At 53.9% G+C, this 134,732-nt stretch overlaps 1 protein-coding gene across 3 annotated transcripts; it reads left to right on the plus strand.

Moving 5' to 3' along the window:
* Positions 1–696: 696 nt before the first annotated feature.
* On the plus strand, positions 697–81,480 carry LINGO1 (leucine rich repeat and Ig domain containing 1). 3 transcript variants are annotated; one of them, XM_060154675.1, is made up of 3 exons: positions 697–829; positions 15,195–15,292; positions 78,634–81,480. In XM_060154675.1, exon 3 carries the CDS (start codon positions 78,646–78,648, stop codon positions 80,488–80,490), a length of 1,845 nt encoding a protein of 614 aa, XP_060010658.1. In that variant the 5' UTR covers positions 697–829; positions 15,195–15,292; positions 78,634–78,645; the 3' UTR covers positions 80,491–81,480. The 3 variants fall into 3 exon arrangements, with proteins under 3 accessions (XP_060010658.1, XP_060010648.1, XP_060010638.1); XM_060154665.1 differs by lacking the exons at positions 697–829; positions 15,195–15,292 and adding exons at positions 63,460–63,953; positions 68,971–69,230; XM_060154655.1 differs by lacking the exons at positions 697–829; positions 15,195–15,292 and adding an exon at positions 63,460–63,953.
* Positions 81,481–134,732: the final 53,252 nt, after the last annotated feature.

The raw sequence follows: 134,732 nt of genomic DNA on the forward strand, positions 1-134,732 counted from the left end.
GTCTCAGAGAGAAGCTGCAGAAGAGTGTGGGCCCCTCGAGGGGTGGCCCCCCAGCCAGGGACAGCGCCCAAGGGAGGCTGGTGTGAAGCCAGAGTAGTTGGATTCCTGGTTCCTCAAACAGGAAGGCACTTGGAGGGCCTGCACTGCTCTCTGCCTATGCCTGGAACGCCACCATTCATGCCCTTGGGTTAAGCATTGTCCTCTCTAGGACTCTTTTAGAAGTCCAGGCCAGATATCAAAGGAGGCGGCTGCCTCACTCAGTTTTGTCCTGTTCTGGCTGCCCTAGGCCTAGTTCTGGGCACGCACTGGGAGAGGAACTGTGAGAAATGAGTCCACAGTACTGAGGGTGAAGCTCCCCCGCCCTCTCCCCACACCAGGCACATACACTCTGGCACCTGGATTCCCGCCATGCCTGCCCCAGAGCCCTCCCTTCTCTTCAGAGGGAAGGCCTTCTACAGATGCTCTCCTACAGCCTCAGGGTACTCCAGGGGAAGGGGGCAGTAAATAGGGGAAATGAGATACAAGATGTGAGGAGGTGAAGGTAAACTTGGCTGACTTTGGCCTCACCTTTGTCAAGGTGTGGCCACCATCTGCCTTACGCCCTGTGCCCCTCTGTCCCCCATGTGAACTGTACTGCTCACTCTTGCTTCTCCTTTTTCTAGGGACCCCACAGCCATGTCCTGGCTGCCTTGAGTCTGCCTCCTGCCGGCGTTCCAGGGCTCTGGCCCTGTCCAGCCCCTGCACCCGCTCTCACGCCTGTTCCTCACCTCAGCCTGCGCCGCAGGGACTCCTCAAGCTTCAGGACTCAGCAGGCGCAATAGCGGTCACGGTAGGTGGCACACCCACCCTGCCTACTCCCTAGCTCCTGGGGATGTCTGAGCCTTCTTGCTCTCTGGAACAGGAAGGATACATTTCTGAACACTGTCTCTGTCAGGATCCCTTTGGTTGCAAGCAGCAAAAATCTTATTTCAATAAAATGAAGTGATCAGCTCATGTGACTGAAGTGTCCAGCGGTAGGTTGGGCTTCAGGCAGGGCTTGATCCAGTGGTTTCAACAATGTGAACAGGATCTGTTTTCTGTCTGTATGTCTCTGCTTCTCTTTTTTGGTGATGGCTCCACTCCTAGTGGCTTTTCACATGCCAGCAGTTTCTGAGGCAACATGCTACCAGGTTGAAATCTGGGGTCTGGGCTAGAGACAAAATCTGCTTTCCTGATAGAACAAATAAAAGTCCTGGGGTTGATCTCTTGGGCCCTATTGGCAGGATTAAGATCGTCCTGCTCCTTTAATTGGGTCCGCAGGGCTTGGAAACATAGATGGGCTGGGGATAAGGGTCTGTCCTTCCCCAACCATGTGACCAGGAATGAGGGGGAGAGTGTTTCCCAAAGGAAGCTCAGGGTCCTGCTGGCAGGAAGAGATGCCTCCAACTAGGGGAGGCAAATAACAAATGATTATTATAGATGAGTCTGCCCTATCCTTTTTTTTTTTTTTTTTTTTTTGCAGTACGCGGGCCTCTCACTGTTGTGGCCTCTCCCGTTGCGGGGCACAGGCTCCGGACGCGCAGGCCCAGCGGACATGGCCCATGGGCCCAGCCGCTCCGCGGCATGTGGGATCCTCCCGGACTGGGGCACGAACCCGTGTCCCCTGAATCAGCAGGCGGACTCTCAACCACTGTGCCACCAGGGAAGCCCCTGCCCTATCCTTTTTTTTAAGGCCCAGTTTAGGTCTCTCCTTCTCTAGAAAACCTTTGCTGACTGCTCCAGCCAATGGTTATTTCCTTTAGTTCATCCGCCAGCTCCACCCTTTTTACAGATGGAAAGCCTGAGGCTCAGTGTGCATTTCCTTATGAATACTCTATTGGTTACTGCATTAGTGCCAAGATGTGTTGCTCTCTTTGCCTTGGCTGCTAGGAAGCTCATAGCTGGTTCATGGCCCATTTCTGATAAGTGCTCAGGATGCTGTGGCATGCAGTTGCTCAGTAGTCTTGCCATTGGCTTCATCTTCTTCTCTCTCATATTTTTCCCTTGTTCTGATCTCTTCTCTTATGTTTCAGTTTGTGCTGTTCTTAGCAGCCTCAAACTCTTTTAGAAGGAGGTGGGGTATAAATAACCAAGAGTGGCCATAAATGAAGCATTCAGTGCTGACTGCAGCCAAATGCTAGGCCTTTTCCTTTCTAGAAGCAGCTGGGGTGGGGGTCTCCCCAGGCCCAAGGCCAAGCCTGTCCTCAGGGCGGCACCAAAGCCTGACCATGGTAGCCCCAGTACAACGCCCACCTTGCCCTCCTTGGGTTAAAAATGGCATTGTTCTGTTTCTCACCCTCTTCCCTTCCCATTCCTCATCTTATCAGAAGCTAATGAAAGAGGCTAGGAAACCCAACCCTCTGGTAATTAAATTTACTTAAAGGGTATTCAAGTGGAGTAATGAGAAGTTTAATGCAGTGATTAGATTTTTTCTTTAATTAATTAAAATAAGAACCATGTGTCTTTCCAGCAAACCAGCTTGACCCTCTGCTTGAGAGTAGCAGGCGGAGTAGTCGTAGAGGGTTTGGCTGGGTGAGTGGGGCTGCTGAGGGGCGGGCTCAGCCTTCTGCCCAGCTCCGATGCCCACTCAGGCCAGTCTCTGATTCAGCTCCTGTTTCTGAGCCCTGTGAGTGCCAGACCTGGGCTAGACCTGAGTCGCCCAGGGCTGAGGGATCCAGCAGTCTCCGCACCCAGCTGAAAACTGATTCAGGATGGAGGTTTCCGAGGAGGGTCAGCAAGAGTTACTTAAAGCAAGGAGCACAAAGGAGGGATTTCAGGCACTGTGATAGGAGGAGGTATTTGGGCGGCATATCTCACGGCCATGTACCAGCGAACACCTTCGCCTTCATGTTCAGCCAGACCTGGGTTTACCTCTGTTGGCACTGGATCCTCTGGGCTAATGGAGTGGGGACAGCAGGGTGGATAATAGAAAGATCTGCGCTAACTCACAAACCACTTCTCTTAGGCTTAGGAATGCATTCATGCCAGAAGGCTGACTGTCCTGCTGTGTCTCTGAAGGCCAGTTAAGGATGCAAGGAGGCACTTCCTGCCTTAAGCCCCTTCTGTAGGAGTCAGGTGGCGGCTGGGGCATAGTGAGTATGGCAATCCCGGCATAGCTGCCTGGAGTGGAGCAGAGGACAGGCCTTGCCTGAGTAGAGGGTGGGCACAGTGGAGACTCAGAAGACAGGCCCCAGCACCCCAGGGATAGGCTATGTTGTTTTCAAAGCAGTGGGTAAGGCTGGGAGAAGTCCTGAGCCCTTCACGGTAGGAGGCAGAAAACCTCCTTCATTGAACCCTGACCCCAGTCCCACACCGAGCCTTGCTCCTGGACAGACTGAACTTTGACCCCAGCCCCACACTGAGCCCGATCTTGTGCAGACTGAATCTTGATCCTGCTCCCACGCTAAGCTCTGACCCCAGCCCCACACTGAGCCCAGCATTGTCACGGATACTCAGCAGAGCAACAGGTGCCGGGTGGGAGGGGTGAATGGTCGTGTTTGTTCATTCCCACTGCTAGCTCTGCTGCCTGTGGGCAGGACTCCTGTGCCAGACCCCACACTCTGCAATGGATGAGATGAATCAGACGTGGTTCCTGCCCACAGGGCTGGTGGGGGAGGTGGCAAGCAAGCATTCAACGACGGCCGAGTGATCAGAGTCGAAGTGGGCCTCACTTGGAGCCTTCCTCTGGCAGCAAGTGGGAGGGGGAGGTGCTGGAGCTGGGCCAGTGGGGAAGCAGCTAAGATAGGGTCCCTGTGAGCGATGAGGAGGACGGCACCCGTGGGGGTCTTGGGGGTGCCTAGGGTGAGTGATTCTCCCCGCCTCCAAGAGCTGGCTGTGACTCCCCCAGGGCGTGCTCAGCTCCTGGTGAGCCAAAGGCCTCACCTCTGGGCCAGGTTGGTGGTGTGCTGGGCACTGGGCTGGCAATAGTACTTACAAGGAAAGCATTTTTATCCATTTCACAGAAGAGGAAATGGATATGTGCGGGGACTTGCCTAATGACCCTCCGCCTGAAGTAGCCCAGTGGGGCATGGTCGCAGGTCTTACTTGTCTCCGGGCCTGCACACCACTGTTCCCGCGAGTAACTTGCCCTGGGAGGCAGGGGCTCCTCTTCTTCCAACTTCTCCACCCCGAACTGAGTGAATACGACCCGGGCACGGGCTGGGGCTGGTGGGCCTCGGAGTAGGGGGTGTGAGGAGGGCCTTGGCTGGGTAGGGGACTAGCCCCAGGAAGGAGGGTCTTCTCCTTCCTCCATCCCCACTCCTCCCCTCTCTGAATCCCACCCCTCTGGATTTCTGCACCTCCCCCCGCCCCCCCAGTTCCCTCCTTCCATGGCTCAACCCCTTCTGAATAACCAGCCCTGGAGAAGCCACCCGAACAGTTACCTACCACTCGCATGGGGAAACTGAGGCCCTGGGAGGGGCAGGGACCTGCTCAAGATCGTGGGGCTCTGCCTCTCGTGTCTCTTTAAGGTGCAGAGTGTGAAATGACATTACCTGGAGTTTATACTTTAAACACAAGGATAGTATGTGAATACTTTTGCCGGGCTGGGAGGCCCTGTGGCTCATCTGCCCCCACAAGTTCACATCACACGGGCAGATGCCCCGCGAGCCACCTTGGCCTCCTTGGGCACGGCGCCCCCGCCAGACGTGGCCATCCCCCCTCCCTGGGTCCCAGGTGCTTCAAATCACTGTCTCATTGAATTCTCTCAGCAGTCTAGGAAGGTGCATGACTTTCTAGATGAGGGCACTGAGGTGGAGAGCTAAGCCACTGTCCTGCAGCTAACTGCAAAGGTGGATTTGCCTGCTAGGTTCCGATCGTAGGCAATCCACCCGCTGCAGAGTGCCCCCTCCTCACCTGCAGGCAGCTGCCCCCTCCAAGGGCCCCCAGCACCCCTACCCCTGCGTCCACTGCTGCTTCCCTACTTGTCCTGTGCTCCAGCCAAAACCAGTGACTCTTCCCCAACGCTCCGCACACCTGCCTACCCCCAGGCCCTTGTTCCAGCTGTTCCAGCCCCCCGGAGTTCCCTTCCCAACTGCATCTGCCCAGATCCCCTTCATCTTTTTAGGCTGGGCCCAGGTGCCACTTCCTTCATGGAGACCCCCTGTCTGCTTCATCCCAATCAGAAGCCAGGCCCCCGCTCCTGCGAGCACATTCCGACGGCTCTTGGCCTGTCCCTCTCTTAGGCTCCTGGTCTCCATGTGTCTGACTTTACAGCACGTGGAGGGCAGAGTAGTCTTCTGGCCCCCGGTTTCCCTGGCCCGTTACCCCCAGGGCCTGACACACAGTAGGTGTGCGGGGAGTAGCTTGGGTCCCCGCCTCGGGTGGGGCTGCAGCTCCACAAACCATTCCTTTCCTCAGCAGCCCTGGGTCAGCTGGCCCCCAGCTGCGCTGGTCCCAGCCCCCTTCCTCACCGCCGCCCGAGCTCCCTGAGGAGACCAGCTGCTTCCTTTAGCCCTGGCTGGGTGGCGTTGGGGGCTGGCTTCCAGGCCCAGCAGACCTCCCTGTGCACGCCTGACCTGCCCAGGTTCTGGGGGCAAGAACAAGACAAACCCCAACTTTGAGGCAACTCCCAGGCAAGTCTTGAAGCCTGGCAGGTATAGCTACTTTGTGCTGAGCGCTGTTGGGGGGCTGCACGGGTGCACGGGTGCCCTGCCCGGCACCACTCACTGGCTCTGCTGATTGTTGGCTGTGTGACTTTGAGCAAGTTGGGTAACCCCTCTCTGCCTCAGTTTCCTCATCTGTTAAATGAGGTGATGACAGACCTTCCTAGGGTTGCTATGAGGATTGAAGAAATCAGTACAATGCAAAGCATACAGCACAGCCCCGACACAGACACATGTGTGCTCCCTGGTTGTTGGCTGTCACCGTTGCTGGGAGGGAGAGAGAAGGCAGAGTGTGGGGGAATGTTCAGGGAGAGTTTCCAGAAGGTGGCGACACACGAGAAACGACTCGAAAGATAAGGCACAGGAGGCAGGAAAGGACACTGCGGGAAGATAGAACCACAGGGACAGAGGCCCAGAGGCAGTCTGGGGGACTAAAAGGGAGCTGAGCTTGTCTATCTAGACTTAGGCAAAGAATGGGACAAGGGGAGACCTAGGCTGGTGGCACACAAGGGCTGTGTCCTGAGGGACCTTAGGGGCCACCCCGAGGAGTTTGGACTTTCTCTTACAGCCAGTGAGGGGCCATGGATGGAGTATTTTTCTTCTTTTTTCCTTTCCTTTTTTTTTTTTTTTTTTTTTTTACCACAAAAGCAATGTTTGCTCATGCAAAAATTGAAACAATATAGAAGTGTGTCCTATTAAGTAGGGAAGTTCCCTCTTTGCCCTTAGATCTCATTTTGCCGAGGTCCCACTATTGTTGGTCTGGTGTGCCTCCTTCCAGAAGTTTTTCTGTGCTTTTATAAACATACTTATTGTATATTATCTAAAAAAAGAAATGGAATTGTATTATGCACATTACTCTACAACTTCCATTTACCAGTGTGTTGTGGGCATCTGTCAGTGTCACCGCATACGGATCTCCCATGTTCTTTTTAATTGTTGCCTAATACTCCATTGTTTGGACATAACGTAATTTATGTAACTAGTCCTGGGTTGATGGATATCTAGGTGGTCTTCAATTTTTCACTCTTGCAAATAATGCCTCAGTGAACATCCTTGTATATATACCTTGGCTGACACGTGTAAGCCTTTCTATAGGATAGACTCCTAGATGTGGAATTGCCAGGGCAAAGGGTATGCTTATTAAACTTTGATAGCTACTGTCACATTGCTCTTCCAAAAGGTTGGGCCACGCTTGGTATCTGCAGGTAGCCATTTCCCCAGCCATCCTCGCACTGAACATTATCAAGCTTTTTAATTTTTGCCGATCCAGGAGAACATCTCACTGTGGTTTCAACACTCACTTCCCTTCTCCCCAGTGAGACTGAGCATCTTTTCATGTGGTTATTGGCCATTTGTATTTTCTTCTCGGTGAATTGACTATTCACATCCTTTGCTTATTTTTCTTTTCTTTTTGCCTTTTTCTTATTGGTAAAAAGGAGCTTTTAGTATATTAGGAATTTTAAAATGTTCGTCTGTTATCGTGTTGGAAATATTTCCCTTAGTCCGCTGTTTGTCTTTTTAACTTTGTTTATGGTATCTTTGGCCATACAGAAGCTTGATATCTTTATTCTGTCAAATCTGTCAGACTTCTCCTTAGGGCTTCTGAGTTTCACGTCTTGCTTGGCCAGGCTTCCTGGAATGCTTTTAAGCGGAGCGGGGGTGAGGTCAAATTTGTGACTGGGAAAGGTCATTCTGGTTGCCACTGTGTGGAGGGTGGGTGGAGGGAGGACTGCAAGCCAGCTGGGGTGGGGGTGAGGGAGAACCGGGAGAAGATGAGTTTGAGAAATATTCAGGAATTGGCTGACTATGGGGAGAGGATGTGAGGGTGAGAGAGGGAAAGAAAGGACTCGAGAGAGTGACGTCTGGGTGTTTGGCTGCGGACTGCATGGCCTGAGTTAGGGACAGGACCAGGGAGGGAAGTGCATGCCTGTGCACGTGAGTGCTCACCCAGGCAGGGACATGTGGATATATGAGTACATACATGAATATACAGGTCCATGCCCATGTCCATGCTTGGAAGTTCTGGAGATTGGCACATCTGTGCTGTGGCTCCATGGCAGGGAGGAGGGGTGTCTACTTTTCGTGGAATTCCTGTTCTCTACCAAGTACTGTACAAGGCAACACACACACACACACACACGCACACGCACACACTCACACATGCTCTGTAATCTTTACTGCCATATAAAGTAGGTTCTACAGATAAGGAAGCAGACTCAGTGTAAGTAACTCGCTCAAGGTCACAGAGCTAGTGACTATCAGAAAGGGGATATTTTGGACAACTTAGATCTAACCCCCCACAGACAGAATTCCTGCCAATGGCATTGAGGAGCCTTTCATCCATTTCTAGCCTGACCAGCCCAGTTTCATCAGGGACTCTTAGGATGAGTGCTGGAACCTGACTGCCTGGGTTTGAAACTCAGCCCCATTCCTTGTAAGGCAAGTTACTCCCCCTCTCTGTACCTCGGTATCCCCATCCTGAAAATGCACACAGTGACAGTACCACCTCCTAGGGTGCTGGTGGGCATTGAACATGTTCTTGCATGGGAAGTGCTTAGCCCAGTGAGGGCGGAGCTCTCAGGATGCTGTCTATGGTGACTGCGATGAGATGGTGATGTCTGTGCCCCTTTACCCTCTCCCATCCCTCTCCATCCTCCCTCCACCTGCCACCTCTCTCCTGTGCCAGCTCTTCCTCAATTCCCCACAGGAACTTCTTTCAATATTTGCCTTTGGGCTTCCCTGGTGGTGCAGTGGTTGAGAGTCCGCCTGCCGATGCAGGGGACACGGGTTCGTGCCCCGGTCTGGGAAGATCCCACATGCCGCGGAGTGGCTGGGCCCGTGAGCCTGCGCGTCCGGAGCCTGTGCTCTGCAACGGGAGAGGCCACAGCAGTGAGAGTCCCGCGTACCACAAAAAAAAAAAAAAAAAAAAAAAATTTGCCTTTGAAACTTCTTCCTCTGTTTTCATCCCCCAAACCCTTAGCAGACAGTGAATTAAAGCCCAGTCAGTCAGCAAAAACCATTCAGGGGAAAACGATTCATGTCGCGCTGACGGAATCCTCCCCCAAGCAGTTCTAGTCAGGCATTCTCCACGAGCCAATGCGTTCATCCCAACATTGCCCAGGCCTCTGGATACCAGACCATAAGGTCCATACCTAAAACCCCTTCCTCCCTGAGTGGGGATCCTCAAGTTTACTTTCGAGCCAGGGGTCTGAGCTGACGCCAGCCCAGCCAAATCTCCACTCTAGCCACAAGCCATCGCTGGATCCTTGACCCCAGGATGAGTAATTCTCAGGAAACTTGCCTGTAGGAAACAAAAGCAGAAAGCACAGCAAATTCTGGGCACAGTTCCTTACCGCTAGCATATCTAAGCAGATCCTGTGGTCATGAGGGTAGGTGCAAGGTGTCCAAGTTGGGTTAAAATCTCAGGTCTGCACCCAATTTAGATTTTCTCCTATGCCAAAAAAACTCACTGAAATCACCAAACTTATCATTATGGATTTCTCATCATCAAAATAAACCCCCAAGTAAATAAATCCCCAAATAGGGACTTCCCTGGTGGCACAGTGGTTAAGAATCCGCCTGCCAATGCAGAGGACATGGGTTCAATCCCTGGTCCGGGAAGATTCCCACATGCCGCGGAGCAACTAAGCCTGGGCACCGCAACTACTGAGCCTGTGCCCTAGAGGCCGTGTGCCAGCCTGCGTGCCACAACTACTGAAGCCCGCGCACCGCAACAAAGAGTAGCTCCCGCTCGCCACAACTAGAGCGAAAAGCCCACGTGCAGCAATGAAGACCCAACGCAGCCAAAAAAATAAATAAAATTAAAAAAAATAAATAACCCCCCAAGTAAATAAACCCTCGTGGTAAAGAATGGAGCAGTTATTGCCTGTTTCTTTGGGGGATTTTGTTTTCAGTTGAACTGTATCAGTCACACCCTTCTTTTTTTCTTTTTTGCGGTACGCGGGCCTCTCACTGTTGGGGCCCCTCCCGTTGCGGAGCACAGGCTCCGGACGCGCAGGCTCAGCGGCCATGGCTCATGGGCCCAGCCGCTCCACGGCATGTGGGATCTTCCCGGACTGGGGCACGAACCTGTGTCCCCTGCATCGGCAGGCGGACTCTCAACCACTGTGCCACCAGGGAAGCCCAGTCACACCCTTTTATTCTTAGCCAAAATGGTGGCAAAACTCGCTTCAGTCCTTCCCAGGGAACAGCCACACCCAACTGCAGGCCCCCCACCCCCAAAGCCTCTGAGAGAGGATTTCTTACGACTGCTCTTTTAGAAGCCCCTGTCCCCAGGTCCCTGGGTTCCACCACCTCCACCTTTGCCCAAGGGGCTTCTACACTTTAAACAACCCCACCCCTGCTTCTGATCCAAGTCCCCACCCCAGTACCCCTGCCGGGCGCCATGCAAGGCCACAGTTTCCAGCTACCCTGGCCCCATTTCAAAACCACAGGCCTTTGGATGCACGTAGACAAGAATTGACACCGGCGTCCAGCGCTCATTCTCAAGAAGTCTTTTTAATGGCCTCAAAGAAGCCGTATTGTACCAGTTTGGAGGGTGTGTGTGGCAGTAGACAGTGTATTTTACTGTAGCCAAATCTTATTTCTTGGAAAAGGCAAGAAGTCACAGGGGCTTTATATGAACTAAGGGCTTTCCCCTCAGATTGTCTACCAGCGCCCCACTCTTATCTTGAGGGGAGGCCTCTTCTCCCTATTCCCTGTGTTGTCCCACAGGAGCATACAACATTCAAGGGGATCATTGCTAAAGTGTCAGTAAGTTCAAAATATAAACCTACAATTAAGCTTGCAGTGCATTGTCATTTGCGGCTCCAAGGCCCTGTTGGAGTTTCCTTCCCCCTCCCCGACCCCAAACTGTCCATCCAGGACAGACCGGTTTGGGGTCCAAGCGCCTTTCTGAGAGCTGGTCCCAAACCTGAGTTAGGGATAAAGCTCTAAAGACACTCCAGCCTTTGTTCTAAAGTCAAGTTCAAGCCCTTGAATGTAGGCCAAGGCCCCAGCTCTCATGGAGATGCTCCCAGCTGCCTCGGCTCACACCTCCCTTCCCCAGATGGGGATGGGCCTGCTGGTGGATCCTGCCAAAGGGCCTGGAACTGCCCCCTTTCCCTTGCGAATGGGGAACCTTTCAACTTGGTGATTGAGATACTCCATCCCCCACTGAAATCCTAGTCATTTAGGGGCTCCCAAATGGAGCTTAATTCTGTCACCCAGAAAGTCATCCAAACGTGTTCTCAAACCATACGCCCCCATGTGGCCAGTGGGGGTGTAGGTAGCATAGTGATGTGCTGCACGAACAAGCTCTCTCTGAACTCTCAGTGATTGAATGCGACAAGGCTCCTTTCTTCTTTCTTCCTTTACCATACGAATTCACATTACATGTTCGATGTGGGAAGTGGGGAGGGTGGCAGCCTCTGGTCCATTTAGTCACGCAGGGACCCAGGCTGACAGAAGCTCCACCGTGTGGTAGCTGCCCCATCTGGAACCTGTGGCCTCCTTCAGCCACTGTGGCAAAGAAGAGAAAGTGGTAGAGGCACACACTGGCTCCTAAAGGCATTGGCCCAGCAGTGACACACATCACTTTTGTTCACAGCCCACTGGCCAGAACTTCGCATATGGCCTCAACTACCTGAAAAGGATCTGAGGAAGTGTGGGGACATTCTGTGTGGGGGAGGGCATGGAGGAAACGTGCCCAGACCTTCAGTGAGCAGTAAAGTTATCTGTAGCAGGGGTTTTATGGGGTGCTCTCAGAGCAAGGGTTTCAGAATTGCCAAGGCCATGACTTCCTGTTCATTCTCTCCTCCTGGGGAGGCCCAGGGTTTGTGGGAGGGACTGATGGGAAAAGCTTTGAGGAAGAGTCCCCGCGAATGAATAAGCCCCATGGCCGGCCCAGGCCCTCTACCATCAGGCTCCAGGTTTGACTCAGCCTCACCCCTCTTATCCCTATTGGACACCTGCCATACCAACATAAAATGAATTTTTTAGGAGGAGAAGCAGGATTGAGAGTGAGAATGAGTTCAGCTTTGGAGGGAGAAAATCCAAGAGGCGGCGTCTAGAAGCCACTCTGTCTTAGTCTGTTCAGGCTACTATAACAAAATGCCAGAGACTGAGTGGCTTATAAACAACAGTAGTTTAATTCTTACAGTCTGGAGACTGGAAATCCAAGATCAGGGTGCTGGAAGATTCAGCATCTGGTGAGGGCCTGCCTCCTGGTTCATAGATCCCATCTTCTCGCTGTGAGCTCACATGGCACAAGGGGTGACAGGGTTCTCCAGTGTCTCTTTTATAAGGGCACTAATCCCGTTCATGAGGGCTACACTCTCATGACCTAATCACCTCCCCAAAGCTGCACCTCCAAATACCATCACATTGGAGATCAGGTTTCAACATACGAATTCTGGGGGGACACAAACATTCAGTCCATGGCATGCCGGATTGAAGTTGTTGCCTTTCTTCCACATTTTCATTCCTTTAGCAAATGTGGCTGCTATGGGCCAGGTAATGTATTGATTATGACTGTAGACTCTGACTCCAGAAGACCTGGGATTGAAGCTGGGCTCAGTCCCTTATTAGCTACCGGTTAATTACTTCTCTCTGCCTTTGTTTTCTCCTCTTTAAAAAGGGGATAGCATCTGTCTCTCTTAGGGTGGTTATGAGGATTAAATGAGTTAATATTTGTAAAGCACCCAAAACAGCACTGGGCACAAGATAAGGACTCTATAAATGCTCGAGATCATCATCATCATCATTATCCAGTACCAGATAATCTTCTAGATATTGGGGGAGTAGATGCCAAGGTCTCTGCTCTCACATATGATGGGAGAAATGGAAAATAAACAGAAATAATTAAATCAAGATGGTACTTTCAAATAGTGATGGTACTAAAATAATAAACCAGGCACATAAAAAAATCACTCATCATCATTAGTCATTAGGGAAGTGCAAATTAAAACCCCAGTGAGATACCACTGCGTATCTCTTACAATGACTCTTGCAAAATTGACAACAGTAAGTGCTGGTGAGGATACAGAGCAACTGAAACTCTTATATGTTGCTGGTGGGAATGCAAAATGGTACAGCCACTTTGGAAAACTGTGTGGAAGTTCCTTATAAAGTTAAAAATATGCTTACCATATAACCCAGCAATCCTACTGCTAGGTATTTACCCAAGAGAAATATAAACTTATGTTCCTGCAAAAACCTGTATGCGAATATTTATAGTGGCTTTATTCATAATCACCAAAAACTGGAAAAAAAATCCCAATGTCCTTCAGCTGGTGCATGGATAAACAATCAAATACGACTCAGCAATTAAAAAAAAAAAAGAATGAAATTCTGGTACAAGAAACAACACAGGTAAATCTCAAATGCATTATTTGATAAATGAACAAAGCTAGACTCAAAAGGCTACATATAGATGAATCCATTTGTACGACATTCTGGAAAAGACAAAACTATAGAGGCAGAAAACAGTTCAGTGGTTGTGAGAGGTAGGGAGTGGGGGAAGTTGACTACAAAGGGACAGCTCATGGAGATTTTTGGATCTGGGGGTTAATAGAATTGTTCTGTACCTTAACTGCAATAGTGGTTACACGCAGTATGCAGCTATCAAAGCTTAGAACTGTGCACTAAAAAGGGTAAAGTTTGATCCAGTTTTATTGAGAAATAATTGACATACATCACTGTATATATTTAAGATGTACAGCATGATGGCTTGATTTACATATATCGTGAAATGATTACCACCTAATATCCATCATCTCATATAGGTACAATAGAAAGAAAAGGAGGAAGAAAAGAGATAAAGTGTTTTCTCCTTGTAATAAGAACTCTTAGGATCTACTCTCTTAATAACTTTCCTATATAACAGACAGTGGTGTTAACTATAGTCATCATGTTGTACTCTGTGTCCCTAGAACTTATTTATCTTGTAACTGGAAGTTTTGATCACCTTCCTCCAATTCCTCCTCCCCCAACCCTCTGCCTCTGGTAACCATAAGTCTGATCTCCTTTCCTATGAGTTTGTTTTTTTATTTTTATTTTTTTAGATTCCACATACAGTATTTGTCTGACTTATTTCACTTAGCATAATGCCTTCAAGGTCCATCCATGTTGTCAGAAATGGTAGGATTTCCTTATTTTTTATGGCTGAATAATATTTTGTTACATAGATATATATCTCACATCTTCTTTATCCATTCATCCATTGATGGACACTTTGATTGTGTCCGTATCTTGGCTATTGTGAATAATGCTTCAGTGAACACAGGAGTGCATATATCTTTTTGAGTCAGTGTTTTCATTTCCTCTGGATATATACCCAGAAGTGGAATTGCTGAATCATATGGTAGTTCTATTTTTAATTTTTTGAGGACCCTCCATACTGTTCTCCATAGTGGCTGCACCAATTTACATTCCCACCAACAGTGCATAAGGCTTCTCTTTTCTTCACATCCTCACTAGTATTTGTTATCTGAAAAGGGTAAATTTTGCTGCAAGTAAATTATACCTCAATTAACCTGACTGGCAATAAAGCTCACTGTGGGATTGTTGAGACAGGGAAAACCAAATGAGAAATCAGTCAATCAGGGTAGTGTGACACGGGTAAGGAGGGGCTCCTGCACATGGTGGTCAGGGAAGGCTTTCTGAGGAGGTGTCCTGAGCTGAACCCAGACGAGGAGGGGCCAGGCCTGTGTGGATCTGGAGGGAAGCAGAGAGAACTGCGGGGCGGCCCTTGTGGCTGGAGCTGAGGGAGGAGAGGGGAGGGTGGGAGACAGGTCAGGGTCCTCCACTCTCCTCTGGGCATGATGGGAGCTACTGGGGGGCATAGATAGAGGGTGATTGAAACACTGGTGTGAGTGAGATGGCCCAGGGAGGAGAAGGGAGGGGAGGATGGAAACAGCAGCTTGTGACCATGTGTAAGGAGGAGTGATGAAGGGGTGCGATGAAAATGAGGAGAGTGTGTGTCAGGAGCCTCCTACGGGAGGGAGTGGCCAGCCAGCCAGAGACCCAGCAGGCTGGGGCAGGAGCACTGGGACGGGCAGGTGGGGGTCCTTGCTGAGGGTATTGTGGGCAGTGTTGGGACAGAAGCCAGACATCCTGGGTTGAGGGTGCTGGGGGTGAGGACATGTGAGTGAAGCTTCCAGGAGGCAGGGGACAGACTTCGTGGGTAGCAAAGGGAACCTCAGAGAGAACGAGGTAGAGCTGCCTCTGGTGTGTATGTGGTGTGTGTGTGTGTGTGTGTGTGTGCGCGCGCGTGTGTGTGTTTTGAACAAGACTCACTGAGATGGGCCTGACCTATTGAAGACAGTGTGAGAGGGTGAGAAGGGAGGGGTTCGAACAGGCCCTTGGACACCAGGCCTGGGAGGGCAGTCCAGGGGGCTGGGAGACGGTAGCGAGGCCGCTGCCACAAGGCCCATCCCTGAGGTGGGAGGCAGCGCTGAGCTCGCTGGGCTAGAGGGTCAGGATCTGCCTGGGGGGACCCATGCCGAGGCGGGCCCAGCCCGGGTAGCAGAGGCCCCATCTTTGTCCGCACTAACCTTCCTGCTCTTCCCACAGTGCATGCTGGGACCGAGACGGACAGGCTGCTTCTCCTCCTGCCACTCCTCGGGCCCCCAGAGGACCATCTGTTTGCCTCCTGGTGCCGTCTAACCCAGGTAGGGGGAGATCAAGGGGGGCTCTCCCTGCCTTATGTTCCTGCACTGGGTGGGAGGGCTCTAAGTGTAAGGACCCCCGCCCTGGCTGAATGGGCCAGTGTCAGGGCAATGGGGAGGGGCACAGCGTGGGGTTTGAAGTCCCCAGTCACTGCAGGGCCTCCTGGGGAGGAGTTCCCAGACCTCCAAGAAGTGGGCCACTCCAGCAGCAAGCCATCCTCACCAGGCCGCCTCCCTGGGACACTGAGAGGCCCCCCGTTTGGCTCTCACATGTTCGCTGTCTGCAGTTTGTTAAGGAGCCTTCGCGGTACACACCCGCCAATTTCTTTGGCAGTGGGAGGTTTTGCATCTGAGGTTTCTCACCCGTTGCTGTCACTGGCTTTTCCCTGCCAGAGTTGCTGTACTCACAACCCTGATGTTTGTGATTCTGTGAGTGGTGGCTCTTACTCCAAAAGGTCCCTGCTCTCTATAGGACACCCTCAGAGCAGAGGTGCTCTTTCCGGCACCAAGAACAGCCCTGCTCACTTTTAATCCCCTCGGTCGTTGGGTCTGAGAGAGGACATTTCTCTGCTGCTCCTGGGAGCCCCAGGTGGAGGAAGGCTTTCTGCTTGGGGCCAAGTTCCCCGAGGGCTGGGATGTGGTGGGAGCTAGTCTTGCCAGGAAAAATATAAGGTGTCCAGTTAAATCTGAACTTCAGAAAGACAACAAATCATTTTTTTAGCATAAGTATGTCCCCAATATTGCATGGGACATACAATTCTATTTATTAAATCTGGCAACCCTAGTGGGAGCTGAAAGCCCAGGCTCCCTCTTCCTCTGTTCAGTCCTCTGTGCTGGGTTCACCTTGGTCCCCTCGGGTCAGCTGCATCCAGTGCCTGTGGAGGGTGCCCTGGAGCCAAGGGCGGCCGGGTCTACTCAGGCCACAATCAGTGGTATTTCCTAATCTCCCAGGTCCTGCAGGCTATCCCTGGGGCAGAGACCAGGGGTTCCTGCTGGACGCTGGGGCAGCAGTCCTGGCTGTTAAGAGTGCTCTTTGGGTCCTTGTCTTCCCCTCTGGCTCTCTGACAGCAGAATTCCGGCTGAGGCGGTCACTGGGCGGGGTTGGTCAGGGCTTTGGGCCCGTGATCAGAGCTGTGAGAGGATCTAGGAATAGAAAACGGTCTCGTGAGCTTGGAACCCAGCATGCCGAGGGTGTTGGGGTGGAGGTGGTGGGGTATCAGGGATGAGGCAGGGCCAGATCATGAGGGCTTAGAATGTCCTATTTCTGCATCCTTCAACATTTGGGGAGACAAAGGAAGTGTCTTCTCCTTAGGCGGAGTCATTTTTCCAACTGTTCAGGTAACATGTTCTCTATGTGTTTATCTATCGATCATCTATCTATCTATCTATCTATCTATCTATCTATCTATCTAACAGTGTAGAAGTATTTAAAGCATGCAGTTCAACCCCTTCCCATAATCTCTTCCTCGCCAGGGCTAACCACTGCTAACTAGTTCCATATATCATATCCTTTCAGTCTTTTTTCTGTGTCCTTATAAACATATTTTAAAAGGAAAAACATGAGATCACACTAGATATACTGCCCCGTCACTTGATTTTTCACTTAATATGGTGTAAATCATTCTAACCTTCTTCTCTATCCTTTTACGCCCATTGTATGGATGGTCTTTAAATCATTTTATCAATTATTAATCCCGTTGGTGGCCATTTCGATTGTTTCCAGTGTTTGGCTATTTATAAACCTCACTCAGAGAACCTCCCAGTTCGTACCTCTGTGTGCACTTGTGTTATGGGTCCTTTGGGAATGTTTCTGGAAGTAGACTGTCTGGGTCAGAGGTTACGCACATTTCAAGGTTTGATCCATAGGCCAGATCGACCTGCAGAAACTTGTGCCCACATATCATGTACAAGAGGCCTCCTCCCTTCACCCTTGCCAACCATGACATTATCAATCACTTAAATCCCCACCAATCTGATAGTTAAAACTGATTTCTTTTACATTTCTTTGATCACTGATGAAGTTGAGCATATCTGTGTACATTTTTTGGCCATTTCAACTTATCTGTGAATTGCCTATGTATGTCACGCCCTCAGCTCAGTTTTCTATTCATCTGTCCCTTTATTCAGTAAGCATTGATTGAGCACCTACTACGTGTTAGGTACTGTTTTGGTTAGGGACCTAACAGTGAACAAAATTGATCAAAAAAATCCCCTGCTGCTCCATGGAACGAGCTCTAGTGAAGGAGAGACAGCCAAGGGAAAATAAACAAGTGAAATACAGTGCGTGTAGTATAAGTATTAGGTGCTAAGGAGAAAAAAATAAAGCAGGTGAGGGGATGGGAGGTGTTGGGTGACTTGAATATGGTAGTCAGGAAGGCCTTACTGGGAGGTGGCAGTAAAGAAAAGACCTGTAGGAAGCGAGAGAATGAGTCACACAAATGTCTGGGACCCCGAGTCAGGAGCAGGCCTGGCCTGTTCAGGGCTCAGTGAGAAGGCCAGTGTGGCTGGAACAGGGTGAGGGAGGGAGAGAGTGGGATGTGCGACCAGAGAGGGATCAAGAGCCAGATCACGCAAGGCCTTGTGGGCCACCCTAAAGCCTTGGCTTTTACTCAGAATGAAGCAGGGAAAGCAGGGAGACATGGAAGGTTCTGAATAGTGATATGACACGATCTGAATTTCATTTTAACTAGATCATTCCAGCTACTGTGAAGGGGGCCAGAATGGAAGCAGGGAGATCCGTCAGTAGACTGTTGCAATGATCCAGGGAAGAGATGGTGGGGGCTTGGACCAGGGGGTCTTGATGGAGGTGGGGAGAAGTGGGCAGATTCTGGGTGCTTGTTAATGGTGGAGCCAATAGGATTTCCTGGCAGATTGGATGAGGTGGTGTGTGTGTGTCAGAGAGAGAGGGAGCCAAAGATTACTGTCTTAGTCATTTTAAGCTTCCATAACCAAATACCATAGGCTGGGTGGCTTAAACAACACACATATATTTCTCATACTTCTTTAGACTGGGAAGTCCAAGATCAAGGTGCTGGCAGACTCAGTTCTTGACGAGGACCCTCTGCTTGGCTAGCAGATGACTACCATCTCGCTATGTGCTTACGTGACTTCTTTCTGTGCACATGGAGAGACCAAGCTCTGGTGTCCCTTCCTCTTCTTACAAGGTCACTAATACCATCATGAGGGCCCCACCTTCATGACATCATGTAGCCCAAATTACCTCCCAAAAGTCCCACCTCCAGATACCATCACATTGGGAGTTGGGCTTCAACATATGAATTTTGGGAGACACAAACATTCAGTCCATAACAGTGACTCCAAAGGTTTTGGCCCAAGTAGGGAAAAGGATGGAGCTGCCATCAACAGAGACGGGGCAGAGAAGTGGGTTTGGTGTAAGGGAGGAGAAGAGCTCAGCTGTGGATAGGACTGGCTACATAATGTTTGGGGGCCAGAGCTAAATGAAAGTGGGTAGCCCTTTGTTTAAAAAATAATATTAATAATTTCAAAGTGGTGACAGTAGAGCATTAAACTAAGCCTGGGACCTTTCTGAGTGTAGGGCCCAGTATGACTGCCCAGGTGGCATACCTGTGAGCAGGCCTTGGCTGTGGGCATGTAAAGTGTGAGATGCTAGTAGACATCTGAGTAGAGATGGATACGTGAGGATGGAGTTCAGGGGCTAGGTCTGAGCTGGAGATACAAATATGGGGTCATCAGCATAAAGATAGCATTTAAAGCTATGGGATTGGATAAGAGCATCAAGGGAGTTGAGTATAGGTAGAAAAGAGAAGAACTAGTCCTGGAGCCTCCTTTGGTCCGAAGTTAGGGAGCTGAGGAGGCACGGAAAAGGTGACTGAGAAGGTGCAATGAATGAGGTGGAAGAGAGCCAGGTATGCTATCCTGGAAGCCAAGGGCAAGACATGTTTCAAGCATAAGGTGGAGTAAGATGCAGACTGAGCATTGATCATGCATTAGCAGTGGGGAGGTCACAGGGGACCTTGGTTCAGTGATGGTGGGAGGGTGTGTGCAATGCATCTTACTGACTTGCAAGAGCAAACTGATTTGTAAGAGGGTAAGAGATTTAACCCTTTTGCCTGTCATATGTTGCAAATTTTTTTTTCACAGTTTTGTGGGGGGTTTTTTGTCATTTAAATTTATGGAGTTTTTTTTTTTAACTCCTTAAAAGTTTTAAATTGTCCCGTGGTCAAGTCTGTCACCATTTTCCTTTAGAGTTTCTGGCCTTACCCACTGAAGAGTTTTGCAAAGTTGTCTTATGTTGTTTCCTAGTTTTTATGATATTTAAAAATATTTAAATACCTAGTTCATTCGGAATGTTTGAGGATAGGGATCTACATGGTTTTTCCCCAAATGACTAGCCAGTTGTTTGGACACTGTTTATTGAGTGAGCTGTCCTTTCTCCCTGCTCTGAAGCTACACTTCTATCTTGTGCCAAATGTCCTCATGCTCTCCTGTCTGTCCAGGCCTTGCTGTTTGATTCCATTGATCTTTGCCTGGGGAAAGATTTAGGAAGTCCAGAGAATAGGTAGACTTGGAGATTGATTCGGGCTAGAGTGTGAGGAGGTGGGAGGAGTGGAAGGAAGAAACAAAGGGAAGTTAGGGATGATGGGAGCTCTACAGTGTTGAGGGCCTCCTATGTGCTGTCACAATTCCACAAGGTTGGTATTCTATATACGCGTCTCCAGATGAGGAAACTGAGGTTCAGAGAGGTTTCATCACGTGTCCCGCGGCGTCAACTCTTAGCAGGTGGAGTCAGCCTGGGAGGCTGATCTCTCAGCTCCCATGCCTGTGTTCTATCCATCCCAGTGACAGGGGAGGTGAGAGGGGTTGGGTTTCAGGAAGGCTGGAAGGGCTCCAGACACAAAATACCACCCCCCCCACCCCCCCCCCCCACCCACCCCCACCCCACCCCCCCCCCCACCCCCCCCCGCTCAGCATTCCCGCCTGCCATTTGGCTGGAACTTGAAGGTTTTCCCATTTCAGAGAGCAACCTGTTAAAACCAAAATACTCCTGGCAGGGAATCACACGTTAAGTTTACAGCTAACATCTTAATTATCAGTTAACACCTCTGCAGGGATTAACTGACAGCCAGTTGAGGACACTGAAGGGGGGCCTGTTCCATGTGTATCTGGGCTGGGGAAGGCCAGGAGAGGGGAGGGGTGAAAGCGGAGGGGACAGGTACCTGGCAATTCACAGCTTTTTCCTGGAAAAGAGGGAGGTGGAGCTGGATCCTTGTGGGAGGGGAAGGGGGAGAGGAGCAAGGGAGCCAGCTCTGCAGAGCTGTGGGGAGGGGAAGGGAGGGGGCATGGCAGCTTCTCCACGGAAGCCTGGGGCTGGGGCTCCTAGAGGACCTGGTGTCTACTAGACACGTGCTGTGTCCTGGACACAGAGGAGATTGTCATCTGCTCAGTCTTGGTCTCGAGAAAGTCAGGAAATCAGCCACCACGATCCACCTTGGGCACCAGCTGCCAACAGTCGCTCAGAGCTGGGCTCTGTCTCAGGCACCCAAACACTGGATCTGTCACCCAGGCCTGAGGAATTGGGGGAGGCGAGAGGCTGATGCCTCTGGAACCTGCTCTCTATCTTTGAGAGCCAGTCTGCTCTGCGGACCAGGGCTCTGTGCGTGACCTCGGTCGCAGCTCTGTGTGGGAGGAGGGTCCAAGCTCACCGTGTGACTAAGGACGAAGCTCTGTGTTTGACTAGCATCGAGGCTCCTTGTGCAATGGGGGTTGGAGCTCCACGTGTCAGGAAGGTCTGGGCTCCCTGTGTCACCAGAGTGGGGCTTGGTGTGTGACCAGAGTCTTGGCTCCCTGTGTGATCAGGGTCGGGGGTCCCGTGTGACTCGGGTCAGGGCTCAGCGTGTGGCCAGTGCTGCAGCTCCTTGTGTGGGGGGGTCGGGACTCGGCGTGAGCAGGCTTTGGGCTCAGTGTGTGAGGAGGGTCTCAACTCGGTGTGTGGGACCGGGGTCTGGGTGTGTGGGAAGAAGGTCAGGGCTCCTTGTGTGACCAGGATTGGCACTCAGTGTGTGACCAGGCTCAAGGGTCAATGTATGAACAGGCTTAGGAGGGGCTTCCTCCCCCCTTTACTTCACTCTGAACAGCGGGGGAATGATCTGTGTCTTTGGGGGATATTTGTGTCCCCATGTAACTGGCTGCCCAGCTGCTTCATCACTGTGTTGGACTCTGACTTAGCCTTCCTGGGACTCCGGGGCTAGGAGCAGCTCCCTCATCTTCCCTATTCCTCCCTATCTTGTCCCTCCTCTCCGCTTTTCTCCCTTCCTCTCCCCTCCTCTCCTCTGCCAGCCAATGCTGGCCTTGTACCCAGTTGCTGGCAGACAGACCCGGAGACACCCAGATACGCTTCCAGCTCGAGGCTGGCCCGAGTTCTGCGTAACCTGCAGTCAGGCACACCTCCAGCTCTTCCCTCCTTCTCACCTGCACACCCTCCCTAAGGTGCTCAAGGGCTCAAGTGGGGAGGGAGCCTCATGGGAGGGGGGAGGGAGCCTCATGGGAGGGGCAGGTAGTGATGAAGTCGGACTTCCAGGAGGGGAGGAACTGAGCTTGATCCCTAGGAACAGGCTGAGAGAGGCTCCAGAAAGGGGACCTATGGGAGAAAACGCTGGGGGTCTCTGGAGGTGCTGGAGGTGGGGCCTGTCAGTGAGTTGGGGGGCGGCTGGGAGGTGTGAGGGGTCAGATGGAGGAGGGCTCCGTGGCCACCTGAAGACCTCTTTAGCAGTTCAAACCTGCAGTAGGGATGCCTAGAGTGGAAAATAGACCCAATCTTTCATTCAGCAAATGGGCACCTAGTTGTCTAGACAACTAAGATGTTACAGCTAACATCTTAATTATCAGTTAACACCTCTGCAGGGATTAAGTGACAGCCAGTTGAGGACACTGAAGGGGGGCCTGTTCCATGTGTATCTGGGCTGGGGAAGGCCAGGAGAGGGGAGGGGTGACTAGTTGTCTAGACATCTGTGAACCAAACAAAAAGTAGTTTCCTGCCCTGCAGGACCTGCCAGTCTACAGGGAGGCCATGACTGAAGGAGGAGTAAAGGGCCTCACCCTGCCCGCCTCCTCCCGTCCACCCAGTGGCCTTCAGGGCATCTCCACAAACACAGGGGCTCACGGAGCTAGTGCTAGAAGCCTGCTGTCCTTGAGGGACCTGAAGGGGAAGCTGAAAGAGAGGATTCCCTTCTGCTGAGGGATGGTTCTGGGAGGGAGGATGGCCGAGACAAGAAGGTGAGAACAGAGGAAGGGGAGAAAGGCCTCTGAGGAAAGGAGCCCCCTCCCTCTGCGGCTCCTACCAGATGCCTCTGAGGCATCGTGGGCAACTGTCCCATTTGGCCCAGGACTGTCCCAGTTTTAACACTTCTCAGTCCTGGGATGGTTGGTCACCCTACCAGAAAGCCATTCTGCACCGGAGGCTCAGCCTCTGCCCCTGGCAACGCACAGCGTCTAGGCAAGCCGTGCTGGGCCTCTTAGGACCTGGATGTCTAGGTCATGGTGCCGGCTGTGCCTAGGAATTGTGGGAAGCAACTCTGGGCTCCCTGGGGGGCGGGGGTGCTGAGGAAGGAGCGAGGGGCAGGGGCCTCACCGCAGTGGCTGAGATGCCTTTAGGGCCCCAGGGGATTGAGGCCAGATCCAGTAGGTGCACTTGATTCTGAGGCCTGGGGAATCTGGGGGGCCTTGAGGCAGGAAGCAGCGGCAGAGCTGTCCATGCTTTTGTGTCCACCTTCCTCTGCCCACCAGCTGCCCTGGTCATCCTGTACCGGGTTGGGAGGCCTGGCTTCTCTGTTCTGCCCCCGACTTGCCATGTGACCTCAGTTCAGTCAATCCTGAACCTGGGCCTCTGTGGCCTTACCTGAGACACGTCTGTAACTCTGGGCCAGAGCTGTCTGAGGGAGGGACTCTGGACCAAAGCACAAAATGTGGCCTGGGTTAACATGTTGCTGTGGCCACTGTTGTGGCTCAAGTGCCTGCCCTTGGGGCACCAGCTCTGGGGACCACCGAGGAGCCTCAGGTAGGGCCGAATCCCCATTCTTATGGGGGAGACAGATGTATGAACTAGAGGTTGAAAATTGGAGGCCCCAGCCAGGGATGTGGCTTATGGATAGGTTTTGTTCCATTTTAAACAATTTGTTTTTTCTCACTGAGATATAATTCACGTACCATAAAACTTACCATTTTAAAGTGTACAATTCAGTCTTTTTTAGTGTATTCACAAGATTATGCAACCATCATCAGTATCTAATTCCAGAGCATTTTCCTCACCTCAAAAGGAAACCCTGTACTCATTAGCAGTTACTCCCCCTCTTTCCATCCCCCAGGCCCTGGCAACCACTCATCTCCTTTCTGTCTCTATGGATTTGCCGGTTCTGGACATTTCGTATAAATAGAATCATACAAGAGGTGGCTTTCTGTGACGAGCTTCTTTCACAGAACAATGTTTCCAAAGTTCATCCATGCTGTAGCATGTGTCGGTATTTCATTCCTTTTTATGGCCTGATAATATTCCACTCTCCGGATATTCCATATTTTGTGTATCCATTCGTTCATGGACATCTAGATATTTCCACGTTTTGGCAATTAGGAATACTGCCACTATGAACATTTGTGTAACGGTCTTTGTGGGAACCTGTTTTCCATTCTCTTGGGTTTATCCCAGGAGTGGAACCAATGGGCCATAAAGTGGCTTGGTGTTGATGCCTCGGGCAGGGTGTGTGCGCTCTACTTCTCAAGTCCTGCCCATCTCCCGATTGCATTACCTGCACTTCTTCACTCACTGTCACTTCCTCTCTGGTCCCTGTAGGCATCTAGGTTTTCAGCCGTTGATTACAGAACAGTGATGGAGAGAAACACAGGGGGCTGTAGGAGCCAGAGAAGGCTCCTGACCTGCGGAGGGGTCCGGGAGGGCTTTCTGGAGGAGTTATCACCTGAGCTTAATTTAGGCTGAGTGGACATTTTTTTTTTGTTGTTAAACTTTTAGCTGCACCACGCGGCATGTGGGATCTTAGTTCCCTGACAAGGATCGAACCCGAGCCCCCTGCAGTGGAAGCACGGAGTCTTAACCACTGGACTGCCAGGGAAGTCCTGAGTGGACTTTTTTTTAAAATAAATTTATTTACTTATTTATTTACTTATTTTTGGCCGCATTGGGTCTCCGTTGCTGTGTGGGGGCTTTCTCTAGTTGCAGCAAGCAGCGGCTACTATTAGTTGTGGTGCGAGGGCTTCTCATTGTGGTGGCTTCTTTTGCCGTGGAGCTTGGGCTCTAGGCGTGTGGGCTCAGCAGTTGTGGCTCTCAGGCTCTAGAGCGCAGGTTCAGTAGTCGTGGTGCACGGGCTTAGTTACTCTTTGGCCACGTGGGATCTTCCCGGACCAGAGATTGAACCCGTGTCCCCTGCGTTGGCAGGCGGATTCTTAACCACTGCGCCACCAGGGAAGTCCCCTGAGTGGACATTTTTAAGGGCAAAAGGAGTGAGGGAGAGTGCTCCAGCGGGAAGCAGAAGCAAAGAGGTGTGAAACCTTTTCCTCTTTCTCTTCCCTGAGGGGTGAGCCCTGGGGGGGTGGGGGGGCGGTGCTCCAGGGGCCAGCTGAGCTACCCTCTCTCCCTTCCTCTAGCGCTTACTTCCTGTCTGTCTTCTCTCTCTCTCAGTCTTCTCTGTTTTCTTTTTTCTTCTGTTCTTTCTGTCGTTTGTTTGGGGAACTGCAAACAGTTCAACCGGCTGGAGAGGAGAAGAGGGAAGATGAGGGAGTGAGATAAGCCAGTGGTCTTAAGCCCCTGCAGAGAGAGCAGGGTGGGGTGAGGGGCAAAAGGATGGGGGACTGCGGCCCTTCCTTAGCTAGGGGCCGAGTCCGAGAACCTAGCGCAGAGGTGACCCTGAGCCAGAACACTCCATGTCCCAAATGGCATCCAATTTTCCCTCCCTCGGGGGCAGGTGAGAGGTGGGATGGGCCCCGCTAGGCTGGACCAGGCCTGCAGGCAGAGGCACAGCGAGGGGCTCAGACTCGGAGCTGCGCACACATCTTCCCAGGTTTCTGCTCCACTACCTAATGGGTAATTATACCCTGACATGCACGGAGGCAAAGAAGGGATTTTCTGTGAAGCAAAATCGCCCGTGAAATATTCAGGCCATGCTGGGCTTCGCTTAGCAGGCACCTAACCACTGCTGCTTGGCTTGGCCACAGTTTGAGAGGCCACACATGCCTAGAAGGCCACATGGGGCTTTTTATTTCCTTCTCGACAGGGAGAGTTTTTCATGGACTAGGAAGAACCTTGGCTTTGGGCCTAAGACGCTGCGTACATACGTGTGTGGTTTGCCTGTGTCGCCTCTGCACATTCATTTATGAACTTGGCCGTGCGTGTGTGTTCTGAGGGTGCGTGCTTACACATGCCTGTGATGCACCCTGGCACGGACAGTGCATTTCACACGGCTCTCTGGGTTGTCTCTGAAGGTGCTTCTCCACTGTGCCCTGTTCTCTGATTCTGGGGAGGCTGCCTATGAGACTCTCTTGGTGGGTGAAAGTCCACCCTGTGTGTGAGTTCTGCCTGTGACCGGCATGGCACTCAGGGTTGTGGGTTTGCACTGAAAGCCTTGAAGTCCTCACAAGTTCGGGGGCTCAGAGGTGTCAGCTGGTTTGCTGCGCATTTGAGTCAAGCTTTGCCTCTCTTCTCTCTGGCTTATCGTTTGTTTTGTTTCCACCAAGTGTTGAGTGCTTGATGGAGGCTTGGGGGAGCATGTTTGCTTCTGAGAGTTCATTGAACTGGGACATGTCTGTCTCTTTGTCAGTGCCCCCGAGCCCCTAACCCTAACCCCACTTGTCTCCTCTGGCCCTTAAAGCCCCTGTATTTGCACTGAAGGTCACCCTTCTCAACCCTTGCTTTTGCACTTAATTTACTCCTCCACATTGCACAAGATAGGCAGGACTAGAATTATTGTACCCATTTGGCAGTTGTGGAAACTGAGATCCAGAGAGGCAAAAGACATGCCTGAAGTCACGTGGTGAACCAGGGCTTCAAGCAAGATCACTAGCTTCTCCTCCCCGTGTATGAACCCTTTGCCTGCAGCCGCAGCCCTGGCCCTTGGTAGAGGGGACCCTGCCCAGAGGAAACAGTCCCCAGTTTCATGAATGAATCGAGCTGGAGGGTGCTCCTTCTCCACATGGAGCTCTCCTCTCCTCTGTCATCATTCAACATTGTCCTGGGGAGACAGCCACAGGGCTCTTTTCATCTCCAAATCAACAGGCAGGGACGCAGAGGCAATAATATTGACGTCCATCATTGATATTTCCTTATTGTGGCTGTAATTAGCAATTCTTCCATGGCTGAGGCTCCATCTGGCAGACAAGTGGAGGAGCTCCAGCTCGTTAATGTCACACTGACATGGCTGATGGGGGGGGTGGCCTTAGGTAGGGAGAAAGAGAAGTGAGAGGCTGAGCAGGAGGTCTACAGCTCTTCCCTCCTCCCAGGCACTTGTTCTCCTTGAGCACAGCCCACTAGAGCACCCTTCGTCCCGTGTACCCCAAGAGAGTTCGCTTCCCAGGTTGCCTCCTTTACCCCATGCCCCCTCGCCCCTCCCTGTCCTGCCAGGACAGCTTGGATTAAACAGAGGCATCCGCACCCCTGGGAAAGTCCACAGGCATCAGCCTGAGGTCCCCCACATCTCAGGAAGCCTCCCCAGAGGTGGGAAAGCAGCTCCTCAGCCCTCTTTCTCCTCCAGCTGGGAGAATGCCCCCCAACCCCACCCCCAGTCCTGCCACATCAGATCGGCATCCCCCTGCTGGCGCTGGCCTCCACGGCAAGGCAAACACAGCCCCTTCCAGCAGGTCCTAGCACACCTTCTCTCATCTGTGTACATTCTGAGCAAAAGGGCTAAGATTAGCACTCCCAGACCCTTGGGAAACTACTTGTCCATTCAGTGAAGCCTTCCCCTCCTTCCTCCTCTCAGGGTCCCTCCACCCAGATCTCTTTAGATCCGTTGGTTCCTTGAGCAGAGAAAGCCAAACCAGACATCCTCTGCTGAGGTTGATTTACTCAGCCCTAGACATCTCCCCACCTCCTTTGCTGCCAGCCTGCCTGTTCTCTGCACGCCTGGTCTAGGGCTGCTTCTAACTAATGATAAAACAAATAATAGTGGCCGTTCTTGTTCCTTGAGTGCTTATTCTGTGCCAGGCACTGTTAAAAGCATCTTATAAGCATTTGATCCTCAAAACAACCCTATGGGATAAATACACGTATCATCCCCATTTTACAGATGAAGAAAACTGAGATGCAAGGAAATTAAGCTTGCTGCCCAAGATCACAGGGCCGCTAAGAGGTGGGCAGCGTGAACCAGGATGTGTGGTTCCCAAGCCACCCTCCTCTGCCTCTAGCTTTAGCCCATCAAGTCGTTTCTTCCACCTGCACCTCTACTTCATGAGCTCCCAGGGCAGGCAGGGACCACATCGTCCTTGGTCCCGCAGCAGGTGCTCATAGTCGGCAAATGAGGTAGTGGTGGCAACAACACATTCTTCGGAGCTCTGCGTCATGTAGATGGTTCCCCTCCCAGGGCTCTTTGCTGCTCTCAGGAGCACTGTGCACTCGCCGAGGATGGAGGCTTCATACACTGTATGCCTCGCTGGTGGTGTCTGCTGAATGAGGGAGATGTGAGACTCCCTAAAGCACATCTACCCCCTTGAAAGAGACCTTCAAAGCTGTGTCTCAGCTTATGCTGGGACTTGGCAAGGATGTCCACATGTTCGCATCGTTCATTCATTCATTCAATAAATATTTGCTGGATGCTGGGTACTCAGGGCCAGGCCCTAAGGAGAGCCTTAAGCATGCTGAGATCAAGGTTCTGGCCATACCCTGGGGGAGCCCACAGCCAGTCAGGACAAGAGCATAGCCAGACCTGACCAGTGCCGGGTTAAGACTTGCCCCGTGGAGACAGTACCAGAGCATCATGTGGGTATGAGCACAATGCGGGAGGAAGGCTGCACAGAGGAGGAAACATTTGAATAGATTCATTAAGGAGAGGGAAGCGTTTTCAGACTGATGGAGAGGGAAGGTCATCACAGCAAAGGAACAGCCTGTGCAAAGGCTCTGAGTCTGAGAGGGCCAGGCAGACTCAGGAAAAGGCAAGAAGTTCAATTACAGAATACCCAAGGGGGCCTGGCTGTGGAGACAGGGTAGGGGTGGCTGAGGGAGCTGTCGGGAGGGCGGGTGCACCTCCTCTCTCCTGCAGATGCTGGAGAGATGCACTGCAGGGCGTGTGAGGACAGAGGCCAGGGCTTCTGCAGATTGTCACAGGCCCAGCCCACGTGTCGGGGGAGCTCAGCGTTGCTCCTTTCCTGCCTGGTGTCGGGTGAGGCGTGGACAGGTCAGCATCCATGGGTGGTGACTGAGCCCGCTGTGGAGGGGGTGTGTGAGGACAAAGGGTATCCTGACCATGCTGGGAGGCTGCCTCGGGCTCAGGAACTAGGTGCTCTGGGCTCCAGCTGGCCTGGAGGGCACCCATGGCTGTGGCTGCATCATCTGTGCCACACCACCAGTCCTCACAGCGACCCCTCCGGTGGGGTCAGCCTTATCGGGCAGAAGGGAGACTGAGGCCCCACGGGGGCAGGGCCATGCCCAGGGTCTCACACGAGTGGTGGCTGAGCATAGGGTTCCTCCTGCCCTTCAGAGGGATGTTGGAGTCCTCAGCAAGGACAAACCCCCCAGCTCTCAGGGTTCAGGGTGGAGCCAGGGTGGCCGCCGTGCAGGGCGCAGAGAAGGCCTGCCTGGAGAGGAGTTGGTGCCAGGCCTGCCGAGGGCAGAGGTCTGGCAAGGAGCCTGGAATGTGGCAGAGGAGGACACCTCCCTCTGGACTCTTATCACAGGAATGCTTTCAAGGATTTACCTTGAGCCCCTAGTAGTCTCTGGGGAAAGTTTCTCTCCCATGCCTCATGGGGCCCAGAAGAGCCCACGAGGGAACCGACCATTGCCCACTGTGTGCCTGTGAGTGTACCAGCTCATACTTGAGTGTACAGCCCTGCTCCTGTTTGCACATGCAGGTCTCTGTGTATGTCATGTGTGTGTGTCTGATGGAGCGCGACCCTGTGAGTACAATTCTGCATCTGTATGTGTACACCACAGCCCCCAGCCACAACCAGCAGCCCTACCGGACAAACCCTTTTCCTTCCACCGGAGCCAGAAAGCTACCGAACCTCCCACTGCCAGGCCTGGGCCCAGCTCTGCCCTCCCCTCACAAAGCCCTACCCTGAGCGCTAAGGTCTAATCCCTTGGGGACAGGCATTGTGGGTAGGCCTGGCATCAAGGGGACAGCTCACGCTGGGAGGGGCCATCCAGCTCCTTTCCGTGCTCGCCCCCTCCCTACCCATCCCTAAGTGCCTGCCATGGGATCCTGAGAGGTAGCTACCCTCCCCCTACCACTTGTACAGCCCCCATGATGGGGAGCTCATTGCCTCCCAGGGCAGCATCAGTGTGACCTGTGGGACACTGCCCAGGAAGGAGAGGTCAGGGAGGCCAAAGGGTGGGGTAAAGGCTCAGCCCTGACCACGCAGGGTCTGGGCTCTCCCCCAACAGCCAGGCCTGGGGCTCCAGCTCCTGGTGGCAAGGTCAGGCCCGAGTATTCTGAGCCTTTCACCTTGTTGTCAAGAGCATATTTTAGCTATTAGCAATAGAGCAAGGGATTTGGGGAGGATTTCTCTCTCATTTCCCAGAGCTTTCAGCAAGCTTCCTCCCTTCCCACCACCCCTCTGCCTGCCAGGACTGCGAATAACACACGCACGCACACACGCACGCACACACACTCATACCCGGTGTTCCTATGTGGCTGAGAGAGAGGGAGAGAAATCTGGGTCAGTCTCCCAGGGAAAGCTCCGTGACATCTCCCCACCTTCCCCAGCAGATGCTCAGTGTTGCAAACTCTGACTGTGGTCTGAAGACCAAGGCCTGTCTCAGTCCTGCCTCAGATGCCCTGTGGTGGGACCCCAGACTCACCCCTCTTGGCCCCTCCCTGGGCCTCTCTGTTCAGGTGACCACATGTTCTGGCCTCAGTGTTTCCCCAGCCCGGCCCCGGGACTCACAGTTCATTTTTGCCACTCTCTGCTGATTGCATGGAGGGTGGCAGAAGCTCTCCCTTCCCCCATTGGACCCTCCAGCTTCAGCTCCTGGGTTCTGGGCATGAGGGGCGGAGTGGTTGGGGAGGCCTGGCTGGAGCTGGGGCCTGTGTAATAGCACTCTCATGGAGAGAATGTCTGACACAGAGGAGGGACCCCTAGTGGTGGAGTTTCAGGCAATAGGCAGGGTCTGAGGTCTGGTAGGATGCCTCAGGGGTGGGAAGGGGTTTCCAAGAGAAGGTGGACAGATAAACGGCTAAAGACATTACTGCCATTTCAGGATGGACTCAGCTAAGTTAAATCAACGTCTGAGACAGGACCTAAGTCCAGGGTGGGAGGCTCGCCACTCCCAGCGACTCAGGGAGACATTCACTGGACTGGGGGCAGAGCGGGGAGGGGTGTTTCCTCTTCAGCTGGGAAAACTGGATCACGGGCAATTGCTATGGTTTAAGTCACCCAGGGACACTGGACGCCTTCCCCTACCTCCACCCCTGGGAGACACCAAAGCCACTTCCTTCTTACTGCCCCTGGCACACAGTTCTCAGGTGACCCAGCAAATCTCTCCTTCCTTCTACCAGGGCATGACCATGGGGTACTCAGTGCCTGCCCAAGAATGTCTGTTTAGCGAAAGGACAGAGAATTGATTTGATTTAAGCTAGACATAGGAAAGGCTTCCTAATGCCACTGGGGTAGCCTTAGCCTCAGGGTGTGATGCAGATGGGGGTGAGACAGATCCTCGAAAGGGCTGTCATGTGGAAGGGGGGACCCCAGCCACCCCCAGCTTCCGTAGAGGCCAGTTCCTGCCTGCCGGGTGTGGGGAGCAGTGGCTGCCTGCCTGCGGGGGCTTCAGCTTGTCCCAGAACCTCCAGGCCCAGAGCCCGCCGGGATGCTCGTCTCTTTTCAGAGCGCGTGTGCCCCATGTGAGGGTTGGCTGTTGAAATGCTGGTGTCACTTGTGTGGATGTGTCAGAACACATCTGCGCTGTGTGTGTATGTGCACAGGATGGCTCAGGAGTCGCTTCGTGGACTTAAAAACTCTTTTGAAATATGGCAGCAGAGACCATCTATCTTTAGAAGGGGCTAAAGGGATTGTTGTTGAGGCCATGGAGAGGGTGGCTGGCCTCCCTTGACTCACCAGCCACTTATGGAGTGAAGACTTCCAGGCTGGAGCATTCAGGGAAACACTGGTCTGGCTGTGAGAGGAGTTAACTAGGGTCAGGGAAGAGAGGGTGGCGCGGGTGGAGGTTTGAGAGGTGAGGGCAGGGTCATGCATGGCCTCTTGAGATGGGGCCCCAGGGCAGGATTCGGGGTTTTTTTCTCACACTGGGGTCCCTGTGGCATTATTTAGGCTCCTGGACAGCCTGGCCCCTCCTTGAGAACCTGTGGAAAAGAGTTTCCTGCCCCCTCATTCCCAAGGGCCCCAGCCAGGCCCATCCCTCTTCCCTTCTCACTACGCCCGGGCCCTTCCCTCGCTCCTGCTCTCTACAGCCCTGGCCAGGCTGAGCTGCCAGCACAGGCTCAGGGCCCCTCGGGCAGGAGCCAGACAGCTGGGGCGGCCGGGGCAAGCTCAGTTCCCACCGGGAGGGCCCGAGCTGCCAGCACGTCATCCCCTGATAAGCTGACAGGCTCAGCGCGTGCACTGGAGCCCACAGAACCCCCCGGGCTAGGGGCGCACACATGCTCACACGTGTGAGTCCTCCCGGATCAATAGGGTAAGGAAGTGCAAAAGGTATAATTCAATCTGTCGGCCCCGTTACTAGTTACTGTGCTGGCGGTCGCTCCTGCCCCTGCTCTGCTTCTCCTCTCGCCTCCATTCAGAGGGCCAAGCAGGATCCTGGCTGGAAGGAGAGCTGGGCCGCGTGCAGCGTGGGCAGTGTCCCGGGTAGGAATGACCCGTGAAGACTGAGGCAGAATCTGGGACAGCCTCTCCCTGCCCAGAGCCATTGGCCCTTGGAGGGTCTGCAAGAACATCTGAGTCAGCATAGCCATCGTGCAGACAGGGAAATCGAGGCCCAGCGAAGGTAGAGGGCCGCCCTGTCCCAGCTTGCTCAGCCTGCTCTGAGAAGGATAGGGGGCAAAAAGGAGCAGAGGGTGGGGAGGTCAGGGAGGAAAGGGGTGTAGGATCTAGAGTGGTGTGAGGATGTGACCAACTGTTCACCCGGCAAACGACATCTACTCCCCTGGGCCAGAGAAGGGCTTGTCTCCGCCCTGCCCTCAGGGATGGTGGCCCAGCTGGGGAATGGAGTGACCTGCACTGTGTCTCACTTGGAGCCTCATATGGCCTGGCAGGGTAGGCACTGTTATCCCCATTTCATATGCACAAACTGAGGCCCAAAGGGAGGCCTTTCCAAGGCCTGTGTATAGGGAGGGACAGTGCCTGCGCATAGGAGACAGACCTGCTCCTGGTGAGGGGTCTCCCACAACTGAACACTCTTAGCAAAGGGGGCTTCTCTTGCTCACTTGAGGCAGAGCTGGGACCAGCTCCTCTGAGAGGCCGACGCTTGCCTTTAGGACACCAGACTCCTCAGTTTGTTCCTTGTGCTGGCCGAGAATTTCTTCTGCAAGTCTGACCACAGTCCCTCATGCTTTAACTTCACCCTGCCACTCCTGTGGGATCTTGTTAATCCAAAGGCCCTACTGCCTCTCCTCGGTTCCTCTACCTTCTTCATTCCAGGTGGGTATGGGGGCATGCACACTGGCCCCCGCGGCCTGGCTAGCCTGTGAGGGCAAGGGGTGAAGCTGACCTATCCCAGCCTTCCCAGCCGGGCCTGTTTGAGAATCAGCTCACCTTTGCCCGGCATTGCCATTCTCATCACAGTTTCTGCCCATCTCATGTCTGTTAAACTCATTTGCCATCTGAAGGGCTTCATTTTCTACTCTGTTTGCCCATAATCACCCTCCAACCCATCCCCATCTCCCCAGCCTCCCCCTGCAGTGTCCAGAGCAGTGGTGGGCAGGCAGCCAGGCTTGGGCACAGCTCAGTGCCTCCCCTCTACTGCCAGCCTTCCCTCCTGCCTGTCTTGGGAAGAGGTCTGTGTTCCAGGCAGGCATCTCACCCCTACCTCTGTGGATTTCCCTGCTCCCAGACTCCTGGTTTGGTCGAGAACTAGGGGCAGACTCTTAAGCCCTTGAAGGCTTTTCACCCTTCACTCTTTACGTTCTCCACCCACGCAGGCTAGGAAGACCTGGGCGACATCACCCTGAAGTACAATGCTCAGAGGCCCAGGTCTTTCTTATTATGTGCCCCCCACACGACAAGCTCCAGATTTACCCTCATCCCAAGAGAAGCTGACCTTAGATGGTTGAGCAGGAAAGCAAGATGGTTTTTTAAACTAATTCATACTAAGGTGTGAGCGATTGGTAGCAACTTATCCTGCCTATGGTATTTGGATTTGAACAGAAGAGCATTAGAGTAATAGTGTTAATAATAATAGCAATAATAATCACTAACAGTTTTTACTGTGGGTCAGGCACTGTTGTTAACACGGTACAAGTCTTAAAAAGCTGTATTAAGCCATTTAATTAATCTAATAACCCAAATTAATTGGGAAGAGTGTTGAGGGGCAGGAGGAGAATGGGGGAGCAGGCGGCAAACCCCTGCCTCCTCCAAACCTCTACCCCAGGTGTACAGAGAAGTACCAGTACATCCCCATTGTACAGGGATTACCTCCCACTTGGCACAGAGAAGAGAGTCCAGTTGTTTGCACTGCAAACCATGTCAGGCATTCACTTGAGGTCGCCTTGCAAGGGCAAGAGCGAGTCTCTGCTCCTCCCTGGGGGCTCACGGTTCTCCCAGGAGACGCCTGGGAGGTTGGTGCTCCAGGGTTGGCAGCCTTCCTGCAGGAACCTCAGAGCATCCTTAGAAAGTCCCTTGGTGCTGAGGGTCATCTCACAGGCCCCCTGAGAAGTCAAAGGCGACGTCCTCCGTGGTCTCTGAACCCCTCCGAGTCTCCTGTGGCCGAGCAGCTGCCCGGCCCTCTGGCCACACACTTGACCCTACAGTAGGCTGGACATGACCCAGAGCCCGTCTATAAGCTTGACTTAACGTGAGCTTCAAACGAACCCTATAGGGTGAGTGGAGCTGGGATGAGGATCCCCGTTCTGCAGATGGGGAGACGGAGACTCAGAGCAGAGAAATAACTGTGCTGAATCCTCCTATCCAGAAGGATGCCCTGATGAACTCTGTAGTGCGGGGCGAGGAGGGCTTATTGCATTCTGACAGGGACCTCACCACTTTAAACAGACAAGTGTGAGTTAATGGTGGCATTTCAGTCCCCACCCCTTTCCCTCTCCACCAGGAGGTCTCCTGTTTCCCCTGGGGACCCCCAGTTGGAGGAGGCTGCACACTTGCTCCTAGGCTACCCCCTCACCTCACCCCCGCCTCTCCTGCCTGCCAGCTTGCAAGGTCAGGTGGCCTGGTAATTCAGTAATTGTTCTGGGAGACTTCCATTATAAATCTCCCAGCCGTGGCCAGCTTTTCCCATACAGCCAGCTGCCCTATCCCGCAGCCCATTCCGTCCAGCTTTCCCTGGTAATGACCGCTCATCTATTCCTCGTTTTCCCCATCCCCACAGCCCTGTGGGCGGGGCCCCAGGGACTCCGAATTCAGAAAGAAGTGACATGGCTCTGAACTGACCTCAACCACCAAATGCTGTATGGTCTCAAGCAAGCCACTTCCCCTCTCTGAGCCTCCGTGTCCACATCTGGGACGTGGATCTGGTCAGATGGCTTTGGGGGGGCTAGTGTGACAACGTGTGGGAGTTGGCAGGGTGGCCACTGTGATGAGGGTTCCCTTGGGAACCATGCTTGAGGGGCCTCAGGGTGGAGGAGCCCAGAGTAGGGCATGATTGCACCTGCCTCTCTCAGCAAGTCAGGAAGACTTCTCAGAGGAGGTGGCATTTGGGCTGGGCCCTGAAGGATGACCAGACTCTGCTACATTTGGGGGTGGGGACAGTGGTGTATGGTATTCTAGGGCCCTACATGGAGGCATGACCAGCCTGGGGCCTTAGGATTTCTTACTTGCAAATCTGACCACATCAAGCCCCTACTTTTATACCCTTCAGTGGCTCCCTGACGCCCTCGGGCTAAAGTCCCCGTTCCCTTGGGAAGCTTCGGAGGCCTGGCAAGATCTGGTCTCTGCCAGCTTCACATACTCGAGCCACTGTCTCCAGCCTTGATGAATTTTAAAAAAATATAACCTTTGCACCAGCTGCTCCCTAATTTGACTCTATGACCACGATAAAATTTGACTCTGTGACCAAATAAAACCCCTACTCCCTTCCAGGGCCCACAAGGCCCTAGGATCTGCCTACTCCCTCCCCCTAGAGCCCACCCGCTCTCTCTCCGCGTCCCAGACCCTCACACTGAATCCCCATGTTTGCGACTCAGCTTATGTATGCCCAGCTTAAAAGTAGCCACCATCCTGGTCCACCTGGGACCGAGGTATCTCCAGGGTGCAGAAGTTCTAAAGCTAAAACCAGGACAGTCCCAGAGACATCAGGATGACTGGTCACCTTAATTCCCCTCCAGCCCTGCTGCCAGGCCCACCTGTTTTCTTGTCTTCACCACCCTTCTGCTGGAAGACATTCATTCATTGAGGGAATGAATGAGGGGCATGGACTTGGACCTGGGCAAGCCTCTCCTCTCTGGCCTCGGTTTCCCATCGATACCATGAGGGTGGGCTCCCAGCCCCAGTGCATCCAAATGCAGCAGACTGGAGAGGAAGGGCCGTGCCCAGCTCAGTGAGGGGCTGCGCATGAGCTGGACTGCAGGGTGGGCAGAGCCGGCGGTGGCCTGGCAGCAGGGTGGGGCAGCACGGCGGGGGGAGAGCAAGGATCTAAGTGCTCACCTTCTTAGACATCCCGCCATTACCTGAGGGCCATTTCTGGGCCAGGACACTGGTCCAGACCTAGGACTGGGGGTGTCCAGAGTGATGACACCAACCGCCGAGCCCCACTCCCCTCCCACCCCCGGGGAACAGATGGCCCAGGCCTGGGCGGGCGGCGGAGATGGAGACTGGCATTTGTGTGTGTGTGCGGTTTTTTAAAAATCGGACACATTTTTGTCACATCTTGCTGCATCAGAACAGTAAAGGAGGCGGGAGTGTGAAGAATGTTTTAACTCGCAACTTTGTAACAGTTCCAGTTTCTCCAGGCCTCCTCCCCCTCCCCCAAGCCCCTGCGGAGGAGCCTCAAAGCCCATCTGTTCCTGAATCCCTGCTCCCGGCTCCCCCCGCCCCCATCCATCCACCCATCCACCCATCCATCCCTCCATCCTTCCTTCCTTTTCTCCCATCAGCTGAGAGGGAGGGAGAATCAGAGGAAGCAGGTTGGTCCTCCAAGAGGACACTGGGCAGGGAGGCAGGGGCCCTATTTCTGGGGCTACTTGACACCAGACTTGCTGTGTGACCTTGTGCAGTTTCTGACCTTCTCTGGGCCCCAACTATGTGCTCCTAAGGGCGCAGGCCCATCCCCTTTGGGGTTCCCTGATTCTGACACTCATAGAAATGTCTGGGGAGAGGGGATTAGAAATGGGAGAATACAGGAGGGATCAAGACAGGGAAGTTTTGGGTTTAGAGCATCCAGGGAGAATGGCCCCAAGGTGGTGAAGGGAGCCACATTCATGAAGCCAGACTAAGTGGGTCCCAACCTTCACTCCCCTCAGGTTTGGGGCTTGGTCCCCCCATTAACTCCCACTACACCTAACCCACCCAGGGTGGTTCTTTGCAGGTGATCTGAGTTCTGGGCAGCTGCCCCAGGGTCAGGTGGAGGGATCCAGGCAGTACTAGGGACCTAGACGTCCCTCCACTGCACCGCTGTGCTTGTCTGTCCTGCAGGGCCCTGGGAAAGGAAGCAGAGTGGGTGCCAGGCCCTGGAAGATTTGTTTCTCAGCCGCCTGCCCTGCTGTCTCCAAGCCTGCCTGGCACTAGCTTCCATTTCATTAGTCATGGAAATGCTAACTGGCCTGGAAAACCATGAGTCCACATAGTAGGCTGGTAGGAGCTGCCCTGGGCATGGAGAGCAGTTAGAGGCATGAATGGGCAGTGCCCTGGGGCAGCTCAGCCATGGCAAGGGCCCAAGCCGTGCTTCCTCATTCCACAGCTCAGAGACCAGAGCTGCTGGGTACCCGTGCTGTGTCTTGGGATGGGGGCGAGTAGCTGGTGCACGATTGCCAGGAGCCAAGAAACAAGCCCCAGTTCCATACTGTCTCCTGTATCCATCCACACCTAACACGGAAATCCTAAAGTCCAGGAAACATACCGGGGAGCAAAGGCAGAGGGAAGGGGGAGGCAAGGGAGCTCCCTCCTACCCTGTTAGGCCAGCCCACTCTGCTCTGCCTTTAAGGGTGAGAAACAAAGTCTGCATCAGATCAGAAAAGCCCCCTCCCCCAGGCTGAGGCAGCTTCTGAATATTGCCCCCCCCTCCCTGCACCCTGGGTAGGACTTAGCACCCCCAAAGAGTCCCTGCAGGAGGTGGTCTTGTTTGCTCAGGAGGGTAGGTTCTGCCCAAGGCAGCCGAATAAACCAACATTGTCTCCGTTGAGGCCTAGGCCTGGGACCCCAGGGCCCAGCTGAGTCAATGCCATGTGAATCTCACCATATGGGCGCAGGGCGGCTGCGGCAGGGAGGAGCTGGGGTTGCCATGAGAACCCGCATGCTGGCATTTCCTCTTTGGGGGAGGCTGAACCATACTTTGCAGGCGGTGTAGGCTTCTGAATCCCATTTCTCTGTGTTTTTTAGGAAGGGAAAAAGGGCAGGGGAGGGGGGTGGGAAAGGCAAGGAGGGAGAGACGGAGTAAGACCGAGGGAGCAGTAGGAGGGCGGGAGCTCTGTGGGGCTGTTGAGGGTTGATTGGGGTCCTGTGTTCCCCAGAACTCAGCCCAGGGCCAAAACAGGCCTGGTGTCCCCTGTGACCCCCTGTCCAGGCCTTGGGTAAAACTTTCCCTTAGAACATGTAGCCCTGGGCACTGCCTGAGGGTTCACATCAACTCCGCGGCCCTTTCTGGGTTCCTCATCCTATCCCTGTCTCCTGAGTGTTCACCCTGTGGACAGTGACACTGGGGCAGAGACAGCAGAAGACTCGGGCCCTTCTCCTGGTCAGGGGCAGGCATCAAAATCTAACTGGAGTACATCCTAGACTCATTGGGTGGTCGTGGAACTCCACATGGCCAGGGCAGATGCGGAAGGCTGCCTGGAGAACAGGGAACCGTGCAGAGGTGGGAGGTGAGGCTCAGAAGGATTGGGGGAGCTGAAAGGAGAGGACTGTTTCCACCCATCCATCTGGTCAGGGATTGAGGGGGTAGGTATGCTAAGAGTACAGGCTTTGGGGACGTGGCTGTGAGTCCAGCTCCCTCTTTTCATACCTGTGGTACCTCCGGTAAATGAGCCTCCCTGAGCCTCAGTTTCCTCATTCTGTAAAATGGGGCTGATAGCCCCTACCTTGGAGGGTTCCTGTGGTGTGCACACAGCACAGGGGCTAGAGTAGATCTCATGAAGTGGTAGCTGCCACTGGTGTGGTCATTCAGGACATGATCTCTGGTATTTGCTGGGGACATAGGGATGAGTTCATGTGGTCCTGAGCCTGGAGGGGGACCTGCCCTGAGCAGAGGCGTGGTGGTGGGACCTAGTGTGGCCATGTTCCAGGTAGGCAGCAGTGTAGAGAGGGGCTATCCGGATCAAGAAGAGTGAGCTGGCAGGAAGGAGGCTGGGATGGCAACTAGGGACCTTGGCTCTGGGGGCAGAACCGGGCCATGTGGGCAGCTCTAAGGCAGGACCGTCACCTCCACTGAATCTCCAGCTCTCCCCTAGCTCCTCTTCCTGGAAGCCCTGCCTGGCGTGTCTGGGGCGGCCAGCCTTCCTTCTCGGGAAGTCCCCTCCAGACCCTTGGAAAATGGGGCTACTGAGCAACACTGTGACACCAGCTCCACCAGAACTTCCTGACGTGTGATGCTGGAAAAGCCTCTCCTCTCTGACTCTAAATGGGTTTACAGAGCGCTATCGTTCCCTCCTCCAGGGGCTGATAGGGCCCTGTGAGAGGACGGGGCAAGCTTCCTTTAGGATGTGTCTAGAGAAAACAGGGCAGGGAAGTCTGGCTTTATTCCGGTTGAGGAGGTGGAGAGGGCAGAGGTGGAGAGTTGGGGTGGCCTCAGCTCTGAGTGTTGCCTCCAGTGATAACAGAGCCCAAGTATCAGGTCCTACTATGTGCCAAGATCTTTGCATCTCATTTCATTCTTGCAATAACTAGGGAAGTAGCATTATTCCCATTTGACACCTGAGAAGACTGAGAGGCTCAGAGAAGGACAGTAACTTGCCCAAGGTCACCCAGCTAGGGTAGCAGAGCTAGGACTAGAACCCAGGTCTGCCTAACTCGTAACCCTATCCATGACCTCTCCAAGCCTCTCTCCTCTGACCTCCACCAGCCCTCACAGACTGGAAGGCCCCAGTCCGGCCTCTCCAATGGGCCACTGGGAGGGGTTACAGGGACACTCTGCTCAGCAGAGTGGAAAATGAGGAGAAATCGTTGCTGAGAAGCAGGCCCCGATCCCCAGTGGCTGGAGTCTGACCACACCCAGCCAGCCTGGGGCAGACACAGGACCCCAGCTTAGGAAGAGCATGGTCTTGGCATCAGGTACATTGAGACAGACCGAAATTTGCTACTTACTCACTCTGGTTCCCCAACAAGGTACTGAACCTCTCTATGCCTCGGTTTTCTCATCTAGAAAACAGAGCGGCACTGTATCAGTCAGACTAGATAGGTTTTGCTGCGATAACAAACAACCTTCAAAATCTCAGAGACTTAAAACAGCTTAGGTGTATTTCTTGCATGACTGTGACAGGGGGAGGGAGGGTCTGTTCTTAATGGTCACTCAGGACCTTAGGCTGAAGGAGCTGCCCCCATTTCAACGTGTGCACCCATGATACCGTAGCAACAGGAAGAGGCATGGCCAAGCTGGCAGTGGCTCTAAAGCGCCCTCTTGTAAGCGACACAGGTAATTGCCACTAACAGTTCATTGGCCAAAGCAAGTCACATGGCCATGCCCAGCTTCAAAGGCAATAGGGAAGTACATTTCCTTACCACATGCCTGAAAGAAGAAAACTGAGATCTTAGCAAACATTGCTTACTGATGACCACCGGCACTGCCCCACAGGGATGCCATGAGCGTACAATGTGCTAATACAATGGAGACCCTGGCACGCAGAATGTGCCTAATAACTGTTAGCTCTCTTCCCCTGCACTTCCGACTCGTAGGGAATCCAATCCCCTTTCCTTTTCTGGCTGTCTCCCCTGATGTCATCAGGGCTGACCGACAGTCCCCACCTTGAGGATGAAGACTTTTTTTTGTTTCTGGTACGTGGGCCTCTCACTGTTGTGGTCTCTCCCGTTGCGGGGCACAGGCTCTGGACGCGCAGGCTCAGCGGCCATGGCTCACGGGCCCAGCCGCTCCGCGGCATGTGGGATCTTCCCGGACCGGGGCACGAACCCGTGTCCCCTGCATCGGCAGGCAGACTCTCAACCACTGCACCACCAGGGAAGCCCGAGGATGAAGACTTTTGTTTCTGGGACAGAGCAGAGCGGTGTCTTCCTCTGGGGCACATGGCATGGTGGCAGCAGAGCCAGGACAAGCAGAAAGCAGACAGATGTCCTCACTCCCAGCTGAGCACCCCTCCCCCCCCCTGCCAGTGCCTCTTTTAACAAATGAAAAAAAGCAGGAGATACCAGTAATACCTTGACTTTATTAAGGGCTTTATAAGACCCAGATCAAATTACGCCTCCTGCAATTGAACAGTAAATTCAATTCTGTTCAACAAATGTTGCATTTGACATGGAGAAGGCCTGGGGTGGTCTGCGTGACCCACCAGGCTGAGGACCCCTCCTCTCACTCAGCACCTTCCCTCATCACTCAGGAAGGTGCCACCCCCCCCTGGCTGGAGGCCACACATCTAACTTAGAGTCCAAGATGAGTAACCAAGAGCTGGGGCAGGGACAGTGACTTAGGACTTGGGCTTGAGTCCATGGCCACATAAGGCTGTGTGACCTTGGTCATGTCCCTTTCTCATCTTGGCCCTCAGTCTCCTCCAATGAAGGGATTGACCTAGGTCCCCACCCCCACCTCTGACATCAGGGTTCTGAGAACTTCTTTACCAACCAGCATTTCCCCCTCCCCAAAGTGAGGTGGCTTTCCCTTACCCTACCCCTCACCCTATATTCACTGGGCCAGTAAGACCCTGCCCTCCCCTGCAGTAGCTCACAGTCAGAGGAAGAGATAGGCAGGTAACCAGGCAAAGACCAGGTAGTGAGACAGAGACACACTCCCTCCAGGGAGGCTCACTCCTTACCAGCCATGGCACAAACCAGACAGGCTATAGGTTGAGCCCAATTTCCTGCCTTCTCTTCCCTGGTCCTGCCATTGACCGCTACTGGGCTGGAGAAATCCAGGAGGACTCCCTGGTGAAGGAGGAATTGGATCTGGACCCTGAACCACTTAGCTGGACAAGGAGCGGGAGCAGGTTCTAGGTAGAGAACAGCAGGAGCAATAGCTTGGAGGTGGGGTGCCTCTGGACTGGGTGTGAGTGACAGATGTCACCTGGAGGATATATTTACATGGAGAAAGGTGATTTCCACGTTCTAGCAACACGCACACACACATATACACACACACACACACACACACACACACATACACACATACACACACTTTCCCCAGCTGCAGCCACCGGCAAGGGATGTTGGGATTGTCCAGGAAGACAGAAGAGCTGTCAGCCAAGATTTCATAGTGCAGAGCAGAGATGCTGCTGGAAGGCCCAGACAGGCTTCTGAATCCCCGGGGACTGTCGGAAGGGGCCCCCCCCCCCCCTTCTACTCAGTGAATCAATAACAGCAACAAGAATAGTAGTCATTCTTTTGGGCACTTTACTGTTAATGAAGTACTCGAGTATTCATCGTCTTATTCAATCCTCACAGTAGCTCTTCGAGGGGTGCTCTGTCCCATTGATTCCCTGATTCACAGAGAAGGCAAACGTTTTGCCCAAAGCCGGTGGGTCCAGGAGGTGTGCTCACGCCCTTTGACTCCATGGTGTATTCTGCCTGCTTTTCAGAAGCCACGTGGGCCCTCATGAGGAGGAAGCTCCTCAACTCCTTGGTGAGGAAAGGGAGCAGGGTTCCCGCATGCGTGGGGAATGGATTCTAGAGTCATTGCTCTGTGGCTGTCCTTGACTTCTCGAGTTCGAGAGGTCTCCCAAGGCTACCTTGCTCAGCCTTCAGCTGAGGGTCCCCGAGGGCTTGACCAAACCCAGAGATCCAAAGACCCCAGGCCCCAAATTACTTCAAAGCCTCTTTCCCTTGAAGCAAGACTGTGGCAGAAGTAGCCAGTTCATTGGGTGAAGGGGTCAGCCACGACCCTGCCCCAGAATCTGTATTTCCACTAGCCGGAGTTACGTACCCATCAAGAAGTTTTGAGTCTGTATGTGTTTGTTCTTCATTTGAAGCTGTTTGGAAAGCGTGACTTCCAGGACTTCAAGCCGTGAGGTGAGCACGAGCTTCAGAATCATGGCTTCTTAAGTTAGAGCACGACCTAAAGAAATCTAAACACGTGGGTACAATGTGGTACTTTCTTGGTAGAAATGGACTGTTATCAGTCACTACTTGATACAAATTTGGGCTTTTATCATTTGACCTTAAGAAGGAACTGTGACCACTTTTTCCAAATTTGTGTTGCCAGACGCTCTGGGTGTGCCCTGGGCCACGTGATGTTCAGAGTCCTTTGATCTCCTGGGCCAGCAACCTCCTCATTTGTATTTTTAGGTTGGCTTGGCTTCTTTTGCTGCTTAGCTTTCAATACCAGCCTGCAAATGATCAGAGACAAGGTGTCAGCTGCCTCCTTAGAGCTTCCATGTAGCTTTCTGAACACCATACATTCAGTCCTTTGTCATTCATTCATTTGTTCAAAAAAGTATTTCTTGAAGTCAGGCACTAAGGATACACAATAAAAGAGGTAGTGAACTCCCAGCTACTTTCCACAAATGTAGGACTCTCTCTTCCCCCCAGTTCAGTTTTCCATTAAAAGTGGCCTCTGTGCGTACCCAGATGCATGAATCCGCCATAGCTACTTTTTTCCAATCAGGATTTTTCTTATCCACATTTCCCTCCTGCCTGACCCCTGCCTTTGAAGCCCAACCCTGAGGCCAAATTCCCTCTAGACCCAGCCTCTAAAATGACTACTTGCCCTCCATTAACATAGGCTCAGGGGTGGCTTGGGAGAGCCACTAGCTTCCACACCATGCCCCGTCCACTCCAGCACCTGGACCCTCCAACACTTACTCCATCTCCCAATCCTTATTCCATCATCTGTATTAGCCATGCATGGCCTCTCCCCTCTGTGACCACCATGTGGGACTCCCTTGCTGCCTCTGGCAATCCTTCAGCGTCCCCATCTCATCCCCTCCCCATCCTGAGACTTCTCTACCTTCAGACTCAGCTCCCAGTCTCAACCTGGCCTGGCCCCACCACTAGGCAACTCCTGTTTGTCCATCGTGGTGGCCTCCAGAAGAGAAGGAACTGGTGACCTCCAGGACAAGGGTGCAGTACTGGACCCAGCCCCACCTTCTAGCATCTGCTGGGCTGACTCACTCTGTTCAGCCCAGAGAAACCTGCAGAGTCCAGGCTGCCCCCTGCCGGATGCCCAGAGTTGCTATGGCGACCCTCTGCCTGTCTTCCCTGCGCGGAGACAATCGAAAAATAACAGCAAAGACTGTTTTATTCTGTGTCCCACCTGGGAGCCATTTAAGCCTCCCCACTCCTTTTGACACGTAAAATTTTTTTTTTTTTTTGCTTTTAAGATTATCCTGAAATCTCACTTTCTTCTCTTCCCCCTCACTTCAAACCTCTGTGGCAGAGTCTCCAAAAAGGTCATGAAGAACCTAGGGGTGAGATGGGAATAAAGACACAGACCTACTAGAGCATGGATTGAGGATATGGGGAGGGGGAAGGGTAAGCTGTGACAAAGTGAGAGAGTGGCATGGACATATATACACTACCAAGCGTAAAGTGGATAGGTAGTTGGGAAGCAGCGGCGTAGCACAGGGAGATCAGCTCGGTGCTTTGTGACCGCCTAGAGGGGTGGGATAGGGAGGGTGGGAGGGAGATGCAAGAGGGAAGAGATATGGGAACATATGCATATGTATAACTGATTCACTTTGTTATAAAGCAGAAACTAACACACCATTGTAAAGCAATTATACTCCAATAAAGATGTTAAAAAAACCCATACACACGTGTGTACATGCTGTGCACATGCTTACACACCACGTAGACATGAAATTGGCCTCCCTGGTGCTTAGCAATCAACAGCAAAGCCCCAGGGACCAGGACTCCTCCACCTCACATTGCACATCACTTTACAGTTTTCAAAGCCCTTTCACATCCTATCTCACGTGGGAACCGCACAGGAGGTATTAACACAGCCTCCATTTTTCATGGGAGAAGATTGAGGCTTGGGGTCTTAGGCGCATTGACCAGTATTATTTGCTGGCTGACTAGGGCTGGAACTAAGGCTTCTTGACACTCTTGTTTTATTTTTCTGTCATTGACCCCCTGGGATGATAGAGTTGGGGGTGGTGGTGGAAGGATCCCCACCCTTTTATCCTCCCCACTCTCCCCTTGGTAGGGCCTCACTTGCCCAGTCCTGAGCAGTGGAGCCCAGCCTGGGTCCAGCTGGGCACACAGGATTCCAGGGTCCCCTAATTGCACTTCGTGTTCCCTTGGCTTCTGTTTTCCAGCTAGAGGCCTTCCCCAGCCACATCTGGATGCCAGCTGAGCAGGTTCTCCACCTTGACCCAGGAGCCAGAATCCACTACCCCCAGCTTCTTTCTGCACCCTCTTCCCCGCTCAGAATCCTCCTCTCCTTTCCACATCGTGCCCCTGGGTCTTTGCTCTCCCTGTGCCACTCTTTCTCACCGTGATTTCCATCTCTGATAGTCACCCCCATATTGCAGATTCACATGGGTATTTGCCTCAAGCTTGCATCTGTAGTGAACACGTGCGTTACCACTGACCCCACATGTGCATTTCATCGACCAAATGTATTTTTCATCAAGTCCTCTGTCTTACCAAAGACTGGACATTTACACTGAACACAGCATCACCACCTATCATGTTCACTTTGAATTCATGAACATTTACACCAGCCACAATTAGCCTAGAACACTCCCATTGACATGAACATGTGTGTTGCTATTTAAACACATTTACGTTGGACAGCCAAGCAGGGCTCTGGGTTTGCAGATAACAGACTGCTATCCTATATTACTCCCAGGTCTGATCCAAACAACCTTTCTTAGCTTGCAGGATTGATAGTCATTCCTTGGACGTGTCTTAAAAGCACTTTCCCTAAGTTTGGACTTGAGGGTACACAGATCTAGACCCACAATAACACATGCATAGCTGAGGGCCACCTGGCCTTACAGGGGTGCTCCAGGGTGTGTGTGCAAGATTCCTGGGAGCCACTGGGCTGTGAAACAGCAGGTTTGAGGCCCAGGCCAGGGTTCCTGTTGTCCTCTCCTTGTGTCTTCTGGCCACAGGGAGCAGACTGGGATCCCAGAGGAGCAGGGCCCTGCCTGTGGTCTCCGGCCCTGCAGAACAGAGTGAGCAAAAGGTAACCCTTGGGAAGGAGGCATGGGTTGCTCAGCATGGTCCTGGGGGGCCTTGGCCCCAGTTCATGTGTTGCTATCCAGGGCCCAGGCTGTCCAATCTCCCCCTTTCTTAGCAGGGTCTCTGAGGCCCAGACAGGGCAGGTCATGAGGATGAGCCAGGCTTAGCTGGGAGCTCTGTACCCCTTGGCCTGAGGAATCAGGTGTGGGTTAGGATCAGGCCAGGTCATCCTGTGATTAGAACTGCTGTTTAATGTTCTCTTGGCAACAGCAATCAACACAGAGTAGAGCCCAGCTTTGGAATGAGAATGTAGACAAGTGTGGGTTCAAATCTTGATTCTCCCATTAGCAGCCAGCTGGAGGGCAGGGGAAGGTTGCAGCTCGCAGAGTGAAAATGGGCATGGTTGTATGGGGGGACATTCCAGCTCTACGGGCCCAGCTGTGTGGTCTTGGACTAGTGACTTCCCTTCTTTGAGCCTCAGTTTCCCCCTCTGTAAAACAGGGTCAGTAATGTATCTGCCTCATAGGTTCATTGCATGTGAAATGTCTAGCACAGTGCCTGGCATGCAGCAAGGGCTCCTTAAGTGCTGACTCTATGGTTAGTGTTAGTATTGTAATTATTGTTGTATCTGGGTGATCTTGGGCCTCAGTCTCCTCATCTGTAAAATGGGCTTAATGATGCTACTGAGGGCCCCAGCTGCCCACCTGATGCCAAAGTCATCCCCATTTACTACCCTTCTCCCGCAGCTGCTGTATGACTGCCCGGTCTTTCCTAGATTCCCATAGAACAGAGCCCAGAGAGGGGGAGGAAAGAAGGAGACAAGGAAATAGATATCTTACCGTCCATCCATCAGTTAGCAATGGTGGCATCAGTTTTCATGAGAAGGGGAATCTGCAAAGTAGTCAAAAAAAATATTTTCTCTTTGACTCCAGCAGCCCAGCTGTTCTCTTTCAGGAAAAGTGCTGAGGGCTGAAAATAAAATAAGGAACAATGATAGAAAGACACAAGGAAAGAAGGGAGGGAGGGGAGGGGTGGGCAAAGCAGACAGGGAAGAGAGGGCATGGGGCACAGCAGCAGAGAGGGGAGCAAGGTTTTGCCAGGGCCTTTCTCAGGCTGCCTGGGACAGCATTCAGCAAGGCTGCCATTGACCCAGTATGTGCTCTAGTGAAAGAAACCATCTGTGATCTTTAACACTGGGATTGTTTTTGTGAGTCTTCCTAGTCAATTTCAGGGAGGGGCTCGGATCCCTTTGGATTTTGGCTTTTTAGAAAAGGTTGCATCTCAGCAATGAGTTAAAACACTGCCCTCAGTGCTGGGGAGGGAGACCTTGGAGAGGAATTCCCAGGCTTCCACTCAGCCTCTGACTGTATTCTGACTCTGACCCCATGCTGGGCAGTTGTGGCCACTCCATGGGCCTTGTACAGACCCCACTCTGTCCAGCCTTCATACCTTTATACCTACTGTTCCTTCCTCCTAGAATGTCTGTGCCCCTCTCTGAAGGTCAGGATCCTACCAATCCTGAAAGACTGCCTCCTCCAGGGAAGCCACTGGGATTTCCTCCCTTCCCTGGGGTTCATCTTTCCTCCTTTCCTGCTCTGATCACTACTCATCTTGTGTCAGACCCTCCTGTGAGCTGGGCCTACCTATCCCCTGGCTTATGCTCTGGCAAACGGACTGGGACCCTTTCATCTCTGGCTTCCTAGTGCCTTCTGTCAGGGGCAGGACAGCATGGGGGCCATAGCAGGGCCTGGTCTGGGAGCCTCCAGGGGCCTTGATTCTCAGCAGGGCACTGGCCCATCCCTAGACTCCCACCAGGAAAGCTACAAGAAAAACTGTCCTCCCAGCTTCAGCATTAGCACGTATAAAATAGGCAATTAGACAAATGAATTCTAGGTCCCCTACCACACACTCAACCAGCTTAGAGCCTTCCCCGACCTCCACACTCTACAGCTGGAATGTACCCAGGGGGCCACTTACTTCTCTATGACCTTGTGTAAGTTACTGTGCTTTTCTGTGCCTGTGTTTCCTCACCTGTAAAATGGGGACGCTCATAGCACCTTCCTCATAGAGTTGTTGAGAGTATGAAATAAGTTAATGCCTAGATTACAGGAGGGCCCTGGTACCTGGCACAGAGTAAACGTTCCGGAAGCGTCAGGCATTTCTATTTTTTCCTACCATCTGTGGTGGGGCCTGCCTCTCTTCTGGGCCTAGTTTAGAGGAGCACACCCTACCTGACTGTCAGCTAATCCCAGCCCAGTCATTTGTGACTGTCAAAGTCCCCGCCCTTCCTGGGGTACTCCTGAGGACAGAGACACCTACCTCAGAGGCTCCAAGGAGGACATCGCTTATGCTGGAACCTCAGGCAGCGGGGATGCAGATGGGAGCAGAATCACAGCAGACTCAGCAGGGGGAGCTGTCTGGGCCAGGGGTTGGCCCTCAAACCTTGCCCTGAATGTGGCTTTTTCCTCTCCGCATCTGTTCCCAGGAGAGAGGGCCGGTGGCCTCTGCTCTGGTCTCCTTGGGGGTGGGGGAAGCTCCAGGTTCCTGCCTGGGCTCTACCTGCTCAGAGATTTGTGACCTATATAGGGGGCACAGAGAAAGAGGAGGGAAGGGGCACTTGGCCCTCTCAAGTGGGCTGTGAGCTGCAGCCCAGTTCCCTCAGCCCACTCCTCTTTCCCCATCCCTGCCCTGACTCAGCTCTCTTGGTTGCCATGACAGCAGGGCTCTGGGAAGCGGGACTCCGTATGGGGACACAACCAGAGTTTGCCAGCCTGTGTGCCCGGAGCGGGGAGCTTCGTGTACGTGCCCGGGTCCTCCCGCACACTGGGGTGTGGTGGGGTAGCGGTGGGGGCCATGTGTTTGGGTGGGGTCCCTGCAGGGCTGCAGGCCTGATTCACACACACATTTCCCTGACATGTAGCTAAAACACAGGCAGGAACAATCCAGGCCTTGACTGACTATGGGGGCCATAGATGTGTCCTTCCCCTCAGTGGCTGGGTGTCTGCCCCCATCACACCCCCACCAGGCTCATGCAGAGGGCCCTTCTCATATCTCTGACCCCTTCAGGAGGCAGGCAGAATAGACAGTGCAGTCCCAATTTGTAGATGGGGAAACTGAGGTCTCGTCATGCACTCGCTCATTCCCTGGACTCACCCTGGACTACCAGCCAAGCTGAGGCTCTTCTGGGGCATCCTATGACCCTGGGCTGTCTCCTCGTCCACTGGGAAGGCAGACTAATGTCCACCACAAGGGGAGAATTATCAGCAAGATGTTTAACTTTGCTTCTCTTTATTCTTCAGTTCCCAGAGCTAACTAATGGCTTAAGGAAAGCCTGCTAGCCTTTCTAATGGGGGTCTGGAGCCCGCTCTCTAGGGGGACCAGTAAGCTGTGCAGTGAGTGAAGGTGTGTCACAAAGTGAGCGAGGGTCTGAGGCAGCCGCCCTGCCTGCATTAGGGGACAACCTGCCTGGGGATGGGAGGGCACACACTGTGGGCCTGAATTTGTTCACGATGCTTCCTACACTTCAGACATTAGCTGGAATTTATCTTTAACCGTGGGATGTGCAGGTACCCCCGCCACCCCAAAACACACCTCCTGCATGTTAACTAAATGTGAAGCTGTCCCTGCCAAGTTCAAGAGTGGAGAGAGAGCTGGGCACTGGTGGAATGAGTGGTGATGAGTTCCACCTCTCCACTTCTGCTTGGGCTGCCTCTGGGGAGAGAGACAGTGAGAAGGAGTGGGCCTCGGGCTCAGCCCTCCGCTCCACCCCATTCTCCCAACCCCATTGTGTGCCCTGGGACCCTCCCTGGCCCCTGCTTCCTGGGCTGGGATGTATGGAGTCTTTGCAAGCTGACTGGCCAGGGCTCCCCCCTCCCAGACCCCTCAGCCCCCTGAGTCGAGGAGTGGATGGGTGGTCTTCTCTACCCTGCTCTCTTTGGGGGAGGAAGGAGGCTCCCAGACAAGCCAGTTTCGGGGGTGTGCATGTGGGAGGAGCGTCTGGGTGTGCGGAGGCGGGGGTCCACAAGTCTGTGAGTCACTGAAATTTCCTGAGGGCACACCAGACCTCTCTTCCCACTTGCCTGATGAGCCACCACGACAATGCAGGTATTTATGGCTGGTTTTCGCACCCCAGCAGGTGGTGTGAGCACACTGCATCTGAGTGTATGAGTCCATGTTTTGGTTCAGGGTGGGGGGCCCCCATTATTTGGGGCCTTCCAGATCTTTGCACCTCAGGCTGCCAGCCTGAGCCACATCATTTGCCCCACGGGGAAGTTTCCATTTGGGGTTCCTCCTTCCACCCCCAAACCTCTGTGACTATCACCAGGGCCAGACCTGGCTGTTAGTCCTGGCTCCACTGACTAGGACAAGTCACCTCACTTTTCTGAGCCTCAGTTTTCTTGTCTGTGAAATGGGCACAGTAACGCCCTCTGCACGTGTTGCTTGAAGGGAGTGAGGGAACCAGCCCAATGCTGTGTCCATCAGCTTCAGGGGTGACCAGTGAGAAGTCAGCCAGGGCTCAGCCTGCCCCTGGCTCAACCCTGCTTTGGGACCCATTTCCTGTCATCTCAGGGGCACATGTGCTAGGTTCTTTCTTGCCCTCCTGGTATCACTCATACTTCTATCAGTGCCAACCTCATTTCCCAGGTTATAGAAATGCCACAAGTAGGTGGTAGGCCCAGAAGGAGCAGGTAGATACTCAGGTCTGCCCTTGGGACTCCTGGAACCAGGGTACCTCCCTCACCCACCTGCCCTCCAGGCTCTGGTCAGCCAGTTGTGGGAGGTGGGCTTCTAGGACAACATGGGCAGAGAAGGGATAGAGAGGGAAGGCCTCCAGGTATAGACCACAATTGCTGCTCCTCTCCACACAGCTGGAAGCCCTGAATGAGGGCTTGGGTTTTCTGTCTGTGGACTGATGGAGCTAAGAGAATGGGGGAGATGCAGAAAAGTCCTGCTCAGGACACCTAACCCTGACACACACAACAGCGAGGACACATCACGTTTAACAGTGATACACACAGAGTAGATCTGCAATACAACACCATTATCATAAAAAACCATAACACAACAACCTGAATACACACACAAAGCAGACATCCCTGCACCAGCTAGACTCATGGTCACGACAGTGCACCCTCTTGAGGGCTGACTATGTGCTGGGCCCTGTTCCCGGGGACCTGAATAGATTATGTCATTTAATCCTCACGACACTTTGGAGCAGGTTAAGGGACTTGCCTAAGTGCTCTGCCCAGAGGGTTCCATGTTCCAGAACGTTCTCCCCCTCATTACACCCACCCATTTCCCTGTTTGCAGATATATCATCCCCCTGCCCAGTCCCATACTAGAGGGAGAAAGGATAGGAGGGCAAAAATCCCAGGCGTCCTGCCTGGGGGTGGCACCAGACTGTCAGGAGGGATGCCCTGGTTTCCCACATCCCTACCTGAGATTTTCCTCTGACTTGCTGCCTCTGGGCCAGAGCTGTGGCTCCTCTCAAGGTAGAAACCCTAAACCATTGAGCTTGGGGTGGGCCCTCCTGGGATGGGCCCTCCCTGACACTGGGGCTATGCCTGGCGGGACGGCACACTCAAGAATGGCAGGAAAGGAGGTGCAGGCCCACGAAGCCAGAAGGAGCCCTGAGGGAGTGCCGCAGACCTGAGGCTCCTGGGCCTTCCTCCCTGTGTGCCCACCCTCCACATTCCCCCATGAGCCTCTCCTTCCCTCTGTGTAGGCTGACTATTGCTGACGGTCTGCAGTCCTTATCAAGGGCTGACCTAGCTAAGGGAGGAGAGAAGGTCCTTCTCGCCTTTGAGGGTTGCCTCAGCCCCCAGTCCTACCAGGGCCCTGTGTTTCCCCTGACCCCCTGGACAGCCCTGCTTTCCCACCTGGTCCAGCCCAGGCAGCCTTCCTGCTCTCCACTCCTCAGCTCCCAGCACCATCCAGGAGGCCTGGTCAGATCCACTTGTCACTGGCCCAGGGGTCTGGCCTGCCTTTCTTTCCCCTGACCCTTTGAGAGAAGGAGGGTAAGCCAGAGAGATGGAGGGAGAGACAGACCCTCAAGGGGTCAAGGAGGGGCTGATGCTGGTCTCGGGGCCATGAGGGTCTGTGGGCTGACCTGAGCGGCCCACAGTACACACCAGCCAGTGGCCACACCGCTGCACCGTCTACATGCTCCCCCCGTTTAGTTTGGTGCAGACTTTGCAACCAGACAGATATGTTCCAGCTCCCCCCACATCTGACTTATGATCTTGGGCAAAAGATGTCCCCTCTCAGGTTGGAGGTGGGGGGAGATGTCCTTAGGTCCCAGGTGAGCACCCAGCCCCAAGAGCCGTCCCTCCAAAATGCCTCCATCCCTCTCTGACCGGGCCACCTGGCTGTCACTGCAGGCAGCTACCTCAGCTGCCCCCACCCCGCTGGGCAGGTGATAGATAGGCAGGTGCTGAGGGCTGGGAGTCCTTAGGCAGGAAGGGCGCTCCTGGGAATGCCACACCACAGTGGCTGTCAGAGTGCGCTCATCCCAACAGTCACGGCACAATGCCCAGCGCCCAGTGTGACAGTGTGAGTCTCCCACTTCCTCCCAGGGCTGAGTCCAACAGGTGTGGGGAGAGGCAGGAGGCCCCAGCTTCAGGCATCAGCACTGACTTGCTGTGTGACCTGGGGCAGCGATGATGCCTCTCTGTGCATCTGCAAAACAGGCTGCAGTGGGACAGACCAAGCCTGTACAAGATAAGATAAGGGGTACAGAGAGGACCCCTGGAGGAGAGGCCCAGCCCGAAGCATAGCTGATAGAAACTCTCAGGATTCCCTTCTTTCTTCTGGAAGAAGGAAACCACTGACAGAACGAACGCTCTCATGGGGGTATTTCAGGACTGGGGAGCGGAACCCATCTGTTGCCCGAAGCCAAGCCCAGTTGTCACCCCCTTCTGCTCCCTGTGTGGCCTCAGGCCGGTTATGGAGGGCGATCTGGCTGCCTCTCCAGGGCACCTTCCCTAGTCCCCAGGGCACCTTCCCTAGTCCCCTCCTCTTGTCTTGCGTGGCCCTCGGCCGCTGAGCACACCATGGGCACCCAAGTGCCCCAATCAGGCTGCCTGGCTGCACCTCCTGGAAGAAAGCATCTTAGAGACTACAGACCCCCAGCCTGAGAGACAGCGAGGTTCAAGCTCTTCATCATCAAGGAGGCAAAATGCTAGCGTTCCCAACCATCACTCCTACCCCTCCCCACTCCCCCTGAGGCCTCTCTGTTGGCAGCTCTAGCTCTAGAGCACCCCCTCCATCTTCTTCCTCTCTTCCCCTGGGGTGAGGGTGCCCTGTGTGAGGTGGAGCCTGGGGTGGGCCAAGACCTGGCAGCTGGACACCTTCCCCCTCCTCGGCTGCCCCCCCCTTCCTCCTAATGTCCCAGACTCAGGCTTAAATGAAGCGTAAACAGAGCCTGGCAGAGGGAAGCCTCATTAGGCCTGATCTAATTAGAAGCCCCCTGTGAGATTGGGGGTGGATGTGGGAGGTAGAGGAGTGTCCTATGCACAAGGGCTTATGTGCACCCAGAGTATCACATACATATGCTCCTAGGACCCCCTCCACAATCCTCCGTGATAGGCATGGCTATACCCAGGTAGCATGGATGGAAATTGGCTCAGAGGGTGGGTGACTTACCCAAGGTCACACAGCTGGCAGGTGGCTTTCCTGTGATGTGCACCCTGTGTGTCTAGCCTCAGCATCCGGTTTTTCCCAGCACCCAGTTGGCCTAAGCACATCCGACTGGGCAGGCCTCAGAGTTTTTCTGGCTCCTTGTCCTCTGTGACAGGTTTGTCCAGCCTCTGCTTGCACGCTGCAGTGATGGGGAGCTCATGGCCCGTTTTGGGCTCTTTATGTCTGTGGACCTCCTCTCTCTCCCAGCACCACCGGACTCCACAGTGGGTCAGGATGTTGAAGGGGGGCAGGGAGGGGGGCAGCCAGTCTCTCTGCCTCTCTCCACACCCACCCTCATGCATCTCCCTCTGCAATCAGGGAGGGTGTGGGGGGACCCCACGCAACACCAAGCAGCGGGCTGCCCCTTCGTTAGTCTTAGCGAACAAGCTGTTTATGGGTGTCACACGATACCTGCTTTCTTCTTTATAACTTCAATAATTTATGGGTATATTAGTGGCCAGGCGGCTGCCCTGGGTCCCAGCCAGACTGGACGGGGAGATGCAGCCGGGTGCCTCTGCCGATATTTACTCTCTCCCACTATCAGTTAGTATGGAGCGCTCCTTCATTTTTGCACATAATTACATACGCCGTTATGGTTCGAACTCCCCTGCTCTTAAGCCTTCTGGAGAGGGGCCCTGCCTGCCCAACAGGGCTGAGCTGGCGTGGGAACCCAGCTGGTTAGAGAACCCAGCAGGCAGACACTCTCCCTACTTGGGAGAGAGATGGTGGCAGCCTCAGCCCCACACCCGCTTCTCAGCTGAGTTGGAACCATCTTGGTCATTGCTGGCCTTCCTTGGGGTCTGCTGTCTCTCCCCACCGTCCCAGGGCCTTTGCACCTGCTGTTTTCCTTGCTTGGAGTACCATCCCCCACCTTCCGTCTTCTGGTTGACTCCTACTCACCCTTTGGATTTCAGCTCAGCCATCACCAGCTCCTGGTTGTCTATCCTGCCTGCCCAGTGCCTGCTGTGTGTGTGCACGAGCCCCCATGCTTCCCTTGCCTCAGCCTAGATCACGCTGCGCTGAGTCTTGTGCATGAGACCATAGGCTCTTTGGGGCACAGAGAAAGCTGTAGTGAATGTTTGTCGAGGGTATGAATGGGAGAAGGGATGGATGAATGCTTCCACCTGCTTCACCATTAATGAGCTCACTGGAGCACCTCCCCCTCCCCCTCCTCCAGGAAACCTGACCTGATTGCTCCAGCCACACACATCTTTCTCTCCTCCCAACTCCTCCAGACCTTCCTGGTCTGAGCTGGGATCCCCAGAGGGCAACAAGGCCTGGGCCCTCCATCTCTGCCCCTAGCACCAAACAGAGGGCAGGTCAGGGCAGAGGGAGGACAAATCCTGACAATCTCAGCTCTGCTGTGCCACCTGGGGAAGTTGCTCACCCTCCCTGATTTTGTTTCCTCATTGGTTATGTGGGGATAATAACAGTTCCTACTTACTGGGTTGTGGTTGAGGCTTACATGAGATAATTTAGAAAAAGCACCTAATACAGGGCCCAGCATGTTGTAGGTGCTCAAGCAATAGTCCTTCACCTTAACTATTGTTTGTGAACTGAGTCAATGCAAAACTGAACTGAGGGCTTCCCTGGTGGCGCAGTGGTTGAGAGTCCGCCTGCCGATGCAGGGGACACGAGTTCGTGCCCCGGTCCGGGAAGATCCCACATGCCGCGGAGCGGCTAGGCCCGTGAGCCATGGCCGCTGAGCCTGCGCGTCCGGAGCCTGTGCTCAGCAACGGGAGGGGCCACAACAGTGAGAGGCCCGCGTACCGCAAAAAAAAAAAAAAAAATAATTGAACTGAACTGCATTGTGTTGAATTTAGCCATCTTATTCACAACTTCTCTTGTCCACACCTCCTTGATTTTAGTCTCCCCTACTATGTAGCTGGCCCCAGGCTTGGCTTATGGGGGGGGGGGGCTCTGCAAATATTCCAAATTGATTAATCAAGACTTTCCCAGCATCTCAATCCACACCTAGGAAGGGGGAAGGGGAAAGGGAGAAGGGGGGCAAGTCTCTCCCATGCTACAGAAGAATAGACCGAGACCAGGGTGGTAATGTGGCCTCCCCCAAGTTAGCAATAAAGTGAGGAACCAAGCCGTGGCCTCCCACTGCACTCCAGGAAAATATTCCTGGAGATCCTGTGCCTCAGTTTACCCCTCTGTAAGAAGAGAGAATAATAGAATGGACCCCATGGGGTTGTTGAAAGTATTAAATGAGTGACTTAAAACCACTGTGCATGCTCATGGTAAACACTCTGGAGTATGGGGTTCAGGATAAGCCCAACTCTACCACCCTCCCTTCCTCTGTCCCCAGAGGTAACACTCCCCTGGAATCAGAGTTGATCATCTCAGGCATGTTTGTATGCTTTTCTTATATATGCAGATGTCCATTCGTAATTTACAGAGTTTGGGGCTTATTTTAAAACCTTATATAAATGGTACCGTCTTTGTTTTTTTCCCTCAACTTTGTGTTTGTGAGAGAACCCACACTGACATGTGTGGCTCCGGCTAGTCCATTTTCATCGCTGCGTAGTATTCCACTGCGTGGTTATACCACATTCTGTTTATGCCTTCTCCCCATGATGGGCACTTAGGGCATTTCCAATTTTTCACTAATATAAACACTACCCCTGGGAACATTCCTGTGCTTGTCTTCTGTGGACGTGCTTCTCCAGGGTGTATACCCAGGAGGATATTGTTGGGTCATAGAGTGTGCATCTCCTCAGCTTTACCAGATAACCACCTAGTTGCTGTGTCATTCCTCACCCTGACAGGCAGCAGGCACTTTTCCTGCATTCTCTGAATGCCCCCAGCCATACTGGGAGGAAGGAATTTTTATGCCCATTTTACAGATGAAGCATGTATTAGTTATCTATTGCTGCATAACAAATCATCCCAGAACATAGTGGCTTACAACAACAAATATTTATTATCTCACAGTTTCTGTAGGTCAGGAATCTGGGTGAGCCTTAGTTGGGTGCCTCTGGCTCAAGGTGTCTCACGAGGATACAATCAAGACGTCCACCAGAGCATCAGTCATCTCACGGCTGGACTTGGGGAGGGTCTACTTTCATGCTTGCTTGTGTGGCTATTGGCAGGTCTCAGGCCCTCGTGGAGTGTTGGTTAGAGACATCAGTTCCTTTCCATTCAGGCTTCTCAACAGGACAGCTAATAACATGGCAGCTGGCCTCTGTCATAGTGAATAAGCAAGTGATGGAGAGAGGGTGCCCAAGATGGAAGCCACAGTCTTTTTGTAACCTAATCTCAGAAGTGATATCCCATCACTTCTGCCATATTCTGTTCACTAGAATTGGGTCAATTAGTCCAGACCACAATCAAGGGGAGGAGATTACACAAGGAGGGTAAATACCAGAAGGCAGGGACCATTTGTGGCCATCTTCGGGGCTGCCTATCACAGGGCAGCTGAGGCTCAGAGAGGTGAAGTGGCTTGCCCAGTGTCATGCAGAGGTTAGAGACAAAGCCAGGACTGGAACTCGAGACTGCTTGGCTCTAGGGCTGGACGTCTTCCAAGCTGCCTTGCTGCCTTTGGCTCAAGTTAATAACAGGTTCCGACTTAATAAACAAGTCTCCTACACAACAGAACTCAAGACAAGTGCTTAATAAATGGATTTGTTAATAGTGCTGTCTGTTTACACACATTAGCTCAAGTTCCCCCTGACGTGATCTGTGGGGACAGCCGAGCCCAAACTCTTGGGAGAAGTCGCTCTGCCAAGCCTGGAGTCCAGATTCCCAAGGAGCCAGGGAGTGTCCCTTTATACAAACTACTTTTTACATTTGCTGTTTTGTTTTTGCTCTCAATTTAATCATTTGGATATTGTGTGTGTGTGTGTGCACGTGTGTGTGTGTGCACGTGTGTGCGTGTTTAATGGCGTGCACGCTTCCCTGTGTTCTTAAGGAGAGCTAACTTCAAGGTCAGGAACATCAGTGATTCCCCTGGAGGGACTTCAGGGTGGGCAGGGCAGATGAGCCCCTTCACTGACTGGCCCCAGGCAAATTTCCTGCTTCTCAGCCATTGTGGATGCAGCAACCAGGCACCAAGCTCAGCACACGGAGTAGGGGCCACCCCCAGGACCTCATCTCTCTGCGGGCTTCTGCCTTGGGTCCTCCAGGAGCCTTTTGGCCTCCCCCAGTTCTCAGTACAATTCCAAGTAGTGGAGGCTGCTACCTACATTGTTTCCAGATAAGTGAACATCACGGATGCTGGAACATTTCCAGTGGAGGCGTGGGTGATCGAGGCCCCCAAGATGAGGGGAGGTGAGAGCTGGGGATTCAAGAGTATCCCTGCTCACCCCACCCCACCCCGCCATGCCCTGGTTCCCTTCTCCAGAGGAGCCCATTGGTCCTTCCTGATGAATGGATCTCAGTTGAGTTTAATTTGCACACAGCAGACTCTGGAATCTGGGCTTCGGGCTCTCTGAGGAAACTGGAGGAGACACAAGAACAGTCCCTGCCTTCAGGGTGTTCCTGGTTCTTAGAGAATGAGGAACTTGGTCCAGGCTTCTCCTGATGGGAATGCTGAAAGGCAGCTTAGGGTAGACCCCTGTCTTTACAGAGGAGGGGCTGCAGGGTCAGAGGGCAGTGAGCAACCATAACAGTAAGTATAATAACCATAAAAATACCTACATTTATCAAGCACCTACTGTGTGCCAGGCCCAGCATCAAGTACTAGATATACATTTTGGTCCTTCGTATCCACAGTTTCCACATCCACAGATTCAGAGGGCCGGCTTTAAGGGACTTGAGCATCTGTGGATTTTGGTATCTGTGGGGGGTCCTGGAGGGATGACTGTACCTTGTCATGAGATCCTCACACCAGCCCCATGAAATGCGTTCTACTGATATTCCCATCTTACAGAGGAGGAAACTGAGGCTTAGAGAGGTGCCCAAGGATGCAAAGGCCAGCTCAAGAGCAGGAGACTGAGGTGCTTCGAGCAGGCTTCTGGAGGGAGGGGGCCACATAGCACCCTGCGTTGGAAGGGGAGTGGGTGAAAGGATTCAAGGAAGTGGGTCTAGGGTCTTAAAGCTGTTAATGATAAATAAGACATGGCTGAAGTGGGGGCTGCCAGGGAAGAGGATGCCCAAGGAAGTGAGGGTGGGCTCTTCACACCCCTGCCCTTAGAGTCTTGGCCTCAGCCTGTACCCACAGTGGGTGTCCCTCCATGTCAACCAGCACATCTCCACATCCAGCTGGGCCAGCCACTGTGCAAATAGGTCTCCTTCAGCTGACCCCTGGCACCCCTCCCTGTACCAGCTGCCCCATGAAGGATGTGGCAGACCAAGAGCTAGGGTGCACCTGGACAAATGACCTTGAGTAAGTCCTTTCCCTTTTAGGTACCTCAGGCAGACCCTCTGTAACATGCCTGGGTGGGACCCTGGAGTCCCTGAGTCCCTTCTGGCTCTTAGAGAAGGACTTCAGAGGGAGCAGGAAGGCCTTAAGCCTGGCCACAGCTCCAGGCCTACCTCCTAGAGGGGACTTTCCTGCCGGCCCCCTCGGGTGTCCCCCCATCCCTTGCCCCCTCCACAGCTGCACCAGCACGGGGCTCTGACCTATGGATTTTCTGCCACTTCCTGATCCACTTCACTCCAGCCTGAGTCTTTAGGACTTTATTATACCGGCAGCCTCAGCATCCCCAACATGGAGGCTGTGAGAGCTATGCAGGGCTTCTCCAGTGGCTCCCGGAGGCTATAGGACCTCCAGCTTCTGGGCTTCAGCCTTCTAGGGACTCAGGGTCTTTCAAAGAGCCCCCTCTTGCGGCTTCATCCTATTCTCCCCATAGAACCCTGAACTTAGAGACCCCCCAGGCCAACTCCTTATTGTGTAACTGGGGAAACTTTCACCGGGGGGGGCAGTGACTCCCCCCAAGATGACACAGCAAATGAATGAGTGCTCAGAATCAAATGTGTGGCATAAAGTGGGACATGGGTTCCACCTGCCCCACAGAGACCTCCAGCTGGATGCCAGCTCCAACCCACTTCCCCAGCCCTGCTCCATGCCCAGGGCCACTTGCCCAGCCCCCACCTGCCTCCCTGGCTCCAGGTCTCCGTTTTTCTTGCTAATTAGAGGTCTCAGTAATGACTCCACTGTCCCAGCCATTTTAGAGCTGTCATTAATTTCAAGTGCCTTCAGAAATAATCATCACTGTAAAACCCTGAGAACTGCTGGGATGCAAGCGGGCAGGACCAGCACAAAGCAGGCATGCATGCAGGCCTGTGTGTGCCACCCATTCCTTCCTGTGCCACAGGGGACTAGGCCCTGCCTCCTCAGTCTCCCACAGTGGGGGAGAGCAGGGCTTGTGCTCTGATACCAGACACACACAGAGCTTCTAAGCCCAGCTCTACCTCTTTCACAGAGTAAACTTGAGCAAGTCATCAGCCCTCCCAGAGCCTCAGTTTTTTCATCTGTACAATGGGGATAGCAATCTCAATCTTGAATTGGGATGAAGTATGTAAAGTATAGCTTAGACCCTGGCTTACAGTAGGAGACAAATAAATGTTGGAGGGTCCTGCCCCTCCTCCACAGTCCCCTGACAAACCCATTCCCAGCTTCTCTGCTTTGTTGTGAGCACTCAGGCTGTAGCAGACTGACTCCTTGCAGCCACTAATTCCCGCTTCACTGGGACTTGCTGAGTTTTCACCCTGAAGCCAGGAACATGCTGTCTCAGGCCTGCTCTCGGGAGCTCCTAGTCTGAGGACAGAGAGGGAGGAGACTGGGCCCTTGCCTCTAAGGGCATTTCAGCCTGAGGAGGAGAGATAGGAATAGATGCAAATGGTCTTAGTTTGGTCTTGAAGCACAGGTGGGAACCAGGGAGAGGACAGGCCGAGCAGGTGGACCAGTAAGGATAAAGGCCTGGAGGTGTGGGTGAACATTCTTCAGCTGAAGCTCCAGGGTTATGATCTCCAGGTTGTGCCAGTGAAATCTTGGACTGGGCCATTCTGATGTTCCATACTCTTCATGGCCCTGGGATCCCTGAGAGGGCTGTGTTGGGGACCGCCCCACCAGACAGGAGTGGAAAGATACCTGTCCCCAGTGACACCCTCCCCCTTTCATGGGGTCTCTGGTGACAAGGCCAGGGACCTGCACTCTCACCAGGCCCAGGCTGGACCCTCAAAAAGACCTTTTCTCCAAATTCTTCCCTCCCCCAAGCCTTCCCTTCCCCATTGTTCCCATTGGTGAAATAAGACAGGGAATGCTGGGAGGGGTCATTTCTTTTAGAGAAACGGAAGGGGAAATGGCTTGGATACTGTTCACATGGAGAACTAAGACTCTGGGGCAATTCCTCCCAGACACACAGCTCTTTGGTCATCCCTGCTGCCTCCAAGGTGCAGAGGGACAACTGTGGGCCCCAGAAGACCTCACCTCAGGACGCCAACTTCCTCAGCCAGCATCTGGGGGTTGGGGGTGGGAGCAGTGGGCTCTCCCCCATTTCTCCGTCGAGATCACTGAGGCAGGGAGCAGGTGAGTCGGGGGCGGAGATACGCCGTGGCCGTGCAGTGTCTGCGTCAGCCGCCGCACCAGGAATAGCCCCCGCCCCCGCCGCCGCCCCGCAGCGGGTCTGCTCGCCCGCCGGGTGCCTGGCGGAGCCTTTACGCAGGAGCGAGAGAGCGTCTATTCCTGTCTGGCTGGTGGGAGGAGGCGGCGCGGGAGGGAGGGAGCTCACGGGTAACTCACAAACAGCCGGGGTGGGGGAGCTGGGCAGCCTGGGATGGGGGTCCAGGCGGCACAGGGTTGAGGGGCCGGGGAACCGCCTGCGCTGGGCTATTGAAGCGAAGGGGACTCCTGTGTCGCCTTCTCTCTTCCCCTCCCAGCTTTTATAAGTCCCTCTGCCAAGCCTGCCCCCTGCTGGAATTGGCCCTGGAAGGCGATTCAAATACCCTTTCCAGGCTTTACTAGCTGTTTAACCACAGGGAAGTCACAGAACCTCTCTGAGCCTGGGGTTCCTTCTCTCTGTCACAGGGGGAGCAACAGTGCCTTCTCCCAGGGTCGCTGGAGGATGAATGTAGAGTGCACAGCACAGCATCCTCACTTACTAGGAGGGGGCTCCAGCTAGGCCTAGGATGAGGATGGACATAGGAGACAGGAGATGGTTCTCCAGGCATGACTGTTCAGAGCTGTGGTGTGGCTGTGAGACTGAGAAGTACGCAAACTCTGTCGAGCTAGAACAGAAGGTCTGTGCAACTCTTTGGGCTGTGTGTGAGGCTGAACAGTGGAGAAGTAAGATGGTGCTGGGGCGGGGGTGAGGGGGGAACTGGCGGCCCCACCATGCTAGCCAGGTAACTGCAGTGAATGTCAGACAGGCTCCATGGGGGTCAGGGCACTGGGAGCAGGATTCCCCATTTCTTCCCCAGAGGCTGAAGGGCTTTGGGCCAGTCTCCTCCCCCACGTCTGTGCCCCCCAGCCTCAGTTTCCTTTTCTGCCTGCCGGGACCCCTACCCCTAATGTGCTCATGTGATGCACTCCCAACAGTGGAGAAGGGGCGGGCATGCTGGGTGGTGTCAGCATTGATGGTTATTCTAATCAAACTAGCTTAGTGTTAAAGGGCATCTGGCTTCAAGGAGATGGAAGGGGGTGTACAGTGGAAGGAGGTGAGGTCCCAAGGGTCGTAGCCCACTCTGCAGGCTTTGCCAAGAGACCTCCACCAGTCGAATCTCTGTATCTGCAGGTCAAGGAGGATGTGGATCTGAGGAGAGGTCCCATTCCTTGGGCCTATCTGAGTATGTGCCTCAACTCAGGATCCCCTGGACCCTTGGGGAGCCGAGTCCGGAGGCTCTGCGTTGCCCTCTGCTGGTCTCTGGGTGCAGTGCCCGCGGCCAGAGCTGGCCAGAACGGCCTGCTGCCCTCTGCTGGACAGGAAGCCAGGCTGGGCGGGGACCCAGGCTGCAAAAGAGGGCGCAAGACCACGCTTGGGGTAGAGCCGCGGGGCTGGCGCGCCTTCTTCGGCGTGCCCCGGAGCTTCCCTCTCTACCTGCCAAGCTCCAAGGCCGCCAGGATGTGGGCCCTCCAGGGATTCGCAGACAATTCCGAGAAGAGAGGACAAGGCGCTTGACCGCGGCTCCAGGCCTCACCCTTCCCACGCCGTCCTCCAAACAACCCTGGTCGGTGGGGAGCCTTGCCGGTTCACGTGCGTGTGTCGGTCCACATGGCAGTGTGCAATGACCCCAGTTAACACGTGTGAACACACGCGCTCACATGTGCACGCAAGTGGCCACACGCGAGGGTGGGCACACAGCCCCAGGGAGGACCGCAGACCGGACTCCCCGCGGCCGCGCTGGCCTGGGACTCGGAGGAGCGCGGTCGTGTGCGGGGCTGGAGCTCAGAGGCTCCGGCCCCCGCGCAAGGCTGGCACGCCCCTAGCCCGCTCCCCTTTGTCAGTTTCGCTGCCCCATCAGTGCAGGGCGGTGGTTGGGGCGCTCCTCCCTCTCCGCCCCCTTCGCTGAAAGGAGCCGAGTCCTCCACCTTACTCCCCCCCCCCACCCTCGGTTTTGCGGCCGCGCCTTCTCCTCCCCCGCCCGGCTCCCGCCGCTAGCTCGCTCGCTCTCTCTCTCGCTCCCTCCCTCCTCCCTCCCTGGCTCGCTCCTCGCGCTCCCTCCCCGCGCCGCGGCAGAGCGCGGAGCCCGGGCGGGAGTCGGCGCGGGAGCCGGAGCGGGCGGCCGGCCGGCGACAGCACAGGCGGCGGCGGCGGGTCCCGGTCCCGGCCCCGGCCCCGGAGCGCGCGGAGTCCCCACCCGCGCCGCTCCGGCTCCTCTCCCGACGCGGGGCTCCGAGCAGCATGCGCGGCCGCTGCCCGCCGGCCTCAGCCCTGGCCCCGGCCCCGCTGCGGAGCGCGCCCGGCCTCGACCCCGGCCCCAGTGGCAGAGGCGGCGGCGGCGGCGGCTCCAGGCTGGCCCGGGGCACAGAACGAGGCTCGTAGAGCCCGCGTCGCCAGTCCTGAGCGCACCCGCCCCTCCGCCCGCCGGGGCCCCGGCCTCCCGCCTCCCCACTCCCCGGCCCTTGCCCCGGCCCCGGCTCCGGCTTGGCTCCTGCCCGCGTGGGGCAGACAGACGGACGGCTAGCCCCGCGAGGGCGAGCGGACTGCCGGGCGGAGGTGTCGGACAAGGAGGAGGAGACGAAGGAGGGGGCTGGGCAGGGGCTGGGCAGGGGCTGGGGCCCTGGCGGGGGAGACATGCGATTGGTGACCGAGCGGAGCGGACGGACAGCGCGCCCGAAATGCAGGTGAGCCCGGCGGCCGCGGCCCAGCCCCGAGTGGGCAGCCCCACGGCGAGCGCCCCTGGGGGCCGCCGTCGGCCCGGGCTGTGCCCATCTTGGGGCTGTGGGGCACCCCAGCGTCACCCAAACCCGCTTTGGGGGTCACAGATCTGATCGCCCCCCCAGCGAAGCCTCAGAAATGAAGATTTCTTCTTTCCCGCCCCTCCCACCCAACAAATTCCAGGTTGTCTAGCTGGGACCCCCCTGAGCTGGGGAGGGGGTCACAGTCCTGCTCGTCCTCTGTCCCACCTCCCATTCTGAGCACTGGTCACCCTGAAGGGTAAGCCCCCTGCTCAGCACTGGGTGGTTGCCTCTCTCCATAGACCCCAGACACCCCCAGGCAGCCCTAGCCTGCACCAGGCACCCCCAAGCCGGTGGATGCAGGCACGGGGCTGGGCGCCTCCTGACTCGCCTAACAAGGGGCAGCCCCTTTCCAGCTCCTGCCCAGTGAGGGGGAGGAAAGGGGAAATAGGGGCTAGGAGAGTGGAGGAGAGGGAGTTGGGGTGGAGGAGGACCCAGGAACCACTGGGGGCCCTCCCCTTCGTCTTCAGCCCAGGCTTCTCACTTCCCCCTGCCCCACTTTTCATTCCGAAGCAGAGCTGGTGGGAGGTAGGAACCGGCTGAGAAGAAGAGGTCTCCTTCTCGGCCCCCCACCTCTGCAAGGTGGGCTGTGGGCTTCCTGCTCCCCCAGGCACCTCCAGGTGGATCCCACTTTGAGGAGGGGTGGGGCCAGGCCCAGTGGGCAGTCCCCTCCTGTCTCTTGCCCTGGGTCCCAGCCCAGCTCCATCCAGCCCTGGTTGTGCCGGCATCGGCATCTCCTCTTTGTTCTCAGAGGTCCTGGGGTCGGGCTGGGGGAGTTGGGGCATCTGGGAGGATGGCAACAGCTCTGCCCTGGTGGGGTGGGAGTGCAGGAAGCCCGGAGGTGGGGGCAGCACCATCTGGGCAAGACTCTTTCCTGCCAGCCCAGCCCTCCCTCCATCCTCTGCTCGGCTTGGGCAGCTGGAGGGTGCGCAGTCCAACCTGGCCCGCGGCTCCGGCTCTGGCTCAGCCCTGCTGGTCGTTATGCCAATGGCTCCAGCACCAGTGCCTCCCATGCCCAGGGAGCAATGAGCCGGGGCATTGAGGCGGCGGAGAGCCTGGGGCTTCCGCACATCCAGCAAGGAGTGCTGTGAGGGAAGGGAGGGTCAGCTGCTCCCAGACCCTTTGTCCTTGTGTGGGCCAGGAGGGGCTCAGAGTCCTCACACCTCTGGGAAGATGCCAGCGCCTGGTCTGCTGGGACAGCTTGCCTGCCCTTCCTGCTTTCTCCCCATGGCCTGAGGCAGGAGACAGGGGATTAGGTGACAGAAGGGAGAGGCCAAGAAGTCCTCGGAACCCAGATAGGGGCTCCCGACAGCACCCAGCTGCCCCTCCTGGAGGGAGGCTTAGCAAAGGCGAGGGCGGGCCCCCTGTGGTATTCTTGTCTCTGCCCCTTTTCCCACTCCCTGCCAGTTTATGTGTGAGATGGGCCTTCGGTAGGGCTTGGTCAAGGCTGCAGTGCTCCCCAGTGCCTGGAGTTAGAGTGGGTACCGAATCCAAGGGGCCAGGTTTGGGGGGATGGGTGGGTGCTCAAGGCTAAGGTATCATGGCTTGTGGGCTGAGGGCATTGTAGAGACCACTCTACCCCTTGCAGTAGTCTTCTTCCTAGGGATCAGTTCCCCTATCCCCTGCCCTGGAGCACCCATTTTTCCTATACTAGATATTATTTTCTAAAACCCAGAATTCCGGGGGGATATCAAAAAGAAAAGAAAAAAAAGTCTTGCGAGGGTTGGTCAGCATAAAGCCAGACAGGATCCCTGGTACCAGCGATGGCTCATCTGGTACTGCTCTCCACGTGCCACCACAGCAAATGGTGAGAGGATCATGATTGGGTCCGGAGGGTGGGAGAAATGCATTCCTGCTGAGAGATGAAGCAGTGCAGTGGTTTGCACAGGGTCCCATGGAGGCATGAGGCAGTGTGTCAGGTGGAGAGATGAGGAAGTGGGTCCTGTGGGACTAGGGAAGGGCCAGGGAGGGGAGGCTGTAGGTGGTGGTGGTTTCAGAGTGAGAGCCTTGGTTTTGCTGGCTGGGGGTCTCTTGGTCTAGCTGTGAGAAGACCTACCCAGAAGGTCTTCTCTTCTCCTGGCCACTCCTCTAGGAAGCCTCCCTGACTGCTCCATGTCACTCACCCTCCTCCTCCATGCAGCTACGGTGCCTGGTTTGCACCTAATATTGTACCAGCCAATTCATTCATGCATTTATTCTACACATGCTGGCTGAGCTGCCTGCTCTGCTCTGGGCTAGGCCCTCCCATGGCCCCCATGGATTGCCTTGAACACCCGGGGCGATCGTGGACCCATCCCCTGGGCTCCCTTGCCTGGCCTTGGGGATAGGAAAGATGCTGGGAGGCACCAGGGAGCATCTGATTCTGGTAGCAAAAACTACCTGGGAGGAACACAGTGTCTTCAGCCTGCAATGGATGGACAGAGGTAGGTGGTGTCAAGGATGCCCCAGGCAGGGGTTGGGGAGAGCAAAGGCAGGGTATTCAGTAGCACACACTGGTACTCAGAGAAGAATGGGATTTGCTCCTGGGGGCTGCGGCAGTCAGGAGTCCTCCAGGAAGAGAGAGAGACTGGGTATCTCTTGAGGCAGTAAAAGATTTGGCAGAGACACAGAAAGCAGGATTCCAGAATCAGCGACGGTTATTTTGTAGAAAGACAGTGGGAAGGCAAGTTCATTTCCAAATGCATTTGAGGGATGCTGACCTTCATTTATGTGTTGAATGAATGAATGAATGAATATCCTTGGGCTCTGTGGACCCAGTAGAGCTGTTCTGACAACAGTTCCCTCCTCCTGTGTTCAGTTCCTTTAGTGTCATTTTATAGTGAGGTTGTTGAGTGTGGTACCTGGAGCCAGATGCCTGGGTTCAAATCTCAGCTCCACACTGCCTAGCTCTGTGACTGTGGGCAAGTAACTTAATCTTTTGGGCCTCAGTCTCCTTATCCGTAAAGTGAGGATAACAGAGGGCCATTATGAAGACTAAGTGTGTTCATGTATGCAAGGCAGTTAGAACAGTGCCTGGTACACAGTAAACTCTGCAGAACTGCTGGCTACTCATAGTTTGTATCAGTGATGTGCTCTCAATCTTAGCCTTGTAGGTGGTACAGAGATTTGATTTTATAGCTGAGAAAACTGAGAGCCAGAGAGGTAGAACAACTTGCCCAAAGACCCCAGCTTACAAGCATGGGGCTCAGTCTAGAATGCCTTCTTCCCGAGCTCTGGTCTGCGACTCTTGCTCACCAATCCAGGCATGGTCTGTTAATTAATTAATGTAGTTAGTATTACTACTACTACGACTACTAATATAATGAACACCATGACCCTACTCCCTAAGCTGAACACTAGCACTTTAATAATGATATGCATCTTCCCATGTGTTTCTTCTCACCCCATCCTTTGGCAGCCACTACCCTAAATTATCCATTTAGTATTCCCTTGCCTTTTAAAAATCACATTTTAATATAGAGAAATTGTTCAGTTTTAGTTAGTTTTGAACTTTGTAAAAGGAACATGAAACCGTGCAGTCCTCTGGAATTTGCCTTTTTTCTTCAATACCGTATGCCTAAGTTTCATCTATATTGTTACAAATAATGATAAATGTAGTTCATTCATTTTCACTGATGCATAATGTTCTGTTGTTTGAACATAAACAGTGTATTTATTCTTCTATTAATGGGCATGTGAGTTGTTTCCCTTTTTACTCTTACAAACAGTGCTGCGGTGAACTTTCTTGTCCCTTCCCCTAAGACAACAGGCAGAGCGTCTCTGGGGCACACAGCTAGGAGCGGAATTGCCGTAGGTCATATTCATATTCAGCTTTACTAGGAAATGTGCCACAGTGTTTTCCAAATTGGTTGGACTGTTTATGCTTCCCCCAGCAGGAGATGAGTATCCCCATTATTCCCCACCCGCACCTACACTCGGTATGCTCAGACATCTTGACTTTTAATGATTGAATGAGTGTAAAATGATCTTATATTACGGCCTTGATTTGCATATCTGAAATTCACAGTTTCTGGTGTATGGAAAGGGGGTTGAGATAGGCAGCAGCAGCCAGTGTGTAATGGGTGCTCACTAAGCAGTCATTCCCTTTGCACCTCAGTTTCCCCAGGTGTTGAGGTGCTGTCTGTATAAACCCTGGGCAAGCGGGTCAGGGATAGGCAAGAGCAGTCAGGGAGTTCTCCCCAATGAAGTGGGAATGAAGGAGGAGCAAGGAGAGCTTAAGTCCCTGCACACTTAGAGCCAAAGGAATCCTAGTGGCTCTGTGTTCACCCACAGGATGGGCAGGGGTGGCCCTAGCTTGGGAGGTAGAAGGAGACTTTGCTTCATTATTTTAATAATGCACAGCCCCCGATAAACCCCTGGCACCTGGTGTGGGGCTTGGCCTTAGTGAGTGCTAAGAGTGTGGTGACCTGAGGAATGAACAATGATGAACATACGTATGTTCGCTCCTCCTTCTTTCCCACCTCCTTGGGGAGTCCTCCCTGATTTCCCTTGCCCACTGAGCAAGTGAGGGATGGCTGAGCAAGGCGCCTCCTGGGCATTTGCAAGGCCCTCAAGCCCCTGCCTAACCCTCAGGGGCTGAGAAACCTGGTGCTGGCAAGCTAATCTGGAGCGGCTCCCTCTGCCAGCCTGGAGCACCAGCAATTGATTCTACAGCGCTTTCCCCGCCCGGGCCTGGGCCCCTGGAGCTGGTTAGAGATGAGCGACGGGGCTGGCGGAATAATTATGCCTATTTCATGTGACACCCAAATTGATTGCCGCCAGGGTGACATTACCAGGGCATTGTTCCTTGTATCCAACCTCTTATTACGTGTTATTAGGGTGTGTGGTGTGTGTGTGTTTTTCTATTTTTTCCCATTTCAGGGAATTAATCTCTCTCTGCCACCTCCTCTGCTTCCCTCTGCAGAGAACCGGCTCGTGGCTCCAGGAGCGGGTGGGGGCCCGGCCAGCATGCTTCCTCTGTCTGGCCCAGCACAGGGTTGCAGATGCAGTTGGGGGGCTGGCCATGTCAACTCCCTTTACTGGGGTGCAAGATGGGAGTATCTCAGAGCTAAGAGGGGCCGCTGAGGTGTGGACCCAGCAGAGGAGTCTTCCTGCAGTGTCCCTGATCCACGGTCTCTGCTTGCATACCTCTCATGACAGCCTGCTCACTCATTATCTACCAAGGTACATCTTCTATCCTGAGCCGTCTGGTCTTCTATTTGATTCCTCGTACTGAACTGAATAGGCCTCCTCTATGACTCCGCACATGGCTCTTTGGTTCTACCCTGTGGGCGTGCACTTGGACCCTTTATACCCTCTGCCTTGGGACACACCTTAGAGATTTGCAGAGATGCCAGGACCGTCCCAAGTTTGGGCTTCTCGTGAATGCACAGTCAGGTGATGGCATCAGTTGTGCCTGAGCAGAACACACCACCTGTATGTGTCTGACCAGAGGGGTTCGTCACCTCTTGATACTGAGCGTAGTATACATACCAGGTTGGAAAAAATGGGCTTTGGCAAGAGATTGGCCAAGATTCAGCTGAGCAGAGAGGGCTTTGAACAGTCAGTGCCAAGAGAAGGGCAAGTGTTTTTATTTATAGTTTGCCTGTCCATGGTATAAATAACTCACTGGACCTTGGTTTGTGATGTACGGGGGGGGGGGGGGTTGTTTTTAAGTCTTCTCCCTTTTCTGAGGCAGAAATCATGCAAACCTTCACCTGTCCCTGACGTGGCTGCAGCATGAACCGAGAGGCTATGTTATCCTTGCATGATTTTGGGGAGAGAAGGTGGCTGCCATCAGGAGGCCGGGCTTCTTCCTAGGCCCTAACCCTGAGATGCTGTGGGGCCTTGGACAAGTTGCTGATGCTCTTGGGCCTCTGTTTCCTCATCTGAGTGATGGTCTCTAGGGTTATCATGCCTCTGGAGTTAGACAGGCTCAGTGACCTTTGGCAGGTGAAGTAATGGCTTGGAGCCTCAGTTTCCTCATCAGTAAAATGGGGCTAATGGTACTTCCCTCCCAGGGTATGTGGTGAGGGTTGGTGGGGTCATTCTGCAAAGCATTTAGTTTATGTGCTCCATATAAATGTCTCTTCCCTTCCTTCTCCTTGAATTCTCTGCCCCCAGCCCTATGAGAGCAGTATAAAATCTGCCATTCCCTTTTCTAAATGAGGAGTTTAGGGCCCCGAGGCATAAAGCCACTTGCCCACGATCATGCAGCTCAGCAGCCCTTGAACTTGAATCAGAGAGGCAGTATATAAGAGTGGTCAGGACAACCTGTGGTCTAACTGCCTCAGGACTAATTCCAGCTCTGCTACTTACGGCTGTGTGATTTGGGCCAAGTTGCATCACCTCTCTTGGCCCCAGTTATCTAATCTTTAAAATGAGGATAATAGTACCAACCTAATAGGATTGTTGTGAAGATTAAACAAGTTCATGTTTGCGTTCATATCATGCTAGCTTTGTGACCTTGAGCAAGTTTCAGAACCTCTTTGTGACCTTGAGCAAATTACAGAACCTCCTTGTGCTTCTGTCTTTTCCGTCTGCACAATGGGAACAATAACAGGACCTACCTCAACAGATTGTGGTGAGGTTAAATTAATTTTTATATGTAAAGTACTTAGAATAATGCCGACACACCAAAAAAGTCCTCTGTTAGGGTTTTTCCAATCATCATCATCATCATCATCACAGGTCTCTGGCCTTCAAATCCCACGTTAGATCCACCACTCCCCTCAGCTCCTCCATCTCCACCCTGGATTTCTGAGGCTGTGACCTCCCCCCTCTCCCAAGCCCAAGGCTTGTGACCCTCCCAGGTGGGGATTGGCTGGTTTTCAGGCCTCCAAAGTCTGAAATGGGCCAACCTAAGCTGTTCCCAAGGTAGAGGAGCCTGAGGGCTGGAGCAACTGGGAGAGGGCCCTGGTCGCCCCAGAAAGAGGGGGGCTGAGGGGAGATGAAGCAGGCATTCTGCTAGGCACCTCCCAAGGGGCCCCTGGCCTGGGTGGTGGATGGAGCCAGAGTCCTTCGGGGGCATCTTCCCGTCCCCGAGGGCCTGGGTTGGCATCTCAGACCTGGAGAGAGATGGGAAGGGAGGTATGGGGGTGCAGGACCATCACTTTCCTTGAGACCCGTCAGGTCACCACATGGGTGCTTGTGTACCCCTTCTCAATTCTGGGACTGCACCAGTCCAACTAGGAGTGCTGTCTGCTCAGGCAGGCCCACAGCAGACAACAAGGAAGCTTCCCAGAACCAGTGGCTCCCTCCTGCCTCCCCCAGGCCGGCTCCTAGCTTCCCCACTGGCCTCTCACCTCAGAACAACCGTGTGGAAGGGCAGGCATGGTCCAGAGTGGTCCAGGACTCACCCAAGTTCACACAGCAGGGCAGGGTGCCCTGGCCAGAGCCCAGTGCCCTTTGCCCGCTCAGAAGTAGCCTTCTCTAGGCCTTGCCCCACCCTTGCTCCTCCGCAACGAGCCAGCAGCCACTAGAGAACAAAGCCTATACAGAGAAGCCTTTAAACACTAAGATGCTTTTGCCAATTAAATTTCATAATTTATCCCACAAGTGGCCTGGGGCTGTGAACTGGGTGGAAGGCTGTCAGCTCCTGAGGTCAGCTGCGCTCAGTGGGGTCGGCAGTGGGGTGGGCAGGGGCGACCCTCCCTTAGGTGCAGGGGGCACGGGTGCTTGCCCAGGGCCACACAGGGGCAGCTGCCCTAGCAAACAGGCAGGCAGCCACACTGCGCCCAGTCAGCACCCTCCAGCCCGGCCATGGCGGAGAGGCCAGGTGAGCACCTTTGGGAGGACTGAGAGGACTGAGTTTCCAAGTGCACCTAAGAGATGGGGCTGGTGGCAGTGGCCATGGGTGAGGGTGGGTGCAGGGAGCGGCAGTGGCAGGAGGGGGGACAGCAGGCACACACATCCACATAGGCCACACATGGCTGCCTGCTCACAAACGTCACACACACACACCCCGGGGGCCCAGCAACTCTTTTCTAGAACCAAGAGCAAGAGGAAAATAAAGAATGATACACGACAAAGGACCTGCCCTCAATTTTCTTTCAGGTTGATTTTTCTCTCCCCGTTGGGGGCGGATGAAGGAGGAGGAGAAGGGAGAGGGAGAGGGCAGGCAAAGACAGGCAGACCAGCCCAGGAGGAGACAGACAGACGGAAGCGGCCCAGCTGCCTGCCTGCGGGCCACAGTCGGTCTGGATTTCTCCCACCAGAGCTCAACCTGGTGCTAACCCCTCCTCCCAGGGTTTCCTTTGCCCCCATACCCCCTCCCCGTGTGCCAGGGGGCAGCCCCTGCCCTTCCCCAGGCTCTCAGCATAGCCCTGCTGGATTAGACTGGCCAGGGAAGACCAAGTTGCCCCCATTAGCAGCTCACACCTTAAGCCATTATCAGCCATTCACACCTCAGCAGGGATTAGCCCGGGAAAGCCAGAATGGAGGATCTTTAAAAGGAGTCCAGGGACCCGGGTCAGGATTTGGGGTAGGAGAGAGACAATTAGGAGCCCCTGGATGCTCTCAAATGTTCCCGGACACGAGTCACCTCCACCCTGCACACCTTTGCCTGCACCGTTCTCCTGGCTGAAATGCCGCCTCTCCCGCCCCTGACTTTGGCCGGTGGAAATGTATCTGTAGTTCAGCCTGAGCCCACATGACACCTCCTCCTCCTCCTTGAAGCCTCTGTAAAGAGCTTAGACTAGGAGTCAAGAGCTGTGCTGGGGAGCCGTCCCAGCAGCTGTGTGTCGGGGGCCCTTGAAGCTGGGCCTGGCGGTGCTGAGCTATAGCAGCCCCAGCCCTGTACTGGGGGCTCTCAATCTGGGGGCCACAGAAGGGGAGGCAGCAGAGGCTCTAACAGAGGGAGGAAGGGAGAGAGGTAAACACACCAACAGTGCTTGGCAGAGGGCCACCCAAGATCCAGAGGGACCCCCAGGAGGTGATCCCTTCTTCCTGGGGACTTGCAAAGAGCGGCTTGGGGTAGAAGACCCTTGAGCTGGATTCTGAAGGCTGAGCAGGAGATCTCCAGGCATGGGGCAGATGGTCGACGATCGCTGTGGGAGAAAGGCCCCGGGATGGAGCGACCATAGGGGCTTCCTAGACAGGCCTCACTCCACCCCCCCATCACCCTACCTTCAGCCACGTGACCACAGCTGCCTCTGAACAGGTACTCGTATCACGAACGTGCTTTGTCATTTCATGGAGTGGATCCAGCTGCCCTGTGCCCTGGAGCTGAAGGCAGAGAAGGGACTGCAGACAGGCAGGAGCTTGGGGACAGGGCAAGTCCTGAAGAATCTAGACCTTGCCTTGCCTCCAGTCTGGTGACACAGCGTAAGTCCCTTCGCCTTTCCGAGTAATCGACCCACCTCAAGGGGTGGCGGTGGGAACGGGATGTGCTAACAGGCCCAGGGCTTTTGACAATCAGTAGGAAAGGGTAGTAGAGTTGGGCGGGGCCCAAGGCAGACTCTCTGAAGCCCTCAGTCCCCCATCCCAAGTCTGCCCTCCCTCCTCCCTCCTTCCTGCTGCAAGCCCAGTCCTAGGAATGTAGAGTGTCAGGACAAGATGAGATCGTGCATAACAGCCTCATTTCCCAGTGAAGAAGCAGCCTGTCGCAGTAGCCCCAGGTCACACCGCCAGGCTGAGAACCCAGGGGGCCCCGGGCCCCGGGGATGGCAGTGGGCACCTCCATGCCAGGGATCTCATGCCTGTGTGTACTGGGGATGCCTGCGGTCCCTGAGGAGCACTGAGTGGGAACACCATGAAATATTGATACTGTAAACCCAAAATAACAACCTTCCATCCTGTGCTGCAGCCGACCCCAAATTAGGTGAGATTCTAGCATTGACAGTGGCAGCAGGCAAAGGAGAATGGTATGGTGGGAAAACACTGAAAAAATTCAGTGTGTTCAACATACCATTTTCTGACAGTTGGGGAAAAGCGTTTGTCATTTAGGGGGCAAGTTACCTACATGCAGCTACCTAAGGACTAGTGCCTTCCCTTAGCCCTGGGGGCCTTACCCTAGCGCTGCCATGACATGCCTGCCCCTCCTTTGGCTCTGAACTGGCCTGTGTGTCTGAAAGAAGTCCTGCTCCCCTTGTGGTAGCTCTTGGGGCAGGCAGCCTGACCAGGAGGAACGGAGCTCTGCTATTTCCTAGCTTTGTAGCCTAGGCCTAAAGGCAAAGGAATTTCCTTTTGGAAGCCTCAGCTTTTCTCATCTGTAAAATGGGTAGGAAGTATCTCTGAATGCTGGGTGAGGGTTTCTAAGACAGTGCGTATAAAGCCTAAAACCTGGTCTGTAGCAGGTGGTCTGAAGATGCTAGTCCCAGCCCTTCCCTAAGTGTAGGCGTCTGACCAGCTCGTATGGGCCAGGCTGGCTGTGTGGTAGAGGCACACCCCTGCCCCCAGGGGCCTCCAGATGCTGCCTTAGGAGATAGAATGACCCCTGTCCTCCCTTAGGGTTCTCCAAGTCCACCCATGGATGATCCCATGCCCCTTCTGTCTCCACCAGCTATGCTCTTCAACCCTGAGCCCCGAGGGACAGCCCCAGTGTGAGGCCCCAACTGGGGATGCTGACCTCAGATCCTTCCAGTCCCAGTAAAGCTGCAGTTTGGGGCCTGAGCCCTTACTCGTCTTCATTCCTCCAGCAGGTTTGAGGATGTTGACTTTCCAGCTGGGGAAGATCCAGTTTCTGTGTGTGTTCCCTCAGGGACCCTGGAATCAGCCCCTCCCTGCACAGCGGGGGGGAAAGGGCAGAGAGGGCAGGCGTCCCTGAGGGGCACACAGTGGAGTGGCTGGTGTGGGGAGCAAGTGAGCCAGGCTGTATCTGCCCCACCACGTGAGTGAGGGTGTGATGGTGGCAGGTGGCCCTCTGCAGTGCAGGTCTGATGGCTCGGTTGCTCCCACTGCTCTGGGGTCGGGAGGACGCAGGCTGCTGTCGGCTCTGTATGCTGTGGCCCGGGCATGGCTTTCCTCTGCCTGCCCACCAGCCAGCCTTCGATGTTCATTTCCTTTGTATTTATTGGTCCGATTTTTAAAGCCTTGCCCTTGTGGGAAGCCCTTCAGGGGGCAAGGATCCAAAATAAAGCACTGATTAAAATGCATAAAACACTTCTCCTTGGCCACTGCAGGAATAACCAGCAGGATTAATGGTGCCAGGAGGGCGGGAGCAGCACGTTGCTCACTCAGCAGTTTTGGTGACCCCGTCAGACACGACCCTACCAGTATCCCTAGATGACAGGGACCCCGTGGGGGTGTTCGGCCTGGAGACCAGGCCCAGTGTGCTGAACCAGCTTGGGAAGCCATGTTAGCCCCTCTAGGCCTCAGTTTCCCCATCTTTCAGGACAGTCACATGTAAAAGGCAATTCGGAGGATGTGCCCTTCTGGAGCTATCCTGGTCCCGTGGAGTATGGCCCATTGCTCTGGGGGTCTAACTGCCGGGCCTGCCACACAGGGCAATGCCGACTAGCTTTTCTATCAACATATTTGAATCCACCAGGTCTCTCTTTGCTCAGTGGGCCTGCTCCAGGGTCAGCTTCATCAGAGTGACTTCGGCCCCTGCAACAACTCTCTCACGCACACACGCTTCCTGTCAAAGAACATTCAGTTGAGTCTTTTCCGTGCCACACCTTGGTCTGAGGCTGCAGACACATCATCTGCCCTCAGGCACCTCACTCTCTAGCAGGTGAGAGAAATGTACCTGTGGGAGTTTGACCCAGGATTAAACATACCACACAGGAGAGGCGCCAAATGCTGAGGCTTTGGAGCACATTTCCCTCTTTGCTCAGGTCACTAGGAAGCTCTCATCTTTAATCATTATATAGGATTTTGTGACCTTCTTTCTTGACTGGCTTGCCTTCTTTAGCTTTATCTTCTTATCATCTTGTAACATAATTTTTCTGGTCATTGGCTCAAATCATTTTTAGAATGAGACGTGCTATACATCAGTTACATAATGTCATTACTAATAAATCTAAGGTACTTCAGAGTTGTGGGCAAGAGATAATTTCTGACTGAGGAGATCAGGGGTGGCCTCATGGAGGAGATGGCCTTTGGGATGGATGGTCACAAAGGCTGCTGGGGCAGTGAGTCTGGGAGAGATCTCCAAAAGGAGATGGTTTAGAGCCAGGAATGTGCTGGACAAGGCTGGGATACCTGGGTGTTTTCCCTGGGGGGAATGGTGGGAGAGGAGGTAGATGGGTAGGTTGAGACAAGGGGGTAGAATCTTCGTATGCCAGATTCTTGTCTGTATGAGGGTCTTACCAACATCTCAAGGTAGCCTATGCACTCGCTATCCCCTCTCTCATTCCTTAGCACCCTCTCCATCAGCCTACCCCACGCCCCAGCGCAGTGGTGAGCTGGGTGCTAAAAGTCCTATTTACCTCTCCCGGTCCCCAAGCTCACACCCGCGCCAGCCCCAGCTGCCGTCCCAATTACTTATTGATTGCCTGTCAGGATGTTTGCTTTTCTGGTGGGTCACTGGAGCATGTGTGACTTGTGGAAAATGGCCTGATGAGGGTGGGGTGGGGGAGGCCAAACCACAGAAAACTCTGGAGAGAGGATGAGAGGGGCTGAGGGGAGGGGGGGGGGTGGTGGACAGAGCCCTTGGGAATAACAAAACCTTGCAGATTCTGTAACATGTCGGTGACACCAGGAGCCCTCTCTAGTTAATTAGTCACTTAGTCGATCAACAACCAGGGAGTGCCTGTCAGTCCTGGGAGACCGCTGGAGCATTGTCATTGAAGTCCGACAGACCAGAGCCTTGGACCCAAATCCACCTCCTCAACTGGCTGGGTGTCCTTGGGCAGCCACAAGCTCTCCGAGCCCCAGTTGCCATAAGGGTTGAAGTGCAGATGATAAGAACTATAGTTTTGGAAGTGGAGGCTGTGTGCAGGTGTGGGGAGGAGCTTGAAGGGGTGGAAGAAGGGCCTGAGCTGGGGCAGAGAGATGGGACCTTCCCAGCTTGGGCATCCCCTTCCTACAGTGAGGTCCCCTCAGGGCCATGAGTGTGGGCTGTGTGGATGGCAGCAGAGCCCCAAGGCTGCCAGGCTGGGTGGGATGGATCTTCACCCCCACTAGCAGTAGAAGGGCTTCAGCTCGGGCCCCAGAGACCGTCTGGTCCAGCCTCTGGAGTTTGAAGGAGTCCAGACTAGTCCTCCCAGCCCCCTAAGGACCCTGCTGGGCCAGTTTCCCATAGGGTGGAACAGAGATAGAGGAGGGAAGAGCAGTCTAGCAGAAGTGGGAGCAAGTGGCCTCTGAATGCGGGCTAGGAGAGAGTAATCAGGGGCGAGCTCCCGCACACCCCTCGCTCACACCACCTGCAGCCTGTACTCAGGCTGGACCCCTATCCTGGCACCGTCTCCCTTGTCATCACCACCCAAATCCTGCACGTTCCTCAGGACCCAGCTGTAACAAGCCTTACGTCCCCATTGCCCCAGTGTGGACCGGCACCTCCAGGGCTGCCTGCGCCGTCCTGGGCTGTGGGGGTCTGACTGCTCCCCCATCGGACCAGCAGCTGCACAGAACCCTGGTACTAGGAGGAGGGTGATTGGAAGCCGGAGAGACAGACGGATGAAGCCTGGGGGGAGTCTTTGAAGGGGAGTACACTTCCAACTGGGGATCAGAAAAAGCTTCTCAGAGCAATGGCCTTGAAGATGGGGTTTCAACACACCGGGGGAAGGGACATTCCAGGAGGAAAGAATAGCAGGGGCCTGGGCTCAGGAGCCTGGGTGGGTCACCATGGGGACCCAGACGAAGGGTAGAGTTGGAAAGATTCCCCAGGGAGGCACTACGGCTGGGTCCTGGCTTTCTGGAAGGGGGTGCCCTCCATTGATCCAGAAACCCCACTGGGGAGCAGTGACACAAACACTGGCGGGAACCACTGGGTATGCTGGTTGCCCAAGATTCCTGGGCTTCGAGCTCAGCACAGTGTTGATGGAGAGGGAGCCGTGGTGTCTGTGTCTGGGGATGCTCAGGCTGAAGTTCTGAGAGGGTGGGCCCCAGCGGCCTCAGAAGCCCTTGCCTGGCACGCTGGGGCCCAGACGTGCTCCTCTGCTGGCTATTCCTAGAGGCCTTAGCCTTTGAGCCCCTTTGATTCCCTCTGTGAGCCCTGAAGGCAACTCAACAGGTCTCGCTTTATCCCTGATGAACACCAGGGGAAGCTGAGGCTCAGGGTGCCAGGTGGGGTGTGAGGTGCATGTCTGTAAAATGAGTTGCATTGTCTGTAAAATGTAAAATGGAAAGGAGGTGGATGCAGCCTAGGGTGCCAACCCCAGGCTCATCTGAAGTGACCCTGCCCCTTCCATGATCCCCCTGGATCCCAGGATGCCGGAGGGTCCTTCAGGAGGGCTCTGGGTGGGGTAAGGGGCAAGGAGGAAGCAGCATGGGGTGGCAGGAGGCCCTCTGGCCTGGGCATCTGGACCTCACTGTGGGGTCCCAGGCAGGTGTCATATGCCACTCTGGACCCCTGCCTCTCTCTGTGTGTCAGGGACAGCCTGACAGGGCAGGAGGGCAGAGGGCACAGCGGGCTCTGGGCGAGGGTCCAGCAGACACTGCCCTCTAACCACCCCTTCTGTCCTGTGCTTGCTTCTGGCCACAGGTGAGCGAGAGGATGCTGGCGGGGGGCGTGAGGAGCATGCCCAGCCCCCTCCTGGCCTGCTGGCAGCCCATCCTCCTGCTGGTGCTGGGCTCGGTGCTGTCAGGCTCAGCCACAGGCTGCCCGCCCCGCTGCGAGTGCTCCGCCCAGGACCGCGCAGTGCTCTGCCACCGCAAGCGCTTTGTGGCGGTGCCTGAGGGCATCCCCACTGAGACCCGCCTGCTGGACCTGGGCAAGAACCGCATCAAAACGCTCAACCAGGACGAGTTTGCCAGCTTCCCGCACCTGGAGGAGCTGGAGCTCAATGAGAACATCGTGAGCGCCGTGGAGCCTGGTGCCTTCAACAACCTCTTCAACCTCCGGACGCTGGGGCTCCGCAGCAACCGCCTGAAGCTCATCCCCCTGGGCGTCTTCACCGGCCTCAGTAACCTGACCAAGCTGGACATCAGCGAGAACAAGATCGTCATCCTGCTGGACTACATGTTCCAGGACCTGTACAACCTCAAGTCACTGGAAGTCGGCGACAACGACCTCGTCTACATCTCCCACCGAGCCTTCAGCGGCCTCAACAGCCTGGAGCAGCTGACGCTGGAGAAATGCAACCTGACCTCCATCCCCACCGAGGCGCTGTCCCACCTGCACGGTCTCATTGTCCTGCGGCTCCGGCACCTCAACATCAATGCCATCCGGGACTATTCCTTCAAGAGGTTGTACCGGCTCAAGGTCTTGGAGATCTCTCACTGGCCCTACTTGGACACCATGACTCCCAACTGTCTCTACGGCCTCAACCTGACGTCCCTGTCTATCACGCACTGCAACCTGACTGCTGTGCCCTACCTGGCGGTGCGCCACCTGGTCTATCTCCGCTTCCTCAACCTCTCCTACAACCCCATCAACACCATTGAGGGCTCCATGTTGCATGAGCTGCTAAGGCTGCAGGAGATCCAGCTGGTGGGTGGGCAGCTGGCCGTGGTGGAGCCCTATGCCTTCCGCGGCCTCAACTACCTGCGCGTGCTCAATGTCTCCGGCAACCAGCTGACCACACTGGAGGAGTCGGCCTTCCACTCGGTGGGCAACCTGGAGACGCTCATCCTGGACTCCAACCCACTGGCCTGCGACTGCCGGCTCCTGTGGGTGTTCCGGCGCCGCTGGCGGCTCAACTTCAACCGGCAGCAGCCCACGTGTGCCACGCCCGAGTTCGTCCAGGGCAAGGAGTTCAAGGACTTCCCTGATGTGCTCCTGCCCAACTACTTCACCTGCCGCCGTGCCCGCATCCGGGACCGCAAGGCCCAGCAGGTGTTTGTAGATGAGGGCCACACAGTGCAGTTCGTGTGCCGGGCAGATGGCGACCCGCCGCCCGCCATCCTCTGGCTCTCGCCCCGCAAGCACCTGGTCTCGGCCAAGAGCAACGGGCGGCTCACGGTCTTCCCCGATGGCACGCTGGAGGTGCGCTACGCCCAGGTACAGGACAACGGCACTTACCTGTGCATCGCGGCCAACGCGGGCGGCAACGATTCCATGCCTGCCCACCTGCACGTGCGCAGCTACTCGCCCGACTGGCCCCATCAGCCCAACAAGACCTTCGCCTTCATCTCCAACCAGCCGGGCGAGGGAGAGGCCAACAGCACCCGCGCCACCGTGCCTTTCCCCTTCGACATCAAGACCCTCATCATCGCCACCACCATGGGCTTTATCTCTTTCTTGGGTGTCGTCCTCTTCTGTCTGGTGCTGCTGTTTCTCTGGAGCCGGGGCAAGGGCAACACCAAGCACAACATCGAGATTGAGTATGTGCCCCGCAAGTCGGACGCAGGCATCAGCTCCGCCGACGCACCTCGCAAGTTCAATATGAAGATGATATGAGGCCGGGGCGGGGGGCGGGGACCCTGGGGCGTGCCGGGCAGGGGAAGGGACCTGGCCGCCATCCGCTCGCTCTCCAGTCCTTCCCACCTCCTCCCAGCCCCTCCACACACACTCTTTTTCTCCCTCCCACGCCGTCCCCTGCTGCCCCCGCTGGCCCTCACCGCCTGCCCTCTTTCTACCAGGACCTCAGAAGTCCAGGTCTGGGGACCCCACCTGCACAGGGGCACACGTTGACAGACTGGAGTCGGAAGCTGACACGGCACAGTCAATAATTCAATAAAAAGGTTACGAACTTCCTCTGTAACTTGGGTTTCAGTAATTATGGATTTTTATGAAAACTTGAAATAATAAAAAGAGAAAAAAAAAACTATTTCCTATAGCTAGTCGGAATGCAAACTTTTGACGTCCTGATTGCTCCAGGGCCCTCTTCCAACTCAGTTTCTTGTTTTTCTCTTCCTCCTCTTCCTCCTTTCTCTTCTCTTCCCCTGTGGGGAGGGATCACTCAGGAAAACAGGGAAGGAGGTTCCAGCCCCACTTGCCTGCCCACCCGGCCAGGGCAGTCGCCAGGAGCAGGTTTGGTGGTGGGTCTGGGCCCAGCTCTGGGCTGGCTGTTTGCAGAGAGCGGGTGGAGGGGACAGGGCTGCCCAATGGGGATGAGGGCCTGTCTGCTGAGCTGCCAGGCAGCGCTACTGCCAGGGGACGGGGCCTGGCTTGGGTGTGGCTGAGACTGGACAGGGGCTGGGGTCCTCCTGGAGGACAGCAGTCAGTGGAGAGAGCCAGGGGCCGAGGCCTAACTCTGGTCCCAGCTTTGCTGCTGACTTGCTGTGTGGCCTCGAACAGGTCATCGAGCCTCTCTGGGCCTCAGTCTCCACATCTGTATAAACGGAAACGCTACTCCCCGCCCTGCCTACCTCACAGGGCTGTTGTGAGGAATTGATGAGATGATGTATGTGAAACACTTTGTAACCTGTAAAGTGCTGTGCACATGTGTGGGTGACTGTTCTCATTATGGTCATTATTATCTCACTGTGGGTGGTGGGGCTCCTAAGGGATCTCCATGGTGTCAGGGTTGGGGGCATGCCAGGGGAAGGCCGCCTCCAGGGACTTCCAGAGGCTTCTCCCAGGACAGCTGCCTGGCGGTGACCGCAAGCATTTCCTGGATGGCCAGGGCTCTAGACCCCCCGAGGAGTCCCAAGGCCCATGAGCATCATCGCTTCCACCACCTCTGGTGCGGGGTCCCCCCAGGCAGAAGCCCCTTGCAGCTTTGACCTGGACCTGCCCAGGGATTGGGAACACCAGATCTCTCCAAGCCTTCTTGCCATAAGCATTTATCAAGTGCCTACTTTATGCTACTTCCCATGTAGAGTCCCCAGTCTTTGGGGCTAGGAAGGCAGTTCTGGGGCTGCCCTGAGGACTGCCCAGACCCAGGTCACCAACCCATTCACGCCCCATCTTCCACCAGGCTTTACTCTGAGCCTCCCCTGGGCTTTGAAGGGCTCTGGGTTTGGGATTCGGAGCCACCTGCATGTGAGCTGACCAGGAGAGTCAGAAGTGGCCCTGTTCATTCTCACCAAACCTAGACGCTCCAAACTCAACCCTGGAAAGGGATGCTCTAAGTGATGATAGAAGTGTGAAGAGCCAGACAGGTCAGCTTGTGACTTTTCCGGAATCCATGGGCTCTAGAATCTGGGGCCGTAGCTCAGCCAGCAGACCAAGTGCTCACCCCCCATCTCTGTCAGACACGTGGGGGCACCACATTCGGGAAAGCTTGGCTTCACCCCTCCAAGTTTCCTCTTTCTACTCGGGGACTCCTTGGATTCAGCCCCACAGTGGGCCCAGGGTGACCCTGCTGCCCATTACCCCTCAGGCTAGGGGAGAATCCAGCAATGCAGGAACCCATGGGTACAAACTTAGCTGAACTTGGGAGTTGGGGGATGCAATAGGGAAGTCAGCCCTCAGCAGCAAGAAACTTCAAGAATGCAGCTCCTCCAATCAGGGCCCCTCCTGGGGCTCACACCCCCCCACCCGTGCTGGCATGAACTAGGTAGCTGCATGCCTAGCAACTTCTAAACCAAGCCTCTGGTGGGATGGCAGGGTGAGCAGAGTCTGGCATGGAGTTGGCACTCATTCATTCATTCACTCATTCATTCATTCAGTTTACAGAGGTACCCAGGAGCCTGCTCTGCTCCAGGCAGTCTGTGTACACTTGCCCTCATCTCCCAACCACCACCCCAGACTGTCCCTGGTTCTGGGGAAGCCTCAAGCCCTCTGAACTGTGGTTCTATCCTGGGAAGAAACAGGATCCTTTCCCCACAGGATCCTAGAATTTTGATGTGGAAAAGGTTGCTGGTCCCGGGGTCGGGGGGCAGCCTAGACTAGTGATGATAAGACCCTGAGGTTTGAGGTCAGGTCTGAGTTTGAGGTCCTGTTCTAGCACTTACTAGCTGTTTGGGACTGTTTCTTAACCCCTCTGAGCCTCGGTCTTCTCATCTGTAACATGAAGATGATCTTAAGACTTTTGGCCATTAGGAGGTTAAATGAGGGAGCATAGGTATATTTGTTGGTTGATGTAGTGCCTGGCACTCAGTAAACCCTCTACCACTGGTGGTGGTGATGATTACTGTTGGGTCCAACTGTGATGCAGAGCCAGGAGCAGAGAGGGTGGTAGCTTAGCCAAAGTCACGCAGCTTCTAAGTGACAGGACCAGGGCCTGGAAATTCCAGAGCCGCAGACTCCTAAGCCTGGCTCAGGGCTTCTCAGGGCCAGGCCTGGGGACCCCCATCTGGCAGGAGACAACTTTGGGGACCTCAAGAGCAGGGAGAGGAGTCCTTGGACATGGGGGTGGTTTGTATGCAACAAGAGGCCAGTGGTATCGCATGACGCTTCAAGAACTCGACAGGCCTGCCCATCTCCAGAGAGAGACCAGAGCACAGGCTCTCCATCGCCACAGCCCTGGATGCCCTGGTGGGCACCAACCTCACGCAGAAGGCAGCCCATGGGATTATTACTTAACCCATCTGGGATGCCGGGATCCCTCGGGCTTCACGAGGTTCTAGTAAGAGCAGGGCCAATATCTTCCCGGCTACTGGGAAGGAACAGGACCCCTGAGGAAATTCAGTACAGAAGAAAATTGTGAGGTTGCTTTCAGATGGGGGAGAGAGTCAGTTCACGGGGATGTGGGCACCCCGGGTCAGGGGGCTGGGTAGGCCCAAGCCAAAGAGCCTGGGCCCCAGGAAAAGCCCAAGCTGGGAGCTAGGCAGCTTGGGTTTTAATGCTGCCCCTTCCTAACTGTGGGACCTTCATCTATAGAAGAGGGTAATGAACTCAACTGCTAAGAATCCTGGCAGATTTAAGGGGGAATAGCGTGGAAAGTCAGACTGGAGAGGTTACTTTCTCCATGGGCTGGCAGCCTCCGACAGAGAAAGAGAAGGCACAGATACTACTCACCACATGACCGCAGTCTGCCTCAGACCCAATGGGGTTGTGGAGTCAGGGTGTCCTGCCACGTCAAGCCCTATAGGGAGCTGGCTTCTCTGCTCACCTTTCAGCCTGGGTCCAAGCTACTGGGGAAAAGGCAAGATACTGAATCCTGAGAGTTTAGCCTGCTTTCCAGAAGACCAAGACCAGAGGCAGCCTCCAGGCCTGTTCCTTCAGGATACAGCATACCTTAAAGAGAAAGGGTGATAAGACTGGGAGCCTACCCTTGGACAAGCAAGTGGACTGGGCCAAGGATAGCATCCAGCAGGGTAAGTACTAGAGGGAGCAGAAAACACCATGACCCCCCCGGCTTATCCGTCAGAACTGTGAATCTGAAGCTCAGAGAGGGGAAGTAACCTGCCTAGAGTCACACAGCAGAGTGGTGGATGGGGCATGGACTTTGGAGTTAGGCAGACCCTGGTTCAAACACCATCTCAGGTGTGGCACCTGTTTGGTATACAACAGTGACCACTGTTATTATCATGACATCATTGTGGACAAGCAGAGAAGTGGTGGTTGAACTCAGGAACTGCGTGGGGAACATAATGGGGAATCCCAAAGAGCTGGAACTCCAGTGGGGTTGGGGTAGAAACCAAACCTGGTCATACCCTCTGGTTTGCCACGAAAGGCCTTGGGGCTGTGTGGGTTGGATGGCAACAGACTCTAGGCTATCAGCCCTGACTGCCCAGGATGGAAAAAGAGTGGCCATGCCCTGGGGCCCTGGAAGACAAGGCCACAACCTGTGTGTGTTTCGGGGGATGGAGGTCACAGGGAGCAAAGGAGAGGGGGTCAGAGGAGCAATGTAGACCCCTGGCAAGTATTTGGAGTCCTGGGGGACCTTGAGCCTTTCAGGGCCTGAAGTGAGGTATAAGGAGCAAGGTCAGAGCAGACCAACTGGAGTTACGTGACTTATTTGGGCCCTCACAGAACCTGGTTCCATGGTCTATCAGCTTTCCAGCTCCTCTCCCCAATTTGGTGTCCTTTGATGACAGGACAGCCTGCATAGGGCTGAAAGTCGTCCTCAGCTCCCATCCAAAACCCCAGCTTCAGCTGCCTTCATATTCTGGCTTGCTAGGATCTCTGATCTTTTCATTCATCGTCTCCAGAGGAAAAACAATCTGATTGGCCACCTGTCAGCCAATGGATGTGCTGCCTCTAAGTCAGGTGCTCATCTCCCGTCCCAACAACTGATGCCAAGGAGCTCCACCCATCCAGGCCAAGTCTGGGTAATGATGGTACAGAAAGGGCTAAAGGACTGTATCAGTTATCTGTTGCTGCGTGACAACCACCCCAAAACTTAGTGGTTTAAAACAACAGCAACCATTTATTGTTTGCTCATAATCTGGGCAGGCTTGATAAGGACCGCTCATCTCTGCTCTGCCTGGTGTTAGCTGGGGAGAACGGACTGGGGCTGAAAGATCCGGGGCCGCTTCTGGCTATGTCTGTCACCTGAGCCGGGGAGGCTGGAAGGGCTGGAGGACAGCAGGCTTCTCTCCTTCCACGTGGTCTCTCTAAGTAGGCTAGCTGGACTTCTTTATGGTAGCTCAGCGCTCCAAGAAGGGCGAAACGGAAGATGCCAGGTCTCTTGAGGCCTAGGCCAGGAAGTCCCACAGCTTTACGTTTGCGCATTCTATTGGTCAAGGCAAGTCACAGGCCCACCTAGATTCAGGTGAGGGAGGTCAGACCCAGCTCTGGGTGGGAGGAGCTGCAAAGTCACATCGATGCAAGGGTCGATGCGGCCGCTGTTGGAAGTCACCCTCCATAGGAACCTCCACAGGGCCTTTTTTCTTTCAGGAGCTATTCATTTGTGAACAGGCCTCTACGGTTTACCCAGGAGTAGGGGACTTAGAGAGTGATGGTGACAGGGCTACAGATGATCTACATGTGGTAAGTAAGAGCCAGGACTTGAGCCCAAGTTTGCTGCCCCTGGTGCAGTGTCCTTTCAAGCAGAAGCAGGAGGCAGGGGGCACCAGGGTTAATATAGCAATAATAGTAACAGCTGTTGTTTATCAAGGGCTGTGCCAGGCACCAGGCCAGACACTTTACCCACAATCTCTTATTTAATCCCGTCACAAGGATGTTCTCATGTGCTTCCTTTTGGATGAGAACACTGAGGCTCAGGGAGGAGACGTGGTTGCCTGGGGCTCACCGCCAGGTAGGTGACGAAGCCAGGATCCATACTCAGGGCACCAGTACTTCATGGCAGAAACAAGCACCAGACTGGTCTCTACTTTTTTTTTTTTTTTTTTTTTTTTTTTGCGGTACGTGGGCCTCTCACTGTTGTGGCCTCTCCCGTTGCGGAGCACAGGCTCCGGACGCGCAGGCTCAGCGGCCATGGCTCACGGGCCCAGCCGCTCCGCGGCATGTGGGATCTTCCTGGACCGGGGCACGAACCCGCATCCCCTGCATCGGCAGGCGGACTCTCAACCACTGCGCCACCAGGGAAGCCCTGGTCTCTACTTTGAGCCACTCTAGGCTCAGGCTTCTCAGCGGTGGAGTGGGCATGGTCCCGTCACCTCCTGCGGCCTCCTTCCTTTGTGGGAGGGGAATGAGTCAGCGATGGAGGGTGTGCTTTGGCACAGGTGGGTGAGTGCATGGGTGGGGGTCACAATCAAAGCTTCTGCTAATCAATTCTCCCCTCCTGGCTCCCGGTCTACCTGGCATCTCTGTGGGGCCCTGAGATCAGAGCATGGTATACACAAGGCCCAGCAGCCTGTTCTAAGGACCTGGCAATTGGGCCCTGGTACCTGCCAGGCAACTGGGGACTATGGGGCGGGGGTCTGAGAACAGTGGCCATGTAACTAAGCCCTGGCTCTGACTGCCTGAGGGAACTGACTGCTTAGCCTGTGAAGGGATTTACTGCCTCCCCATAAACCTATTATGGCTCATCCTATGCCCCAGCCCAGGCCAGGTGATTTCTGTTGTCTGGGAAGGCTAGGCTGGGGACTTGGGGGCCACGGAGACTGAGGGATGCCCCAGTGTCTCAGCCCCAAACTCCTCCTCTCCCAGTTCCTTCACACCCCAACCCCCATGCCAGTTCATGCCCTGGATGTGACCCCAGCAGGAACCAGAGCATGCTGTCCCTGTACCCCCCACCAGCTCCACCCTGTCCCACACCCCCTCACTCCCAGCCTGGGCTGAGACACACCACCATGGAGACAGCCAATCCTGGGGATGCAGCAACCGGATGTTCTGGAGGAACAGAGGAGGAGGAGGAAGCTGGAGGTAAAGCTGGAGGTGGAGGAAAGAGAAAGCCAGGCAGGTGAGAGGACTGCGGACCCTCCCAATGGTCCACCACTCCCAGGCCCCAGTGTCCAAAGCTGAGCCCAAAGCAGTGATCAGCATGACTGTCTCCCTGTTTTTTGTTTTTGTTTTTGTTTTGCGGTACGTGGGCCTTTCACTGCTGTGGCCTCTTCCGTTGCAGAGCACAGGCTCTGGACGCACAGGCTCAGCGGCCATGGCTCACGGGCCCAGCCGCTCCGCAGCATGTGGGATCTTCCCGGACCGGGGCACGAACCTGCGTCCCCTGCATTGGCAGGCGGACTCTCAACCACTGTACCACCAGGGAAGCCCCGTCTCCCTGTTTTGATGATGAGAAACACGCGTCTCAGAGAGGCTGAGTCATCGTGCGAAGTTGCACAGCTAAGGCGTGGCACCTCAGAACGCACACAATGCCCAGTGTATGCTCCCGTTTTGCAGATGAGGAAACTGAGATTCAGAGAGGGGGAGTGACAGGTCCAAGGTCACAAAATGAATCAGTAGTAGCACCAGCTCTGACTCAGCTGAACTGGGATGTGGTGACAGGGAGGCAACCACTGTGGCATACAGAAAGCTTTCCCATAGGAAACACAAGGTCAGGCTGGCCCCAGGAGGCACCCAGCCCCAGAGGAGGGGGGCAGCTGGGGGCCCTGACTTTGCTCTCCAACTAGCAGACATTTACATAGCTCGTTAAAATATATAGTGTCGTAAAGAGGAGAGCCACAGGCACAATAAACCCTTGTCCCTTCCATTTCCTGTCAGCGCCAGAGCCTCTTTCAGGACACGCCAAGGGCACAGGGAGCAGCCCTGGGTGGGAAGGGGAGTTCGTCTGCCCCCGCCCCCGGTAGCACAGAGCTGGGTCAGAGTGAGGCTGTCCGTGTGCCTGTCTCCTGGGCTCTGTCCAGCGCCGAGCACTGGGAGGGGAAGACACTTCTTTGTGTGACCTTGCACCGATCCCTGAGCGTTCCTGGGCCGACCCTCCCAGGTGCCTGAGGAAGGACTATACCAACTGGGTCTCCCTACTCCCTTCCAGCTTCAGGGTTCACCCCAGAACTCAGCGGTGTTCCCGTCTCACTTCCCTGCCCCCACACTGCTGCTGAAGCAAAGTAGAGTTACAGCCTCTCTAGCACAACAACGTTTACTGCCCAGCCCTGGCCTGGGCCCATAAATCCCCCTCGCCATGCTTGATACCAACTGCTCAGTCACCTGGCACAGAGGCCCAAGGGGTCTGCTGGCCCATCCACCTGCCCCGGCCCTGGCCGCCTCAGGCCACCTCAACCTTCCTCAGATGCTTCTCAGTCTGCAGCAGGGACAGCCAAAGCCCCCAGAGGCCCAGTCATCAGAGCAGCCCCCTCCCCACACATACCCTGGAGGTCACCTTTCTGGAGTCTTCCTGTGTCCTCCTCAGGGAGCCTGCCAATCTTCTGCCACTTGGGGTGAGTCCCTGCCCCTCTGCCTCACTTCCCCTCTCTGCACAGCTAGGGTTGGACCAGGTGGGCCCCAAGGGCTCAGCTAGGCAGGATGGCCCATGAGGAGTGGGACAAGATCCTCTGCCCCATGGTGAGTCCAGGTAGAGCCACCAGCATAGAGGTAGGACTGGTGGAAGGCCCTTCAGCCAGAAGCACCAAGCAGGACTGCCTGGCCACTGGCTGGCACCTGGCTGGCCAGGAGTCAGGAGAACAGCTGTTTCCTTTGTCCTGCGGGGCAGCTGGAAGGGTTAGGGACACTGCAAGTGTCCTTGATGGGCTCCTGTAGTTGCCCAGGCGCAGACAGGACTGCTGAAAGTGTGGGGTAGATGGGAGGATTGTTTTGTGGTGAGGCCCAGAGCTGGAAAGGCTATGATGGGTTCCCAGGTCCCAGCTGGGCGCTCCAAGCTGGCCTCTAGCCCTCCCGCACGAAAGAAAGTTTCCCAAACACACTTGCAGGCAGGGGAGGATGGGGTGGGGAGGTAGATGAGGGAATAACACCTGGTAAGCACCCCACAGCTGTGGAGTCCAGTGTCCCACAGGCAGTGGGGGCCTAAGGGAAGGTTACCATTCGTGTAGAGAGAGAAAATAGGGGAGACAAAAGGCAGGTCCCCGCTTTCCAAGGCTCCTAAGGCCCTCAGCTCCAGTTCCCCTGGCTTAGGTTTAAGAAAATCTGCTTTGAACTCTTCACGCCTGCCCTTGAAGCCTCCCCTGCACCAGGGACAGAATCCCCGCTCTTGTTGGCTCTCGGTGCTCCTGTGGGAGGGAGGGCGACTTGAGCGTGAGGGGCTGGGGAAGCCGAGGTGGGTGTTCTGTAGGGTGCCATGGGGCAATGGGGAGCTATGGTGGGTGCTTGAGCACGAGAGTGACACATCTCAGAGTCTATGGAGGAAAGATCTGAGGTGCGGGAGCAGCAGAGGCAGAGCATGCACACATGAGTATGCACACCTCTCTGCTACCCATGCACGCACATGCACACACACACTGCAGTGGGCACACGTGCACATGGAAGAGCTCGTATCTATACAGCCTCACACATTCTCCCACACAGGCAGCAATGTATGTGTCCACACACAAACCTTTTCACCTATGCAAGCAGACACCCTCAGTGTACACTTTGGTACAGATAATAGCTGTTCACACTGGTATACCACACTGGATCCTCTCACCCGAGCACTCACACTAAAGCACAGATCTGCAGAACAGCCCCCTCCCGCAGCTCACGGGCGCACCCTGGATAAGCCACCCCCGGCCAAGCTCTGACCATCTGGGTCCTCCCAAGGGTCCACACCCCGCCTCCCATACCGCGGCTTCCCTCCTTCCTGGGATCACAGCGTGCCCAGACCAGCCCTGTGCTCAATGCCCCCGCACCCTGCACACACACGTGAGCCCGCTCACACACGTGCACGTGCGGACAGCAGCCGGGAGCCTTGCTCCCGCCTTCCGAGACGCGGCTGGCCAATGAGAGCGAACCGGGCGCTATCTCCTAGGAGACCAGCGGAGGTGCCCTGCTAAGGGCTGGGAGGGGCCGGCCGGGAGGAGCGTGGCCAAGGGACCCTCCCTTTATCCCCCTCCCCGACTCCGGACCCTTGTGCCGCGGCCCTCTTCCTTTACAGGGTTGGAAGGCAGGGTTAGGCTGAGGGCAGGAATGGTAGGGGTTCTTCAGAGGCGCCCAGATAACGAGCCCGAAATAAATCCCCGTGACGCTGGTCCCCCTGGATGGGCGCGGCAGGTCAGCCCTGGCCAGTAGCGCCTTGTGGGGCCCACCCCACGAGGTTTGTGAAGGGACCTGGCTCAAAGATTCCGGGGGGGCCTTTATGACCCAGTATGGTCTCCTCTCTCCAGAGGGTTCTGAACAGCTTGCACTGACCTCCTTTTCCTGAAATGCCCAAGTTCCTTCCCCTCCAGACCTCCCCACATGTTCTTGCCTCTGCTTGGGATGCTCCCTACTCCCCACCTCCCTCTTCCCCCATCACACACACACACACGCCCACTTCTTTTTTCTGCCAACCTTCAACTCATGGTATAGGTCACTTCCCCAAATAGTCCTTTCCTCATCACCACCACCCCGCCCTCTCCCCCACCCCCTTCTGAATCAATCCCCTGGCCTAGGGCCTGCAAACAGTGGGATTAGGCAAAATCATCCCCTAAATATTTGAATCACGTTGAAACACGAAGCATACCAAGAGCTGAAGTCCTGTCAAAGGGGCTGAGTGTAGGAAGTTGAGAGCATGGGATCTGGAGCCAGATGACCTGGGTCTAAATCTTGGCTCTGCCACATACCAGCTGTGTGCCTTTGGGCAGTTTGCCCGTGTAATTTATGAGGATTAAATTATATCATGCCTGTAAAGCACTTCGAACAGTGTCTGGCACGGAGCAAGTGACCGATCAATGTTTGCTTCTACTATTATTCTTCTTATGGACTCCCCGTTATATATAATGCCACCTTCTCAATACGGCTTCCTGCCCCCAGCCTTCACTCAGCATATTCAGAACAAGCATGGGGCCCTGGACCAGGAGACTCACAGGTGGTGAGCAATGGAGGGTTTGTCCCTGACGCACAGCCAGACCCGTTCCAATACCAGGTGCCCTGTCCAAGAGGGAGACTTGTCTCATCAAGGTAGAAATTAAGAGCCCATGGTGAAAACCAGTCATAATTGTCTTTTACCCTATTGAGCGGACAAGCCCACCTTTCTTTCTTTAGGAACATTAAAAGCAAGCATGGTTTCTAATGGGCCCTGTAGTGAGGTTCTGCAGGCCTTTCAGCTTCTCCAGTTCATGGCCCACCTACTGCTCACTCTGGGTCGGGCCTATGGTTCTCAGCCTCTGGGAGAGCTGCCACTGCTCATTCCAACTGCTCGTGCTGGAAGGGGTGGTGGTTCCCCGTCCGAGAGGGGAGGCCTCAGTCACAGGCAGGGGTTCACTCAGGGTCTTATCACCACTTTCTCATCCCACACTCTGTGTAGTTATGCATTTGTCCAGGATTACTTATGCCTACAGCCGTCCTGAAATCTCACTTCTTGGGCCTCCACCCCCTGCTCTGGGTCAGGTCCTAGCCCAGCTTAGCGGTTGCTCCCTGTCTGACCCTGGTCACTTGGTTTCCCCTTTCTGGGTTTCACTTTCCCCATCTAGAAAATGGAGTCATAATTCTTGCTTTTGAGCACTCCCTCCCTTCCACGTATTCATGGAGCACCTCCTCTCAGCAGGCACTGGGCTAGGCACCAGGGATATTATGAGGAAAGTTCCTGCCTTTGGGGAACTTCAAGTCTGGTGGGGGAGACAGACTCCAGCTAGCCAATCACTCAGATAATACACATTTTAAAAGTGTGATCAGAGCTACAGGTACCAGGCGTTATGAGCAATCACACCAGGTGGGGTAGGAGGGGGGCTGTGGTTCACAAAGCACTCTGTAGCCTGTGTGACAACAGTGACAGGGATGATGAGAGTAATCACAGCTCCCAGCTTCTGAGCATGCCCACGTATGTCCCAGGGCCTAGGCCGCAGTGGGGTTGTTTTCAAATGGTCAGCCCCCCTCCTCCCAGGCAAGCAGCAGCCCCACCCCCTTTCGCAGCAGGACCTCCACTCTGCCCTGCTTTGCATAATTGGCTTCCGGGGAGATACACTGGAAGCGGTTTGGCACACCCGGCTTTATGTCTCTGCTCCACACTAATCAGCCTGGCAGCCTGGGGCACAACACTGCACTGCTCCATAAAACGGTGATAATCATTCCCACCTTGCAGGCTTGTTGGGAAGCTTAGAGACAAAGCTGATGGAAAGTAGCTGGCTTGTGGAATGTGCCCAGTAGGCACCAGCCTGCTGCTCCTCACTGGGCCCTCCAGGGCAGAACGGTGGAGGCTGCAGGGGGATGTGGGGCTCTTGGGCTGGGGTAAATTTGAGCTTCCAGGACTGTCAGTATCCAAAACGATTTGACCGCACTGCAACGAACAGAAGCCCATATAAAGATGTTCTCTAACAAGGGGATTGCTGCAAGGATATAGTCTCAGGGAAGCCCATCACAGGAAGCTTCTTCTCTCCTCTCTTGGCTCGGCCTCTGGTTGTCCAGCGGCTCAGGTCACCTGTCCCCTCCTCTGCTGCCCAGTCAGGGGGTGTCTGAGCCCAGCTCCCCTAAGAGGACAACCTCAGCTCCCCATGGCAACTCACTCAGCCTTCGTGTTCAATTCTAAATTCTGAAGAGAAACTGTGATCTGCCGGGATTACGTGAGGTGTCTACCCTTTGTCCCATCAGCCGAGGCAGGGCCAGGAGATAGGGAAGGCCACCTCTTGTAGGCTGTGGGCGGGTTGGGGTCTGTAAGTAGGAGTGTGAGTCAAGTGAAAGTGTGGCTTTCTCTAGATCAGTGTGGTTCTCAACCCTGGCTGCACACTGAAATCACCAGGGGACCTTTAAAAACAAAACAAAACAGAACTGCTATTTAACTCCCACTCCCCGAGATCCTGATTTCATTGGTCTGGGGTGCTGCCTGAGTAATAGGATTCTCAAGAGTTCCCCAGACGATTCTAACGTGTAGCCAAGGTGCAGACCACCACTTAAAAGACTTCCCAGGGCTGAGACCACCCTGTGGGTAACATCTATCCCTCTACTTTGGTCTCATTTTAGGCCAGGTGGGACTTTCACCCTCCATGGCCTAAATCAGTGATTCCCAAGTCATCCTCCAGATAAGATAATGTCAGAATTCTGATTCCCAGGCCCAGTCCAGCCAAACTGAATCCAAATGTCTGGGAAGGTGCTCTGCTGATTCTTGTCACCGATCAAGTTGGGGACACTGGGCTAAATGGTAATTTACCACCTATCCCTGCACCTGGCATGCAGTCATGGGGGTTGGGGCAGGGGTTGGGAAATCAGCTCAAGTGCCATGAAAACTTCCATGTAGCAAAGGGGGAAGAAGAAAACAGCTTTCAGCCCAACAGTGCATAGCTGCCATCAGTAGATACCAACCTGTATCCTCTGGAGAGAAGTAGGTGATGGGAGCAGGCCTGATGCCCCCAGGTCTCTGTGCTTAAAGAATGGAGTGGGGTATCAGTTGTTCCGCCTGCTTTGTGTGAGGTGCCCACACCTCCAACCTCGTGGTGTGACTAGGAACTGCTGTCTTCTTATGGAACCCACCCCCAGGACATGCCCCGGCCTAGGGGAAGGTATCCAACCCAAGCTGGGCTAACCTATACCCAACCCACATCTCCTTGCTAGTATGAGTGGACAAGAAATTGGTATGTACCTGCCCCAAGTCTGGCTAATCAGAACCCTTTTCTAGGATATTTGAACTTGGAAACAGAGAATACCAATATTGGTTTTTCTCTGGAGTTGAGGCTGGGAAATGTGAGCCTGGGAGCTACCAAGAGCCTTGTTTCCAATTCACAGAGGATGCAGGGAGAAGCAGAGGCAAGCTGTGGGGCATGTCCCTGATTCTACTTTTTTTCTGTGGTTCCTTGAGCCTGGCTCTTCGTGGGCCCCAGGTCTGGGTCCCAACGACTACGGGCACAGCAGAATTAGCAGGTTTGCTACCATTTGCTATGGGTTACTGACACCCCCTTCACTCCTTCCCAGCTAATTCCACACTTTATCTGAGGGTCTGTTTCTTGTCACCTCAAGTCCTAGAGTCAGTCTCTGTCTTAGGGACAGTTTCAGTGGATTTCTGCCCTTTCTCCCAAAAGTGCCTTTGAATGTAAGGTTACAGAGAAATTTGAAGAAACACAATTGCACAATGAACTACCAGGCTTCCCTATCCCGAGATGAAAACCATCTGTGTCTGCCTCCCTCAGGAGCTAGGAGGTCTCTCATCTCTTCTCCCCTCTGTATATCCGCTCTATTCTCCTCCTCCTCTCTGCTGACTTTTCCCTCACTCACCAGCATGTGCTTAGCTGAGCTTGACCACCCCAAGATGGTAGCCCCTGCCTGGAGCCAACACAATCTCCAATCTCAATTCCCTGCTGCTAACCTCATCTCTGTGCCCTGATTGCAAATTCCCACAAGACATCCTGTGATTGGCCACATTTTAGTCAGGTGACCTCAACCTGGCCCAATCAGCTGGGGCTTGGGGAGGACTGCTATGGAGAGCAAGGACTCATCCTCATTCACCAGATCCAGGACACACCACTACTGGAACCCTGGCACGTGAGGGAGATTACTTTTGGATAGCCTTAAATGAAGCCGCACTTTCTCCCTGAGAGCTTGTTCCTCAGCAAGTCAAGAAGAGAGTGGGAGTCTCAACTAGGGGCTCAACTGATTCTGCTAGCAGGACCTAGTAGCTGGTGAGGAGGGACAGGAGGGGTGACCGTCACCCTCACCCTCGAGGCAGCAGCTGCAGGCCTGCTTTGCATCCTGTCCAGATATTTCCAGTAAATAAACATTGACGCTTTGGATATCATGTTAATTTCACAGGCGGCTGCTCTGCTGACAGTTTCCACACTCTGCCAGCGCCTCTTGTCAGTTTTATACTCACAGGCAGACGCCAGCCCCACTTGCAGGCCACCCAACAGACAGACAAAAGAACAAATGGCTCAGAAAGCCCTGGTGAAGTGACAGGAAACAGCGTAGGTGCCTAGGTTGGGGAGAGCAGCCCTGCCTAGTGTCCTAAAGTTGACCAGGGCAAGGACCAGGCCGCAGGGCTTAGAATCCACTAGCGTAACCTTGGTCAAGTCTCTCTACCTTTCTGGGCCACAGTTTTTGAGTTTGTGAGAGGAGTTAATATGCAGCACTGCTTCTCTGAGACCTTGACTGAAAATCTTGGGCAACCTCTGACTCTGAAAGACCCTTCTTAAACTTCCAGGGGAATCCAATCCTCATGATGGCTATTGCCTGGATTTGACCTTCAGAACAACCCCTGGAGGTATTTGAGCTGAGACTTATTCCCATTCTGCAGATGGGATAGCTGAGGCCTAAGGCAGGGCAGTGATTTGCTCTGTGTCATAGGGAGAGACAGGAGTAGAACCAAGATAGGAACTGGGGTTCCTGCTCCAGCTGCTCCAACAGCTGTCAGCCACATAAGCCAGGGTCCTAGGGTCACAGGGATGGTGGAGCCAGAGACCCCTGCCCTGTCCCAAGCACACCTGAGTCAGAACCTGGGAGCATTTAGGCTTCTCCCTAATATGAATAGTCATGAGGTCTCATGCATATGCATGATTCATTCCTATTATAGGCTGAGCTGAGGCGGTGCTTTCTGGCTAGGGTTCTCCTGTGCTCTCGGACCCTGCCTGTCTGCCTGAGTTCTTAGGCCTCTTTCAGGGAACCCACCAACAGCCCCACCTTACCTCTTGCCAGCCCACACTGGGAGCTGAAGGCGGCCTGCTGGCCAGGGGCCTCATTCTGGGTGCCAGGCTGACTCCCTTCTTCCTCTGGCTGCTGCTGTGGCTGCCTTTGCACCCTTCCTCCAGGTGAAAAGACACACTTGCATCACCTGGGCCAATCCTGCCACACAAGCCCCCACCACAACCTCCAGGCCTAGGTTGGACCCTGGGAGGGACCGGGCTGAGGCTAGGTCACAAAGTATTACAGTGACAGCCTGCCTCCTTGTCTGCCATCTACTCCCTGAATGAAGGCTTCACTAGCCAGGAGGGACACTGGGGGGCCCTGCAGCCCAGGGGTGGTGACGGAGCAGGAGGTGATATCTTGGCCTACGAGATGGCTGTCCAGGGCGGCTCAGATGGCTCTCTTCCCTGGGAGCAGGGCTCTGGAGGACCCACATGGTAGCTCACGCTCCCACAATCCTGGCGCCTGCTTCTGCTCAATAAAGACTCATGAATGGACCAAAGTGAATTAGAGTCATTAACACTGTTATCAGAGGCAAGCAGAGGTCGGCGCCTCCCTCCAAGCCCAGCCCACGGTCTGGGGAACTTGGGCAAGGTCTCAATTTACAAGACCCTCACCTGTAAATTGGGGCATAAATGCCCTCTCAGATGGCTTCCATCACACACAGGCCAAGATTCCCAAGCTCTTGCGTTCCAGGCTGCCTGATCCGCCCTGTCCCCAGATTCATGTACTCACACACACCTGCACCCCCTTGTTCCCTTCACACACTGGGCACCAACCTGTCTCCAGCCTTCGCCATGCTGTTCCTTCTGACTAAAAATTCAACTCTACCTTCTCCCAGGCTGCTAACCTCCCGAGCAGCCCACAAAGCCCTGTGCCAATGTTACCAGCACCAGGAAGGCTTCCCTGACCATCCCAACCCAGGCTGGGTTGGGTGGTCTCTCTCCGGGCCCACCTCAAGGGACCACCCATAAGGGAGCTTACATTTTGGACAAATTTAAAAGAAGCTCTACTTTCCCCAAGAGGAATAGTCCTGGAGGGTTTGTTTCTCAGCAAGTCAAGAAGAGAAGTCTGGACAGGGGCCCAGCCTCCTGCTGTCATTGGCAGTGTTGTTGTCTATCTAGGTGTCTGTCATCCCCACCAGGCTACCATCCTCTTGAGTGAGGCCTAGTCCAGCTCTGTCTCACCTAGGGCTTGGTACACAGCAGGTGCTTCCTCCAGCATCCTTTCTCCAAAAGGCCTTTGAGAAGAAGGAAGGGAACCGCCTCCCTCCCAATCCCTTCCCTACCCCCACCCCACTGTTCCCTGTTCAGCCCCTTCAGAATCACTTAATTTTTACAGATTTTTCCTCCTTGATTATAGCCCATGTAACAAATGACAAAGGAAGGAGGGAGGGAGAGAGGGAAGGAAAGCAGGAAGCTGCCAATCTCTTGTTGCCACATCCCAGGAGCTTCTGAGCCTGGACAACAGTGGTGGGTGGGAGAGAGGGAGGGGGTGGGGAGGCTTTCAGCCGGGAGAACGGCTCTCAGTCTGGTACTTAGTGACCCCTCATCTCCCCTGGCTCCCAGAAGAGCTGCAGTGGGGCCTCTCCAGGCCAGAGGCTTTCTTGGCCACTCCACGCAGGTAGGAGCTCTCTAGACCTCTCCTTTCTCTGGCTCTTGATGAGGGAATTGTCTCCTAAACAAAGATAATCAATTACAACGGCTGTTTATTGAGGCCCTTCTGTGTGCCGGGAACTCTGCTCAACCACTACTCTGATCCTCACAGCAACCCTTACCATCAGCTATTCTACACAGTGGGAAATGGAGGCCTAGGAGGTTGAAGTGATGCTCCACTAGGAAGTGGGTCTACGCTTTCCATGAAATTGGCTGCTTCCCACATGAGCAAGCCTACCCCCTCTGAGGGATGGTCTGAGCATCTCGTGGGGCTCTCACATCGTTATCTCTGCTGCCCCAGCAAGGAGATACCATATACTCTTTCTTTTTTCTCTCGGGGTTGTCTATGGACAAGGGGAGCCACCAACATCCTTTCCCCTTTCTAACTGCATTTGCTGGGTGGGTGGAGATGGTCAGGAGCAATTTTATTGCAAGGGATGTAAAAGCAAAGCACAAAGGAGCCAAAAACAAACCCCCCAGACCCAATTTTTTATAAAGCATGAAAGCATGATGTTTTTGCCAAGTCTTAGTTTCTAATCTGTCAAAACCACAGCATCCTGCTCGGGGCAGGCAGAACCTCGTTTCTGCTGGGCCTAGTTCTGTGTGCTGTGGGTCACGTTGCCTCCCACTAACAGACTCCTTGGAGACGAACTGAACCCTGAAGAATAAATAATCCAAACCCCAGCTTCCCCAGGCCAAGGCTGATTCCCTCTTTCCTTCACGAGCTTGTTCCATAGAGGAATCTGGATTTCTCCGATTTAAGGGGTGGGTGAATGCCATCCATCCCTCCTGCCCTCAAGGCTCTTGGCAGCAGGAACGGACCGTGGTGGTTTTGACCTCTACAAGGAGGGGAGGAAGCAGCACGCTACTCCGTGTGTGTCGTTCCTGCCCCTACCCCCAACCCACGGGCCCCATGTTGAGCTGTGTAGTGGGTTATATGAGAAAAGGCGCATCTCTGCTCTGGACGGCAGCCAGGCCAGTTAGGGGACAGCATCCAGGGTAGGAACAAAAGGCAGCCACATAAGGTTTGGCAACCATTCATTCATTCATTCATTTATTCGTTCATCAAATGCTTATGGAACACCAGCTGTGTGCCAGGCAGTGCTCCTATTGTTGTAGGCATTGGGGACACGGTGAAGAGCAAAGCCGACAGAAGTTCCTGCCTTTGTCAGTCTTATAGTCTAGTGTAAGCGTTTTCTGTAAACGGCTAGTAGATATCTTATGCTTTGTGGGCCTCACACAGACTCTGCTGCATATTCGTCTTTGTTTGCTTTCTGACAATCCTTTAAGAACGTAACATTCTTGGTTCACGGGCTGCACAGAAACAGGCTACTGGCTGAATTTGGCCCACAGGCCATAGTTTGCTAGTATAACGCTGTCCAACAGAAAAATAATGCGTGTCACGTGAGTAAGTTAAAATTTTACTAGCTGCATTTAACAACGTAAAAGGAAACAGATGAAATTCATTTTAATAATATAGCTTATTTAAGCAAATATAGCCACAATATTATCATTTCTACATGTAATTGATATTTTTTAATTGATTAGACATTTTACATTCTTCTTTTCTTACTAAGTCTTCAACATCTGGTGTATATTTTATACCAATGGCATATCTCAGTTTGGACTCTCCACATCTCAAGTGATCAAACAGTCACATGTGGCCAGTGGCCACCGGACTGGACAGCATGAAGGTCTACAGGAGAAACAGGCAATAAACAAGGTAAATAAATAAAATACGACAGATATTTGAAGGTGATAAGTGCCATGGAGGACCATAAAGCAGGGAAGGGGGATGGGGAGTGCCGGTTAGGAGTGCCTTGAGCTCCTGGGCTGTTCCTAAGTCTGGGAATTTTACTCAGGCCAAGGATCTCGGAATTTCCAGGGAAGCAGGAAGTAGGGAGGCCGTCTGCAGCACTGTCGGATCTTATCAGCAGACAAGAACTAAGAGGTATCATCCTGCCCAACTCTTGCCCTTGACAGATGGCAGTCCAGCCCCTGCTTACTCACTACCCTGATGGGAAGTTCATTCCCTCCCCAAGCAGCCTGTTCCTCCCAGCTGGGGTCTCTGATTTCACTCCTCCTCCCTTCTCGACTTTGCACCCTGAGTGACATTTTTAAAAACAAAATATTTTAAATGTTAAAATTCTTCAGTGGCTCCCCATCGCTCTTAAGGTAAAGTCCAAAGTCCTTACAGTGGTCTACACTGGTATATGCCTTCTGCTGCCAATAACAAATATCAGGCTAGTACTGGCTTAAACCATAGAGAAATGTACTGGCTCACAAAACATGAAGTCTAGAAGTAGGTGGGCCTCCTCTCAACTCTCATTGGCCTGAAGTGGGTCACACACCCCTCCCTGAGCCAAACACTGATGAGGAAATAGAATGGCAACTCCATTCCCTTGAGCTGCGTTCAGTCCCTCAGACTGCATTGCTGGGGAGAGGGTGGGGAAGATGTAAAGCCCCACTGTCCACCACTGGCCTCACGAGATGGGTCCAGCTCAGGCCTCCAGTTTACGCCTACCATGTCCTGCCTCACATGCTGTGATCTATCTGGCTCTGGCCCACCAAAATGCCCCTTTTGCTTCTTAGTCTTCACACATGCTGTTCCTTCTGCTTGGAACACTTTTCCCATTCTCTGCCTCCCTCCCCACCTTTGGTTGGCTACTTCTTCTTGTCCTCTAAGCCTCAGGCCAGATGCCATCTCCATAGGAAGACCATGCCTGGTTCGCAAGATCAGGCCAAGGGTCCATGAAGAAGGACAGAGATCATAGCAGACTCACTTCCCAGTGCCTAGCATAGAACCTGCATAGAGTAGGTGCTCAGTAAATACTTCTTGAATAGGACTGTCTTTGGGTACCTTTCCGTGTGGAGTTGTGGTGAGCCTGGCAGACAGAGCAGGTCTCCATGCCACCCAGGGCCTTCCAGGGAAAGACCCAGGTTCAAGCACCAGATCTGCCTCCTCTGGCCTTGGGTGTGACCTTGGACAGGACTTTTCTGGACCTGACTGGGTTTGGGGGCTGGTGGGTAGATGGGATTGCTGGGAGCTAAGGCAGGGAAGCAACCCCAGCACTGTGTAGCCAAGGCCCACCTGCTGCCCCTCTGTTCATGGCAGGGTCTTTGTTGCCCGCAGAGCTCACATAAGGCCAGGCCTCCTCCGCGGAGAGAGCTCTGAGCCTCTAAGAGAGTGGGAGACAGGAAAAAAGCAGGATTGAAGTTCCATCAGGCACTCCCTGAGCCTGGTCCCTGGAGCCCCTGTGCCTTTGTTCCCTTTAATCAATATGTAATTAAACTGAAATCCCAGCTTAAGAATTTCCAGCGGTGTTAAGACCAGGCTTTCCAAGGGACTGGCAGAACTAAGGCTCCTGAGTCCTCCAGCTATTAGCCCCTCACCAGCCTGGCTTGCTCCCGCCCTGCCCGGCCTCAAGGTCACCTTCCCCAGCTGGTCAGACCAGAGTGGGACTCCAGTTTTCCACACATGCTTTCTGGAGGAGGTGGCGGGGCACCTGAAGGGCAAGGGGATCAGGAGGAAAGTGCGTGTTCGCTGACCTCTGTCGCCAGCCTGGGTCATCAGGGTTCTGGTTACCCTCACATGACAGCAGGGAAACTGAGGAGAGGGAGGCCAATGCAGAACTGGGCTTCAAGCCTGGCTGGCCCCATCCACCCACCTCCTGTCTCCTCTCTCCTTTGAGGGACCCAGGCCAGGGCTCTGACACCCCTGACTGCTGTGTGCTGAGCACTTACTATGTGCCGTATGCTATTCTGACTGCTTTACGTGTGTCAGCCCATTCAATCCTCAAAACAAACCCATGAGGGAGGTACTAATGTTAATTCCATTTTAAGATGAGGAAACTGAGGCACAGAGCACCCAGTGTCAGCAGCTAGTTGATGGCAGAGCTAGGATTTGAACCCACGGTGCTTGCTCCAGAGCCCTTAAGCACTAAGGGCACTGGCGTTGGGACCTTGCTGCTAAGGACTGCCTTGAAGGGCGTGGACTCTGTGCAGGAGCCAGCAGAGACCTCAGTGCCCTGGCTGGGTAGATCCCACACCAGCCACAGTGCTCCTCCACAAGCCCAGAGCCTGCTTTTAGGTGAGAGGCTGAAGCTCCTTCCAGGGCTCACATGCTCAACACCTCGGAGTCCCCAGTCCTCCTGTATAGGCAGCTCTGTGTTTAGGGAGGTCTGGAAACCTGCCCTTAGACTAACATTGGCCGACAGACATATAACACGAGCCACAAGTGCAAGGCCACACATGGAATTTAAAATTTCTAGTAACCACATTAAAAAGAAAAGAAAAAAAAGAAACAGGTGAGATGAATTTTAAAATATATTTAACCCAATGTGTTGAAAATATCATTTCAAGGTGTAATCAGTATTAAAAATTATTGAGCTATTTTACATTCTTTTATGGTTCCAAGTTTCTGAAGTCTGATATGTATTTTCCACTTACAGCACATCTCAGTTCAGACGAGCCACATCTCAAGGGCTCAGTGGCCACTTATGGCTGATAGCTCCTGTGCTGGACAGTGCAGCCTTGGACAGTCACACCCTGTGTCCTGTTAAAATGCTATGAGGGGCTTCCCTGGTGGCACAGTGGTTGAGAGTCCGCCTGCCGATGCAGGGGACGCGGGTTCGTGCCCTGGTCCGGGAAGATCCCACATGCCGCGGAGCAGCTGGGCCAGTGAGCCACGGCCGCTAAGCCTGCACATCCGGAGCCTGTGCTCCACAACGGGAGGGACCACAACAGTGAGAGGCCCGCGTACCGCAAAAAAAAAAAAAAAAAAAAATGTTATGAGAAAGGGAAGATGGGATTCCTGCTTTGAGGGCACCATGAGCTCACTCAAGCAAGGGGAGCTGTGGGAGAAAAACTGCAGGGAGGACTATTGGGTAACAGGTACATTTCCTCCCCGTTAGGGGTTATCTGGGGAGGGGAGAGGAGAGGAGTCACCCGTGGGATAGTGGACCTTGGGGGGTCTAGGCAGGTAAGGGAGGTGGAACCTCAAAGGAACCTCATCCTTTGCTCCCTCCTCTCCCCGTACCCCTAGCAGCTGCCACTCTGAGCCTGGGGGGGTCTCCTGGAGGACGGAGCTAAACCAGAGGCTGCCCTGTCTCCCCGGAGGGGTCGAGAGCCCCAGGTGAGCAGAGAGTAGGTGCTCCCCAGAGCCAAGCCCACCTCACTCCTGCCCCTTCCCCCTCGGCAGGCGGAGGGAGGCTCAACATTTTGCTAAGTGGAGCCGTTCCTCATTCCCTGGGGCGAGCATGCTGCTGCCAGTCTCCCTTAGAGAGAAAACCCACGGCCTGGCCTGGCCCGGCTCAGCGAGGAAGGAAGGTAGCCCTGTCCCTTGAGAAAGCAGCGGCTGTATTGTCCAAACAAATCGGTGCCTGGTCTTCAGAGATGTTGGGAGATCAAAGCCGACACCATAAACATCTCTGGTAACTCCCCATCCTCTCCCTCGAGCCCAGGAGAAAGGTTCCTGGATACGTGCCAACAAGGAACAGACACTGGGGACTCAAGAGGTGGGGGCTCCACACCTCGGACTCTTGGAATCTGTTCTTGGAATCTTTCACTCCTTAGAGCTGTCATCATAGATTCTTCCAGTTTAGATGCTTGGAACGGAAGTCTAGAAGAACATGGGTCCCTTAGAAGTGGCTTGTTTGAAGAGCTCGTAACTGCATTGGACTGAGGTGCTGCCTGTGTCGCTCCCGCACCCCCGGCCCTTGCTGTGGCAGAACTCTGTCTGAACTGCTTTGTCCTGACCCACACCATCCCAGGACTTTCCTCTCAGATGGGCCATAGCTAGGACCGATTTCCTTCGCGTGTCCTTGACACACACTTTTGTGAATGTCTGAACCCTTGACTCTGGGGATCTGGAATGTTCTGGTAAAACTCTGCTCCTGCTCATACCCCAGCTCCCAGACTTCCTTCACCTGGGCTTGTTGTGTTGTCTCCCCAACCCCATCCCACAAGCCCACTGCCTACCCCCCTGGCCTTTGGTCTTAGATCCTCGGTGCTCCGAGTCCTTAGGAAGGTTCCTGGCAATTCTCCTTGCCATTCCTGTTATCCAGGCAAAGCTGCTCCAGGACACCTCAGAAACTGGACAGACTGTCTCCCAGTCTATCCCAGAAGAAGAGGCCTTAAGAGCAGTGAGGACCCTCGGTCAGTCCTCAGAAGAAACTGGCAACCCAGGTGCCCAGCTCTCCAAGAGAAAAGGGGGCACAGCTAGCAGAACAGCCTCTCTGACCCTCTGCTCCCCACCAACCCAGGCTCCTGGGTCAAGTTCTGGGTCCATGAAGGGATAGCTCCCTCCTCCCAACCTATCTGACAAAACCTGGATAAGAAGCCCTTCAGGGGGCCATCTGGGACCTCAATAACCAGCTGAGATAGCCCCAGCCCCCGAGTAACAGGTGAGGCATCAGGGGAGGATTTGGAGAGGCTGGGGCCCCTAAAGTCGGAGGAGAGTCTAGACGAAGGAATAAGGTGGGCAAGGCCAGGCCAGCCCTGGGGTTTCTGAGCTGGCAAGTCTGTCCAGGGCCTATCTCCACTCCCCAGAACCCCAATTAATGTAGTAAGTCAATGACAGAGCCAGGGCTGGAATGGGTCCTGGCTGGAGGGAAAGGTGTCGGGGGAGCTCACACAGCTGGAGGAAAGCCAAAGGGAATGGGCCCCGGGCAGGTGACTGGGAGGCCTACATGCCAAGTAAAGATGGATGGACAGGATCGATGTGTCCTTCTGGTCCTTCTTGGATGTGAACATCCCAGGTGGGCTCGGTCAGGGGGTCCAGGACCAGAGCCTGAACACACCGGAGCTTTGCCCATGAGGGCGGCGGGGGGCTGCGTCCAGGAACAGCAGCTGGGACAGTAAGGGTAGGCGGGCAACAGAGGTCTGGCCAGGCCACACTGATCTTCTCTAGCCAAAACCCCAGGGAGATGCCAGAACAGCCTTGGAATCCTAGAAGAGTCTTTCTTCTTTTCTTTTTTAACTTTTTATTTTATATTGGAGTATAGTTGATTAACAATGTTGTGATAGTTTCAGGTGTACAGCAAAGTGATTCAGGTATACATGTATCTATTCTTTTTCAAATTCTTTTCCAATTTTGGTTGTTACATAATACTGAGCAGAGTTCCCTGTGCTATACAGTAGGTCCTTGTTGGTTATGCATTTTAAACATAGCAGTGTGTACATGTCAATCCCAAACTCCCTAACTATCCCTTCCTCCGGCCCTTCCCCCGCTGTAGAAGAGTCTTTCGAAAATGGTGTTATCTGTGGAAGCACCCAGAATCTTGCTCAGAGCATAGGAGGTGCCCAGTGTGCTCATTCTGAAGTCAAATCTGCAAGCAGAACGGGAGCCCAGCGAGTACCGTGTGCAGAATGCACGAGAGGGGCACTGGGGTCAGAAGCTGTGACAATGGCCCCGCTCGAAATGACCAGCCCCAGGCTAAGCTGGCCTCACGCGGACCGTACATTTTCTGGGCAGGGTGAGTGGGATCCAGCCAGCCCCAAGGCTGGGTGGGTGGCGGTGCAGACCCATCCTTCTTCATTGGAGCCACAAGACTGCTGCACTGGGGCCAAAATAAACTTCCATCCTGGGGATGTCCCCACAGGCTGCTGCCCTCCTTCCTCCCTCCCTTCCAGTTCGTACCAACCTTTAAGGATGATCTATAGGCCGCATGTGGAGAAAGGGCAAGTTGAGATTGAAGAGAAGGCTAAGAAAATGTGACGATGGTTCACCTCCCCGGGAACAGGCAAGAGCTGGCGGCTGGCCTGGGGGCATGACAGGCATGGTGATTAAAGTCCTCTCCAGCCCCCGCCCCCAGGTCCAGTGAGCCTCAAACCAAAGCCTTCCCTTCACGCTCTCAGGACCCTCCCTTGGAGGGGGCTGTAAAGGGGCCATTGCAGGGAGGATTCAGGCCCTGTTTCCTGACCCCAGCTCTGCCCCGCATGGCACCCTGTCTCCCAGCTCTTAACCCATGGCGTTGGCCCACCTTCCCTTACCAGAGCAGGATGGGAGGAGGGTTGGGAGAGCAGGGCTGGTCAGTGGAGGCACTGTTGGGATTCGGGGGCCAGCAGAGGTCTGCGAGACACCTGGATGTACAAAGCACTGCCCAGAGCCCCAGTGCCTTAGCACACCAGCACACAGCTGAAAACCAGCTCTCTACCTTAGACCTGAGATTCCCCGGCTGCAGCCATTCAGGCTCACCCCACAACTTCTGCTCAACTTTTATACTACCTGTACTGTTGTCCTAAAATCCTTTAAGCCAACTTACATTTTGCTTATTTTTAAAATTATTATTACTATTTTTGATCGTGCCGCGTGGCTTGCAGGATCCTAGTTCCCCGACCAGGGACCAAACCCACGCCCCCTGCAGTGGAAGTGTGGAGTCATAACCACTGGGCCTCCAGGGAATCCCCAACTTACATTTTACTTAGATAAATTTATTTTAAAAGAAGCTTTTCTATTAGTAACTTAAGAGAAAATCAGTCTCAATTTTCATAAATAGAAGGTAAGTGTGAAACCACATGCCATGAAAATGATAAAAATGACTCCATTCTGAAAGATTAACTAGACATAAAAGCCAGGAGTCCTTGAGTCTGAGGCCTGTCATTTGGGGTTTAAGGGGAGGAGATTCCTAAGAGTTAGGTGTGCTGAAGGCATACCAGCATCGCCGGGAGACTTTCTCAATGTTTCCAGAAGACTTTTGAAACTAACTGAAAATAGAATAACCTTCTTATCCAGTGACAATTTGATGACATGACGACACGTCCTTCTGTGACATACAATCATCTCCCTACCACCAGTCAACACAAGGTCTGAACCTCTGACCAAGACTATTTCAACAGCCTCCTAATGGGATTCCTGCTTCTACCCCTGCCTCCTTTCCCCTCAGCAGCCAGGGGGCTCCCCACACGACAACGTGATTTGTTCAAACATTCGTTTAGGTCCTGTCACTCCTCTCCCCAGCGGCTTCCACCTCACTCAGAGCAAAAGCCAAAGTCCCTATCATGACGATGTGATGCCGCATTACTCCTCCAACCCCTGCCCTTAACGTCTCCCAGCTCCCTCCACCCCAGCCTCCTGCTTCCTAGGCCGAGTGACTCACCCGAGGGCCTGGGTACTTGCTGTTTCCTATGCCTGACTTGCTTTTCCCAGGGCCTACCTGACTTCCTCCATCACCTCCTTCAGATCTTGCTCCAGTGTCAGGTTTTCAGCACGGCCCTCCCTGGCCGCCCGAAAATTGCAGGCCCGCCGTCCCCATCGCCACTGACACTTTCTCTTCTCCTTTCCTGATTTATTTTTCTCCTTAGCATTTATCGGTATCCAACAGACTATCTATTTCACTTATTTACCTGGTTTATTGACTGTGTTCCCCCTAGAGCACAGACTTCATGAAGGAAGGGATTTTTTTTTTTTCTTTTTGGCCACGCTGTGCAGCGTGTGGGACCTTAGTTCCCCGACCAGGGATCAAACCCGTGCCCACTGCAGTGGAAGCGCAGAACCTTGACCACTGGACCTCCAGGGAAATCCCAAGGCAGGGATTTTTGTCTGTTTTGTTCACTGTTGTGTCCTCAGTTCCTAGAAAGGGCTCAGTAAATTTTTGTCGAACGAAACAAAGAATCTTATCCCCTCAACAGCCGCAGAAAGCAGATGATGCTTTCACTATCCCGGTTTTACGGATGAAAAAACTAAGGCCAGGGTCACAAGCCAGTAAGTGGCAGAGTCAGGATTTGAAGCCACACTGCTCCTTGCAAAATGGCATTTTATTCAGGCCTCTCATATTATACTTAGAGTGACAAAGACCCCCTGCCCGGAGTCACACCAGACTTAATGATAGGACAGGCCTGGCGGGAGGACGTGCATCTCCAGTTCTACACCTGAAGAAAATCACAGACTCAATGTGGAGCCTGTATGGTGACAGCCCTCGTGTCTCTTCGCTTCCTGGCCTCTTCCTGCTCTCCCTGATCACTTAGCAGCTCCTTCAGGCAGGTCCTGCTTTCCCTCTCAGCCTGCTCGTCACATCCTACACACCTGGATCCACTTCCCCAAGGCTCCCGCCACTTGGAGGGGGATGGCATGGCAGACCCCAAGACCATCTTGTTGAAGAGCTAGGAGGCTTCCTTCTGGCAGAAAGTCCTCTTCTCTCAAACTGCAAAGGACAGTGGCATGAATGCTCCAATAATCACAGTAAGCAAGAAATCATTGTTTCCATGATTCACATCTTCCCATCACAGCCTTTAGCAAGCAGCCTCCTTGGACTGGTAGTGGGGAAGGCGTTTCCCCCCATCCCAGCCAAATCGTCCGGGAAGTGACTAAGCCCTTGTCCTGAGCTCCCAGAGCACAGTCAGCAACCTCATTCACTCAAGAGCTAGCCCTGAGCATCTTCTATGAGCCACACTGGAGCCAGGTCCCAGTCTCTGCCCTCCCGGGACTCACAGCCTAGCGGGTGAGAGGGGAGGGAACGGGTAGCCTGGAGAGTGAGCTGATGTAAGCTAGGAGGACATGGGAGCCAGAGGAGCCCCCGCTCAGGAACGCAGACTGTGTTCCAAGGGACATGGGGAGCCCTGCAGGGAGGAGTGAGATCAGAACACAAGCTTTGCTTTTGTGGGATTGAAAACGTCCTCTCTCCCCTGGGGATCCAGTCCCAGCTGGCACTCGCTGCATGCATAACTGTCATAGGCTAGGTTCCCCAGAAGCAGACACTGAGACATTTGAGTGCAGAGTGATCCCAGGAAGGGAGGAGAGAAGGGAAGTGGGATGGAGCAGAGAAGGAAGCCAGTACGGGGGACTGATGTGGGCAGCGGGGAGCCTAGTCTGCCTGGGGACCCGGGGACTTCGGAGGGACTGTGTGAAGCACACCGCAGAGATGTCCTGTCATGGGGTGAGGAGCTGGAATATTTATCCACCTCTCACCTCCCACAGAGCCAAGCCTGGGAAGACCAAGGTAGAGGGGAGGTGGGCTGTGCAGGATATTGACCAACCTAGGCCTCTGATTACAGAGTAAACATCGGCAAGAATCAAAAGGGATTATGGTGGGTCTGCATGGGGTCGGTGTTTCCTCACCCTGGGATGCTGGGGAGGAGTTCCGGGAGAAGGAAGGCCTCTGGTGAGAGGACAGACTCCTTGGCGTGGGAGCCTCCCCCTAGTCCTTCTGGCTCTCTTTTACTTCTCCTCCCTTCCCTCCCCCTCCACATCAGCCTGGGGGAGGGCTGGGGCTCTAAACTCCTGCCCCTGGGGACCCCTGAGGAGAGGGTCAGGCTAAGCAGCCTCCCAGCCCTGCCCTCAAGACAGCCCTGCTGGCCCAGGTGGAGGCTCAGGTGTCATCAGGAAGGAGAGGAGGGACAGGCTTCTGTAAATGTTAGAAGGATAAAGCAGCTTCCTGGATTCCGGTGGGGGCAGGGCTGGAGAAGAGAGGGAATGGTGGAGGGGGCGGGTCTCTCCTGTTCCCCACTATTCACTTCAGAGACGCAGCCCCCTGTAATTGTCCCAGGAACCCCAGAGTGGCCAGTGTCGCTGCCCTGCTTTATGGGTGGGGGACATGAAGGTGAGGCTGGGTCTTCCATCTGTCTTCTGGACTCCCGTCCTTGCAGTGGGGCCGTGGGCACCAATGGGTTAATTGATTTGTCATCCAGAATCATAGATATTGAGAGTTTCCGGTGGCTTGGGGCATCCTTGGAGCAGCGCTCTGAAAGCACCCACAAAACTCCCACCAGGGTTATGGCTTCCCCCACGTGCGCATCTGCCCTGACCCTCCCGGGCAGAAAGCCTGACGTCTCCCCAGGGTGAGTGTCCTGGTGTCCCTCTCTATCCGTGTCCCCGTGGCCAGCTTCCACCCACATCCCTGAGCGAGGAAGCTCACCACACACATGGGGCAGGTGCAGAGCACTTTCTTACCCACTTTGGGGCATGTCTGTGCCTGGGGCCTCCCTGACACGCACCCCTTAAATGCTGTAGAACAGTCACGGAGGGAGCCTCTGGAGGGAAGTGTGGGGGAAGAGGGGCCGGGCTAAAGCCATAGGCCTTGTCAGGACCCAAGGAGTGGCTCTTGCTTCTTTGTCCATTCTTCCCCATGGTGGGGAGAGAGGACAGCATCACCCTAAACCCAGGTAAGAGGGGTTCCTGCCCTGAGCCCTGCATTTTAGAAGCCCTGCTCTGGCCTGGAACTTTCTTCCGTGAGGGGCTTCTTCCTTGGACCCCCCCCCCTCCTAATAAGAGGGCACCATGCCACTGATGTCCGTGCTTCAGGCCTGAAGAAAGTCCAAGGGGCTGTGCGCAGGGGCAGGGGTGCAGACAGAGCTTGGCCTTGCAAACTGGGATGTCTGTCCCCACGCATGTGAGCAAGGCCCTTCTCAGGGCTGGGACAGAGCCAGGGGTAGAGGGAAAGGTGAGGGGCAGGCCAGGGCCTGGGGCTGGAATCTGGGGGCCAGCTCCTCCCAAGAATTGTGTATTTGAACCTGGCCTTTCAGGTTGCTATGAAGGTATATTTGTCAAGGGAGGAGACTAGAGCATGTTTTATTTAACAGTTAGCTTGATTTATCATTTAAATATCTAGACACATGGTATATGGGCTTCCATTTGTACCATTGCCCCAGACCCCACAAATGTTAGGAGTGGGCCTGGAGCTGGACTCACATCTCTGTGCTCTGAGATGGCATCTGTCAGACGTGTGGGGCAAGGCTGCCACCTCCACCAGGTGATGTGACCATGGGCACAGCTGTGAGCAGGCACCAGATTACAGAGTTTCCCAGCTGATAGGGATCTGAGTCCAGTAATCAAGGCTCCATTGTACAGATGGTAAAACTGAGGCCTAGAGGGCGCCAGGGACTTGCCAACGATGTACACAAACCTCGCGTAAACGCACACATGTGTGCAAGTGCAGGGCACCATGTACGTCAGTGGGGGTGCACACACATGGGTGTGAGTGCACACAAGGGCACGCACTGGTGCATGGGTGGGTTGGAGGATTTTTCTCTTCTCCTCCTTTTTTCTGTGCCAGAGAAGATCCATCATTTCCTTTTGCTGTAATGATGTTGACCTGATTAAAATTTTTATTGGATTTCACAAAATAATTTCATATACAACATTCCCTGAGGGCTCTGCTGGAGGGGGCAATGGCAGAGGATAGCGGGGAATGGGGGGCTGGGGAGGGTGCTAATATGAGAAGAGAGAGCGACAAGTAGATTTATAAAGAGGTTGAGTCAGAATATATTTCCTGTGCCACTGAAATGACCGTCGGTGGGCGGGCTGGGCAGAAGGGAGGTTAAAACTGTGCCTTTTCAGCCGTGCTCTTGAGAAGCTGCAAGTAGGAACATCGATGCGGGCCAGCCATGGGACGATGTCAGATGGCCTGGGACCATGAAGGGACCTTGCAGGAGGCAGAGAGGAGGGGTCCGCAGGCTGCAGGAACAGAGGATGGATGCTCCCACACACCCTCTTCCCTCCCTCCCCAGCCCAAGGCTCTGGCCTTGGGAATGTTGGGAATGTCAGAGTCTGCAGGTACATTGGGACCCCAAGGCCAAAGTCAAGTGAGCCTCCAGAGGGCAGGCGTTGGACCGCCCCCTACCTGCTGTAGTGGCTACACCGTGGGTACATGCTGGCCTGCAGGGTCCAGCTAGCCTGGCCTGGCCACCCACAGTCCGAGTGACCTTGGGGAAGTCTTAACCTCCTGAGCCTCAGTCTTCTCACCATATGAGGTGGAGGGGTGCTGGGAGGATTCAAGGAGACAGTGGATGCAAAGGGCTGGCACAAGTGGTTGCCCACACAAGGCAGCTGCTCTACCTTATCACTGTGGTAATTTATTCACCCTTTTGTTCATTCTGCAAACTCTCATTCATTCTAACTACTCTCTGACAGGCACTGGGACTAGAGCAGTGAAAAGTGACTGACCTCAAGGGGCTTACATTCTAGAGGGGAGACCATCACCAGACAAAATCAGAAAGGAAAATAAATTGTATTGTAGATGATGATAGGTGCTGTGGACAAAGATAAGCAGGAACTTGGGGGCTCTGGGGAGGGGTTGCGGTTTAAACAAGTGGTCAGCGAAGCCCTCGCTGAGAAGGTGGCCCTTGAGTACAGATGGAAAGGAGGTGAGGGAGTGAGTCCTGTGGGGCCTGAGCTAAGAGAATAGGAGATCACGGGAACAGCAAGTGCAAAGGCCCTGAGGTGGGAGTGTGTCTGGCGTGTAGGAGGGACATCAAAAGGGCCAGCAGTGTGGAGGCGGAGTGAGTTGAGGAGGGGGAGTTGAGGGGGAGAGTGGAAAACATGAGGTCAGAGAGGGGATGGGACCAAATCAATAAGACCATGTAGGCCACTGTGGAGACTTGGGCTTTTTCTCTGAATGTGACGGGAGCCACTGCAGGGTTATCCTACTCCCGTCAGATGCTCAAGGAGTGCGTGGGAGGCTTGTTGTCTCTCTTCCTGACCCAGTGATCGAGGTACCTGCTCCTCACACAGCAGAGGATAGATAAGCCAGAGTCACAGACCCTGCTCCGAAAATGCCCCTGAAGGAGCTGCAGCCTGTGACAGGGAAAGATGGGGGTGGCTGAGGGACCTCCAGGCCCCAGCCCCTCTGCAGGCCCCTCTGCCTCAGGGCAGCAACTGGGGCCACAGTGACTGGTCCCCAGGGTCTGCCTCTCCCTGCCCCGGGTTCTAGCCTCACAATTCCCAGTGCCCTTCATATCCTGGACACCCAACCTGCCAGTTACAGCCGTGGATTTTGTTTGTACAGTCTCAACAAGAAGAGGAATGAAATCGATTCAGTCCATGAGAATAAGCATCTACAAAAATGGACAGAGTGCCAGGCAGACCCTGGCCAGATGCCGGGTTGGAAACCCCACCCAGGGGACAGCTTCGCTGCAGTAGACACACTAGAAAGTGCCCATGACCAAGAAGAAAACATAAACCCCCTGTGGGAGCCATGACCAGCCCAGGGCAGAAGGGGGGAGACACGGGGCCCCCTGGGAGGGACATGGCTCAGTCCAGCTTAACTCACCCCGTTTCCTCTGAGTACCCGTGCTGTGCTGGGTGCACTGCCAGCCCTGGGGGACTCAGCCAGGACAAGCCAAGTCCAGGGTCACAGTGCCTGGCTGGGGAGGAAGAGGGACTGAAGTCTAGCCCACGTTCCACTTGTCAAGCCCGGCAGCCCGGCGTGGGGCTGTGTCTACCTGAGGAAGGACGTCTCTTTCTAATTCACACAAAGGCACCTTATGGGCCAGCAGTGGCCCTACCCGAGGTCCCTGCCTTGGTCCTACCAAGTCCCTGCCCCAAGGTGCTCCCCATTCAGTGTGGACCAGACCAGGGCAGGGTGACAGGGGCACAGGGATGGTGTGGGACAGGTCAGTAAAGAGAAAAACCACTGCTCAGAGTGTACTGACAGGCATCAGACCGGGAATGCCAGAGGAACTAGCCCAGTCTGTACATCCTCAAGAAGGCCCTGGAGCAGCCAGGTGGACACTGGGAAGGTGGGGAGTAGTGGGTGGGGTGGTACCCAGGGACCAGCCCCAACCGGGGCCTGGAGGCCTGAGGAAGCATGGTTTAAACAGTGGCAGATGGCCAGAGCAGAGGGTTTGCAGGGGAGGGGAGAGGAGGCAGGGGAGCTGGGCTGGGCATGGGTGCCGGCTAAGGGGCTTGCAGGAGATGTTTCTAAGCAAGACCTCATGAGGTAATCAGGTTATCATTTTAGTGCAAATCTCTGGCTCCTGGATGGAGGTTGAATTGGAGGGGCCAAGAGGACCAATGAAGCATCCAGGAGACAGATGGGGTGCCTGAAGGGGGAACAGTATGAGACCCACTGCGGGGAGCCAGTTTTAGCTGGGGCAGATAGGTGGGGATGCTGCAGGCCAGGGACTGAGATGGGGAACTCTCCGGGGCAGAGTAGATCTGAGAGGGAGGGGTCCACTCTCTCCTACCCGCCAAAGTTCCCGGAGCCAGGTTTAAACCTGGGCCTTCTCACCCCCAAAGCCCTTGCTTCCTCTCTCCACTGCTGTATGCTGCTTTCTCACCCATCCCTTCCTCCCAGGTCCCCAAATGGAAAGCCCCGGAGAAGGGGTCAGCAAAAGGGTTTTTGCCAAGTGGAGTTATTTTTACTTAGTGCCCAGATATTTTAAAAAATAGGCAAAGCCCTTGGGGTTGCCTGCCTCCTAAGGTCTCACTAAACCCAGGATGAGGGGCACAGACCAGCCTGGCTGGCTCAAATATTTGCCACGTTGCTGGGTAACCACCAGTTGGCCCTGCAAGCTGGCATCTGTGGAACCGGGGACTTGGAAGGAAAGTCACACAGCCGCTCAGGGCCTGGAATCAGAAACCGTCAGTGAAGTCAGGAAGCACCCCAAATGTCTCCTGTGTGGGGCGAGCTGATCCTCCGGAAGCTGTCCCCCAGGAGACAGGAGGCGTGAGATGGGATTAGTGGCTTCCCAGGGAGACCCACTCGGCATGAGGCAGCTCACAAATGAGCTCGCGTGGCTCTGGCCGCGTGGCACAGCGGGGCAGGGGGCTCACTGCTCCAGCTCCCAGGCCCTGGCTTCTCCCTCTCTTGCTCTGGGCAGCTGCCATGGGTACCCACAGGTGTATTGGTTGTTTCTGTGGGGATCTGCCCACCCTGTGTTCAGGGAAACTTGAGCCAGGGGCAAGCATACACGGAAACAGAGGAGGCAACCCCCTATACAGTGAAATTGGAGGGGCTCTGGAGGACACCCACCACACACACACACACACACACACACACACTTCTGTTGTCTGACCTGCCAGAAACTCCACCATCAGGTATGGGACTTCCCTAAGAGTCGGAAAGGACCTTGGAGGTGGGCCAGGATACCTTCCATGCAGGGCAGCAATCTCAAACACAGTAGCCCAGGCCCAGACAGCAACCAGCCCCTGCTTGCACACCCCGAGGAATGGGGAACTCACCCTCTCAAGAAACAGTTGCTCATGTTGGAGACAGCAGTGACTGGTAGAAAGTTCCTGAACCCGAGCCTGGCTTTTCCTCTAGGGCAAGGCAGGGGCTATGGGAGAGAATGCTGTTCATGTGTGAGGCTGTGATGATCCCAGGTGGGCTACCCTCCTGCCCTGGGAGCCCCTGAGATTTCCAAAGGAGGGCTTGCAATGCCCAAGCTCTGGAAAACAGTATGACAATGTACAAAAACGAGGCATCCATCTATGCCTCCCAAACCACAGAGAGCAGGTGTGCAGGCAGAGAGCAGCATCCAGCTCGGCCCTTTGTGAACTCCAGCCCCAGCACCCCAGCTGGGAGACCCATCAGTGGCTTTGCTTTTCTGAGCCTCTATTTCCTCCTCTGTAAAATGGGCATGACACCAGTACTACAGGGGACTCTGGAACTGGGAGATGAGGAGGTTGTACCCTTTTTCTCTCCTGATGTCCCTGCTCTGACCCAAGCGTGCCCTGTTTCCTCTTCATCAAAAGCCTTCTTCTGGGCTTCCCTGGTGGCGCCGTGGTTAAGAATCTGCCTGCCAATGCAGGGGACACAGGTTCGAGCCCTGGTCCAGGAAGATCCCACATGCCGCGGAGCAACTAAGCCCGTGTGCCACAACTACTGAGCCCGCATGCCACAACTACTGAAGCCCGCATGCCTAGAGCCCGTGCTCCGCTACAAAAGAAGCCACCACAATGAGAAGCCTGTGCACCACAACGAAGAGTAGCCCCTGCTCGCTGCAACTAGAGAAAGTCCCCCACGTGCAGCAATAAAGACCCAATGCAGCCAAAAATAAATAAATTAAAAAAAAAAAAAAGCCCTCTCCTACTTCTGTTCCTATCCTCCCTTCTTCCTTCCTCTACTTCCAGCTAAAATCCTCCACAAGTGGTTGGTGTGAGCCAGCTCCCTCAGGCATGGGCACCTGCCTGCCACCCACCTTCACTGCTCAGCTAAGGCGCCAATCTCCACCCCTAAAGGCTCACGCTTATTCCCCTCGTCCTCCTCCTCTTCCTCTGCAGTGGGCGACACAGCTGACCGTCTTCCTTTGCACATTCCATCCATGCAGGTCTTCTGGGCCTGCAGCCTCCCAGCTCCCTGGGAGTGGGCACGGGCTCTGTCTTAGAAGACACTTTCTCAAGCCCTGTCTTCTAAAATCTTACTCAGTCCTCCCTATACCTCTAGCAGCATGGGACACAGGTGATTTTCTGCGCACTGTACAGATGGTACAAAAAGAGGAGGGACACAGGACAACATAAAGAACCCAGATCTCTGAGGTTCAGATCCCACTGCTGTTTGCTGGGTGTGCCACCTTGAGCAAGTTGCTTAACCTCTCTGGGTCTCAGACTCCTCAGTCCGAAAACAAGGAGGAAGCTTATGGTGATAACCCTATCCTTCTCATAGGCTGTTGAGGATTAAATGAGTAGAAGCACTTAGCCCGGTGTTTGGCTCATCTTGAGTGCTTGGAGATTGTTGGCCCTTCCCTGGGGCAGAGTCCCCACCAGAAGGAGCCTGAGCTCTGCCAGATCCCAGGCAAAGCTGGCAGCATCTGCTCCACTGCAACGGCCCACGTGGCACAACCTGTAGGCGGAGCTGGGAGCTCCAGGCCTGAGCTACAGCCTCCACGCTGGACTGGGCAGCACAGGGACCCCAGTGAACAGGGAAAGTGCTGAGCTTGTCTGACATGGAGGGCAGACTCAGCAGTTCTGGCCTCAGGATGGGATGGAGGGCCTGCAGTTGATGAGGGATTGTGTTAAAATGGAGGTTTCTTGTGTCCATAATTACTCCCTTCCTCTCAGCCTCCCTAGCTTTAAAGGGCCAGGGCTCCATCAGCATTTGTGGGAAGGAAACCCAGGGTCTTCCTGCCCACTTTCCATCAGAGCTAAATGACAGTATCTCCCATTCCTTATCCAGATGGCCGCTGCAGTCCCTTTTGCTCTACAAAGCTCATTGTCTTTGTTTTTCAGTGGCCAGGTGGCTCAGGGCTCTGCAGTCACTGGGTGACTTCATGGCTTCCCCACCAAGTGCCCAGATACCAGTGGGGCTGGGTTCAAATCCTACCCAAGTTTTTCCTCAGCTCATAAAGATGAGAAATTTACATCCCCAGGCACCCGCAATGTGCTCTCCTTGCATAGTCTCAGTGAGTCCTCACAGACTTCCCTCTTCCCAATTTCCCTGTACTTCAGGTTGGCAAAAACATATTTATACACAGAAAGTGCTATGTGCCCAGTTGGAGTCAGCCTACCAAGTACCCCCACCTGTCTTCTGGAAAGGGTCCCTGATTTTGCCCAGAGGAACCTCCCCCTTCCCACTCTCAATCCTTATAGTAGGGCTGACCCTTCCCCAGCCCCAGATGCCCATGTGACCTTTGCCTGGCCAGTGAGAGGGCCACATGCTTCTGATCACTGTGATTGGTTCAGCCTTGGACACATGACTCAAGATAAACCACTAAGACCGCACTCTAGACTTTAATTGGAAGTGATGGGAAGAAGCTCTGATTCTCCTGGACTTGGAGCTGGCAGGATATCACACTGGAGCTTCCAGGGGCCCTAAAAGCAAGGGGGCCAGTTTAATCCAACACCAAGGAAAGAGACAATTTTCTTATGACAGTATTTGAGCTTCAAGATCCAGCCGTGCCTGAAGTCCATACCCTTGGATTTCTCAGTTACATTAACCAATAAGTTCCTTTCCCCTCTTTTTTTCTTTTGCTTAAGCCAGTTGGAGTTGAGTTAATGTTACTTGTACCCAAAAGATTATTGACTAATTCAAGAATAAAAATGTTGAAAGGACAGGAACAGAATCCTGTGGCACAGCTGTAGGGACATCCATCTGGGCCGACAGGGATCCATGAGTCAGTTCCCGTGAGTCAGTAATCTAGGAGCTGTCAGGGACAGTTGTTTGATCAGTCAGTTGAAGTCCATGCTCTGTATTCCAGCCTCAGGGTACCATCCTGGCCTTACCAACGACAGGTGCAAAGCTTTGCAGGCACCTAGACACACCCTGTGCCCTAGTGCCCTGTCAGGAAAAAGGATTTTGTCCTTTGGCCTGACTTATTCTTTTTTTTTTTTTTTTTTTTTTTGTGGTACGCGTTCCTGTCACTGTTGTGGCCTCTCCCATTGCGGAGCACAGGCTCCGGACGCACAGGGTCAGCGGCCATGGCTCACGGGCCCAGCCGCTCCACGGCATGTGGGATCTTCCTGGACTGGGGCACGAACCTGTGTCCCCTACATCGGCAGGCGGACTCTCAATCACTGCGCCACCAGGGAAGCCCCTTACTTATTCTTGATGAATCAACTAGAGCTTTTTCTGGGTACCCAAACTTCCTCTGTGAAGGCCTCTTGGAGGGTTGGGCTGGAACCAATGTCAAGCTTACAGGCAACTACACCCAGCAGCTGCAGAGGGACTCTCTCTGGAGACCCAAGCAAGCCTGGGAGGCCCATCCTCCAGCCCTGGAAAGGTGGGCAGAGGCAACAGGATCTGACAGGCCAGACTCAGAGAAAAGGGAAGCAGGCGGGAGAGTGAGCAGGAGAAAAAAGGGCTACTTCAAAGCTCATAAAATCACAGTGAATTGGACTGCCCAAGATGAGCACTGGCTGCTTCCTAAATTATGCAGATTTGTGTAAATTTTATGCAAATTAACCACACAAAGGTGGCAGGGAGCACTTGCTGACAGCCTGGCTCTGGAGCCTTCTCAGTCAGTCAGCCTCAGTCTCGTTCAGGGAGTGGAGGAGCTGTCACCCACCAGGCAGTAAGAAGGGGGGACAGGATCTGCCCTATCCCAGTTTCCTACCAACTTTCCCTCTGGGGGAGCCTCCCCAAGGTCAGACCTTCTACCCTACCCTCCACATCTGGCTTCTTCCCTAGACGGCTAGCTCAGAGATAATCACTGATGTCTGGGCCTTTCTGGTCCCCTGGTCCAGCCGCTCCCTTCCCTTGTACAGATGAGGAAATAGAGGCCCAGACTAGGAAAGGGACTTGCCCTGTCCCTTGAGAAGCTGTTAAGTGACTCAGTCTGGTCCACCCACCCATCACCTCCCACAAGAGTTGGACTTGTACATGGCACTAGATGATCCAGTTGCTTATAAATTTGTGCTGGGCCTCCTTGTTCCCAGAGAGGTTGAACCTCCTTGGAGATTATTCCAGACTTGGGTTTCTTAGCCCCACCTTGGCAGCCACCTGGACTACCTGCTCCTTCATCTTTTCATATTCTTCCCATCCTCTAATCACATTGATGAAAATAATCACAAAAATGGCTCATCTTAGTTGAGCAGTTGCTTTGTGCCAGACACCATTATGAAAAATTGGGATTCTAGCCCTCTGGGTTAGAATCTATCATTATTCCTGTTTCAGAGACAAGGGGACTGTGGCCCAGGGAGGGAAAGTCAGTTGTTCGTAGTTGTACATCCAGTAAGTGATGAGGTGGGAGGGTTACCCAGGTGTGTCTGGCTCCAGGGCACACACATAGGACACCTGCTCAGTGCAGTCTCCCTCCTCCTCCTCCAGGAAGCCTGCCCTGCTTGTGTGATGCTAAAGCCATCTGCCAATGTCAGGGCCTCATTAACTGATGGATCCAGGACTTGGGCTGCTTCCTTCCCTTAACCTCTGCAGCCCCAGAGTCCAAACTCTGTGGCTCTGCCTGGAATTTGTCTACCAGGCCTGGTAAGAGCTCTCTAACGGGAGGGCAGTATTCCCCTCTTCTCTCCCTGCCAGAACACTTCCTGCTATAGACCAGCACAGAGCTGGGCACCCCTGCCACCTGGGCAGCAGAGGAGTCTGGGCCCCCCAGCCTGGAGAGCTCTTCCAGCACCCAATACACAGATTCCCAGTTCTTCATGTTGGACCCTCCCTCCCTGCCGAGTTCCATTGGAGGAAAAAAAAGAGAGAAACTTATTCTTGTACCACCTTCTACTTCTCTCAGTACCTCCTGCTTCCCAAGGCAGGAGCCAGCTCTCCTGTTCTTTGTCCCCTGGAGCCCAGGGACCCTCAAAGAGTACCTTTACTTGGGCCTCCCAGAATGGTTTGCTCTCCCCTGGGACGGGAAGGGGTGTCCAGTTGGAGGTGCCGGGAAGGCCCTTAGGGATGCTCATGTCCAGGCCGGGATAGTGCAGATGGGGACGCTGAGTCAGGATAGAGGTGGGGTCCTAGCTAGGGGTCCCACCTTGCTTGCTCTGCACCAGGTGCCCTCTGGAGACGGTGCTTTTGTCCGCAGAGTTGGAACCTCTTTGGGAACCACAGATGCTTTTGAGACTCTGAAGAAAACCCTAAATCCTGCCCTAACACAGAGATATGAAGGGATAAGTAAGAAAGCTCTTGGCTTTTCACACCCAGCCAACAAATCCCTGGCCATCCTGCTTGCGCTTTGACCCCAAACCTAGCCTTGGACCCACAGCCTGAGCAAACCCGATCTCTGCCTGGCTCTCCCAAGGCCCATCCAGATTCTAGGGCCTGCTTCTGAGCCAAGTGACACCACGATGGGCTGAGCTCAGGCATCCTATGCCAGCCCTGTGGTGGCCCTGCTCCTCTCAGGAGAGGCCCCTAGTCCATCTGTCACTACTGACCACTTACCTGTAAGCCCCAGGGTGGCAGGAGGCCTGTGGGGCTCCCGACCTGGCATCACCCAGCAGGGGGTCAAAAGGCCAAAGGGAGGCAGCCAGGGAAGATGGATGGACTTGGGCTGTGCAGTCAGGTAAAGTGGCTGTGTGGCCTGGGGCAAGCTACCTCACCTGAGCTGCAGCATCAGCGTCTATAAATGGAATCACCGCTACCACGTAGGATCGAAGTAAAATCGTGTATAAGTCCCCTAGCACAGTGCCTGGCATACAGTAAACACTCAGAGAAAGCAAACTCCCAGCTCCATACCCTGCCTTGTGACCTTGAATGGTGTTCTCATCAAGCCCCAGTCAAGCCCAGGCTCCCTTCTGACCATTTTGGTTTGCAGCCCCCAGTGACCTCTCCACTGCCAGCCTCCTCCTTCAGTGTCTTCATGTTTCCCCCTCTGGGGCTGTCTTGGGCAAGAACCAGAGAGAGTGGGTAGTAAGAGACAGGGCATAATGTAATGGGCACCGCATTAACCCCACCACTGCCATCTCACTGCCTGAAATGTCACCCTGGGTGTATCTACCCTTGGGCTCAGCACTTGGCTTCTCCCACCAGAGGCAGAGCATGCCTTCAGCCCTTCCTACTCAGGGCACCACTGTGGATCAGATGCTTTCCTTTGGCCCAGTGGTCCCCATGCACCTGGGAACCGACAAGAGGTCTGAGCTAGGCCAAGAGAGCAGGATCATCTAGGATATTCCCAGCATCCCTGTTTGTAATAGCAAAAAAAACCCGGAAACAACCTGAATGCCCGTCGATAGGGGAACTGTTAATAGAACTAAGGCCCATCCCTTGTAAGAAATACCTGGAAGCAGTTGAGATCCCCCAAGCTTACGGGGGGAAAAAGTAAATTCCAGGACAAGATATATCAGTAGCATCCTCTTTATGTTGTTAAACAACATCTTATCTGTGCACATGTAGATATTTTTTGTATAAATATATGTAGGAGAAAGTCTGCAAGCTACATATCAAACAGTTAACGATAGTAAACAGTGGAGGTTGCTCTGTAGGGAAAGGAAACCTCCTGTGTTATATGCTTGTATATTGTTTGAGTTTTTGTGGTAAAAATATATTCATGTATTCATACTACTTGAATATATGTTTAAATATTTTTAAGGTCATAAGACCATAAAATTAAATACACACACGTATTTCAAAAGGCTGGACAGGGTGAGGGCGCCCTGCCTCAGCTTCCCTGACACCAGGTGGACCCTTGCCTGGCTCCGCTCTGGCTGCACCCGCCCACCCCCCTGCAGTCCTGGCTCCCACCCACCCACCCCATCACAGCCAGTTCTCTCTGCTGCCCCTGGTTCTGACCTCAGTGTTGCAGAAACATCAGCTCTGTTTTCATAACTTCCCATCAGTCCTGCTCTGTGACCATCCCTCACCCCTGATCAGACTCGGATCCCATCAGCTTTATAACAACTGCTTCCTCTGGCCCCAGAGTGAAGAAGCCATGAACGGGGGACAAGTTGTGATGAGACCCAGGAGCCCTGGTCTCCTTAGAGCCCATGGAAACACCCTCTTCCCAGAATAATGGAGCCTTGAGTCTGTAATACTATGAGAAGGAAAGAGCCCAAGCCTGAGCTTTGCCCTAGGCCTGAGGATGCTGGGGGAAGATAAAGGGGGAAGAGAAGACCTAGCTCTGCACTTGGGCAGCCCCCATCTGGGAAACCTTACAGGCTCCCCTTGAGCACCAAATAGCAGTAGAGCTCAATGGCTGGCCAAACTTCTCATTTTTCAGATCAGGTAACTGAGGCTCAGGGAGGGAAATTGACCTGCCCACGCCCCAGAGTGAGTCTCCACAGAGCTGTTCAGCCCGAAGTGTGGCCTTTCTGTGTCCTTCCCTGCCAGCTCCCAAGGGCAGAGAGGTTGCGAGCCGCCGGCAGGAAGCTGACACAGCAGAAGCAGCCAGGCCCACAGGACCAGGGACACGACAGGAATGCATGCAGCTCAGCGGTGGCCCAGGGAAGATACTGACTTTCTGGCTACTAAAGGCAAATTCCATGAAAGCTACAACTCCAGACGGAGAGAATCCATCAGTGTTTCATAAATATTTGAAAGCATCCGATTGATATCATCCTGGGATGGTTGCATCCCTGGGTTTGAGGATGGACAGGGATAGGAGGCCCGGCTCTCACCACACCACGGAAGCCCCCAAATCACTTAGGCATCCATTCAGAAGCTGTTCATATTTGTATTTGCTTCTGAAAGCAAATGAAACCTTGAAAGAACACACAGGAAACTAAAAGCAGGGTTTACAGAGCAGGGAGTGGGAGGGAAGGTTTTGACTCCATACCGTGCTATAATTTTTTGATTTTTGAAACGTGAAAGTGTTCTTTTTTCAAAATAATAAATAAAAAATTTAAGCTGCTCCTGGGGCCACTATCTCCCTAGTCCTGTTTAGTTATGGCAAAGAAGATAGGAAGGTCTAAACAGGGACCTCCCCAGGGTCTGGGAACTGGCTGGGGGCAGGGGAGAACCAGCGGTTGCACTGGCTTCTCCAAGAGCTCTGGGCTTGTGATTGTACAGCCTCTGTCTCCCTGTGGGCCTGCAAGTTCCAGAAATCACGGAGCTCAGATGAGTACCCAGCTATTACGTGAGCCTGAATATTTTAGGAAGAGGCTCTCTGTACTGCAGACATAAGCAATGCAAGGTGGTACAAATGCATTCTTCAGCAAAAGTGTCCTAGGGCTGCTTCCTGCCACTGTGCCCTCTTGACTTCCTGCCTGTGCCCCGCACTCACGCCGCTGGGTTGGTCTTCGTTGGCCCGGGGTTGCTTGCCTCAGCCTCAATTATGCAGCAAAGCACTGGAGCTTGACAGGCCCTCAGGGGTCATCCAGTCCACTACCATCCACCCTTACCGATTTTGTGGATGCACAAACTGAGGCCTGAGAGGAGGGTGTTGTCCAGCATCAAAGGGCATGTCAATGGCAGGGCTGGACCTCAGATCTAGACAATTTATGGTGTATAAGCCAAACTTCATTCAACAATGTATGGCAATTAAAGAAGAATGAAATAATGCCATTTGCAGCAACATGGATGGACCTAGAGGTTGTCACACTGAGTGAAGTTAAGTCAGAAAGAGAAAGACAATATCGTATGATATCACATATGTGAAATCTAAAAAAACCACTCACAGATGTAGAGAATGAACTTATGGTTACCAGGGGGGAAGAGCTGGGGGGAGGGAGAGATTGGGAGTTTGGGATTGACATGTACACACTGCTATATTTAAAATAGATAACCGACAAGGACCTACTGTATAACACAGGGAACTCTGGTCAATACTCTGTAATAACCTAAATGGGAAAAAAATTTGAAAAAGAATAGATACATGTTTATGTATACCTGAATCACTTTGCTGTACACGTGAAACTACCACAACATTGTTAATCAACTATACTCCAATATTAAATAAAAAGTCAAAAAAAATGTATGGTAAGACCTCCTTTATCCAAGTATCCTTGGCTACGAGGGGGTCACTTGGCTGTAGCCTCTCCCTCCCAGAGCTCCGCCAAGAGGCAAGGAGACCGGAGGCTGACCTTGTTCGGTGTCTCCTGAGTCCCGCTAGGTGCTGCTGAAGCACACAGCTGCCTTGGCAGCCTAAGGCCAGCAGCTTCCCCTCAGCAGGTCCTAGACCCTTGGGTCCCAACATCTTCCAGGGCAGCTCTCAGTCAGTCTGAGGTCCCCAGAGAAGGCCTGTGGCCCAACCCCAGGACAGTGGGTGCAATTCCCACTGCAGGAGCACAAGGACAGAGGAGCCCTGCAATTGGGTGGAGGTGAATTCCCTGGGGAGGGAGGCTGAGCTGGGCCTCGGGACACTGCTACTCACCACTTCAGCTTGGGTTGCACCACTCTCCTCACACTCACGCACCCCTGCATACACATGCATGTGCACATATGTGTGCAAGCATATTTGTGCATGTTTTATAAGTACACACGGGAACATGGAAAATCTGTGCACCTGAGTGTGTATGTCCTCCGCCACACACACAGATGGACGAGCAGTGAGGGACAGTGGAACTTGGAGTCAGAGGGCCTGGGGTTAGGCCTAAGGTGTTCTGAGGCTTAAATGGCCAGGCAGGAACTCCATCAACCCCTCACAGGGAGCCTGGGGACCAGGCAGAGTCGGGGACTCTGGCAAACCAGGGCCTCCTGCCTTCCTGCTTGGGTTCCCCCACCCTGTCCCCAGGTTTCTCAGGAAGAGAGGGCAGAGGGAGGGGAGGGGCCTGGCATCCTCACCCCCAGCGCAGCTCACACGCTTACACTCCCTCACACTGCACCATGTGGGCGTGAGCCAGAGTCAGAGGGGCTCGTTAGGACATTGTTCTGTGCTAATTAGTTCCTGCAGCCCGGGCCTGCCTGGTGGAGATGGAGACCCCCTTGCTGCCCCGGCCCAACTCCCTGCCTGCCTTCTGTCTCTTCGGTCCTCCCCGCCCAGCCCAGCCAACCATCTTCTCCCTCTGCCTCCCCTCCTGCTCTCACCTGTCATCTTTCACCTCTCCCATCTCTGGGGTGACTCCATGGGTTCTCCCAGGTTCCCACACCCTCTCCCCCTACCAACCTCCCAGGCCATAGACACTTGGTTGGAGCACATCCCAAGGGTGGTGAAAGGTAGGTGGGGCTGCATCTGATGCAACTGGGCTGACACTCTTTCCTCTTTAATCCTCTCCACAAATTGTGCTTGGGACACTTATTCTGATGTTGTTAGTGATGGAGGGAGGGGCATTCCATCACAGAGAGTCCAAGCTGAGAGTCACACATGGGCAAACACCTCTCCCCACTTCTCTCTCTCCATAGGCAACCTTGTCTGTCCCCAGGGCCTTGAGTGTTCCTTCTCTTCTTGTTCTCATCACCACAGTCCCTTCACAAGCCACTGTCATCTCTCACTAGGAAACCTACAATCACCCACCCCCACCCCGCAGCTCATACCCCCTCTCACTCCTCTGCAAGCCTCTTCCAGCCAAGCAGAGAGATCTTCCAAGACTGTAACTCAGATCTCATTCCCTCTTTCCTTAGAATCTTATAACTTCCCAACTCCCTAAGGTGGCCTACAGCACCTACATGGTCTCTCCAGGCCAGTTCACGTTACATTCCCCCCCAGCTCCCTGCTCACCGACCACACTGGCCTTCCTGCCTCAGGGCCTTTGCCCATGCTATTCCCTCCACCTGGAATACTCTACTCTCCACTCAGCACTCAATTCCAGGCCTCAATTCAAATAGGCCTTTCCTTTCCCCTAAAAGAAGCCTTTCCTGAACCCACAATCTGAAGCAGGTCCTCCCTTCTCTGCTCTCATTGCACACTGTCCTTTTCCTTTAGAGCACTTATCCTAGCTTGTTATTATACGTTTATTCATGCATTTAGTTATCTAATATCTGTTTCTTACACCAGACAAGAAAGAACCCATGTCTGTATTTTCTCTCCACTAGGCCCGGCACAAAGTATGTGCTCAAGAAACACATGTTGAATGAATGAATGGTGAGCTGGTGGTTAGAACCTCCTCAGCTAGGGGAGATGGAAGGTGGGCACCCCCAGAGGAAGGGAGTCAGAAGAAGAGCCTGGGTCTGCAAAAACAAGGACCTGGCACAACTCAGATTAGAGTGGAGGGAGCAGTGATAAAGAGTCCCTTCAAGTAGTCCTGAAGGGAACGGGGAAGGCTGGCCTGTGGATCCTCGTGCCTGGGTGAAAGTGTGTGCACACGTGGAGAGAGTGACGTACATGCTGGTTGTTGCATGGGGAAGGCGGGGAGGGGGCCTCGTTGCCACAGATTTGTATTCCTGCCGACTTTTATTTCAGGCCTTGCTTATTTCTCTTTAAAAACGTGCCCCTACTAGCCGCGGGTGTGAAATTCTACAGTTATTAACCGGGTGTTTCTGTGACTTGGGAAATTATGAGGGAAATATAAACAAACAGCAGCAAAAGCGGTTTAGCAAGGAGGTCTCTGAGCTCCACATTTCAGTTTCAAGGTGGAACAAGTCCCATCCCCTCCCTGGCCCCCTTCCCAACCACGTTCTCTGAGGCACATCAGGCCCAGGGACAAGGGTCCCAGAGCACCAGGCTTGAATCCTCACACCATTGCCTCTCCCCTGCCCCAGGTAAACAGGCCCATCCCCAGAGGCACAGTTCCCCCCAACAACCAGGGGCCCCTCATACTCCCCCTCCACAAAAGCAAACAAAGGCCTGGCCTAATTATGCGATATTTTCCTTCTCTGGTGGCTAATGGCACCCGAGCCTGGGTGACATTTCGCTCTCTTTCCTCTATTATTCTTGCTTATTATCTGGCTGAGCTGGCGCGGACGCCCACCCCCACCCATCCTTCCCTTTGGCTCTGTCCCTTTTCCTCTCCCTCACAGCCCCTCCTCCATCGCCTGAGAAGGAATAAGCTTGGCCCTGATCCTCGAGTCACCCTCCGAGGGAACTGGGACCCAGCAGAGGTCCAGCCTGGGCTGGGGATTGCTCTGGGTTCCTCGAGGTGGACGGGTCCTCAGGACCCTGCGTCTTGCCTCAGCTCAGCTGCAGCCTCTCAAGAAGGCCCCCAATATGTCCCTGTCACCTCTGTGCCTCAGTTTCCCTCTATGTGTACCACGAAGGTGGGGCTTGATCCCCAAAGGATCTTCCTGCTCTGGTATCTGCAGGTAAGTACCTACAGGGGTGAGGGATGGGTGGTGAGTGCCCAAGTGATCGAGGGATATGCAGGGGTGCGGGTTTGCTGCAGGAGGGGGTGGGCTTGGGCCAGGGCAGAAGAGGAAAAGCTGGAGAATCCATATAAGGACAGCTGGGCCTCGATTTCAACAACAAACTCAGCCATTGAAAACACCACCTTTGGCGTTTTATTCCCAAATAATCTTCACTTTTTAAAAAAAACTACTAGAAAGAAAACAAAAAATATAAAACTCCTCCCTGTCTCCCTAAGAGGAAACCCTTATGAATAGTTTGCTGTGTATCATTGTTGACTTTTTTTTAGCAAATTCTATATATTTTAATACACAGACTTTTAAAAAACAAAAATGGGGTCATGGCGTACATAGTGGTCAGTCAGTCACTTGCTTTTTCCCCTCACCAACATATCATGGACATCGTCCAGGTCAGTACTTATGGATCAACCTCATTTGTTAATGGTCGCAGGGTGTTCCACCGTATGGCTGAACCACCATTTATACCTCCAGCCTCGCGTCAATGGGCATCTGGATTGCCTCCAGTTTGGGGCTGTATCTGTTTTTTAGTACCATAAGTAATGGCTACCTGACAACCCCAAAGCTTAGCTGTTTAAAACAAGCATTTATTATGTTCATGAGTCTGGAAGTCAGCTGGGCAGCCCTGGTCTGGGCCAGGCTAGGCTGATTCCTAGGGGTCCACTCAGGCATCTGCAGTCAGCTGGAGGATCACCTGGGGGCTGGCTGCTCTATGATGGCCTCGCCCGAGATGATTCTCTTCTCTTCCATGAGGTCTCTCATCCTGCAGCAAACTGGCCTGGGCTTGTCCTCGTGTTGGTAGCAGGTGTCCAAGAGAGCAAGGGGGAGCATACAAGGGCTCTTGAGGCCAACACTTGCAACTGGCACAGGATCACTTCCACCATATTCCACTGGCCAAATCTAGTCAGAGGCCAGTCCAGATTTAAGGGGTGGAGAAATCAACTCCATCTCTTGCTGGAAAGACTGCAAAATGACATTGGAAGGGGATACAGGAAAGTATGGGGAACTGGGACCATTTTTGTAATTGGTCTACCAAAAAGGCTGTTACAAACAATTCTGTGAACACCTTTGTACCTCCTTCTCTCTGCTCCATCACAGTGGTATTTTCTGCAAATGCTAAAGGGTGGTAGGGCTCTCACATTCTTCAGGGAGGGCATAATTAACTGCAAAGCTGTCCTCCAAAAGGTTGTACCAATATCTACTCCCATCAACTTTCAAAGCAGATAAATTGGAAGAGAGATGGAAAACCTTTAGAGACCCTTCCTGTCTCTACTGATTCACCCCAAGATCTGTTGCTGACACTTGTCAACCTCTGAATTTTAGGGCAAAATAAATAATAATAATTATTGTAGAAGACTCAGAGGACCTGACCAGGTGGTAATCCAACTCTCCTGCCTCTAGCCCCAAGAGCCCAGCCTTTCCCAATCTCAGACCTTATATTTAGGTCTTTAATCTGTATTGAGGGATTTTTATGTATGGTGTGAGGAAGGGGTCCAACTTCACTCTTGCATGTGGGTATTCAGCGTCATGTCCCAGCATCATTTGTTGAAAAGACTAATATCTCCCCCATTGAATTGTCTTGGTTCCTTTGCTGCAAATCAATTGACTATAAATGTGAGGGTTTGTTTTTGAACTCTCATTTCTTTTTTTTTTGCTGTACGCCGGCCTCTCACTGCTGTGGCCTCTCCCGTTGTGGAGCACAGGCTCCGGACGTGCAGGCTCAGCGGCCATGGCTCATGGGCCCAGCCGCTCCGCGGCATGTGGGATCCCCCAGACTGGGGCACGAACCCGTGTCCCCTGCATCGGCAGGCGGACTCTCAACTACTGCGCCACCAGGGAAGCCCTGAACTCTCATTTCTATTCCACTGATCTATATGTCTATCCTTATGCCAGTACCACATTGTATTGATTACTGTAGGCTTGTAGTGAGTTTTGAAATTGGGAAGTATGAATCTGCCAACTTTGTTCTTTTTCAAGATTATTTTGGCTATTCTGGGTCCCTTGCATTTTAAGAATAGACTTATTTTTAAATAGACAATTTTTTAGAGCAGTTTTACGTTCACAGCAAAATAGAAATTTCCTGTATAACCCCTGCCCTCACACATGCACATCCTCCCCTGTGATCAACATCTCACCCCAGAGAGGTACAGTTGTTACGGTTGAGGAACCTACATTGACACATCGTTATCAGTCGGAGTCCACAGTTTACATTAGGGTTTGCTCTTGGTGTTTCACATTCTATAGGTTTAGATAAATGTATAATGACATGTACCCACCATTACATACAGAATAGTTCACTCCCCTAAAATTCTTTGTGCTTCACCTACTTATCCCTCCCTCCCTCCAACCACTAAAACTCACTGAATTTTTTTTGTTGTCTCCATAGTTTTGCCTTTTCCAAACTGTCATATAGTTGGAATTATAGAGTATGTAGCTTTTACAGATTGGCTTCTTTCACTTAGTAATATGCAGTTGAGATTCCTCCATGTCTTTTCATAGCTTGATAGCTCATTTCTTTTTAGCATTGGATAATATTCCATTATCTGGATGTACCACGGTTTGTTTATCCATTCATCTTGGTTGATTACAACTTTGGGCAATTACGAATAAAGCTGCTATAAACATTAGTGTGCAAGTTTTTGTGTGGACATAAATTTTCAACTCCTTTGGGTAAATACCAAGGAGCGTAAGTGATGGATCATATGGTAAGAGTATGTTTACTTTTGTAAGAAATTGCCAACTTGTCTTTTGAAGTGGTTGTACCGTTTTGTATTCCCACCAGCAGTCCCATGCATGTTCATATACATTTTAGGATCGGTTTGTCAATTTCTGCAGAAAAAGCCATCTGAGATTTTGATATGGATTTCACTGAATCTGTACATCGATTTAAGGAGTATCGCAACTTTAACAATATTAAGCCTTCCAATCCACGAACATTGGATGTCTTTCTATTTATTTCAGTCTTCTTTAATTTCTTTCAGAAGTATTTTGTAGTTTACAGTGTATGAATCTTGTACTTCCTTGGTTAAATTTATTCCTAAGTATATTATTCTTTTTGATGCTATTGTAAATGCAATTGCTTTCTTAATTTCATTTTTCACTGCTATGATAGAAATACAATTGATTTTTGTATATTGATCTTGTACCCTGTGCTCTTCATTGTTTAGTCTAACATTTCCCAAATATATCCCACCAGGGGAACTCTTGTTTCAAGTAACATTGATCAACATCTCCCAGGACTAATGTTCCTCAGGACACTTTTGGGAAACATAACCCAGGCCTTCATAATTACCTTGTACTTTTCCCAGTGATCCATGTGGCTATGTGCTTTCAGGCCTTTGTTCATGCTGCACCCTCTAGAAGCAGTGTGTGCTTGGAAAACTCCTGTGTCTACTTCTTTTTTTTTTTTTTTTTTTGGAGGTACGCGGGCCTCTCACTGTTGTGGCCTCTCCCGTTGCGGAGCACAGGCTCTGGACGCACAGGCTCAGCGGCCATGGCTCACGGGCCCAGCCGCTCCGCGGCACGTGGGACTTTCCTGGACTGGGGCATGAACCCGTGTCCCCTGCATCAGCAGGCGGACTCTCAACCACTGCGCCACCAGGGAAGCCCTCCTGTGTCTACTTCTGAAGCCCACTCAATCTCTCCTGCTCTGTGCCTCCTTCCCTGATGCCTACCCCTTCCCTGATGCCTACCCCTTCCCACCTTTGGACCACCATAGACCACCAATTCATATGCTGGCTTGTCCTTGTCTGTTTACACATTTGTCTCCCTCTGGGGCTGTTAGTGCTTTGAGGTCCAGGCTCAGAACAGGCAGTAGTGTGTTTATGGCATGAAAGTTTGACTGAAGAGTTGACAAGACGTAGGAGGCAGGTGCAGAGCCCCTTTCTGCTCCCTCTTCACCCTGTCCCTCTGCCTTCTCTCTCTCCCATGCTTAGTGGTTTGCTCTCAACCCGCAGACACCATGCCAGGCCTAGTACAATCCTGGGTCTGCTCCTGCCCAGCTCAGTGCTCTTGTCCGAATCCATACTCAGGGCTAAGCACTCAGCTGCCTTTGACCTGATGTGACCTGTCCTTCCAGCCAGAAGGAACTTAACTGGGAGGACCCCAGAGGCTAGCTCTCCTGTAATTAGCAGTCACAGACCTGGGGATTTGGTTCTGTTCTCCTTTGCTTCTGTGAGCCTGCCCAGCCCAAGAGTCTGGAGGGGCACGTAGGGCATGGAAGCTGTCTCCCATTTCCATCAGACAGAAGTAGAATTCAGTGGGCACCAAAATTAGAAGCCCCAAGACACAGGGGACGGTAATGTGCTGGCCACATACCTGGGACACAACTCTCAAGGGGATATTTGTGCCAAATGCCCTCTCTGAGCTGGTTTGGGACCCAGCCTGGGGGAGGGCACCAGGCCATTGGGGCACTGACTGGCTCTTCCTCTCCTGCCAGGCCAGGCTCCTCCCTATTCCCCCACCCATCCTACTCCTCCTCCAGGGACCCTTCTGCCAGAACCTGTGCTGATGAGCCTTTCGCACACACAGGCCCTCTGTCCAGCCTGGCCCATGAGATTCTGGAAGACAGGGTTCAGCTCCTTGCAACCTCCCCTTGACCCTGGCCTCTGTACTAGCACACTGGACATTTAGGGGTTACTGGTGGGATTTAATATGCACAGCCAATGATGAGAGACATTGTTTAGTATGTGCTTCCTGTGTGTCAGACAGCAACGTCTTTATGCTCATCATCTCCACAACCATATGAGGTTAGTACCAGTATTATCCCCATTTTACAGAAGGAGAAATGGAGGCTCAGCCCTAGGGAGTCATTTGCCCAAGGTGTCTGCCATGACTCAGTTATGGAGTGTGTGTTCCTAACCACTGGACCACACAGCCTTAGGACAGCCTATTTCGAGCCCAGAATGCAGTGGGCTAGCACGAGAGGTCATGAAGGACTGCTCTTGGCAGGCAATCAAGGAGGAGGGATCAGAGGACCAGTTAGGTGAGACAATCTTTAAATTCCCCTACCCTTGAACCCTTATGATCCTGGCATGGAGTGGGTGCTCGATAAATGTTGACTAGTGAATGACAGCATGAATGGAACCTGAGGGGCTGAAGCTACACTGTCTCAAGCCTGTGATGCAGGTGTGGCATCCAGCGGTGCAGGGAGGTTGGGGCGCTGACCCGGCGCAGCCTGTGCCTTTGGTGGCCTTATTGGGAAGGACACCGGATGGCTGAGCGGCCTTCCCCAATCCTGCTCCGTTAGATCGGCCCCAGCCAGCCAGCTGGGGAGTTTGGCAGCCACCGAGGCTGGCCTCACTATCTCTCCTGGCTCCTTGGGAAGGAAGCCCTTATCAGTGAACACTGCTTCTGAAACCCATAATTGTCAAGCACGGGCCCATCAAAGGGGCCAAAAGGCAAGCCACCCCCACCCCTCTTCTCCGCAGCAGCACGGCTGGCTCCCCGCAACGGCTGGCTGGCGGGCATATATTTTAAAATCTCTAAATGCAGCTGAAAATAAAAATTATTTACACTCCTCAACCAAGCTGGCAGGCCGCTTTAAAGTGTGCGCTCACGGTGTCTCTCCCTCCCCGTCTCTCCCTCGCTGATAAAGGGCCGTAAACAAGGCTGACACATTTATAATAACCTTTTTCTTCCTCTCCTTCCTCCCTCTCCTGGACTCCCGTCTTGGCCTCTCACTCACACGCTATGAGGGATAATTTTTTATTATTCTGCCATTAGCAGAGAATAGAGAGTTTGACGGGGGGAATAAAACATCAAATCATTCAGAAAGAGAAGGCGAGGAAACAAGCCAGCAACTTTTATTTCTCCACGTCGGTAGCGGCTGTTGGGATGTCACCGGCACATACAGGGCTTGGAAATTTATTTTTCCACATCTCCCCCACCTCTGTTTCATTTCCCATTTTCCTTCCCAAGGGGTCAGAGCCAAGTCCATTGGGGCTGGCTGGGTTTTTCCATCGGGTTGCTGATGGAGCCTGGGCCCAAGTGGTGGATGGTGTGAACTTCCCCAGACATGAAAAGCAGAGGCTCTGCTGCGTTTCTGTCCCAGGGGGTCCATGCATGTCTGGTTAGCAGGTGTGGACGTTGCAGTCTGCAAGCATCTGTATCTAGGAGGAAGTGGGAGGGCAGCCAGGGGTCTTTGGAACGGCTCAGCTTTATGGACATGGAAGGGAGAGGCTGTGGGCAGAGGCTGGAGGGGCCGACAGCACAAAGGCTGGCGTCCCAGGAGCAGGTGCAAAAGCTGGGCAGAGCTGGGGTAAGGGGTCTGTAGGTCCCTACAGACCTAGCCAGCAGCACCTTGGCACAAGTAAAGACCAGGCCCTGGGCACAGGAAGAGCCTTCCCACAGTGGGTGTGGGCAGAAGGATGTGGTGAGGCATCCCCTTCGCAGGGGGTGTGGTTATAGGCTGTGGCGTAGAGCGAAGAATGTAAGAGGAGTGTAAGTGCAGGTGAGACACCCCAGAAACTGTCAGAGCTTGTGGTCCTGCCTGGGCAGAGAAAGGTTATTCCCTTTGTGATGACCCATGAACACCCACAGGCTGGTAGGGTGGTGTGGCTGGGGGAGCTTGTGTTCCATACGACAGGGGCTTTTCCAAAGAACCTGGAATAAGAAGGCCACAGAGGCGCCATGGCTTTCAGAGCCAGTAGCTACACCAGGGACCTTTCTAAGACATTTCCTGCTGGTCCTGGAACTGGAACCATGAGCGAAGCCCCCTTCTTCAGCTAGATGGCTGGCAGGGGGGATGCTTTCCCCACCTGGACTGAAATCTGCCCTGGACCCAGCCATGACCCAGCTGCTGCCTGCGACGCAGGGCCCCTCAGGCACTGGTGGAGATGGGGTTGGAGCCCCAAAGTGTGCCCTCTCCGGGCTGTGACAGTGGAGTGGAGGAGGCTGGCCCTCTCTTAGGAAGAGTTCCCCGAGCCTGGCTCTCAGAAGGGATGCCCAAGGCCACCACTGCTCTCACCAAGAGCTGCTCCCCACTATGGAAACCCCAGGGCTGGAGTGATCAGAGAGCGCCTCACGCAGGAACATGGTGGATTGGGGCCACCAAGAGGGGAGCAGGGAGAGGGTTCCAGGTCCTCACCTCACAACTCCAGTCCATCATAGATGTGTACATTTAGTATGACATCATTCTGACAGATGACAGGAAAGCATCTGGAGGAAGGGGTGCCTTATGCAAATTCTTACAAAGGCATCCTATGACCTAGTGGTGGTGCAGAAACTATGCCAGGCCAGGAAACTGCGAGCCAGGAGTAGAGGTGGGACTCAGAGAAGTCCAGGGACTGTAAAGGGAGAGTTTCTGTCTCTTGCTGGAGTGAGAGGGCCAGCTGGGGCTGGAGGGGCAAGCCCTGCACACAGCACAGAACCTCTCGTGGCTGATAAACATGTGTGCACACACACATGGGCACAGGTGAGATGCCTAACCAGGGTGGCTGCAGGGAGGTGTGAAGTGGCCAGCTGGCATTGAGCCTGCTCTGCTCCAGCTCCCACGGGACACGGCTGTTCCACCATTGCAGGACTGGCCCACTCCCACTGAGCCAGCCACGGGGCTTCAGGTGCCAGGAAGTAGCCAGTGGTCAACTGGTGACCAGACCCTGACCCCAGGACATCTGCGCATTCCGTTGGCAGAGGAGGACCCCAGTGGTGGGTCTGGTGTCACAGTGCACTGGAGATGGAAGACGTGACACTGTGTGGTCTCTCCCATTCCCTGGGTGGCCACAGGGAGGAGACGTGGCCACAGGGAGGAGACTCTGTCTCCCCCTGCCCCCCTCCTCCACCCTCTCTGTACAACATCCTTTCTTCTCACCATCAAAGGGACATCTGTCTCTCCACGGGAGGGAGAAACCAGCTTCCTCAGAACACACTCTAAGTTTTGATGGCCAGCTCAGCCAACTTGGCCAGGATAGCAGCAGCC

Source organism: Lagenorhynchus albirostris, chromosome 1, assembly GCF_949774975.1.
Source record: "Lagenorhynchus albirostris chromosome 1, mLagAlb1.1, whole genome shotgun sequence".
NCBI classification, from domain to species: Eukaryota; Metazoa; Chordata; class Mammalia; order Artiodactyla; family Delphinidae; genus Lagenorhynchus; species Lagenorhynchus albirostris.